Source organism: Chelonia mydas, chromosome 9 (genome assembly GCF_015237465.2).
Source record: "Chelonia mydas isolate rCheMyd1 chromosome 9, rCheMyd1.pri.v2, whole genome shotgun sequence".
NCBI lineage: Eukaryota > Metazoa > Chordata > Testudines > Cheloniidae > Chelonia > Chelonia mydas.
The window spans coordinates 8,872,019-8,982,958 of record NC_057855.1 but is presented as its reverse complement, the minus strand read 5'-3'; the positions used below and the strand labels follow the sequence as shown (position 1 = coordinate 8,982,958).

The window sequence follows — 110,940 nt, the reverse complement described above, 5'->3', positions numbered from 1 at the left end:
GGTCTATAAAATCATGACTGGTGTAGCGAAAGTAGATAAGGAAGTGTTGTTTACTACTTCTCATAACACAAGAACTAGGGGTCACCAAATGAAATTAATAGGCAGCAGGTTTAAAACAAATAAAAGGAAGTATTTCTTCACACAATGCAGTTAACCTGTGGAACTCCTTGCCAGGGGATGTTGTGAAGGCCAAGACCATAACAGGGCTCAAAAAAGAACTAGATAAATTAATGGAGGATAGCGGTGGCACCTTAAAGACTAACAAATTTATTTGGGCGTAAGCTTTCGTGGGTAAAAAACCCACTTCTTTCAGATGTATGGGTTTTTTACTCATGAAAGCTTATGCCCAAATAAATTTGTTAGTCTTTAAGGTGCCACCGGACTCCTCGTTGTTTTTGTGGATACAGACTAACACGGCTACCCCTCTGATACTTGACATCATGGAGGATAGGTCCATCAATGGCTATTAGCCAGGATGGGCAGGAATGGTGTCCCTAGCGTCTGTTGGCCAGAAGCTGGAAATGATCGACAGGGGATGGATCACTTGATGATTACCTGTTCTGTTCATTCCCTCTGGGACACCTGGCACTGGCCACTGTCGGAAGACAGGATACTGGGCTAGATGGACCTTTGGTCTGAGCCAGTATGACTGTTCTTATGTTCTTATGACATACGTGAAAAGAGCTTGTGATCTCACCCCACTTCTTAGCTGATAGTTCCTAACATCACAGGTGGTAGCAAAGTGCTTGGGACAACTTGCAGTTTTGCATATCTTTAATAATATTTGGGCAAAATTGGATGGACATTATTTTAGCCATCCATTTGCAAATTTCCATAGAAAATTAGATGGATGGCATCTTATGCCTGGACAAATTTAGAAGGAAAAAAGGTGGCTATTAATTATTAGAATTGCTATAGTATATTTGTCTATGAAATACTGTGGTCATGGACACTATATGAAACCTTAAAATAGATAGGTATTTTAGATAGATAGATCTGGATAGATCTGACAAAGATAATTCTGGATTTGTCTATAAGGAGATATGAAAAATCAAAAACACAGGACCTAATCCTTGCCCATGACTGTAAAATACATTCTTGGGCTTATTTTAAACAGAAACATTTTTCAGACATTAATAATAAAAAATCCTTTTAAAAACAGTAATAAACCACTAGATATTCATCATGTTAATATGACATTAATATGTAATTAAGAATGCAATTTTTGGGATTTAATAGCAAAATTCTTTCATATGATTGAATTTTACAGCATAGGCCAAAATTTTCAAAAATAACCTCTGATTTTGGGTACCCAACTCGAAACATCTTGGGACTGATTTTCAGAGGTGCTGAGCCCTCACAAATCCAAGTGGTTTAGGAGAGATAGGAATAAAGGTTAAGGTGATGGGGTACCACTGTACATCATGGAAGTGGTAAACTTCAAAGAAATACGAAGTGATAGTGTGGACAAAACAGAATCTGTCTGGGTCAAAATCACTTTGGGGAAGGATTGTAAAAAGAGGTTCCGCTGGAATAGTATTAGGGGTCTGCCATAGACCCCCCCAGGGTCAGACTTGGATATGGATAGTGATCTCTTTAATATTATTAGAGAAATAAATGCTTTTGAGAATTGTGTAAGAATGGGAGACTTTAGCTTCCCAGCTATAGTCTGGAGAATAAATGCTAATAATAGTGGCAGGACCCACTTATTTCTGGATGTGATGGGTGACAGTTTTCTTCATCAATTCATCACTGAAGCAACAAAAGGTGAATGTGCAGTTTAATCGTACTGTTAAACAATAATAAAATACCATTTATTTAAATATTTTTGGATGTTTTCTACATTTTCAAATATATTGATTTCAGTTACAACACAGAATACAAAGTGTACAGTGCTCACTTTATATTTTTTATTACAAATATTTGCACTGTAAAAAACAAAAGAAATAGTATTTTTCAATTCATCTAATACAAGTACTGTAGCGCAATCTCTTTGTCCTGAAAGTGCAACCTACAAATGTAGATTTTTTTTTTGTTACATAACTACACTCGAAAACAAAACAATGTAAAACTTTAGAGCCTACGAGTCCACTCATTCCTACTTCTTGTTCAGCCAATGGTTGTGAGAAACAAGTTTGTTTACATTTATGGGAGATAATGCTGCCCTCTTCTTAATTACAATGTCACCTGAAAGTGAGAACAGGCATTTGCATGACACTGTTGTAGCTGGCATCACAAAATATTTACGGGTCAGATGCGCTAAAGATTCATATGCCTCTTCATGCTTCAGCGATCATTCCAGAGTACATGCTTCCATGCTGATGATGCTTGTTAAAAAAAACAATGCGCTAATTAAATTTGTGACTGAACTCCTTGTGGGAGAATTGTACGTTTCCTGCTCTGTTTTACCCGCATTCTGCCATATATTTCATGTTATAGCAGTCTCAGATGATGACCCAGCACATGTTGTTCGTTTTAAGAACACTTTCACTGCAACTTTGACAAAATGCAAAGAAGGTACGAATCTGAAATTTCTAAAGACAGCTACAACACTCAATCCAAGATTTAAGAATCTGAAGTGCCTTCCAAAATCTGAGGGGGATGAGGTGTGGAGCATGCTTTCAGGAGTCTCAAAAGAGCAACACTCTGATGCGGAAACTACAGAACCCAAACCACCAAAAAAGAAAAGCAACCTTTGCTGGCGGCATTTGACTCAGATGATGAAAATGAACATGCGTCGGTGCGCACTGCTTTGGATTGTTATCAAGCAGAACCTGCCATCTGCATGGAAGCATGTCCTCTGGAATGGTGGTTGAAGCATGAAGGGACATATGAATCTTTAGCGCATCTGGCACGTAAATATCTTACGTAGCTACAACAGTGCCATGCAAACGCCTGTTCTCACTTTCAGGTGACAGTGGCCTCTGGCCACCCAGCCACTCCACCCCAGGGGATTGCCCAAGAAACAGAAGGCTGGCATTCAATAAGTTTTAAAGTTTTAAACTTTTAAAGTGCTGTGTGGCCTTGTCCTTCCCTCCTCCACCACCCCTCCTGGTGCTTCTCTCCTCCACCACCCCTCCTGGGCTACCTTGGTAGTTATCCCCCTATTTGTGTGATGAATGAATAAAGAATGCATGAATGTGAAGCAACAATGACTTTATTGTATTGCCTCTGCAAGTGGTGATCGAAGGGAGGATGGGAGGGTGGTTAGCTTACAGGGAAGTAGAGTGAACCAAGGAGCGGGGGGTTTCATCAAGGAGAAACAAACAGAACGTTCACACCGTAGCCTAGCCAGTCATGAAACTGGTTTTCAAAGCTTCTCTGATGTGCACCGCGACCTCCTGTGCTCTTCTAACTGCCCTGGTGTCTGGCTGTGCGTAACCAGCAGCCAGACGATTTGCCTCAACCTCCCACCCCACCATAATTGTCTCCCCCTTACTCTCACAGATATTGTGGAGCGCACAGCAAGCAGTAATAATAGTGGGAATATTGGTTTCGCTGAGGTCTAATTGAGTTAGTAAACTGCACCAGCGTGCTTTTAAATGTCGAAATGCATATTTTACCACCATTCTGCACTTGCTCAGCCTGTAGTTGAACAGCTCCTGACTACTGTCGAGGCTGCCTGTGTACGGCTTCCTGAGCCATGGCATTAAGGGGTAGGCTGGGTCCCCAAGGATACATATAGGCATTTCAACATCCCCAACAGTTATTTTCTGGTCTGGGAATAAAGTCCCTTCCTGCAGCTTTTGAAACAGACCAGAGTTCCTGAAGATGCGAGCGTCATGTACCTTTCCTGGCCATCCCACGTTGATGTTGGTGAAACGTCCCTTGTGATCCACCAGAGCTTGCAGCACTATTGAAAAGTACTCCTTGCGGTTTATGTACTCGGCGGCTTGGTGCTCCGGTGCCAAGATAGGGATATGGGTTCTGTCTATGGTCCCACCACAGTTAGGGAATCCCATTGCAGCAAAGCCATCCCCTATGACCTGCACATTTCCCAGGGTCACTACCCTTGATATCAGCAGATCTTTGATTGCATGGGCTACTTGCATCACAGCAGCCCCCACAGTAGATTTGCCCACTCCAAATTGATTCCCGACTGACGGGTAGCTGTCTGGTGTTGCAAGCTTCCACAGGGCTGTTGCCGGCACCCAGTGCCGAGAGGCTAAACAACAGCTGAGGTTGGTTCGCTACCCGGTGTGCTAAACCCAACAATCACAACGGGGTGGAGAAGCAGAAAAGTTTATTTGCAGCTGCAAAAAGGTACAGGGAGAATAGAATCTCAAATCCTGCACCCAGAGCAGGAATTACACAGGCTTTTATACATCCTTTTCCCCAGCATACTTATCCAATAGCAAGCTGCCCTAAGTATCCATATAGCCAGCCAATCCAGTTCCCAGCTAGTTACCTTGTTCTCTGTATCATTTGTTAAACTATACGCAGAGCTGCTGCGAGTGCCTCCAGGCCGGGGAAGGGGGGGGGGCCGGCCAAGGACACCTGGGCCTAGTGCGAGGGGGCTTCATCGACACTTGTGGTCTTCCATCCCCTCAAGTTACCTAGTGGCCATACCCCAGTGTCCCCAACAACTCCCTCCTTTGAGAACACTCAACAACCTTGGCTCTGAGTTTTCTCACTTGGGCTACTTATTTCTTTACAATAGGACTTTGCATAAGCACTTTGTGATAGCCCTGAAAAGAATGACTTATTAACTTTTGCAAAAGGGCCCTAACACATGATACTGCATAGCATAATACCAGTAATACAAGCAATACAGGAAAGAAAAGTTTCAATAACAGGCTAAATAAACCACCAAGCCAAGACGACAAACCCCAGCCTGAAAACAAGATTTGCAACCAATCGCTCTCTGGGGCAGTATAGGCAACCTGTGCTCTGGCTCGGGCATGGGCCTCAGCCTGTACCACCTTTTCATAGATTTCATAACTGCTATCATTTACATATACACAACATCGGGGCCCGATGAGGGCACAAACCCCTCCTTGGGATGCCAAGAGATAGTCCAAAGCCTATAAACAAAAAGAAATAGGGTTACCCCTCGAGTTACGTAGTGGCCATGCCCCACTGTCCCTATTGCCACTTGCTTCTCAACTGTGAGGGCTGCTCTCATCTTGGTATTCTTGCACCTCAGGGTAGGGGAAAGCAAGTCACAAAGTTCCACGAAAGTGCCCTTACGCATGCGAAAGTTTCGCAGCCACTGGGAATCGTCCCAGACCTGCAACACTATGCGGTCCCACCAGTCTGTGCTTGTTTCTCAAGCCCAGAATTGGCGTTCCACCGCATGAACCTGCCCCATTAGCACCGTGATGCCCACATTGCCAGGGCCCCTACTTTGAGAGAAGTCTGTGTCTATGTCCTCATCACTCTCGTCACTGCGCTGACGTCGCCTACTCGCCCGGTTTTGCTTTGCCAGGTTTTGGTACTGCATAAACTGCTGGATAATGCGTGTGGTGTTTAATGTGCTTCTAATTGCCAAAGTGATCTGAGCGGGCTCCATGCTTGCCATGGTATGGCGTCTGCACAGGTAACTCAAGAAAAAAGGCGCAAAATGATTGTCTGCCCTTGCTTTCACAGAGGGAGGGAGGGAAGGGGGGCCTGACGATATGTACCCAGAACCACCCGCGACAATGTTTTAGTCCCATCAGGCACTGGGATTTCTACCCAGAATTCAAATGGGCAGTGGAGACTGCGGGAACTGTGGGATAGCTATCCACAGTGCAACACTCCGGAAGCCGATGGTTGCCTCGGTACTGTGGACACACTCCTCCAACTACATGCGCTTAGAGCATTTGTGTGGGGACACACACAATCGACTGTATAAAAACACTTTCTACAAAACCGACTTCTATAAATTCAACCTAATTTCGTAGTGTAGACATACCCTTAGGTTTGAGGAGTGCTGGTGACTCAGCAGCCTGCAAAATTGGGGAAAAGGTAAAATACTGCTATTTTTGCTTTTTCTGGGAAATACACAAAGGTCTGCTTATAACTAGAGAAAGAAACTGTGGCTTTAGTCTTATCTATTAGCAGTCAGAACCATCGCCCTTCTACCTGGCCCCAACAAGAGTTCTATATCTTTTATTTTTCCTTTTCTTTCTCCTGTCTTCTCTTTCATTTATATTTGTCCATTGTCTGTGTCTTGGCTGCGTCTGACTTTGGTGAAATTGATTAACAGACCGTTTTTTCTGCATGACAAAGTTAGTAAAGCACAAAGGTTTTGAACAACTAGGGCCTGATCCTCCACCAACTTGAACCTTGTGTCTTGACATCTGTGCGAAGATAACATTTTACACCCTTTTGCCCAAGTGTAAGTGATGGCACGAGATGCCAGGCAATGGAGAATTGGGGTTATGAGTTTCAAAGCAGTCTATGGGATTTAGGCACCTCTCTTCCATTGAAAATAATAGAAAATGTGCGTCTAAATCTCTTAGATTGCTTTGAATCTCTCAACGTGGTCTCCCTGTGTTATTATTAAGGAGTTAAGCTGGAAATCATCAAAAGAACCCTAGTTTTTAGCACCAGATAACAGGATCTTCTTCCCTATTTACAGACTGTTGCCATACTCAGCCAGCGTTCTGCCACTTGTGCTTCTGGAATGCTGAAGAGCTAGCATGCCCAGGTTTCACATTCTCAAAGGTCTGTGAGCAGTAATGTTGAGACTAGCCAGGGTGCCGTCCAACTTGGACTCCTGCTAGCATCCACTAACAGATGTTAGGGGACCTCAACCTGCACCTTTTCAAGGTGGCAATAGCCGTTGCTACTTAGTATGCTCTCCCCTGAGGCATTTGGACTGTGTCTGTCCAGCATTCTGCCTTCTTCAGGCTCCCATGCCTTGGTCACTGCTCTGCAACTGCCCTTCACTAACGCTCTCCCCTGTTGGGAAAAGCCAGAGTTTGACCCCAAATTCTCTTGCTGGAAAATGCCTAATAAAATTCCTTATCATAATCAGTCCCTAAGATCACTTTAAGCCAACACAACACCAGAGACCATAACTATAAAGAACATTTTATTAATTGAAAGTTCTTACATGTCAATGGGAAACATGAATTTTATTCAGTCACAGTTTGTCGTGGTGATACTGCTATTTTGATGGGGTTTCTGGGAAGCAAAGGGAGGATGATGGGATTAACAAACTTGGGCTCTCCTGGGCACACATCTGATTGCAAAGGACCTTCAGGGAAAGGGAGGATGGCTGGGCCAGTAGCAGGCTTGGTCAAGCCTGGCTTTCCTTCTGACCTGCCTGTCACATCAGCAACACCATGTGTGTCTGGAAGGGCTGGCACTGGCTTTGCCTTCTCCGGGGGAACAGGCTGTCCATCTATATGTTCACTCTGATTTTCTGGTAAGGTGTGAAGAGACACAGTCTCCTCTTTAGCAGGGAGAACTTTAACCCAACCCACTGTTTTTTCCAGATGTGGGGAGAAGTGGCTGTCTTCAGAATGGGAAGGATGCTGATGCTCACGTCTGTGCTCTTGCTTATGCTCATGGTTGTGGGGGTGCTTGTGGGGGTGGTGGTTCTCCTTCCTTCCACGGTGGTGAGGATGTTCATGCCTTTCATCGTCATCTTGATCATGTTTTTGAGATCTACCGCCAGGGTGCTGTTCCCGTTCTCCAAGGGCAGGAGCCTAAATTGGCAAACAGCAAACACATGCATATATTAAAGCTACTTAAAAACCTTTCTCTGATATAAAGAAAGGCTCAGACCTAGTCTGTATTCAGGATCAGTCCAAATTCCAGCAATCAGTGCCAGCCATTGATGTAGATGCACTGGTGCAAACTCCTATGGTAGACAAGCAAAGCAACTGCAGTACCCGGGGGAGATTATCCTTGCTTGGAAGTGGGGTAATTCAGCTATTTATTAATTTCACTCTCCCTGTGTTATTATTATGATTGTTGCTTTAGTTCTGTAACTGTATTATTTTCAAATGCCTTGTAAAGTGTTTGGGATACAGCTTGATTTAATGACTATGGGTATGCCTACCCTGCAATCTGAAGTGTGAGTGCAGCACAGGTAAACATATCTGAGCTAACTTTGATCTAGCTAGCTCGAATAACAATCGCAGTGAAGTCATGGGCACATGGACTGTATAAACCTGCTCTGGACCCTATATTGTATTGTATTGCCTTTTTTTCACCATCTGGCAATGATCCTCTTATCACAAGTTTCTTTCTGATTTGGCCGATGCATTTCCCTTATGCATGCAGTCCATTACTTTGTCAATAATCCTAACACAGAATGATCAGACTTTATTCATTCCAATTTTATTTTATAAAGGACCTTTTTGCAAACTTTTAGTTAGATGGAGAAATACCTGTGGATTGTAGATTTCGCAGGATATGCTGACAAACTGATGATGATCAATTTGACTGTTTATTACAGAGCCTTTGCACAAACCAGTATGCTGGAAAAAGAAATGGCTAATTAGGAGAAGTGAGCATCAAACCACAATGTATCACTAATATTTAGATTTTAACATTGTAAAATAGGAGATTATAAGAAACATAAGAATGGCCCTACTGGGTCAGACCAAAGGTCCATCTAGCCCAGTATCCTGCCTTCTGACAGTGGCCAGTGCCAGGTGCACCAAGAGGGAATGAACAGAACAGGTAATCATCAAGTGATCCATCCCCTGTCGCTCATTTCCAGCTTCTGGCCGACAGAGGCTAGGGACACCATTCCTGCCCATCCTGGCTAACAGCCATTGATGGACCTATCCTCCATGAATTTATCTAGTACTCTTTTGAACCCTGTTTTGGTCTTGGCCTTCACAACATCCTCCGGCAAGGAGTTCCACAGGTTGACTGTGTGTTGTGTGAAGAAATACTCCCTTTTGTTTGTTTTAAACCTGCTGCCTATTAATTTCATTTGGTGACCCCTAGTTCTTGTGTTTGAGAAGAAGTAAACAATGCTTCCTTATCTACTTTCTCTACACCAGTCATGATTTTATAGACCTCTATCATATCTCCCCTGAGCCGTCTCTTTTCCAAGCTGAAAAGTCCCAGTCCAAACAGATTTAGCTCCATAAATACATTTGCATAGATGTATAGCTAGTGCAAACTTTTGGCTTTTGTGCTGGCAAAGTTACCTAGGAGGACAGATTTCCCAGATGAATTTTTTTATCTCTGAGTAGGATTAGATGACATGATGGTAAAAATGCTGGAGCTGCCTGTGCACCATCTACACTAACTCTGTTGTTATTACCAGTGTGGAACTGCTTTGGTGATAGGGGACATTTTCAGAAAATGCCATTAGAGGCCAGGCCTAAAGAAGAGTATTAGATTACGGTTCTCAGAGAAAAAAATCTCTCTTCACACTGATCAAGGAAACCCTGGTAGAATACTGATAGTAACAACAGTGGGACGCGTCTACATGGTGCCACAGTCCCGACTACAGGGGTCTGAACTGTAGAGAGTTCTAACGTGCTGTTCTCTAACTTCCTCATGTGGACCCCGCTGGGTGTGAACTAAAAGGTACCTAGTGTGTGTGAATGTAGTCCTGTTTGGTATGGGACTACATCAGTGCAGACTAGCTGCCTTTTAGTTCACGCTAGCAGGGTCTACATTGGGCAATGAGATCGCAACACATTAGAGCTCTCTACAATGCACACCCCCTGTAGTCTGAATTCCAGTATCATGTAGACAAGCCCTAGATTTTATACATGCTGGTAGGTAGCACAGTTCTAATCTCAGTGCAGGCTGAGGTTAAGAGAACAGAATCGATTGGCTAATGTGCTAATTTAACCTTTCAGATGTCTTCAGGTTCCTTCCTCTAATTTCTAAAGGTTTTCTATATTTGACTTCTTGAGCACAATGTACATATATTGTGTGTGTATTCTTAAAAATTCATTATTTGTGGCTGCTTGTACAGAAGAAGCCCTTGAGAACTAATAACTTTTGCAAAGCACTAGCTGTTGTAGGAGCAGCAGTGATCTGTATGCTCTGAATGACTATGCTATGTATAACCTGTCTGCTCAAAAGGTCTGTTACACTTTTCCCCCACTCCCCTTTTGTCTCCTCTCCCTCTTTGAGTACCTGTGAAGTGGCTTTCCCCCTCCCCCTCCCTCCTGGAATGCTTGTGGGATGAATGGGCTGGTTGAACAGCTGGAAGATCCAAAGAGCTCCCAGGTAGACAATGTATCTGGAACTCTAATTAGGCAGCGATTACACACCCAATGCATGGACATGGTCTGAGGTGGAGTGTGACCAACCAGACGTGGCCAAGTCATCTCGAGTCGCAGGCCATGAGGAACAGGTCCTTAAAAGGGGAAGGGGCCATGTGCTCAGGAGTGCACTCACAAGCTTGTACCTCCCGTGAAGGCCCTTCTCCTGGACCGGCTGGCCAGTGGTTTTTTACCCCATTGCCTCAGGAAGACTTACCTTCATCACACCGTTCATCGCGGCACTGTAGGACATTTACCTTGAAGAATCCTGACATCTCCAGTGCCGTGCCTGTCCTGGGAGCATAAGTATGCGAGTGTGAGTGTGACCCCCCACCCCTCTTCTTTTGAGCTTAGCTATCAGTATAATAAACATGCTGCTTTCTGCCAACCTCTGGTGGGTCATTAGTCCTCCCTAAGCTTACCAGCTGGCCCAATTTCAGGTAACACTAGCTCCTCTGCTCATTCTGTACTGTATTTTTCTGTGCCATTTACGTTCATGCACTTCTGGACAGTTATCCAGAACTTTGTCTGGGATACTTGTCTTAGATTGTAAACAATTTGAGGCAGAAACTGTTTTCAGTTCTGTGTTTGTCAAGCCCCTGGCACAATGGGATCCTAATCCATGACTGGAGCTCTGAGGTACTACATTAATATAAATAATAAATAATAATCATATATAGGGCTTGATCCAAAGTCCAGTGAAGTCAATGAAAAGACTCCCATTGACTTCAGTGGGCTTTGGATCATGTTCATAAAGAAGAAAAACAGAAAAAGATAGGCAAAATGCTTAATGCAAAAATCATAATATCCACAAAGTTACGTATTTTTGCAAGCAGAATTACTTACAGCCAATTCAGATGGGAGGGGCTTGCACTTGGAGACATCAGCAATGGATTCATTTTTGGAGCAGGATGTCTCCTGGATTGTAAACTCTACAAAGTGTGAAGGACCAACGACCCACTGTCAAAGTTTTGTATGAAAAGAGAGAGAGAGAGCATTGACCGTTATTTTTAGCCTTTGCAAATTTGCCAGGAAGAAGAAAAGAAATTCATAATCCCAATCCTGCACCTTTTGCATTGAATGCAAAACACCCATGAACAACAGAGGGAGTAGGGTTAGACTTCTGAGTTTGTTAGCTGTATTGCAGGAGAATATATTTTCCATATTCTCCGAATGCTGCCTGACAGCCTGATCCTTACCTTTTATACAGAATTCCCAGTGAAGTATCACTCTAGCTCATGCATCAGTCAAAGATGAAACTAGATTAAAATGCTTTTTTCTTTTAAATACTATTAATAATTGATATTTACACAGAGACTTTCATCCAAAGATCCTCATTGTGGCTCAACCAACTTTCTATCTATAGGTTTCAGAGTAACAGCCGTGTTAGTCTGTATTCGCAAAAAGAAAAGGAGTACTTGTGGCACCTTAGAGACTAACCAATTTATTTGAGCATAAGCTTTCGTGAGCTACAGCTCAAGTGAGCTCACGAAAGCTTATGCTCAAATAAATTGGTTAGTCTCTAAGGTGCCACAAGTACTCCTTTTCTTTTTTCTATCTATAGGTATCACTTGACTCTGTCCTGAAATGCAGCCACTTCTGGGTTGGAAAATGGAAAAATGTTAACAGCACACAGTGTGTCCTGCAATATGCACAAGGTCAGACTAAGATGATCATGATGGTCCCTTATGACCTTAAAGTCTATGAGTAACACTACACAACTGTTACAGACAGAGAGTGAAGACTACCCATTTGAAACTAATTTTAGGGAGTCAAGATATAATTGTGAGGAACACATGGAATTATCCAGGACACTGATAATTAGCACCTCCTTACTGTGCAATGATATGTTTAAGCTAATTTGGTGAGTTGCAGGTGTGCACAGAAAGGGACCTCTATGCTACACTAAATACTTTATCATCTGTGCCTTTTGTTAGAGGTAGGCCTGAATCAAAAGCCCAGGGGGTGCAAATTGCCAGCAGGGACAATGAACTATGGAGCTCAAATCTAGATCTGAATTTTGCAACTGTCTCTTATCTCTATAATAAGATGAATCAAAGCCACAGATCTACACAGCCTCAAACTTTGAAGGGTTCAGAATCCTATCCTGAACCAACTGTTGGTGCCCAAGCCCATCTTTGCACCTTATAGAGCAACTTGTAAAAAGTGCAGCAGTTGTATCAATGCTTTCCAGGGCCTAAAGCGGACTGTGTGAATCTCAGCCTTACCTGCATTGAAGCTTTGGTAACGTTAAGGACAGAGAAATGATGAGCTTGCTCACTTTCCTTGTTGAATTTGGCCAGGCTCACAGCAGCAGTTTCCAGGTACTTGGGCTCCGTTGGACAGCCAGGGACTGGACAGTCAGGGCAAATCCGTAAAAATGAGCTTGATGGAACTTTGTAGAAAATAACAAATACACGCTGATAAGACAGGTGTCAAAACACTACAGTCCCGTTGACAGATATAGGTAGGTAGGTAGGTTGGTGTGCATATTTCATTCTTATTTATTTCTTTAGGGTTTCAAGCCCCAGCCCCACACATGCCCTTGGCATTTCACACAATTTCAAACAACAATATTTGATACAAAGGTTATCGCCATTGATGTAGCAATTGAACTGTCATGTGACACCCCCCCGCCCACTAATCCACCCCCACAAATCCACCTCATCAGCTCGCCCCCTCGCCAAACACTACCAAATAAACAATAGAGGGCTTGGCTCACTGTGGAGCAGCAATTCTCAACCTATTTACCATTGTGGGTCACATTTGCAGCTCTCTGTGTGTTATGTGGACTGCATCCACACAATATATATACTACCAGTATGGGCCTGAGGATGTCACATGGTCTGCAGCTCTGTGCTGATTAGGCCGCAAGCAGCCCGTGGGTTGAGAACCACTATTTGTGGGGGTGGATCATGGATCTAGTGGGAAGTCTCCATCAGCAAGGGTCCCTTAGAGCACCAGATGCACTTTAAAGTTTATTTCTCCTCCTGGAAACCGCAGAAACAGCAACACCCCTTGCATTTCCCTCGGGGATGCCTCCCATGCACCCCACATGTACACACCATCCCTTCCTCACAGAGGGCTGTGGTCCCTGCTTAGGGTGACCAGACAGCAAGTGTGAAAAATCGGGACGAGGGTGGGGGGTAATAGGACCCTATATAAGAAAAAGCCCCAAATATCGGGACTGTCGCTATAAAATCGGGACATCTGGTCACCCTATCCCTGCTGGCAATTTGCACCCCCTGCATCAATGGGGGCAAATCAAACCCAGATTTTGGAACTTACTGAGAGGTGTCAATAGATGAGCCCAAACCATAATGTTCCAATCTGGGTGTTTGGTTCAGCCCATTATAGACCTAGGAGTCAGTCGTGAAGGTCAGATCTAGATACAGACACTGGCAAAGATCAGGAGTGTTTATATCTGTGGTTTGGTTTGGACTCATCTCTAGTGTGAAAAGTCTATTAGGGCAGATGCTCCAAAAGGAATGAAGAGAAATAACATTAATAATTTTGGGAGGGTTTGCTATCCCATGTCCATTGCTGTCCAAGGCCATATTGATTACCAGAGGATACATGCTGGAAATAATAATAATGCATTTCATTTTTCTGCAGCACGCTAGGTGCTTTGCAAAAATATTCAATAATCTCATATTGAAATATGAGAAGCAACGCATCTAGTGGTTAAAGCAGGAAACTGAGAGTGAGGAGAAAAGGGTTCTACTCCCAACTCTGTCACCATAGGATCTAATATAAATTGCTTTGTCTCTCTGTTTAGTCTCTTTCCCTAATGGTAAAATTGGGATTATGATATTTAGCTGCTTTCGTAAAGCATTTGGAGGTCCTTGGATGAAAGGAGCTGTGTAGATGCAAATGAATTGCATTATATTCAAAGTGCCATGCCAAACGCACACGTAAAAAGTCTTTCATCCTCTTTTCAGTTCAAAGTCAGGACCTTTCTAGTTATGATGTGTACCTATGTTGGTCCTAAAAGTCCTCAAGATCAACAGCTTGTATCCTTCTGCCCTGAGAAAGTGAGGTAGGGCAGATGCCATTGAGAGAAAAATAACATGAAACACCATGATGCCATTTTTACAGTCACTTCTCAGAGTAGAGCCACACTTTGAGTAGAGCCCTGCACAGATACAAAATTTGTATCTGCATCTGATCCATGATCCACAAAAATGGTCCCTGGATATCCGTGGATTTGCTGGGCTCTATCTTTAAGCATTAAGAACATAAGAACTGCCTATTAATTTCATTTGGTGGCCCCTAGTTCTTGTGTTATGAGAAGGAGTAAATAACACTTCCTTGTTTACTTTCTCCACACCAGTCATAATTTTATAGACCTGTATCATATCTCCCCTTAGTCATCTCTTTTCCAAGATGAAAAATCCCAGTTTTATTAATCTCTCCTCATACGGCAGCCGTTCCATACCCCTAATAATTTTTGTTGCCCTTTTCTGAACCTTTTCCAATTCCAATATATCTTTTTTGAGATGGGGCGACCACATCTGCATGCAGTATTCAAGACGTGGGCATACCATGGATTTATACAGAGGCAATATGATATTTTCTGTTTTATTATCTATCCCTTTCTTAATGATTCCCAACATTCTGTTCGCTTTTTTGACTGCCGCTGCACACTGAGGGGATGTTTTCAGAGAACTATCCACAATGATTCCAATATCTCTTTCTTGAGTGGTAACAGCTAATTTAGACCCCATCATTTTATATGTATAGTTGGGATTATGTTTTCCAATGTGCATTACTTTGCATTTATCAACATTGAATTTCATCTGCCATTTTGTTGCCCAGTCACCCAGTTTTGAGAGATCCTTTTGTAGCTCTTCACAGTCTGCCTGGGACTTAAATATCTTGAGTAGTTTTGTATCATCTGTGAATTTTGTCACCTTACTGTTTATGCCTTTTTCCAGATCATTTATGAATATGTTAAATAGGACTCATCCCAGCACAGACCCCTGGGGGACACCATGATTTACCGCTCTCCTTTCTGAAAACTGACCATTTATTCTTATCCTTTGTTTCCTATCTTTTAACCAATTACCAATCCATGAAAGAACCTTCCCTTATCCCATGACTGCTTACTTTGCTTAAAAGCCTTTCGTGAGGGACCTTGTCAAAGGCTTTCTGAAAATCTAAATAGACTATATCCACTGCATCCCCCTTGTCCACATGCTTGTTGACCCCCTCAAAGAATTCTAGTAGATTGGTGAGGCATGATTTCCCGCTACAAAAACCATGTTGACTCTTCCCCAACAAATTATGTTTATCCATGTGTCTGGCAATTTTGTTCTTTACTATAGTTTCAACCAGTTTGCCCGGTACTGAAGTCAAGTTTACCGGCCTGTAATAGCCGGGGTCGCCTCTGGAACCCTTTTTAAAAATTGGCATCACATTAGCTATCCCCCAGTCATTTGGTACAGAAGCTGATTTAAATGATAGGTTACAGGCTACAGTTAGTAGTCGTGCAATTTCACATTTGAGTTCCTTCAGAACTCTTGGGTGAATACCATCTGGTGCTGGTGACTTATTACTCTTTAGTTTATCAATTTGTTCCAAAACCTCCTCTAATGTCATCTCAGTCTGGGACAGTTCCTCAGATTTGTCACCTAAAAAAATGGCTCAGGTTTGGGAATCTCCCTCACATCCTCTACCGTGAAGACCGATGCAAAGAATTCATTTAGTTTCTCCGCAATGGCCTTTTTGTCCTTGAGTGTTCCTTTAGCATCTCAATCGTCCAGTGGGCTCACTGATTGTTAAGCAGGCTTCCTGCTTCTGATGTACTTTAAAAAAAAATTGATATTACTTTTTGAGTCTTTGGCTAGCTGTACCTCAGATTCTTTTTTGGCCTTCCTAATTGTATTTTTACACTTCATTTGCCAGAGTTTATGCACCTTTCTATTTTCCTCACTAGGATTTAACTTCCACTTTTTAAAGAATGCCTTTTTGCCTCTCACTGCTTCTCTTAATTTGTTGTTTAGCCACGGTGGCTCCTTTTTGGTTCTCTTACTATGTTTTTTAATTTGGGGTGTACATTTAAGTTGAGCCTCTATTATGGTGTCTTTAAAAAGTTTCCATGCAATCCTTCCACGCTCCCCCAATCTTTTATTATAAGAAACATATTAAGAATAACATACCTGGCTGTAAAGTGCACTCATAGCTATGCAGGTGAACAATTCTCTTTGGCTCGTTAATGTAGAGGATTGCTTTGCACTGCCCAAAACTCTAAAGGAATATAAATATGTGCTGTGAATGTAGGCGGAATTTAGTTTTGGAACCTGTCAGTAGCCATAGAGCCTCTAAACAGTGCATTTTTCTTCATACATTTATATCATTCTTTACAAAGAAAGATTCTGAATTAGTGTTCAGCGGAGAATTAAGCAAGTTTATCTCCTGAAAAGACCTTTCAGAAATAAGAAGCCAGATCCTCAGCTGGTATAAATCAACATCATTCTATTGACTTCAGTGGAGCTATGCCCATTTATACCAGTTTAGAATCTGACCAGTAGGTTCAGATTCTCAGTTGGCCACTAAGTACGGCTGAGAAGGGGGAGCACAAAGGAGATGGTTTTGGCTCCCTGATCATAGGGCTGGTGCTACATCTGCGCACTGCCAGTTAGCTGCCCAGCCTCCCCCGCAGTTCTTCTGGCAACTGGGGATTGCTGGGGTGCACTGGCACATTTCCTTTTTCCTGGCTTTGCCCCCTCTGTTGGGGACCTTGAGGGATGTATACACAGAGCCCAACCATCTGAAAACAGCTGGAGCGCAGCCCAGTGGAAATGTCCTGCCCACTCCCGCTATCTTCCAGCCATGTGTCTGACCCTTTTCCATGCTATGTTGGCAGCAAGGAGGGAGAATGGCATAAAAGTCCGTACATTAGCTCTATGGCTCTGGAGGATCACCCTCATACTACAGTGAGCCTGGGTTGATTATGCTGGCTTAGCATGAGTTTATACCAGCAGTTTTAAAAGAATCTCACCCAGTATGTTCATCCTATCAGTGACTTTAAATGTTAATGCTCAGGCGGCCTCTTGAGTATTTCCCCTTGTGGGATCAAGGCACCTGCGCTGGGAGCTTCAGAAATCTTCTGATGGACAGTGTCCATTGGGGCCACTCACCCTTCACTGTTTCTCCCTTTGTGGAGGGCTCCAGAGGTATAAAAGAGGTGGAACCCAACTGCCCATCAGTTCCTTCTAACCGCCAAGGGAGCTGCTGTGGTGGTCAGAAAATTTTTATTTTTGAATTTCAGGCTTTTGTTTAAAAAAAATAAAAATTGCTTGACAAAACCCAAACATTTTGTTTGTTTGTTTTTAACCAAAACCCTGAATATTTTCATCAGATGCTTTTAAAACAGTCTTTCATGCAAAATTTCTTTCCCATGAAAATATTTTGTCAAGAAAGTGTTGACTAGCTTTAGCAGTGAGCCCAGGTTGCTTGCTGCATCCGTGAGGCTTAGCTTGTTGTTTGTTCTTTCTCTTTACTTTTTCAGGCCTCTAGTTAGTTAGAGTATCAATACAAAGAATAAGGATTAAGATGAATAAAGTGAGTCTCTTTCATTCTTCCTTTGTCAGGCTATTTTCAGAGAAACCCGTACAGGGATTCTAAACACTGCTTAACTTGCATATTTACCAGGAGCTGCTTATTAGAGCTGGTTGGGAAAAAATTGTTGACATTTTGAATTTGAGAACTCTTATAAACTCGTTGGAAAACAGTGAAATATTTTCATGGAAATGTTTTAAAAATATTTTTTATTAACAAGTTTCAAATTTTTAACCAGCCAACTGCTTGTAAGAACCATCCATGCAAGGAGCTTTGCTTCCTTCAGTAATAGCTGAGCCATACACTCCCATGTACACTTAAATCTAAAAATAAATAAATAAAATAAATCCTTACAGTTTCATGTATAGCTCTGTTCTTACAATCCTTCCACAACCTTCTGCTGAGTACGTGGCATTCGGTTTCTACCACATCCAAGGTGAGATAGAAGACAGAACCAGTGATTTTCTAAACACAACGAAAAAGGGGTTATGTCACAATTTCACCCATCACAAAGAAAAGGAAATAACAATGAGTGATGGACAAATGTCAGAAAGTTCATACAAGCACCTGCAAAAAAGCTGGAAATGTTGTGGGCCAAATCTTCAGCTAGTGTAAATCAGCATATGCCAGCTGAGGATCTGGCCTGTAAGAACATGCTGTCTTGAAATATTTCTAACGCTTCCAGCCCTCAGTGAGGTCAGAATTATTGCAAGAACAGCCTTTCTTTGAGTTATTTTCCCTCTTCCTGTTCTGGTGCCAGCCAGAACCCAAGAATGAGGATGAACCATGGTAATGGGAAATTGTTTTAAAAATAGTTAACAGAACTTTATGGTTTGGTTGAAATTTAGGTCTGTTCTAATTTTAGTGAAAACAAAAGAATTATCTACGGGTATGTTGTGTCAGTAAATAAAGAACGTATATTGCTGAAGTTTCCTAGCATGCATGCGGCATATGACCTCAGAAGCATTCTACGGGATAGAGCACTGGACTGGGACTCAGGAGACCTAGGTTCTATTCCTCGCTTGGCCATTGGCCTGCTGGGTGACCTTGGACAAGTCATTTCCCTCCTCTGTGCCCAAGTTTCCCCATCTGTAAAATGTGATATTGATACTGATCTCCCTGGTAAAATGCTTTCGAGATCTACTGAAGGAAAGTGCTGTATGAGAGCGAGGTATTATTATGGAAAGAGGCATCGCAGGCATCTCCCGTGCTTTGCCATCACTGTACAGATACAATATCATGTTTATTTGCTGCTAGAAATGTTCCACTGGAAGAAAACCATCTCAATGGTCCACCTCAGGACAATGGATGTAGTGCGAGTGGGTTAGAGAATGCTGGTCCTTCTGCGGATGAAATCAGGTGTGACTTTTACTAATGTGCAAGGCACCGAGGTACTGCAGTGACACGTCTTTAAAATGTAATGGCTAGTGGCTAATTTAGATTATAGATTAGATCAGTGGTTCTCAACCTATTTACCATTGTGGGCCACATATCCAGCTCTCTGTGTGTTATGTGGGCCGCATCCACTGAATATATATATTACCTGTATGTTATACCCATGTAACATACCCTGAGAATGTTACATGGGCTGCAGCTGTGTGCTGTTTGGGCCGCGGGTTGAGAACCACTGGATTAGACAAACAGTAGAACCAGTCAAAGAGTATTTGTCAAGTTCTGAAAATTTCAGTGTTTTTTGTCTCTGCGTGCCACACTTGGGAGCCAGACTCATTATTTTTGAATATATCTTGTCTTAGAAAAACATTCTTCTGAATATCACAGGTGAGCAGATAGGAATGGAGGGATGTACAGAGAATCTGAAGTTGGTATCTGAGCTTCCAAATTAGTCACCCAAGTATTTTGGAGCACACACATTCTGCATCAAACAGGTGTATTTGTGATCAAACACATGTTCAATGTCAGATATGTCTATTCTGTGAATCACACAGACTGGTTTTGAAGCTTGGTGAATTCAGGAATATTTAAGTGCTTAAATACAATCAAACTGAACCAAAATCCTTGATTTACCCTGCCTGGGCCAGTTCTAGCAGACAGAAGGGCTATGAGTATACTGTACAGTCCATGTCAGTTTTATGTACTGACTTTCAGATGCATCAGCCTCCAGTGGGGAAAGGCTAGTTCAGGATTTATTCAGTGGCGAGCAGATCACAGAGCATTTCATTACCCTTATTTTTTATCTCATAAATAAGGTTATTAAGAGGGAACCTTTTGAGATCTGTTTAGTATTGGATAAAGCCTGATTTCTGTTTTCTACACAGGCATATCCCTTGCTTTGATTCTGCTGACACTAACACGACCAGTCCCATGCATGCTGGCAAGTCTTGGAGCCAGAAGGGAATTGGCAACCACAGGTCAGCAACTCTTTGCGGGGTGGGGGGACCTGTTAAAAACAGTAAAAGAAGAAGGTAAATATGTTCCAGTATCTAATGATGACTTAAGATCTAGTTAAAAACCTGTTACTGAAGTACATTGATCATCATTTCTTAGGAATGAAGGGCCCTGTCCTACTCCCATTTGAGTCAATGGCAAAAGTCTTAAAGTAGGATCAAGCCACAGATCAGGTAGGGGCAGATTTGAATCTGAAGGCAAAGTGAAAATGTTTTCATCACAGGTGGTGATCACAAACATGAGGGGGAAAGAGAGGGTATGGCTTTTCCACTGATTTAAATCACAGGCAAAGAGTAAGTTTCTCAACCCTTTCTGAGGAACAAAGGTGTCAGTGGGATCTATTCACATTTTTGAATAACACGACCTATTTGAATGCACTCTGTATGTTCCATTTTCACAGAGGCACAAATGTGATACAGTCTCATTAGTCCTGTTTGTGCTTTTGGCTCAGCTGCCGGGTTTAGTTGATCTATTTTGCTGTTATATGCTGTGGTTTTTGCACATTTTTTAGAAATAAAAGAGTAATAATCAGTAAAAATAACCAAACCAACCAGGACACAAGCTACGCCTTAAAGGTAAAGAGTGAAGAGGCAATGGAAGTGATGAGAGCCAATATTAAAAAAGAGGCCCAGATTCTCCCCTGTGCTGAGACATGCCTTGCACAGGAGGAGGTGGATGGACCCATCAGGGAGCAAGTGCCTGATGGCACATCTGCAGCAGCCCTGTCATAAAATAGAGTAGCCTAGGGGCTGCTCTCATTTATGTCATCTGGCAGTAGGCCCCAGTGGACCATTCTCTAGCTGGGGATTGCCCACAACATACCTCTGATATGTCCATTGTGATGGAGTCAGTTCAGGGAGTAGCACTGGTAATAGCTGTGCTGATTCTATGCCAGCTGAGACTGACTCCATGTGGGAAACTCTCAACTGACCTGATCTGGTTGCTTTCTGGTCACTTTGAGCCACCTGAGCAGTGCAAAGGGTAGAGAATCTGGCTCAAAGAGCAGTGGAACATGTGTGCAACTTTATTGACCCAACTCCTGATCTCCGGCAGATAAATTTAACCATGGCATTTTCCTGTGCGGGTTGCTGGAGAAGCTGTATCTTGGTGGGTAGGAAATAGTGACAAGTCCTAGTAGATGTGGGAGATCTTTAAATATCTGGCAATGGAATTTCTGTTCAGTTACAGCGCTATAGCCATTAAACAATGCAAGGGAGTGCACAGATATGATTATATCAGTGTGCAGTAGAGGAAGGGGGTGTTACTCCCATGGTTATACAGTGCCTTACACATTGGGGCCTGGCACACTGATCCTGGCTGTGCCTCCTTCACGTTATTGCAATTCAAACAATAATAAATAAAATAGTCACACACAGAGATATACTTTCCCCTTAGATCTAAATTTATTTTTAACTCTGATTTTTACCTTTGACCTGGTTTCAAAGCTCTCTTGGCAAGTCAGTCTTCAATGAGGTGCCCAATTGTATGTGAAAAAATTCCCTGGGCCCAATACGCTATTGCTTTGCACCTTGTATAAAAGCAAGTATATCTGAGCCAAATGGGTGCACAATGTTATTAAATGACAATGATGGTGTTTCACACACACTGGACAGATGCCAATGATGGTACCAGGTGCATGGCCAGAGAGAATCAGATCCTCCTGCTTCCAATTGTCCTACTTGCTTTAAATTGCTATTGTGAAATTATTTCCATTCATTTGTGGGTGAAGTTGCCACTGCCCTGAGAGTCCTAGGAAAATTTAGCTTTTCACGTTTTCTACACATCAGAATGAATTCCCAGCCTTTCTGAAATGTCTTTCTGAGTATTCCTTGGTTCAAACCCCCATTGTTAGGGCAACTGGACAGTATGCACAAAGTACACCCCCCTCCCCAGGACAAACGCGACCAGAATGAGAGGGTTCGTTACCTGGGGATGTTCTTGGATGCTGAAAATTCGATAGAGACCAAGCACGTAGCCTTCTCTTTGGTTGGCATTGATCTGGCGCAGAGCCAGATCTGCAGCTGCCTCTATTGCAGAGTCATTACACGCAGGGGAAAGTAACAGAGATGGTGGTTCCGTGACTGGAGGAGAGACAGCCCAGGAGCATAGCAACTGAATGCCAAAGAGAAGCAAAACGAGCAGGGTCATTCTGCTAAGTAAACCAGTTAGGCAGATTGGAAATGTTATAACCTCTGGGAAGCCACAAGAGAGAGGCCAGGGCCAGCCTGCAAGAATAAACTTTTGAAGTGGAATCAGGACTCTTTATATACTTTGTTGTCTCCTCAAACAACACACTGACCATCACCTTTAAACCTGCATAGATGGCAATTGCAAACACCAAGTAAATGATTAGAAGGTTGTACATTCAGTGCAGCTGCTTATAGACCAAGGCCAAATTTTGCTCTTGGTTTCACATGTCCAAGGTGGATTTCATTGGGCAGTCCACATACATTTAACCTCGCTGATTAAAATCGGTCTGTATGCTGTACTCTGAGAGCAAGGTCTGTTATAAAACCAAGGACCAAACTCCAGTTGACTTTAACAGAATCAGGATCAGGACCAAAGTTTGGGTAACTGAATTTACACTTTTTATTTTATAAATTAAATATATACAGAAAAAATAAAATAACAAGCCTTCGTAAAACGTACAGAGCCATCTGTGTTTGCAATGGAGAATGCAGACCTGCCTCACAGTAAGAGATAATATAATAATAGGGATATGGCCTAAAACAGGGGTTCTCAAACTGTGGGTCAGGACCCCTCAGGGGGTCACGAGGTTATTACATGGGGGTTCGCGAGCTGTCGACCTCCAGCCCAAATCACGCTTTGCCTCCAGCATTTATAATGGTGTTAAATATATAAAAAAGTGTTTTTAATTTATAAGGAGGGTCGCACTCAGAGGCTTGCTATGTGAAAGGGGTCACCAGTAAAAAAGTTTGAGAGCCACTGGCCTAAAAAGACCTATGGGCCATACCATGTTGCTTGTTTTTATGCAGAACTCTCCACTGACTTCAGTGGGGAGTTATGATGATAATTCATTGCAGTGAGCCTGAAGTGCCAAGTGCTTCCCAAACATATAGACGGACACAGTCCCTGCCCCAACAAACTGAAATACTAGTGGTAGACATGACGCAAAGTGAGAGCTACTACCATAGGCGGGAGAAGAGAGGAAGATGAGTGGACAAAGGTTACCCAAATAAGGTCATGCAGTTACATGTCTTGTTACAAAACACATACAAAGCAACTTCTCCCCAACTCACTAATATCCCCTTCCTGGGGCTGTTGCCCTCTTAGTCAGCCCACACATCCTTCTTCACTGACACCCATCCCACTACCTGACCTTCCCTGCTTATCCCTCATCCTCCCTGTCATCATCCAATCACCTCTCCTCACTATGCAAACCTCCAGCTTTACCCCGTCCTCTCCTGCCATCCCACTCTCCACCCTCACTCCTGTGACCACCCCAGGCAATTCGTCCTGCAAACATGCCGTACCTACCCCTGACAATCAGCACAAGTTCCCCGCCCCTCCACATTACTGCTGATGGTGGAGACTGCTCCCATTTCCTCCTCTCCGCTCCCCACATGTGAACAGGAACCTGGAATTGTCTCATTGTGGTGCTGAGGTGGAGGCAGGTGCCTATTAGCAGGACACCAGATAACCCCTATACTAATAAAAACACAGCGAGATTTCTGTTAACCATGGGCCAAACCCAGTGCTGATACGGCTATAAATTACACATCAGGTGTGAGCTGGCCAGAAACAGGGTGTACATAGTAAACTGTCTAACTGGCATTGATGAATGTAAACTTCCATGCCCAGGGACTGCTGGGGTGGAGCTAGCAGAAAAATCAACTAATAGGAGAGCATAGGATAAACTAGAGGGAGGGGTTGCTTTATCTTACAGTCTTTAGGCAGTGGCATCCTGCTAACACACCCCCTTGGTGCCTGTGAAAATTACACTTGTGTTACATGCTCATTTAATGCCGTCTTGGTGCAACAAACATGACTTTTGCACTTTCACTCATTTTCTGACCAATTTACCACCACCATTTATGTCCCCACTAAATTTGGCCCAGAGGCCAAATAGCAGTGGCAGCTCCTGACACCAGGTTTGGTGTTCAACGACAGCATGATTGCCCCCCTAACACCATCAGCAGACTGGCTCCCAGGAAAGACCACTACCTCTCTCCCCTCTGACCAGGCACTGACACAGCCTATCCCAGTTTAGGCTGCAGGATGCAAAAGGAATATCACAGCTTTGTGGTGTTTATAAGACGACAAGCCAGGGGATCAGGTAGATTGCTGTTGCAATGGCACTACTTTAGTTTTAAGTGTCAGCATGGATCAACGCCCTGGCTTTGCAATAACACTCATATAAAAACTTACGGGCTCGTATCCCCCGTTACTGATTTTTGAGGTTTATCCATCAGCCTCAGAAGTTGCTCACTAGTTACTTATTAGCTCTCAGGTGAGTTTCAAAATACAAACAGAAGAAGGTCACAGAAATTCCTTCCAAAGCAAAACTGGTTTGAAATGACCGAGGAGTCGACTGTGGTTAGCGCTTACATTGCTGCACTGTTGGAGAGGGTTAGATGGACCATGGATCTGACCCAGTGTGGCCAGCCTTATGTTTGTAAGATCCTGGGAAGGAAGGGTGCTATGAAAGGGGAAAGACAAAAATGGTAACATGTTTTAAAAATGATTTTAGTGCAGGTGAAAAGTGCCAGAGAAACGGTCCCGGCAAGCAAAGGCAGCAGCAGCGTTGCAAACTCCCTTACGCTGCCTCCTGCCATCTTGCTTCCACCCTGCCCTGGACAGTCCTCCCTCATGGGCAAAGGGTGATAATTCACTCTCTGTTTCCATGAATTTCTTGGCCTCTCTGCTGACACTGTCAACAGGGTTGCCAATTAGTGCTGGCTGTGCTCTTGGCTCTTATGGTGGGGAATTGTTACATTCTTGGCTCTGTTCTCATTCCCTCCCAACAGAACATCAGAACGGCCATACTGGGTCAGACCAAAGGTCCGTCTAGTCCAGTATCCTGTCTTCCAACAGTGGCCAATGCCAGGTGGTTCAGAGGGAATGAACAGAACAGGTTATCATCAAGTGATCCATCCCCTGTCACCCATTCCCAACTTCTGGCAAACAGAGGCTAGGAACACTTCAGAACATGGTTTTGCATCCTTGCCCATCCTGGCTAATAGCCATTATGGACCTATCCTCAATGAACTTAGCTAGGTATAAACTTAACTGGGTATAAACAGCTTTTTCCTTACTGTTAAGTAGCTGATCTTAGCGCACCAACAGAAACACAGACATAGCAAAGCTCAGCACCTCCTGCTGGAATTCACACAGAATACCCAGGCAGTAACAAAGCAGCCTGGCAATTGAAACTAGTGAAAAGTGCAGTGAGTTAATGATGCAGATCTGACACAGCTGTTCGCTCTGTTACTCAAAGAAAGGGAAAAATTTTTGGTTGATTTGTTAATTGTCGTTTCTAGATCACTCATCACCATAACATGATGCTAAGCACAAGGGCATCAGCTAGAAGCAGTTGGGGTGCATACACTCAGGACTATATGCTGAAGAGGGAGAGAATAACAGTGTTTAAAGCCAGTGGTTTACAAAGGGGGCAGATGTCAAGGAGATGGGAGAGAAGTTGTGGTTATTAGTTGCTGCATTAGATCAACACAAACCATTTTCTGATTCTTCCATTTTACTGATAGGAAGGAGAGTGAGTGTGTACGTCAGGAGGAGGAGGGGAGCAGTTCAGAGCCTGGAAGCAGCAAATCTCCTTTGTGCCCTTGTTGTGCTACTAAGAAAATGCAGTAAGAAAATGATTCCTGCTACCATATGATTGCATAGGGACCTGCAGAGATTCCAGCTACAAACACGTGCTCAGTCCTGCTAAGGAAGGGAAGCTTTTCCCGAGCACAGGGAGCATCATATGTGCCCTCGGTAGGGTAATACATGCTGCACTATGCTCAGGACTACGGTGACCAGATGTCCCGTTTTTATAGGGACAGTCCCGTTTTTGGGGACTTCTTCTTGTATAGGCTCCTATTACCCCTCCCTCCCTGTCCCGTTTTTTCACAGTTGCTATCTGGTCACCCTACTCAGGACTCCTCATTGGAGTTTAGTGAAGGGAAATCCAGAATGTAAAAATACAATAATATAGTCCTGGTGCTGAGGTTATGTGAATGCAAATAAAACAGTAACAATCTAGATAGGGCCTGCACTGTGTTGTACTGATGTGCAAGAAATGAGTGGGTGTGACGAAGGCATATGGAATCCCCCCACCCCCAAAAACCAGCAGGGCAGAATCTCTTGGAAGGAAATAGCAGGAGATATGGTTATCTGGTGCACTCACTAGTGCACCATGTCACCAAGGACAGGTGTTAGCTGTGTTGCTTAATGCACTACTAGAAGGTGCTCAGCTACTAAGGCAATGACTCTGAGCAAAGTATAGAATGGAATAGACATGTGGTCTGCAGATTTGGCAGCACGTCCAGCTGGTTAGCATGTATGCTGCAGCCAGTGCCGCTCCTCTTCTGAGAGGCACCAGTGTGTACCCTGCACGTTCCCCCCCAGGCCTCTGGAACCCTGGCCTGGTTGGCAGGATTCCTACAGAAAATGGCACACTGGCCATTTTCTCTGATCATCGTCACTGCATTAGGCAGGGTATAATTTAGCCCTTATATATGCGAGAGAGGCGGAGAGAGACCTTGTCTATTAACACAACAGTAAATGGCAAGCACGATCCTGTTACGGTCACATGGGGCTGCATGCAGATAGCATTTACTTTAAATAGATATCCCCTCGCATACCTGCACAGACACAGCGCATCATAATCTCCTGTCAGGGGAGCGAGCGCCATCAGGTGTGCCTGTTCCTGAACTGCAGATGCTGCCAGCATGTGGCACTACGGCAGAGCAGCCTGCAGCAAATGTCAGGTGTGTTTAAGAGACTCAAGGCCTTGCATTTTTATTTATTTAACTAGGGAACAGGAGGAAGCCTGGCCATCTTATTGTTACATTATGTGCATTCGGCTACATAGTCCATCTCTTTGTCTTTGTAAATGAACACGGATGTCATCACTCATGATGTCATGCCCAAAAATGATTTAGGTGCTTTAAACAAATATTAAAGGCAGGCACATGCCTCAAAGAACCTGTGAACGAAAACAGACAAAGGATGGGAGGGAAAGCAGAAGACCACACTTCCCATTTTCCCCAGAGTCTTTTCTGCTTGTGGATTCAGAGCTGTATTGGCCTGATTTTCAGACGCGCTGAGCACCCACATATCCCACTGAAGTCAATTGGAGCTGCAGGTGCTCAGCGCCTTTGAAAATCAAGCCCAATATATGACTCATCGCCCCCCGAAGCAGGTTACTGAGCAATTAAGAGAGGCGATGCAGATAATAAATATGGATAGAAAGAAGGCAAAAAGGCATTCATGTTTAAAGTTTTATTTGTAAAACACCTTTGTTTGGTTTTCGTATCCTGAAGTTATGGGTTTTACAGCAGCCACAGTATGTGGTCACCTACTTTTCAGAGCAGATTATTGTGAGCTTTCAATCACTTTCATATATCGGGTTGAAACCCATTGGAGCTCAGGGATTTGAGCGCACTCAGACACTTATACTTGGCAGTGTGTTCTGCAAGTGGGTTATGCCACCAGCTAACCCTTTATCAGCTGGCTAATGTACCTTATCATACACTTGGAAATGTCGTATCCTCCCGGGACACAGAGGGTGTGTAGGACCTGAACCTACAGGGGAAGGAGGGACGATTGGATCAAGAACAGCCCCAACTGCTCTTTTGACCACAGGAATTGCTGGTTGTGGACTAACAGAAGCTTCTGCAGAGCTGGACTCTGATGTATCATCGACTGAGCCATGGTAGAAATGCCTGAGATCATGATGCGTGAAGCCTTGTACCAGGGTGGGAAGCTGTCCTCCCAAGTGATTGTGAATCAGCTGATGGTGGGTCACTCCAGGCTGGAAAAGAAACCCATCTGTCCTGTTTGTGTGCTCTGTGCCTTGGAGTTTATCATATATGGGTACTATGGTTTTGACTAGAGATGAACCCAGAAGCAAAGCCCCAGATCCAAAACATCCCTGAACTTTGGAAAAGGTTGACTCCAGATTCGAACGCAAAGACGGGACCTGGTATTGCACTTTCTTTAATAATCAGTAGCTCTGTGGGGTCTACTTGCAGTTGCACCAGAATAAATCCTGAGCAATTCCTATGAAGTCAGTGAAATACTCAGATCTAGATGCTGCCCTAACCTGCACGTTACTTCCCCCCCTCCCCTCCCCTCCCCTCCCCATAAAACATCTGCCATTGCTACCACTGGTACAGCTCTACTGCTGGCATCAATGATGGGGATACGAGGCCAGAGACCAGCATTTTGACCGCCATGTCATCTAACCCTGCTCAGAGCAACAATGTGGCTAAAACACAAGCAGACGCTTGAGCCCCAGTCTACATGGGCACTCTCGCTATTACTATCAGTGAAGCTGCACCTGTGGTAGCAGTGATGGTAAAATTTAAGAAAATATCTAATATAGATTTTATTCAACCAAATCTAGGGACTGTTAGCAAAAGCATCCCAGCTGATCTCATCTCCTGAGATGGTTCCAAGTAGAAGTGTCAATCTCATGGCCCTTTTAATGTCAAATATGGTTTACTGCTAGTCACCCCTCAACTCTAGTTGAACACAATTTGTCCACTGGTATGGACAGGACCAAAGAGTATTTAACAGCTAATTCAGAGAGTATGATAGACACCTGTTAGAATGAGGGACTGATCATGCTTTTTAACAATGGACCTTGAGCACAGGTTGGTCCAGTTTGCGCACAATTATAACCATATTCAATCACAGTGAAGGGGACCAAGGTGAAACTATGTTTGATGTCAGGTGACAAATGTGGCTCAATTTCCAGCACAGAACACCTTAAGGCAGCTGGGAAGGAACTCAGACTAAGCTTAATAGATTAAAGTTAACCCCTGCTGTTGCACCTAGAAACTAGTGCAATCAATGGAGGAAGAGCTCGCTCCTGGACAGGTGCTCCAAATAGTTTTAAGATTGTGGAAATAGTCTGAAAATAAAGAATGTAGTTAGAGTTGGTACCTGATGTTCATAAATTGTGCAGGACACTGTGATGTTGTTTTTGGTTAAAACTGCTGCATTGCAGAAGCCAAATTGCTGTCAAAATTAGAAGACAATTAGTTAAAGAATCCATAGTTAGAAAGTGGAAGATACTTGCATTACAATACCTAAGGGATAGTACAGTCTGCAAAAAACCCCTAACACCTAAACATTGTTTACATATTTAAGCTGTAAAATGCTTACTTTTGAGGCCGGTCCTGCTCCGATCGAAGTGAATGGCATAATTGTCTTTAAATGTACAATCAGGGCATGTCTACACTTACCTCCAGAGCGATCTATCCAGCGGTGGTCGATTTATTGCGTCAAGTGAAGACGCGATAAATCGACCGCCGAGCGCTCTCCCGTCGACTCTGGTACTCCACTGGAGTGAGAAGCGTAGGTGGAGTCAACGGGGGAGCGTCAGCAGTCGACCTATCGCAGTGAAGACACAGCGGTGAGTAGCTCTAAGTACGTCCACTTCAGCTACGCTATTTTCGTAGCTGAAGTTGCATAACTTAGACCGACTTAGGTCGCCTCTCCACCCTCCAGTGTAGACCAGGCCTCAGTGAGTATGTGTTAACACCCTGTTAGCACTCTTCCAGTGCGGTGCCCAGCTGTCCGTGTGTGCATGCAAGGAAGGTTGCATGGACAGCCAGTTAAAAGATCCACACTGTAAAACTGCAGTTAATTGATACAGATGAGAAAGATGAAGAGCTGAGTACACACAGTATTTGATCCTAAGGTGCTAGGGAGCTTAGATATCAAAATAAAGTGCACTAACAACACTTAGTCTGAAGCACTTCAGGGTAGGGACCACAGGTGCCGACTTTCTTCTTTCCAGGTGGGTGCTCCACCCCCGCCCTGCCCCGAGGCCCTGCCCCCACGCCGCCCCTTCCTGCAAGGCCCCAGCCTCGCTCCGCCTCTTCCCTCCCGTGCTCCTCCCCCTCCCACGAGTGCGTCCTGCCCTTGCTGTGCCCCTTCCTTTCCCCCCCCCCCCCGCTCCCTCCTTCCCCTTTCAGTGCCTCCCAGCCACCGCCAAGCAGCTGATCGGCGGGTGGCTGGGGGGGGGTGCTGAGCACCCACTGTTTTTTTCCCGTGGGTGCTCCAGCCCCGAAGCACCCCGGAGTCGGCACCTGTGGTAGGGACTGTTCTTTTGTTGTGTGTTTGTACAGTGCCTGAGCACAACAGGGCTGGGTCTCTATAAACGTTCAATAAAACGTTCCGTGTGAATGATTCCCCTGGCCTCACCCTTTTAAAATGTCTCCACTAGAGTGCATCAAAGTATAACTCCTGTATGATAAAGGGAGATAAAGATTTGACGTGGTCTTGGAAATCACGGACAGGATATGCCCAGTGATGAGCTGCCAAAATCTTAACAACGGGTTCCCTCCTCACCCCACGAGGGGGTCGTTGCCCACTCCCGCCCCCCGGGACTCCTGCCCCATCCAACCCCCCCACGTTCCTTGACGCCCCCGCCCCCAGGATCCCTGCCCCATCCACCACTCTCCCCTGTCCCCTGACTGCCGCAAGAACTGGGCAGGAGGGTCTTGTGGGCCACCGTAGTGGGTGTCCACCCCACCCCTAAGAGCCAGAGGGACCTGCTGGGGGGCGAGGTGGGGAGTCCCGGCGGTGCTTACCTGGGGCAGTTCCCAGGAAGCATCCAGCAGGTCCCTCTGGCTCGTAGGGGCAGGGGAGCGTAGCTGGGGGGGAGCAGGAGGAGCGGCCGCTCCCCCACTGATCACATCAAAAGTGGCGCCTTAGGCGCCGACTCCCTGGGTGCTCCGGGGCTGGAGCACCCACGGGGAAAATTGGTGGGTGCAGAGCACCCACCGGCCGCTCCGTGCCATGCACCCAGCTCACCTCACCTCACCTCCGCCTCCTCCCCTGAACCCACTGCCCCGCTCTGCTTATCTGCGCCCCCCTGCCTCCCGCGAATCAGCTGTTCGGTGGGAAGCCGGGGAGGGCTGAGAAGCAAGCCGTGGCTTCACACTCAAGCCGAGGGTGGCGGAGGTGAGCTGGGGCGGGGAGCCCCCTGCGTTCCCCCCCCCACGGGTTACCTGCTGCGACGTGGGCAGTCCTCCTCGCGCCCCCCCTGCCCCAGCTCCCCTCCGCCTCCCTGGGCCTGAGCGGGAAGCCGTGGCCTGCTTCTCAGCCCGCCCCGGCTTCCCGCGCAAACAGCTGATTCGCGGGAAGCCTGGGGGGGTGGAGAAGCAGAGCGGGGCGGCGCCTTCAGGGGAGGAGGCAGAGCGGAGGTGAGCTGGGGCCAGGGGCCGGGTGGGGAGCTGCCGGTGGGTGCTCTGCACCCACCAAATTTTCTCCTTGGGTGCTCCAGGGCTGGAGCACCCGTGGAGTCGGCATCTAAGGCGCCGCTTTTGGCCGGTTAAATTTAGAAGCCCTTTTAGAACCAGTTCTCCCTCGCGGAACAAGCGGTTCCAAAAGCGCTTCTAAATTTTACAACCCGTTCTAGCGAACCGGTGCGAACCAGCTCCAGCTCACCACTGGATACGCCCTTTGCACCCTATCTCCATGTAGGGTCTAATCCTGTACAGAATCAGGTCCAATATAAGCTGGCTCATCTCAACCTCTGAGTTGGATTGATCAGGACTAAAGTCTCAGCATACTTACAGCTAGATCCATAGGCAGCAGCTGACAGTCATCCACATGATCCTGGGCATCTTTGGCTGAGCAGTTCGTGACAACAACGGCAAACTCGACAGAGACAATGTCCGGGAAATGCTGATAAAACATTAATACTATTTAATTGTCTTTGTAGCATGAAACTACAGAACTGCCAAGGAAATATAAAGGGGTGAATTTTCTAAGAGGTCCATGTAGGTTTTAGCTCTGCGTCTCCCTCTGAAGTCTGTGGGAATCACATGGCTAGATGTCACAGAACTCTTGGGAAAATAACACCATGTTTAGCGCAAGCCAAACTTGTTTGCAAACACAAGCAAATGAGTGTTGCATAATAACCCAGGAGGGATGTTCTGTTTTGTAATATAGCAAAGGATCAGAGTTTCAACAATTACCTGAATTTGAGCTCGTCCAATTTCAAGGAGTTTAACGTAGGCACCATCTGGTCTTCCGTTATACTCAGTGAGTGCAAGGTCAACTGCATTTATCACCTGAGTGTCATTTAAAAGTGCTAATACTGGACAGTCGGGGCAGATTTGAGTAATATCTTCAACTGAGTCTGTAGATGAAACAAGACAGGTTATATTTTGACAAGATTACAGGTTATATTTGAATGGGTTGTAGATCTGGTCTGTGGGATACAGTATTATTTTTAAAAAGAAAAGGAGTACTTGTGGCACCTTAGAGACTAACCAGTTTATTTGAGCATGAGCTTTCGTGAGCTACAGCCCCATTGTACAGTTGTGGAACTGAGATGCAGAGAGGGTTAGTGACTTGCCCGAGGTCACACAGGAAGATCACAGGAGAACAAGGACTTGAATGTGGGTCTTTCACAGCCTAAGGCAGTGCCCCAACCACTGGGCCATCCTTCCTTGCTAGTGGACTTATGTCAGGGAAAAAAAGGACTTCTAAGATAGCCAGTCTTGGGAAGCCCATTAATTGGCATGTTCTTCAATCTCAGAATGCTTATACACCTCACTTTGCAACACTTTAGAAGCAGGAGGACTAGAGAACCATAAATACCCCCAGAGTTTATGATGATAATATTCCTGTTTCCTCATCACCAACCCCAACCCTGACAAACAACAAAGACTTTACCTGGAGTTGAGAGACATTTGATAGATAATACAGAAAAGGTTCCCTCCAACTTGAGCAATTTAACCTCACAGTCGCCTTCAACAACCTGGAGGTACAAAAGCAAAGGGTTACGTCATTTACATACGTTAACAACTTCTCAGAAAGGAAACAGGATTAGAAGGGGACAGATATTTTATTAGTGAGTGCAGGGGAATGAGGCTTGGCATAGTGTTTTCCTGGCAAACCCAGTCTGATTGCTTGAGTGACTGCTAAACCATTCCCAGGGTGTATGGTTTATAAAAGGCAGAGGTAGACCCTGAGCTGCAAAATTTGGATCCAAATCCAGATGTCAAAATTCTTGGTAGTTAAGAGGTCTCCAGGACCAGGAATTTAGTTCAAGTCTTTCTCGAATAAAAATGGTCCAAGAAAGCAAACAACTTCAACACAGGTTTCAGAGTAGCAGCCGTGTTAGTCTGTATTCACAAAAAGAAAAGGAGGACTAGTGGCACCTTAGAGACTAACCAATTTATTTGAGCATAAGCTTTCGTGAGCTACAGCTCACTTCATCGGATGCATTTTTTCCACTGGATGCATTTGATGAAGTGAGCTGTAGCTCACGAAAGCTAATGCTCAGATAAATTGGTTAGTCTCTAAGGTGCCACTAGTCCTCCTTTTCTAATTTCAACACACTTATTTGTAAACAAAGGCTTCCTGCAGAGCCGCCACTAACAGTCACATAACCCTCTTCTGGTCAATGGCATGGTGGCAACGGAATGTGCTGACTGTGGATTCAGACCCAGCCCTGAACTGTATTGCTTGGGCCCATCACTAGAAACAGCAAGCGAAATTCTGGCTCTGTTTTCCACTCAACCCTTGCTCAGGCAGAACTCCCATTGACTTGTATGAGTGTTTTGGCTCAGAAAGGTTTTTAATTTGGGCCCAATGGTCATAAGAGGTGAAATTTACCCCTATGCAGAGGGTCACTTAAGATTCAATTGAGCCTTACTTAAGGACTTTAACCTTGTCTGTACTTGGGATTTACTCTGATTCCACCGTGGGTGGCCAGCCACTGGTGTACCTGCACCAGTACAAGCCCCAGGTGCAGCCAAGGAAAGCTGTGGTTTGCACTGGTGAAGCTTACCTTAGTATCACGTGAAGGTGAGCTCAACTGGTGCAAATCACAGTTTCCCTTGTCTACAACTAGGGTTTTACTGATGGCTGAATCCTGAGTGCATGCAAGCCTTAGAATGTGCACAGGCCATATGTGGAAAGTTTCACCCAGGTTGGATCGGTATTTTATCAAAATTACTCTAGTGCCTTCCCTCCTGTTGAAAGGTGGCATAACAAGACCAGATGGAAATCCAGGAGATAATCAGGGGCAAGGGGGGGAACTATAAGGGGGTGAGGGAGGGTGAGAAGGTAGCCTCAGCATGAAGGGGTTGACTGCTCATATTTGAATGACTGGGAGAAAGAAAGGGCACCACGCTTTTAAGTGATGTTTGCATTGCAATCCTTCATGGTTCCCCACCAGTGTTGCAACAGGCTGTGGTTGAAACCATTCCAGAAACAACAGCAGCACCAACTCCCTGACCTGTGCAAACAGAGATCCTTTCCAGAGAACTATGTTATAGTTTAGCCATCTATTCTCCACCTCCTTCCACACCCCTAGACTCTTCCACAGTTATAACATGGAGGGGGGAGCCCTTCAGGGGAAGGGCGCTAGAAACATTTTGGTTGAGTTCACAGTTTTAACCATAGGTGGATAGGGCCACTGTGTGTTTTCTTAGGGTATCTCTATACTGTAGCTGGGAGCAAGCCTCCCAGCCTGGCTAGACAGACTCATGCTAGCAGGGTTTAAGCTGGCGCACTAAAAATAGCAGTGTGGATGTTCCGGCTCAGTCTGCAGCTTGGGCCATGAAACCTAGGGGGTCGGGTGGACTTGAAAGCCTGAGCCAGAACATCCACGTTGCTACTTTACGTGAGGAACTTAACAAAAGATACACAGAATGGGCTCCCTGGACGGTTACAGTGCGCTACAAGGACATCAACTGCTTTTGCTGCTGACTTTGGGAAGTAAACTAGAGGTCTGCCCATTCATGCAGTAAGAAAGCCAGCTTTCCCTCACTCTCTATCAGTGTCATGGTGTGGATATATGTAAATGTCTTTCTTAAGGCTCTAATTTTGCACTAGCTCACTTAGGGCACTGTCCTCCTGTCGGATATGCATGGTAATGGTCAAATTTGTGAATCAGCTGTGTTTTTTTCTCTGATGTGTGTGGATTTGCCATTGATTTTTTCCTTTGTTTGGAGGAAGGAGGGCAGCTCTGTAGGGCAGAAGAGCTGACTTCTGTTCCTGGCTCTGCCACTGAGTTATTGTGGGTTGTTCAGCAAGTCACTTTAATCTCTTTGTGCCTCAGTTTCCCCTACCTGTAAAATGAGGATAATATTAATCTGTTTCACAAAGGTATTGGAAGGTTTAACTAATTAGTATTTGAGAAGTGCATCCATCTTCTTGAATGGAAGCCATTAGAGAAAAGTAAAATGCCAAATATTATTATTATCTATGCATGTAAGGAGAGCAGAATATCAGCTTTGAACTTTACAATATGAGCTTTACAAAGGTGATCTCAGAGGATACTTTTGCCCTGTAAAAAGAGAAATCCCCAGTGAAAGCTTGTCTTGCCCTGCTATAATCAACACATACAATTCACATTTATCCACAGAGCTAATGATAATTTCAGACACTTACATGATCTGTCCGTGGCCTTACGGTACAATTTTCAGCGGGCAGGGGGTTCACGATGTGGCATACAGTCTCTAATAAGTCAAGTTCAAGCTCAAATATCTCTCCAGAAGGCCTCTGGAAGGAAAAGAAATTATTTTCACTAATTACTTCCATAAACATCACCAGATTTCTCCCATTGAGCTAAATTCTAGTCCCTGTTGCTGATTTCAGTTGAATAATTCTAGGTTTTCACTAGGGTAGCTGAGATCAGGTACTGCCCCGTAGTGTTGAACTCTATAAGAAAGTCGGGCCAGATCTTTAGCTGGTGTAAATCAACATAGGTTCATAGACATCAGTGGAGCCATACTGATTTGCACCAGCTCAGAAATTGGCCCCACGTATCTAAAGTGACCAATCTGAATATAGTGGGTTGTAAGGAGAAGAAACCAGAAACCAAACCCAGTTCTCCTGAGTCATTTAGTTTCCTACTGTCCGACAGTCCTTTAAAAGTGACATGCAGCTTTGCTGGCACAAAAACTACAGCTGAGTAATTCCATAGTGTTAGGCAAGGTACCAGACAAACTGCATGCCAGGACAGGCTCAATCCTGCTGGCCTCACTCAGGCAAAAGAACATGTCATCAGCCGGTGAATATTGAGCCAGTTCCTTTAACTTCAATGGAGAGATGCTGAATTGCAGCTGCTGAGCATTGGCTCAGATACCCCCATTGCCTTAGGACTGCGGGATCTGTTTCAGCTACACTTATATCTTTTCAGCTACAGCATTAGTCACCTGAGCACAAAACTAGGCCTCAGATATTCCTGAGTTCTAAGCTTGGCTCTGCCAACTGACTCCATCTGTGGCACTGGGGGTCATACCTGGGGCCTGATTCTTTTCTCACTTATTCAAGTGTAAACCAAGAGTAATTCCCCTACAGCCCATGGGGTTATACTGGTGTAAAACGAGAATGAGTGAGAGGAGAATTAGGCCCTGCCGGCCCAGTGAATTATTGTGTGTATAAAGCCAGGGTGTGAAGATACAGAGCACCAGATTGCTGCACAGTAACGTCCCGGGTGGACACTGCTACAGTGATGTAAAAGGCCCGTCACATAAATGAAAATTCAGGCCACAACTGCTTATTCTCAGTTTCCCCGTCTGCACAAGGAGGATACTGGGCCAAATTCAGACCTGGTGTAACACCATTAATGTCAGTGGAGCTACACTAGGAATAAATTTAACCAAACAACATTTACATACCTCACAAGGTTAATCCTCACAATGTGGGGACCCAGATTCACTGGTAGGCAGATAAATGAGGATTTTATGTGTCTAAAGGCCAATCTGCCCTAACAAGGAGATCACATTTGTAAATTGGGCCCCTCATATTACTATATTAATATTGCTCAACACCTGTCTCTCTTTTTAAAAAGACACATTTCATCCGAAAGATAATGGGCCCGATTCTCATCTGGTGTAAATCAGTGTAGCTCCATTGATATCAATGAGGCCAGGCCGATTTACACCAGCTGAGGACCTCACCTATATTTACCTCATCAACCATTTCTAAGCCTTTTGTGTCCGAAGCATTCAACTTCCCAGACAACCTTTTTTCCTTTTTTTAATGTGGCACTTACCCTGGGCAACACTTTGATCTTCTCAATGATGTTCAGTGCGTACTTGTATCCATGAGGATGATGGGCATTGATGTAGTTCAGAGCTATGGCAGCTGCTTCTTCAGACTCTGGGTCATCACAGTCAATGACCCGTGGATCCAGGGGATGAAAGGGATCCAGGGCTACAGCTCTGCAGCTTAGGAGCGGAACAAGCAACAGTAAAATTACTAACACCTTCATGGCACAATGAGCAAAGCTGCTCCCTTTCAGTATAACAGAGCTAGGAACAATGTTCTAATGGCAAGATAGAAGAAGCTAGAGGAGAGTCTCGTTTATATAATATACCACAACAAAAATTTGCATAAGCGCAGGATTAATATTTGTCCCAGTTCCAAGAAGCTACTGCAAACAATGAAAAAAGAAAAGTAAATATGTTAGAACATGAAACTTGCTGATTAATATTAGCCAAAGTACATTTTATCAGGTAGGACATTGCAAAATCTGCTAAAAAGAAGACAGCATCAGCAAAATGTAAGACAGTTTTAGGAACTCTGTTTACCGTGAAGTGCAGTGCATGAGAGAAACAAGTCCTACTGCTGAGTTATATTGCAGAATTCAGATGTATTGTATATGGGCCCAATCCACTGAAATCCTGAGGTGTGAGGCTCATATCACCCTGGTGTAAATCAGGAGTAAGTCCAACAAGATCAGTGGAGTTAGCGTGGCATAAATGAAATCAAAATCAGTTCCATGGGGTCAAAATCAGTGATGAACTAAATTATTATGTGTATTTTGCCACTGACTTCAATGGCAGTAGCAATCGGTACATAGGTTCCTAACTCTATGGATTACAATAAATTCAGATTTCAGTTATCCTGTGGTAAACCTGGAATAATGCCAATGACTTCAGTACAGTTACTCTAAATTTACTCTGATGTAAATGAAAGCAGAATATGATCCCGAGTCAGTGCCTTCAGTGGAAATTTTATTGGAATAAGGAATACAGATTTGAGGATTTGGCCCACGGAGTAAGACGTGTTCCCCTTTCCTAACTAACAAGCCAACGGCAAAATCTTGGAATCATTACTCACATCTATAGTCACATTTAAATTAGTGGGACTAAACATATAAGGATGGCAGGATCAAGTCCCAAGATATACAAGCCAAACAAAAACATGACACTATCAACAGTGTAGGAAGAGGCCCAGATTATACAGTAATAGGTGCAGAATAATAAACTAGACAAATAGCTTTAGATGTAAAATGGGGTGTGGAGTTATCTGTGGTGAGGTGAACCAGGTATTCTTTGAAGAAATTGGTTAGCATTGTCCAAAGTGTTATATGCTAGCAGCAAAGGGCTCGTAATTCTAGCAAACAAAAACCATAAATGGTGGTTAGGTGTGGACATACTAGGCCTCTTAAAATATTAGCAGGTAAAGGTACAAGATCCAATGACTGAAAGGTGAAGCTAGACAAATTCAAACTGGAAATAAGGAAGACATTTTTAACGGTGAGTGTAATTAAACTTGTAAACAATTCACCAAAGGTTGTAGTGGATCCTCTGTGATTTGAACTCCTTAAATCAAGGCTGGACATCTTTCTCAAAGATGCGCTCCAGCTCAACCAAAGTTATAGGCTTGAGGTAGGAATAACTGGATGCATTTTCATGCCCTGTGTTATGCAGGAGGTCAGACTAGATGATCATAAAGGTCTCTTTTGGCTTTAAAATGTAATAATCTATATGTCCATTAAACCCTTTTAAGGAGTTAGCTAATTAGCTTTAGAATCAAAACACATGAGGGGTGGATTTCAAAAGGTTCAAAAATTTCATTCTGTTCTCTTCAGATAAATCTCTCTGAGTGCTTAGCTGAATCTGCTAGGTCTGTAAAACTGGGCTGGAGATCATGTAAGAATAGGCTCCATCACTGAATCAAGACTGGACTTTTTTTTAAAAAAAAAAGCGTGTGCTTTAGTTCAAATGGAATTATTCTGAGGCAGTTCAATGGCCTGTTTTATGAGGTCAGACTAGGCTACCACAGTGGTCCCTTCTTGCCTTGGAATCTATGAATCTTGTGAATTAACCTTGTCATATCTGTTAATCTGTCATAGTCTGTGGTGCCCAACAGGAGGAATTTAAACAACTCCCTCCTTAGCATACAGAATGCAGCTGTTTCGTGCGGCAAGCCTGGGAGGGAGGGAGGAGAAGCCAAGTGGCGGTGCGCTCAGGGGAGGCGGCGGTGGTGAAGCGGAGGTGAGGTGGGGCGGGGAGCGGTTCCTCTACCCCCTCTGTTACTTCCTGCGCTCCCCCCCACCCTTGCTCACCTCCGCTTCGCCTGCTCCCCTGAATGCGCTGCCTCTCCCTCGCCTGAGAGGGAGGGGGGAGAAACAGAGCGGCGGCGTGTTCAGGGGAGCAGGCGGAGCGGAGGTGAGCTAGGGCGGGGGGTTGCAGGGGGGGAGCCGCAGGAAGCAATGGGGGGGAAATGTGGCACACCCAGGTGAGGAGGTGGGGCCGGGGATTTGGGGAAGGGGTTGGGACGGGGTGGAGTTGGGGTGGAGCTGGGGGGGGGGCACAAAAAAAAAGCAGGGGCGGCCGAATATTTTTTTGCTTGGGGCAGCAAAAATCCTGGAGCCGGCCCTGAATGTACCCAGCTTAGTAAAACAAACTTTGAGACAGAGTGCAAACATATTCACATCACAACTAATATGCAGTCAAATGGGAAAATATTTGAGTCCAGGAGGATCACAGTGTGTGGGTGGCACTGCACAGAGCATTGGTCCCAGCCAGTCTCTTGACGGTCACCTTTAAGCAAGGTATTGGTTTTGACCTATACACCCTTTAATGGCTTAATAGCTATCTGCATGACACACCTCTCTTTCTACCATTTGATACTGCCACAGTGGAGAGCGGTGGAGGTGCTTGAGTGACAAGGCCCCTTCTTCATGGCCCCTTCCCGTCTCCATGAGGGTCCTTTAGACTTTGAATTTCAGGCCTCACCTTGGTCTGAATGGCTTGAATCTGCTGACCTTTCCCACATGTTGTAAAGCCCATATATTTGGGCAGGCATTTGGGGGAGGCCTGAGGTTTGTGGGGGCTGGATAGGGATGGGGAATTTTTATGGGGAGACCAGCATTTGTAGAAACTGAGGGGGGAAACGTTTGGGGGCAGCTTGTTTTTATGCAAAGAAAGGCCCCAACAGTAGCTACTGCTGTTTTTGTCCTGGTTTGATTGTATTTTAGCTATTCTGTTGGGCACCAAGAACCTGGGACAGACCTTCCTTTTGATGTTCACAGATTGAAACTGAAATAGATACATAAAACAAATAGTTCACACAGTAAAATAAAGATTATTCTAAACCCCCTTTGAAACAGCTATTGTGTCTGAAGTACTAGATAGTCTTGTGGTTGAGGCCGTGCACCGGGGCTCAGTAGATCTGACTTCAGTTCTTGCTTTTGCTTCAGACCTCGTGTTTGAGTTTGGCTAAGTCATTTAGGGGCAGATTTGTAAAGGTATTGAAATAGGTGGGAATTAGGCACTTGGTCTCCGTGTGTCAGTTCCTCTCTCAGGGGTGTTGCAAGGATAAAATCAATAACAGTTGTGGAAATTGTCAGATATTATGCTGCCCATAGAAGTAAAATATTATCTCAGATATTATGGGCCCATATAAGTAAAATGATAAAGCCCCTACCACTCATATGGTGGTTTACATCTTCAACGCACTGTCCATTTATTTTATTTTTCAAACTTCTAAAATGTCAATATAGGTGCCTGTCACAGGGTGGCTAGTTCTTTAATGGGAGAAGGGCCTCAGTCCCACCAGTGACAGCCAGCTCTCCTCTCCAAGGGGGGAAAATGAAGAAGGTCACATGGCTCTAGTGGGTCATAAGACCTAATGGAGTTCTAGGGTAGATAAGGGAGAGGCCCAGGGGAAGACTTTGTGTGAAGTAGAGGGCAGGGCAGGGAGGCTTGAGACACCAGGGAAGGCTGCTTGCTTGGTGGGGTGACCTATGGCTGTGCCGTGGATCTTTTATTGCAGTGTCAACATACCCTTAGGCTTGAATCATTGGTGATGCTTCCTACCTCAAGTATGGTAACTTTTTATAAACCAGGCATACACAATATGAGGTGTACACTAGAAAGAAGTTTAACAACAGCGCATTAAGTGGTTAATCAACTACTTGGACCATCTCCTGCTCTACAGAACACTTCCAATCCCTGCATTAGAGACCGCTTTTTCTTTACCAGATTCTGTTGGCCCTTTGTATCCAGCCTAGTGCAGTTTTGGTTTAAACTCTGTGTGTGGGGACGTGTGGGGCGGTCACCTTCCCACTTTTAGATCCGAGGGACTTGGGAGCTTTAAAAATAATACGTAAAATAATTGTAGAATTTCATACATGTCCTTGTGATTAGGAGCCACTCTGTGGGAGGAGTGGTTTTTGTCTGGTTACATCAGGAAAGTATGCAGAGCAATTCAATTCCTGCACTTATCCCTCCCGCATCAGAATTATCTGAGTACCTTCCAGAAAGGCATTGAGCAACATGATTGGCACTTGTCCTGGGTGATTCTCTTTTTTTTCCCAGTGAGAAAATCATATGAGGTTGTCTGGTTTGGGTTTTTGATTTTGACTTTTTTCTTCCCATTTCCTCATTTTCTCTGGCATGCGTTGATTCTGCAGCCAGTAGCAATAACATATTTTCTTTTGAGGGTTTCCAACTCCTCATTGAGTCTTGCCACGTGTTCTGTCCTGATATGTAGGTCCTGTCCTACTGGTTTCCTTACTATAAATGCAACCTTTTCAACCTTGTCATCGAGGCATTCATTGCCATGCAACTTATGCCACGTTGTAGGGCAACCATCACCATGGCTATTGCATCAGCCCTGCAGGTATTTCAGGGTGCTATTAAGTCTTGCTCCTCCAACCTGAAGGACAGAGGGCAAGCTCCATCCATAATAGGATGAGTGGCAATTATGGCAGCAGACACATGTGTCTGCCTGTTGTGGCTGAAGTCAGCCTTTAGGCTGACCATCAACTGTCCTTATTCTACAGTTTGGGTTTCCAGCCTTCATGGTTGCCAATATTGACAGTTGCCTACCATCCCAGTGTCTAGTACAGTAACATGCAACATGACTTTAAAAGGGATTGCAGAGCAGAGGGGGCATTGAAACAAATCCAGCAAATCTTCAGATTACATAAAGGAGCCCTCCAAACTAAACATGCCTACCAGCTAAGCAAACAAAAACCCATGGATGCAGCTGCTCTCCTCCCCTCCCACTGAACAACATAGTAGCCCAAGAAAATGCAAGAGAACCTACAAATGTGGAAAATCACACAGCTTGTGAACAAAACTGGCTGCAGCGATGTCCCAAGAGACTTGCAGCTCCTTAAATTGAAACACCTTGTTTCAAAATATGGAAGGTTTCCAAAGTTCCACTCATCATAAGGCCTATTGAACATACTGTCACTCCATGACTATCCACAGATCACTGACTCATCTCCCCATTTGAAAGAGGAAGATTAGTGTTCAGGACACTTGAAAATACAATGTTAGATTCTTCTACTTAAAGCAGTTTCAGGAGACTTAAATGTGCAATTTACATGGATGCCGTCATGTCTTATGATGCAGTCAGTCTCTGATGGTGAATTCTACCTGATAATCCTGGCCTTAGTGAGCCAAAGCCTGAAATTTACTAACAGTGTTAGGGAAACCTAGTGCACTGTATTGAACCACACATTGTCAGCTAAGACCAGAAAACAAGTTCAACCCTGGTTTGAGCAGGTGTCATTCCCACTGAGGTCAATGGGAGGAGCAATGCACTTTTATTGCTGGGCTGGATTTGACCCTTAGTTTATTAAGTGAAATAAACTACTCATAAGAATACGTTGTTGCTGCTTAGCTACAATGGGCCCCTTTTGTAAACTTCTCAATTTGCACATGCAGAGCTGCACACACAAATGATAGGAGGTCCCATCCTGTTAAAGTCTGTGGTGACAGGACAGACAGCAATGCTGGTGGATGGCCACAGGAAGGATGGTGAAGCTGGATTTTTTCTTTCCTGATTCCCACCCTCAAAAAGGCAACACCTTAGTCTGGGGAACCACATGCAGGACATGATAAACCCAAATGAAAACCCCTGTACAAGACTTACACCGTTCTCACAGGTGGGATTTTGGTTTAAAAGTACTATAGGCAGAGTTAGTTTTGTAGGGGGAGGGGAAAGTGTGCAGAGTGGGTCCCACTCCTCCATCACACACGTGCCCTTTCGGTTGCCCTTCAGCCATTTGGCTGGAAAAAACTAAGAATAAAAAAGAAAAAGAATAAAAGTTATAGGAACATTTTAGTTTCCTTGGGCAGGGATTGTTTTGTTGTCTAAAAAAATATTTAGGGTCCGTTGGGGGTTAGGGAAAGTGAGTCTTTTCTGCTTAGTATAGCTTTTAATTTCCATATTGACTTTTTTGCTTAGTGAATTCCCTAAGAAAATTCACATGCCAGATTTAAAGCTCTGACTCATGTTGCAGCAAAGTCATTGGACGTGTTGCTTTCCATGTTGAATTTATGAAGAGTCCGAATAACAGCAGACATGAACTTCAGGCTGTCTAGAGCAATAAACGTGAGGCACTCTGAGCGGACACTGGTGACCTCCTCCTTAGTACCTACAGAAAAAGGAGACACAGGTGTTAGTACCGTTGGCTGATTTGAAGCACCATGTACTGTTGCATTTGTACAAAGAGAGGGGCATCACCTGCTTTTCGTTGTACAGAATTGGTAATTTGTTAAGTCTTGTAACATCTGGTAAATGAGATCTGCACTGTTCAGCCAGAAATGCAGAAACTGAGAGTGGTTAGGTTCTACCAACTATAATGACAGAGAGCGTATGTGTAAATGAACATAACTGGCAATAGTAGGCCACTGCTTTTATGCTCACTGGCTTCTGAATAAGATGAGAGAAAATACATCACCAGAGCCACATCTGTGAGGCTCAAGGGCTTGGCAATAGACATCTTAGCCTATCCCTTCGAGCTCTCCTTTTGGATATCTGGCTGTCATCTTAAACTGTACGTGCCCTAAAAGAGTTCCTTATCTTCCTACCCCCCATTGTGTCACTGCTGATGGTGCCATCCTCCTCTCTGCTCCCCAGGCCTGTGACCATGGGGGGCCATCTTTGATTCCTCTTTCACCTTGTCTCACCCACCCCAAATCATGTCCAAATCCTGTTCCTCTTCTTCCAAAACATCTCTAAACCCCTATCTTCTCACTCTGTAACTAAAGCTATAACTCTTTTGTCCAGACCTCTGATTGCCTCTCGTTTTGATTACTGCAACTTCCTCTTCTGGCCCTCCTGACACCCGGGTTGACCTTCTCAAGTCCCTACCAACCACAGACACCTAATCTCCTCTCCCTAGCCTGTCACTGTAACCATATCCTGCCTCTCTTTGAATGATTCCCCTTTCCTCAAAATCATTGAATTCAAGCTTCTGTCCTTACCTTCAAAGCCACAAGTGACTCCACACATCTGCACTCATCTGTTTTGTCTGTCCACATTGCCCACCCTCCCCCACACACCTCCTCCTCTCTGTCACTGATGCCTTGTCAGACCATTTGTTCTCTGACAAACATCCCTGTGCCTTTTACACACAACACACATGAGCATGTCACTAAGGCCATTACCCTGTCTGTATTCAGATGCCTCCTGAAGACCCACCTCTAATCATGTTGCCTCTCAGTATCTATAATGGCATAGTTGTAGACTTGTGTAACTTGGAATTGTCTGCTTCTTGATTTATGAGACATTTGCCTAGGCTGTGCCCTTAAGGGCATCTGTGTTTGTGCGACCAGGTTTTTCATGAGCACTTGTGTATGAATATTGGAGTGCAAAGCAGAGATGGACAGTCTTACTCCAAATGAACTTTGAGTGTGACACCAAGGACAAGCAGAAACCTTGTGCATCATTTTAACTTGCTTTGTAAAATAATGGAATATAAGCAATGTATGTAGCACTTACAGCATGCTTGACACTGTACAAAATACAGAGGAATGCCTGGTTCCCGCCTGGAGCAGCAGACTTCTGTACCATGGGTGGCGGGAGTCAAAGGCCAGGGCAGGCTAAGCCTCCCATGACCCAGGCTGTGGCCTCGCCCATGTTCCTCCCCAAGGCCCCGCCTTCCCTTCCCCTCTATCCTGAAGCCACAGCAGTGAGCAGACTATGGCCCATGGGCCACATCCAGCCAATTTAATCTGGCCCTCAAGCTCCTGCTGGGGAGCGGAGTGTGGGGCTTGCCCAGCTCCCAAGCTCCAGCCGGGAAGCGGGAGCAGGGGCCGCTCCGTGTGCACGTGCCGTGGCTCTACGAGGCTCCCAGAAGCAGTGGCATGTCCCCCATCTGGCTCTTATGCATAGGGGCAGCCAGGGGGCTCTACATGCTGTCCCCGCCCGAAGCGCCGCTCCCGCAGCTCCCATTGGCTGGGAACTGTGGCCAAAGGGAGCTGTAGGGGCAGCGCCTGCAGACAGGGCAGCATGCAGAGCCACCTGGCCACGGCTCCGCGTAGGAGTCGGATGGGAGACATGCTGCTGCTTCTGGGAGCTGCCTGAGGTAAGTGCCACCTGGAGCCTGCACCCCTGAGCCCCTTCTGTGCTCCAACCCCCTACCCCAGCCCTGATCCTGCTCCTGCCCTCTGAAACTTTTGTTCCCAGCATGGAGCACCCTCCTACACCCCAGAACCTGCACCCCCAGCTGGACCCCTCACCCACCCTGTGGCCCAATCCCCCACCCCAGCCCGGAGCCCCCTCCCACACTCCAAACCCCTTGGTCCCAGCCTGGAGGACTCTCCTAAACCCCAAACCCCTCATCCCCAGCCCCACCCCAGAGCCCACACCCCCAGCCAGAGCCCTAACCCCCGCCCCAGCCTGGAGCCCACTCCTGCACCCTGAACTCCTCATTTCTGGTCCGCATCCCCAGCCAGAGCCCTCAGCCCCTCCCAAACCCCAACCCCAATTTCGTGAGCATTCATGGCCCGCCATACAATTTGCATACCCAGATGTGGCCCTCGGGCCAGAAAGTTTGCCCATTCCTGCTTTAGGAGGAAGATGAGGGTGAAGACTTCCGAAGTCGCACAGGGGATTTAGCTAGACATTTTCCATTGACCTGCATTATCTCGCTTGGCATGTTTACATTATGTCCTCAGTGTCACAATTGAGTGTTAAATGTTGAAAAATAAAAAAATATTGTTAAAGCTAATTTTACAACACCGGGTCGCTAACACCACTTACCACAGATCTTCAAACAAAGGGGTGGAGGTGGTAGAGTAAAAGGCTATTCGCCAGCTATTGTCAATGTCCATCTTCTGACTTCTAATACTGCCTTCCTGGTTCTCTAGGATGGGAGAGGTGGGGCAGGCTGATGACCGCTAGGTGAATAGATGAGTTACTTGGGCTTTGGGGATGTAAAGCACCACTCCATGGAAGTGCTAATCCGCAGCGGGAGGGTGGGGAGAATTCCATCTACCAGGATTTCTGCATCCCCTCGGAAAGAAAGAAACCAGCGCAGACACAGATTGTTATTACTTCACTGCTGTGATCCACCACATCACATTCCTTCTCAGAGTAATTAAGCCAGGACTTGAACTCTGAAATACCAAGGGCTGGGGGGAAGTGGGGGGGTCAGTGTGTTAATATACCTAGTGTCATTAGAGGCCATTTCAAATAATGCTGCTGATGACTGATGGATGTTGTTGGTAGCTCATTAGACAGTGCAATGACTGAGACATCACATTCCTTTCAACAAGAATAAACCTGGACCATTTGCCATTGTGCAGGAAGGGGGAGAAACATTTTTCTTTTTATGATTCCCTCCCCTCCTGCATCCTGGGTAGATTTCAGACAGCACCAGCTATCAGGCCTGTCATTATATGTGGCTTTGCTAACCTGAATAATTCTGCCTCAACAATCAAGGATTAAAGCAAAATCCAAGCAACAGGTATATTGTGTATAATATATGAAAGTATCCTACTGTTTTGACTAAAGGCCCGACTTCACAGTCCCCCCAGGGTGTGTGGCTCCTGGTACAATACTTGCTTTCTAGCACAGCCAGATCCATGTAGTACACTTTTCCTGCTGTCCCCTGGAAAGGTAGGGAACAGGCAGTAAACATGATGGAAGATGTTTTTAGGTTGCGCTCTCCTCAGGGCCTGTATCATCTGTGTTTAGACAGCACCCTAGCACATTTTGGGTGTGATCGCAATCTAAATAATAAATCATCATCACAATCCATCCTAAGCAGCTAGTGCAGAGATGGGCAAACTATGGCCCGCGGGCCACATCCGCCCTGTGGGACCGTCCTGCCTGGCCCTTGAGCTCCTGGCCGGGGTGACTAGCCGCCGGCCCCTCCCCTGCTGTCCCCCCTCCCCCACAGCCATGTCACCGTGTGGGGAACATGGCTTGCGCCTGCCCACCTCCCAGGCTTTCCAATAAGCCAGTACTGCCGCTCTGAGTGGCATAGTAAGGGGACGGGAGCAGGTGAGGGAGGGTTCAGATAAGGGGCAGGAGGTTCCAGGGGGCAGTCAGGGGATGGGGAGCAGGGGGCGGGAGTTCTGGGGGGGAAGTTGGGACGGGGAGCAGGGGGAGTTGGATAGCAGGTGGGAGTCCCGGGGGGCCTGTCAGGGGGTGGGGGTGTGGATAGGGGTCAGGGCAGTCAGGGGGGTTGGAGAGGGAGTGGGGTCCCGGGGGGTGGTTAGGGGCGGGGGGGGGGGTTCTGGGAGTGGGTGGTCAGGGGACAAGGAGCAGGGGGTGTTGGATGGGTCAGGAGTTCTGAGCGGGGCAGTCAGGGGGCGGGAAGTGGGAGGGGGCAGGTAGGGGCAGGGGCCAGGCTGTTTGGGGAGGCACAGCCTTCCCTACCCAGCCCTCCGTACAGTTTTGCAACCCCGATGTGGCCCTCTGGCCAAAAAGTTTGCCCACACCTGAGCTAGTGAATAGTGTACAACTTGTTAGCCCCAGTGTAAATCGAAGAGTCAAATTAGAGAGATGTCAAAGGTAAACAAAGAGCTGAAGAAGAGCTCTGTGTAAGCTCGGAAGTGTCTCTCTTACCAGCAGAAGTTGGTCCAATAAAAGATATTACCTTGCCCACTTTGTTTCTCTAAAAGTAAACCAAGTAATAAAGTAGCCTTATAATACTATAAGCAGCCTGTTTATAATCACAGTAAGTATTTATTTGGCACTTTCCCTCTCCATAGTGTTTTTGCAAACCTTAACAGGAGGAGTTGGCGAACGGGAGCAGCTAACGGGAGTTTTGCGAGGGACTTCTCCAGGTGAAGGAGGGGCGACTGGCGTGACCTGAGGTAAGTTTGTTGTCTGTTGTGTGTGTGTGTGTTTGTGTTTGTTGTGGTGTGCTTGCTGCTGGACTGAAATATACTGTGTGGTCTGTTTGTTTGGACCATGTGTTGACCGTTTGGGTGCTGAGCCTAGCTGCCTGTTAGGCAAGGCTGAGACCTGAGAGCTTCTTAACAAGGCGTTGATCCCTAAGCCCTTTTAGCACTCATCAACCCTTAACCAGGGGGCGGGGCTACTCAGGAAAACCAGGGCTGGAAAAAGCCGGCTCCTAAGCGATCAGAGGAGCTAGCGAACAGGGGAGTTTTGCGAGGGAGTTTACAGAGGGGGAGTGGCAGAGTGGGGGGCTAGATACACTTACCATTCCTTAAACTCCTTTAAACTTAAGGCAAAAAACACCCCCTGGTAAAAACAAAACCTCAACAAAGGAACTAAGATCAGGAGTAAAAAGAGAATGCAGGCAGAAGTCCAGCAACAGAGTGGGGGCTACCCAGTTTATTGCACCCAATGCAGCATGTATGATTACCTGCCCTTTGGACAGGTGGTGTATGTGTGCGTTCAGTGCAAGGAGCCCCTGGCCCTCAGACACCGTGTACAGCCTTTGGAGACCAGGGTGGCTGAGCTGGAGGAGCTAAGGGAGACAGAGAGGTACATAGATGAGACTTTCCGGGACATAGTAGAACGGTCCCACCCCTGGTCTGAGAGCCTCTGTGCTGTTGAGGAAGATGAAAGCCTCAGGGAAGGAGAACACCCAATGGAGCAGAGGGAAACGATCCCATAGTTGGGACCCTCCTTCCAGATGATGTTGTGGTATCCTCTTGCAGTGAGGATACCTCTCCTGGGGAGGGAACTCCAGCTATTAGGAAGAGACAGGTATTAGTAATGGGCGGTTCGATCATTAGAAACATAGATAGCTGGGTTTGCGATGACCTGGGAACCGCATGGTGACTTGCCTGTCCGGTGTGAAGGTTGTGGATCTCTCGAGGCATCTAGATAGACTTATGTGTAGTGCTGGGGAGGAGCCGGTGGTCGTGGTACATGTAGGTACCAGTGACATAGGGAGGGATAGGAAAGAGGTTCTGGAGGCCAAATTTAGGCTGCTAGGTAAGAAATTGAAGTCCAGGACCTCCATGGTAGCATTCTCTGAAATGCTTCCCGTTCCACGCGCATGACCAGGCAGACAGGCAGAACTGCAGGGTCTCGATGCGTGGATGGAGGAGGGGTTTAGATTCATTAGGAACTGGGGAAACTTTGGGGAAAGGGGGAGCCTATACAGGAAGGATGGGTTCCACCTAAAGCAAAATGAACCAGATTGCTGGCGCTTAACATTAAAAAGGTCCTAGAGCAGTTTTTAAACTAAGGGCTGGGGGAAAGCCGACAGGTGCGGAGGAGCACGTGGTTCAGACAGAGACATTCCTTAGGGGAGGATCTACTAATGGAGATTCTCTAATTCCTAGTAAAGAGGAGAGGATGTAAGATGATAAAATGCAGGTATGATCTGATGAGAAACGATCAAATGAAAATAAGTCTCATTCAATTACATCATGTAATGGGAGACAGCTAAAAAGTGGCATGTTTTTAAAGTGCTTATATACCAATGCTAGAAGTTTAAATAATAAGATGGGTGAACTAGAGACCCTTCAATGACTGCTTCTTGGAGCAGCTAGTCCTGGAACCCACAAGAGGAGAGGCAATTCTTGGTTCAGTCCTAAGTGGAGCACAGGATCAGGTCCAAGAGGTGAATATAGCTGGACCGCTTGGTAATAGTGACCATAATATCATTAAATGTAACACCCCTGTGGCAGGGAAAACACCACAGAGGCCCAACACTGTAGCATTTAATTTTGGAAAGAGGCACTACACAAAAATGAGGAGGTTCGTTAAACAGAAATTAAAAGGTACAGCGCCAAAAGCAGAGGTGGGCAAACTACGGCCCGCAGGACCGTCCTGCTCGGCCTCTGAGCTCCTGGCCAGGGAGGCTAGACCCCGGCCCCTCCCCCGCTGTTCCCGTCCCCCGTAGCCATGCTGCCGCACGGGCAGCACAGCTTGTGCCCACCCACCTCCAAGGCTTTCCAATAAGCCTGTCCTGCCACTCTGAGCGGCATGGTAAGGGGGCGGGGGGGGGTGTGGGGTTGGATAAGGGCAGGAGGTCCCGGGGGACAGTCAGGGGACAGGGGGGTGGTTGGATGTGGCAGAGGTTTCGGGGGGGCGGTCAGGAGACAGGGAGCAGGGAGGGTTGGATAGGGGTTGGGGGTCGGGGGGTCCTGGGAGTGGGGGGACAGGGAGCAGGGGGGGTTGGATAGTGGGTGGGGTCATGGGGGGGCAGTTAGGGACGGGGGTCCCAGGATGGGGGCGGTCAGGGGACAAGGAGTGTGGGAGGGGATTGGATGGGTTGGGGTTCCCATGGGGCCTGTCAGGGGGCAGGGGTGTGGACAGGGGTTGAGGCAGTCAGGGGACAGGGAGCAGGGGGCATTGGATAGGGGGCGAGAGTCCCGGGGCGGGGGGTCTCAGGAGGGGGTGGTCAGGGGACAAGGAGCAGGGGGGTTGGATGAGTCGGAGGTTCTGAGGGGGGTAGTCAGGGGGCAGGAAGTGGGAGGGGGCGGATACCAGGCTGTTTGCAGAAGCACAGCCTTCCCTACCCGGCCCTCCATACCGTTTTGCAACCCTGATGTGGCCCGCAGGCCAAAAGTTTGCCCACCCCTGGCCAAAAGTGAAATCCCTGCAAGCTGCGTGGAAACTTTTTACATAATAGAGACTCAACTTTAAACGTATACCAAAAATTAAAAAACCAAGAGTACCAAAAAAGTGCCACCGTGGCTAAATAACAAAGTAAAAGAGGCAGTCAGAAGCAAAAAGGCATCCTTTAAAAAGGTGCCTAGTGAGGAAAATAAAAAGGAACATCGTAAACTCTGGCCACTGGAGAATCCAGTCAGCAGCCACCACTGTCTGGCCACCAAGCTCTGAAGGCAGCAGCGCTGAAGTAAGGGTGGCCTGGTATGGTAGGGTGGCTACTGGCGGAGCGCTGCCTTCAGAACTGGGCTCCTGGCCAACAGCCACCTCTCTCCGGCTGCTCAGCTCTGAAGGCAGCGCAGAAGTAAGGGTGGCAATACCACAACCGCCCCTCCCTAAAACAACCTCGTGATCCCCCTGCAACTCCCTTATGGGTCTGGACCCCCAGTTTGAGAAACTTTGGTCTCCCCCATGAAATCATTATAGTACAGGGTAAAAGCACATAAAAGACCAGATTTCACAGGGGGGAGACCAGATTTCACGGTCCTGATGTGTTTTTCATGGCCATGAATTTGGTAGGGCCCTACGTATAAAAGTATCCAAATACCGAGTTATTCAGAAATAGCTATTGCAGTTTAAATTCACCCCCTATCTTAATCCGAATTAACTTTCACGTCAAACAAGCCCTCAGCGTATGAGGGGAATAGATAGACACACTGCAGGAGCAGTAGGTAGCTGCGAGCTGATTAGGGGAGTGGAACACATGACTTATGAGGAGAGGCTGAGGGAACTGGGATTGTTTAGTCTGCGGAAGAGAAGAATGAGGGGGGATTTGATAGCTGCTTTCAACTACCTGAAAGGGGGTTCCAAAGAGGATGGATCTAGACTATTCTCAGTGGTAGCGGATGACAGGACAAGGAGTAATGGTCTCACTTTGCAGTGGGGGAGGTCTAGGTTGGATATTAGGAAAAACTATTTCACTAGGAGGGTGGTGAAACACTGGAATGCGTTACGTAGGGAGGTGGTGGAATCTCCTTCCTTAGAAGTTTTTAAGGTCAGGCTTAACAAAGCCTTGGCTGGGATGATTTAATTGGGGATCGGTCCTGCTTTGAGCAGGGGGTTGGACTAGATGACCTCCTGAGGTCCCTTCCAACTCTGATATTCTATGATTCTATGATTCTATGACCATGACGGACACACTAAGAAGTGGTCACGCACACCAGCTGTCTAGCCACTGGTGAGCGATCTGGAGGTATCACAGCAGAAGTGAGCTGTAAGGAGGAATGTGAAGCGGGACAGTGTTGTGAGTTTGCCGGTTATTACCATTGGCCCTGGAGAAAACGCGAAGATGTGAATAAGGGTAACTGGGGAGGAGAACCAGGAAGGCTCTTTTTAACCCATTGAAATAGTCTGGGCCAGGAGAATGTACAGGAGGGACAGAATGGAAGCGTTACAGATATTTTGCTTCAGAATAAAAGAATTTATTGCTGCCTCTCCCAGACAGGGTTATTTGTCATGCCCACATTTTTATTTAGCTACTAGGCCATGTTATACCACTGATTTCTACATAGAACTTCCCAGGGATAACATGGTGTGGCCATCTGAGATGGGAATGAGGCACTGTGACCTACTGGTTCCAGTATAGGACTGGGATTCAGGGCTCCTGGGTTTTGGTCTCAGCTTGGTCACTATCTGGCTTTCTAGCCAAGTCACTAAACCTTCCTTTCCCTCACTTTCCCTGTCTATAAAATGGGGATACTGGTACCTTCTGCACAGTGGTGTTGGGAAATTTGTAAAGGGGTCTGAGATTCTTAAATGGAAAGTACAAAGTATTTTCACTGAGCCCAACTGCTGCATTCCTGGTGTAGGATTTTTTGCCATCCACTGCGTGGGGTTTGTAAGGTAGCATTTAGAAGCAAGGTCAGATCTGTTCAAGTATTCACACAGATAAGAAGGATCATATTCCCCTACCAAAACCTCTTCCCTAGAGTCTCTACAGATGGGATAAACTCAGTCTCCTAGTCAGCTGTCCCATTCGCCATAAATTTTAATCCCACAGTTACCTGGGAGCTATTATTGCAGCCATCATGGCTGTTGTATTTGCCTACCTAAGAAAAGGAAAAGGAAAACATACCTCCATCCGTGTACAAAAACTGTTTCAGCCTGCATCAGAAGCAAACAGTACTTTTAAAAACAAATATGTACTTACTGTCAATATTTCACAAAAAAAATGTTTTTGAAAGGAACATGGGCCGTGTTCCAGCAAAGGTTTATAAGAACTTAATTTAAAATACTGTAAGAGAAAATGGGTTAATGGACAAAGTTTAAATCAACAGAGCAATTTCTTTCTTTGTGTTTGTAAAACCAACACTTTCTGATGTAATAATTAAAAGTTCATGGTCAGTTTATTCCATTGAAAATCTGAAAAATATTTCTGGGGTATGTCTCCTTTTCCTTAAACCCAGATTCTACAGCCTCATTGCTCGGACTGAGGCAGGGAGGGGCAGCAAACTGGCCGCAAAACCACCCGGAGAAGATGGAAGTACTACTTATTGGCAGGGGAAAACACTGGGAGCAGTTGTAGAGTTAGTATCTGTACCATCTATTGAGGGTGTATGCCTGCTTCCGACTGGCTCGTGATCCCCTTTGAGCCAGGGCCACACCTGGATTCTTGCGTAGCCTCTGGTACCTTTCACCGGTTATGTAGGGTGACCATAAGTCCCGTTTTGACCGGGGCAGTTCTTTTTTTTAAGTCCTGTCCCGGCCATACCAACATTTTTGGCAAAAGTGGGGCCTTTGTCCCGTTTGCTCTTGCCAACTTGATCAGGTGGCAAGAGCAAACGGGACAAAGGCCCCACTTTTGTTAAAAAAAGTGGGGTGTGCAGGAACATGTGGGGGAGGGGGATGAGCAGCAATGTCAGCCCCGTGTGGGGGGAAGGGGGGGAGACAGGGCTCCAGCTGGGGGAGGGGAGACGGGGAGACAGGCAGGGCTCAAGCAAGCAGTGATTCCAGCCCCAGCCTTGTGGGAGCGGGGAGGGCAGGCAAGGTGGAGAGGGCTATGCCAGCCCCAGCCTTTGGGAAATATGGTCACCCTACATCTATGGCTATTCTGGAGATTGTGATTAGTACTGTCTAATGCAGACCTCACAATGCTCACCCATGCCTTTGTCGCCTCCAGGCTAGACCACTCTCCTGTGCTCTTCGCAGTGCTAGTCTTGAAGTCTAGCTGGAAGTTCCAGGTAGTGCAGAATGCATCTGCCCAGCTCCACAGCAGGGTGTGCTACTGTGAACACATAACACCTGGCTTCTTCTTTGCTTCCATGTATTCTTCAAAGTGGGGGCAATGACTGTTGGCCCTGAATGATCTGAAACTGCCAGTCACTCTATAGCCTACTGTAGACGTTGAAGTCTGCCGACAGACTCCTGCTCTGGGGTCTGCGTGTGTGTGTCTGTGCAAGTGTGTGTGTGTGAGTGAAAACCATCTACTCCCATTGGCAGGATGTTCTCACACAAGGTACCCTGCAGATCCTCAAGGTTTGCCAGGGGCCAAGTCTAGGGAGGGTCAGAATGCTGCTGCACAACCCTTGTTTACTTGGTTAGCTCTGGTATTCTCTGGGTGGTTTTTCTTTTTAGGGTTTATCATTTATCCATGGTGAAATGATATGATGGTTGCCAGCATCTCTGTAGGAGGCAGTGATGATTAATGCTAATGGATAGTTTTGCATAAGTTATGGCTCCTTTGCTTAAAAATAAACAAGGATCTGCTACTGCAATTGGCATGCTATGAACTGATTAAACAAGTACATAAAATCGGTGGGCTAGGTCCTCAGATAGTGTAAATTGGTGAACCTCCATTGGCTTCAGTAGGGCTATGTCAGTTTACTGTAGCTGAGGATGTGGATCCAAATGTATATATATATATATAGACAGAGAGTCAATGTTGAAAATGAAGATGTCGGAGTATGAAAAACATAACAAGCTTTTGATTAAAATTGAGCTTGCTATTTTATTACAAAATTTCCAATGTTGGGTCTACAATAAACATGGTGTGAGATTTGACAGTCTTGTTGTAAATCACGTTTGGATTGGTTAGCAGAATCTACTGCAGCCATTTCGGAAGCAGCGCACGTGCAGTAAATATTAAGGAATAGGCCACTTTCACTTGGAGTAGGTGCATGCAATTCCGTTGACATCAATGGAGTTGCACTTGCTGGGTTTTAGCCCACTGTGTTATTTCCATGCTGGTCAGTTGCTGGGAGGAGAAATGAATGTGTTTTGTGTTCAAATCTGAACCAATGGAGGCTTTTGAGGTGGAGGAGGTGGTAAGTTCTGAGTTCTCTATTCATGCCCAATGTAGACAATGATGTTTGCCGGTTGAATGGTATTTTTGTTAAGGAAAGAACCTTAGTCAAACAATGCCAGCTACAATAAGACTAGTGGGTAGGTTGCTCTAGGTTTCACTACCACCTCTAGATTTATTATTTATTATTATTTGTATTACCATAGCATCTCAGAGAGTCATGGACCAGGACACAGAACAAAAAAGACAGTCTTTGTCCCTAAGAGCTTGAAATCTAAAGGTAAGACAAGAAACAACAGGTGGTAATGCGGACGAAAGCACAAGGAGACAATGAACTGGTCAGCAGGATTGATAGTGATCTGGCCACACCAGCTGCCTAACTCCTGTCAAGTATTTGTAGGCATCAAAGGAGAGTTTTAAGGAAGGATTTGAAGGAGAAGAGTGAGTTAGTTTAAACTTATTTAAAGTTAGTTTAAACTTAAGGGCTGTAGCCAAGGCCTCTTCTGAATCTACCACAACAGATAAGAAATACAAATGAACATGTGTTCAGATGAATGTAAAAGTTAGACTTAAACCCTGGTTGGCCATTTCTCTTATGTTGTATGCGAATACAGTGGCTAGGCAATTTTCCATTATGGTAGCCTTAAGAATATTATTTTTCTATATCCATAGACTCTGAAATGCAGACATGAGGCCACATTCCGGCCTCAGTTATACCAGTCTAAGTCTGGAACAACTCTATTGAAGTCATTGGGGTTACTTTGGATTTACACCAGTGCAAAGGAAATCAAAATCTGGTCCATGTTCTGCAATAGTTCAGATTAATACGTTTCTTATCTAAGGGCTTGTTTGGTCATTTATCTTTGGACTTTTATGAGCAAATGAGAGCAGATAAAAAGTTTTGTCCTAATCTTTGACTCCTATGATGACTTAACCGGCAGTACAGTACAGACACACTTAACATACTTCTGTACACAAGGCAAAGTTAATTGGGCCAGAGCTGAGGTCAATGGAGCTATTTATATTGATTTATACCAGCTGAGGTTCTGGCCTAGTGGAATGATTCCTGACTTTCTCCACTCTGACATGCAGTAACAAACCTACCAGAACTTTCCAAACCTACAGAAATTTCAGCAGGGATCTTTTTTCTTCCCCCGCCCATCCCAAGTCAGGTATTTAATTTCCATTTAACACTAAGAGGAATGTGTTTATAAAACAGAGTTGGTCAAATTCTTCACTGGATGCATCCGACGAAGTGAGCTGTAGGTCACGAAAGCTTATGCTCAAATAAATTGGTTAGTCTCTAAGGTGCCACAAGTCCTCCTTTTCTTTTTGCCAATACAGACTAACACGGCTGCTACTCTGAAACTTAACAGTAGATGGCGCCAATGCAACTCTAGTAGTTTTGCTTTGCTGGGTTTTTGAACTGCAGAGAGAAAAGTTAAAAGTGCAAATGAAGGCTTGGCTTGATTTGAAGACCTAAAATCTTGAGCAAATAGAATAGCATCTCCTCAACGTCAGCAGGTGCTTAGCAGCCCAGTCACAGCCCTGCCCCTGTCCACTGGGCGTTGCTGTGCTCTCTCTTCATCTGCTGAAAAAGGGCCATGCAGAAGAGCAGTAGGAAGAGCAGTGGTTGTAAGAGACTTTGTGAATTTTAAATCTATTTTCCTGAGTTTATAAAAGATTCTCTCTGGTCTGTGCTGCATCATAGAAGCACCCTGAAAAATTATTGCCGTGATCTGAAAGACCAGGCTGGACATTTCTGAGATATAGAAGGAGCACAGGGATTGTTTGCTATTTTACCTTTTTTGATCCCCTTCAGCCTTTTTTAAAATTTTCTTTGGAGCAAATTTTACCCATTCCTCTCTGGGCATACAAGGTCCTTCCAACAGCAGAAACTGCATCATTCCGCTGCCCAGGGCTGGCACAGAGAGCTATCCCGTACACCCTGTGCATGTGACTAATGTACAGACGCTGTCAAAGAGGCAAGAGGCGAAGTGGCACATTGCCATTATACTAGACTACTGAAATCTGGTACACTCATTCATTCTTCATTATTCTGAGTTGGAGGTGATGGGAAGGATTTGGCCTTTGACCTTTTCATCAGAGGTCGCCAAAGTTTATCAGACTTACTTGTTGGACTTCAACCAGGCAGGTACCCTTGTGAGCGACGCTCTTTGAAATTTGGTAAATTCAAGCATTATGGGCTGCTGAGTACAGGTGGAGAGACAGCCACATTTTCAGTTTGACAATTTGCAATTTGACAGTCATAGGTCACCAAAAGGTCAAACAGTTGGAAGAGTCCTCGCCACTGAATTCTTCCTCTGCAGGTGATGAGGTGAGCTACATGCACCAATGCTAATGGCCACTTCGGTTTAAAGGCTGCACTGCTCGTGGCTAGTAAGATGCATTGCTAGTAAGACACTGCAAAAATGTCACATAAATTATCATTAAAATTTGCCAGCCCAGGCACAAAATCCACTTGGCTCATCTGTGCTGTGGTGATGATGATAGGAACTGAAAAAATAAATAATATTTTACTTGTCTGTCAAAAAGGAAAAGCTGTTGAGGCCAGTACTGTTGTGCACAGCTGGTGAACGTGTACATGCCCATCTCCAGCTTGTGGGTACACACGACTAGGTAGGTGTGCAGAAGGGTCTTGCAATGTGCAGGAACTGCCTATGAAATTTGGAGCACCCTTAATTCCCAGTAAAGTAAATGGAAGTTGCAGGTGCTCAGCCCCTGCTGGATTGGTCTCTTGGGCATGAACAAGTAGACTTACCTGGGGCTGGAAATCAGAACAAATAAATAATATTAATAATAATTAATGAATGAATAATTAATAAAGCCACCAGAGCTTGATCCAGCTTCCACTGAAGTCAGTGTAAAGACTCACATTGACTATATTAGAAATTGGATCAGGCCCACATGACCTGCCTCAAAACCCACTGAAATCAGTGGAAAGACCCTTATTGACTTCAATGGGTTCTGGATTGGGCCCACAGTCCACCTGGATGTGCGTGTACACGCAACACTACAATGTCAAATAAAGAAGGCAGATCTTCAGTATGTTTCGTGAGTGATTCTTTTGAACTTACCATTAAATTTGTCCTCGAAGTGTTTTGCGTTTTTTTGGTACACTTGAAATTAACATATTTTTTCATCTATGCCGTGTTTATCTAAAGGTGTCTGCTGTCCAATTTTCAATTTAGTGTCTTCAGTTTAGCAGCATCCAGCAGCTAATGCATCTGGTTAGGAAGTTTTAGGCTTTTCCCAGTTCTGTATGAAATTAAATAGTGCAAATATCCTTTTCTTTCCAGACAAACTAAATATATGTCAGAAATGGTTAAATCTAGCCTTGAAAATGCTGCCAATCAATTATATTGTTTTACTAGGTTTGGTTTGCATTCTTTTCTGACTAGTATATTCACGACCAGCTGATTTTTAGAAGTAGTAAAAATTCTCAAGCTTGTTTTAGGAAAGGTTTCACTTACATGATCTGTAGTTACAGTTGTTAAAGCATTTGACGCTGTATTTAAAAACAAGACATTCACTTTTATTGCGTGGAACATTAAAGCAGTTAAATATTATTTCACTGCACATATGGACTATGGTTTTAAAAAAACTTCTGTGCAGTTAACTCTTAATTAAGTTGCAAATTAATTAACTCTTAACTGTTCTGCATGGACATTAGAAATGTCACTGGACTTGAGTGTGAGCGGGGTTGCTTCCAGTGTCCCTGAGCAATATTTCCCCTCCCCTCCCTATAGCACACAGTTCTGTGCTCTGCCTCCTCCCACCCCAGAGTTGGCTGAATTTTTGTGGCACTGCAGGTACAAAGCAAAAAAAATGGCCAAAGTCAATGTTTCCTTTGCAGGTCACCTTTAATGGGGAAGTTAGTGACATTTAGATGCAGCCCTTTCTTTAAGAGCCAAACTTTGCTATTAGATATGCACTGCCCCTGTGTTGGTTTCTGTCAGTATTAAAAACAGAATTAAAAACCACTTCCTCACTTCACTTGGGATTCAACAGAATTCTTCCAGGCAAACTGCACAAACCTGCCACTCGATGATGTCCAAAAGTATGTACAGAAACTGGGAGTGATCCAGGTTGTTGCTTATCCCAAGTCAGTTGCAACTTAGAACTCACACCAAAGAGAACACTTGTAGCCAATCCTATAATAAACTGTCTAAAGACTTATTAACTAGGAAAAGGAAAGAAGAGAGTTATTTACAAGGTTAAAGCAGGTAAACACACACACACACAAATGAGTTAGTCTTAAGTTTCAAAAGGTAATAGAAGATTCCTTAATAAGAAAGCTCTATATGTCCCTTCGGACGAACGCAGGCTAACCACTAGAGATCTCTTGCTTATGCCTAGAAAACCTAAGCAGCATAGAGATACAGTTTCTCCTTGTCAAGGATTTTTATTCCCTTCCCCTTTCTCTGAGGACAGGTCTCACTACAAACGTATATCGGTATAACTACCTCCCTCAGGGGTATGAAAAATCCACACCCCTGAGCAATATAGTTATATGGACCTAACCCCTAGCTGTAGAAGAGCTATGTCGACAGGAGAGCTTCTCCCGTCAACATAGCTGCCATCTCTTGGGGAGGTGGATGAACTAGACCGACCCGTCGGCGTAGTAGTGTCTTTGCAAAAGCGCTGTCGTTCAGCTCTGCTGCTGCAGCATTGTACGTGAAGACAAGTCCTAAGCTGCCAGTTCAGCGGATGGGAGGGATTCACTTGCAGGTCTCCTCTTCCTGGGGGGAGGGGAGAGGACGGACCAGAACAATCAGTGAAGTCTTTTGTCCTCTGATGTTCCACAATAGTTCATCTGGTGTCCATGGACCTTCTCCGATGGACAGGAGATAACACCTCCTGCTGGAGACGAGTGTTTCCCCCTACTTAGTGCTTCTCGCCTGTCTGGTGATTGACAGTTACAGAGGCTTATAATGCAAACACTCAAGTACTAGCTTAGAACATGGGATACAGATGTTATGAGTGAGGTTAATGCATGGGGCGCTGACAAAAAATTTTGATAAAGTCTACACTCTAAGCACTTTTGTATAATTCGAATACCTATTTTAACAATACTAGCATGCAGGTGAAGCAGCCTGATTCCAGCTATGTGTTTGTCAGTATTCAAGAGAGGCCTGGGGACCTTGTTGGCACAGAAGGTACAAGCTTTCCAGCCACACGGGTCTGGAGAAGAAATCAGAGTGGGTTGGGACAGATTGGTAAGCAGAAGGGGTGAGGTATGTTGGAGGCACTCAGTTGAAATGGACAATTGGGGGGTTGATTGTTATGCAGACAGGGTTTGAAGCGGGCAATTAAGGGTGGCCGGCAGTCTGGTCTGTTATAAATTATTGTAATGAGCCATAAAACCAGCATCTCTGTGAAGTCCATGGTTGTTGGTGTCTAGCAGAGTTATGAATTTAAGCTCCCAGGCTTGCCCTTTGAGAGTTGTGCAGGTTTCCTTTGAGGACAAGCATTGAAAGATCAGAGATGGGGTCATTTACGAAAAGTGTTGGCCAGGGACTTAACAGGGACAGCAGCTTTAGGGCTCATTACCACAATTTGTAACACACCATACACCGCCTGCTACCCTTAATTGCCCACTTCAAACCCTTTATGCATAACATTTGAACCACCTCCACTACCCACCCCCTGCCTCCAACATGCCCAACCCCTTCTGCTTAACAATGGCTATGTCTGGAAAAGAGGTAACCTGTTGCCAGTCTCTTAAGGGCTGGTGGAAGCATGAAGCCTAATGGCCCAACCCAGTAACCAAACCCTGGCAAGGAATCCAGCCTTGCACCCACATGGCCCCCTGCTCCAGGTGCAGACACCAAAGCCCAGTCTTTGCTGCCCTACCAGGGGGATAACTGGAGCTCAGCCCAGCTCTGCCCTGGGGTTGGGACTCTCAATGTGCCCGAGCTCCCTGGGGTGCTGCTCAGAGCTTGCCTGGAACGGGCTTTGCTCCTAGTCGCTCAGAGCACTGGGGCAAATGCCACAGCCCTGGGTGAAAGTGCCACAATCTCCCAGTTACTGCGTGCAGGGGCTGCCCTCCGGGCGGGTGTTGTGGGGCACCGGGGCACTGGGAGCGGGACAGGGCTCTGCCCTGCTGCAGGGGCTTGTTGCACTGGGGAGGGTCCCTGCTCTCAGCGTGCCCCCTCCCCACCTAGCACCTGCGTGGCGAGCTCAGGCCACTGCCACCCGCTCCTCCCAGCACAGCCCTACCCGCAGCACCGGGGAGAGCTCGCCACGCAGGGACAGCAGAGCTCGCAGGAGCTCGCCTGGTGCAAGGGGACAGACGGGCTCAGAGCTCATGGCTTGAGATGCGGGCTGGGGGAGGCAGCTCCCCGGTACTGCTGGCAGCGCCCGGTGCACCCAGGGGGAAGAGCCAGGCCCCGGCGGAACAGCTGCTGTGGCTGAGCCTGAAGGTGCGCCCGGCTCACTGCACCTCCCGGTGCCTGGCGCTGCACATCACCCAGCTGAGAGCTGCCTTCCGGAGTCTGCAGGTGAGGGCACTCTGCTCCCCCCACGCCCATCCACCTGCAGCTCCTCCCCCCCTTCCCCCACCTGTCCTCTCCTCTCCTGTGCCCTCTTCTCCAGCAAGGCCCAGCACTTCCCCAGTAGCAGGCTGTGTCCCGGAGCAGAGGAGGAACTGGCTGTAAAGCAGCCCACTTGTATGATCACACACACTGCCTGCCGCCAGCCTGGCCCAGAGAGGCGCCTCCATGCGCTGGCAGATGTTCTGCTCCAGTTCCAGCTGGGCTTGGCTCCTTGCCAGGGGCTGGGGTCGGGGCTCCCCATCTCTGTGCCATTCCTGAGGGTGTCAGGAGCTGGGGGAGGAGGGTGGGCAGTGGGGCGGGAGAGAGTTTTGCTAGATTCTAACTGAAGAAAAGAGAAGTTTACAGGGTCCATCACAAGGCCCCGGAATTACCTGTTGCCCATTGGGAAAGGTGGCTGGTCAAAGGCCTCAAGCTTTCTGGCTATGTAAAGACATGAGGGTGAAGTTCTAGGGCAGGGCAGCAAGAGGAGCTGGCAATCACTCTGTGTGTGACAGGGGGAGAACCGGGGAATCCAAAATCTGTAAGGAGACCACCAAACATGTGATTGTTCACCCCTACGTGGACATGACCACACCTCCCCAGTGAGACAGTGAAAGCTGAATATTTGGGCTTTGTGTGTGAGTGTAGGTTTGCTATTGTGTCTCCTAAGAAACATGACAGAGCACTGCTTTGTTTCAGCTCAATGCCAAATACAGATTCAATGGGCTGCAATTAACTTTTGTGCTGCATCGGAACAAGCACAATAAAAATGCAGGGGTGGAGATGGGGGATCCAGGAGCGACACTAATGATTTGGAGGGCATGAGTAGGATGGTAAATAAATGCGAGCGACAAGGTATTGTCACCTTCAATTAGTTACTGCCCTTGTGACAGGATGGAGAGCAACCCACCGTGGGACGGAATGTGTGTCCCTATTTCATGCTCATTAGTAAAGCCAGCTGTAGAAAGAAAATCACTGCTTCAGCGGTTGGAGCCATAAACTTTGCCTAGGACTTTGTCTATAGAAATGCACATCCCCTTTGCTCTGAAAAGCAAGTATCCATTAGAGTGTCTCCTGTGTTGTGTGTGTTTGACATCAGTTAAAAGATCACAAATTCTAGAGCACGGCCTGCTCAGCTGGTAGAATTTATGCTATTTCATTTTCCCTGCAGGCCTGAAACTAACTCTGGGCCTGCTCCCTCTCCCACTGATCTCAATGACTAAACTCCTCCTTATTCCAGTGGTGCCAGATCAGGCTTTACAGTTGTAAATTTACTCACTAGATTGGAATGAGTGACCCATTGAGATAGTGGGGCACAGCTTTCAAAGGCAGAAAATCATTTTCTGTTCAAGATGTTCACAGGTGTGAATTCAGATGACAATGAGAGAATGTTTTACCCCTGTGTTGCAGGTTCAGTGATGTAGCGAAATATGGGCAGGATAAAGCAAGAGGGTGGAACATAAGGCTACGGTTAACACATTGTGCAGCTTCCAGTCAGGGCCAGATTTGCAGAAGCACTCGCCATCCAGCAGTTCCTGTTGTGACACTTACGGGCAGATATTTCACAAACCCAAGGTGCTGGGCTCTTTTGATAATCTGGGCACTTATTTTGGTGCCTAATAGGAAGCTGAGCTCGTTTGAAAATGTAGCCCTTTTTACTGTCCCTCCAGGGATGTCATTGTACAGACAGAGATTGTATACACTGGCTCTTCTAGTGTGTGATTACATGTTAGTGTGAGCTGACTTTTTTCCAGAGATGATCTACAGTAATACAATGGAACAAGCTTCTCCTACGATTCCTCTTTTCTTCACAGATGATAAAGTTGAGGTAGTTAGAAGGTTCCGCAGCACAAAGCATAAGCCCCCTCAGATCCCTGGCTTATGGAGTAATATTAGAAACCAGTGATTTCCCTAGCAGTTTTTAGATTGAAAAGGATGATGCCTTTTCGATGTGAACCTCGCTCTGGGTTGGGCGTGTCCATGTGCTTAAAGTTAAGCACGTGCTTTGCTGAACCAGGGGCTGAAAGAAAATTGAAAGAAAAATGTCTACAGTCCCAGGTCAGCAAAGTGCGTAAGCACATGCTTAAGCACTGTGCTGAACAGGGGCCTATCTATCTCAAGGCCGCTCTGTTTAGAATGCTCTGCTTCCTGACCTAGACTGTACACTCAAACAATCCCAGCCATCTTAACTGGTCGTTCAGAGTATGTAGGCCGGGAAAGGCATCTCTAAGATACCCAGGGCTCAAACTTTAGCTGTCTCAAGTTGAGCAACCCAAACCAGTGGCAATATTTGAAAATTTGGCTGCCAGAAGATCTTATTCCTCGTCATCTCAGACTTCTTTCATGACTTTAGGCAAGTCCCTTAAGCTTTCTGTACCTCAGTTACTCCACTGGAAAAATGGAGACAATAACCCTTACGTGAGTACTGGGAGGCTTAATTCATGGACGTTGGTGCTCTGAGATCCTGGGATGCAAGGTGCTAAAGCAGCACAAAGTATTATTGTTTATTAATACCAAAACTAGAAATATGCCAGTTATCTTGGTTCATGTAGTAGTGTGCAAGAGACAGCACATGATGGGCCTGAACCTATTAATCATGTGCATAAGTCTTTGCAGGATCAGGACCTGTATGTGTGTGTGTGTGTGTAAAATAAAAGTGTAAAATTTCTTGCTTTTTATAAATCATACTGAATCTTTTATTTACAGTAAATATGTTTTTTAAAATAGTACAGGAAAGAAAATATACACCAATTTACTATAAATTGAATATTTTCCAGGTTAAAGATCCTTTATTTACTTTGATATATGTGTAGGAAATATTATGTAATATGGGAAGATTAATCAAAGTTCAGTGTACATTAAAAACAAAATAAATGATATAACTATTTACTCCTACTATGTACTTTCCAATTTCTTGAGAAGGGTGTCCTCTGCTCTAAGCAGATTACAATTTAAATACATTTTTAAAAATGAATTTGTGAAAAAATGCAGCATCTTAATATTCCTCAGCCACTGATCTTGAAGTTGGTGGAATATTCCTTGTTTAAGCATCCTAATTACGTTCATGCCTTTGTGAAGATCTTTTAAAACAAGAGATGTAATTGCTGTGCACAAGTGAAAGGCTAAGGTTCGTGTACAGCCTCTGAAGTGAGCAGTCAGTTCCCATTACCACTTTTACGCCTGAAAAATACGTGGCTGCTGTTTCAAGGATGTTTTTTCAACACTCTTATGCTGAATGTAGTAGTGATTATTTGGAACATGAGCTTCCCAATGGAAGGACAGTGGAATGGATGCTTCCCAGTTTAAGACTCTTCACTTCTTGCAAACCTTTGCTCATGTGGGTAACTTTATGCACGTTAAGCAATCCCATTGTGCTGAGTTTGCAGGACTGGAGCCTGAAAAAGCCAGCATGGACTGCAAGATCAGGCTCTGAGCTGGCGCACGTTTCTTAAGCTGATGGCCAAGCTGCTGTGGCATGGAGGGGTGAATACGTTATTGTTGCTGCCCAGCTGCCACCTGTTGGTGTCACATTGGGTGCGGCAGCAAAAGAGAGAAGGGAAAACATAACTCAGTGTGTGATTGTGCAGGTTCCAACAAATCATGGGTTACTATTGCTTCCCTGCTTATGTTTTGCTGAAAACTGTGATCAGTGTATAGGAAACATATAACACTGCAGCGATTTGAAGAAGCCATACTATAGACCAGCTGGGCATTCACTCCCTTTAGCACACAGCAATACATGTGTGTAAGCAGAGTCTGAATGAATGCTCCCCTGACAGCTAGCTGGGAGGGGGAGAGACTTTGGATGTGTTTGTATAAATACAGTTGCTCCTGCTCTGCTTAGATATTCAGCACATAGAGTGGTGTCAAAGTAATCAGTTTTGGTTGGTGTTGGGTACAAATCACTTTAGTACTGAATAAAGGGGTAGTGAAATGCTGTTATCAAAATGTTGTAATTATTGTAGGAATACAGGGAAGCAGGACTGTGCTTAACCTGTCCCAAATGCGGGGGGTCACCTTCAGCTGAAAGGACCTCCTTAAGCCAGGGACTCAAATGCCAGAGCCCTGTGAAGGTAAGAGGGCTGGGGACAGATGTCCCAGCCAGGAGGTGTGTGGACTCTCCCTAGGAATTCTTGGCCTTGAAATGGGCCATCACTGAGAAGTTTTGTGACTACTTGTATGGTGCTAGGTTTCAAGTGTGGACAGACAAAAATGCGCTGATTTACGTGTTGACAAGTGCTAAGCTGGATGCGACAGGGCAGAGATGGGTGGCCGCCTTGGCTAGCTACGAGTTCAGCATGCAGTACCAATCAGGGAGAAGCAATGTAGATGCAGATTCCTATGGATGGAGTGAGAGCTATTTGCAATGGGAGATATCAAGAGTCAGAGGCCCACGAGAGTCTTCATGGTTGTGTTGCAGAAACTTTGGGCCTGCCCCCTGAGAGTGTGCCATGTGCCTCAGTGAATTATATTGTGTTGGACCAATCTCCGTTGCCCATGCTGCGGACTGGTAAAAAGTCCAACTGCAAGATACTGACATTCGTGACACACTACTTGCAAAAAGAAAAGGGTGAAACCCTGTTGCAATTATTCCATCTTCCCCTGAGGGTAAACTACTATTGAGGCAATGGAGCAAACTAAAACTGATACAGGGAAGTGCTGCACCGGATCACAGTAGACTCTTTACAAAATCAACTAACGCTATTAGTGCTACCAAAAGAATACAGAGCCCTGGCCATGAGGGCCCTGCATGATGGCTTTGGACATTTGGGAACCCTGAAACTTATTCGTAGTAGGTTCTACTGGGCCCAGATAGCTGAGAATGTACACAAGAAATGCAAGACGTGCTCGGTGTGTTCAAAGGAAAACTCTGCCCACTAGAGCAGCATATCTGAAGAATATCACCAGCAGCAAACCTTTGGAGCTGGTATGCATTGGTTTCTTGTCTTTAGAAGTGGACAGGAGGAATGTTGGGAACATTTTAGTAGTGACAGACCACTTTACACGGTCTGCGCAGGTATATCCCACACGTGACCAGAGGGCCACCACTGTTGCTCGAGTGTTGTTGGAAAAATCTTTTTCAGTGTATGGATTTCTGGCTCAGATACACTCTGACTAGGATAGGACTTTGAGAGTCACCTCCTGAAGGAGGTGCTAAGGATGACAGGAATTAAGAAGTCCAGAACAACACCTTATCACCCACAAGGTGACCCTCAGCCAGAGCAATTTAATTGGACTCTGTTGGATATGCTGGGGACTTTACTTCCAGAGCAGAAAGCAACCTGGAGCCAGCATGTTGCATTTTTGGTGCACACCTACAATGCCACGAAGAACAATGCTACAGGAGTTACCCCATATCTCTTGATGTTTGGGCGAGAGCCAAAATTACCCATAGACCTGTGCTCTGGGGTATCAGAGGATGGAGAAAACTATGAGACACATCTGCAGTATGTTTCCTGACTAAGGGAAAAACTGCAGGATGCTTATCGCTTGGCTACATCTGCTGCCCATGAGAACTCAGATAGTAAGTAACAAGCACCAGTATGATGCAAGGGTGTATTCACAGGAGCTCCAGCCAGGGGACAGAGTTCTGCTGTGAAATTTGGGTGTTGCTCGCAAACACAAGATTGCTGACAGATGGAAGGCAATACCTTACCTGGTGGTGGAAAAGCTGGGAGATCTGCCAATCTACAAGATTAAACCTGAGAGGGGGCCAGGGCAAATAAAGACGGTGCTTAGAAACCACCTACTGCCTGTGGGGGAATTGATAGGCATCCATTATGGAATGGACCATGACATGGGAGCTGGGCGGAAGGGAGATGCTGGACCAAATCCACCACCCAGCACGAGCAGTGGGCCCTGTGGGGCTAATCCACCCATATCTAGCACAGTTGAGAGCAAGTCTGAGGAGGAGGACACTACCACAGAGTTTCCTAGAATGGAGACCAGATTCTGGACTCCCATCAGCTGAACCAGGGGAGAGCTCCACTTCTTCTGCTCTAAACCCCAGGGCAGAAGCATTTAGGCTTGTTGCTGGCAACCCCCTGTCAATGACGAGACAAGCCTGGGACAATGAGCTTGTCCCATCAACCTTCCCAGACCTCCTGGAAGAAAAACCGTTTATGTTTATGAATCCTGTCTGCGGTGTTTTCCCAAATTAACAGCCAGTTACCTCCCTCCTTTTATTAAAAGTTTCTTTTCTACACTCAGACTCTGTGCTTGCAAGTGGGGAAGTATTGCCTCTCAGAGACGCCCAGGGGTGGTGTGTAATTTTCCCAGGTTACTGAGTGGGGGCTTGAACCAGTTCTGTGTTGTATTGATGGAAAGGAACCCCTAGATATTGACATTTGATCCTGAAACCCTAATGCAGGCAAAACTCCCAATGACATCAATCGTTATGTTGATTGAATAGGGATCAGCAGGATTGGGCCTCGGATAATATAACTGAAAGTTGAAAGTCAATGGCTGAACTGCCTGCACTGGGACCAGAAGCAGGCCTTTAAAGGGTGGGCCAGATACACAATAAACTTTTGTCAGCATAGCTATGGCACTTGTGGGTGTGAAAAAACCACACCCCCTAGCTGAGATAGGAACGTGGCAAAAAGCCCGAGGGTAGACGCAGCTATGCTGGCGTAAGAGTGCTTCTGTTGACATAGGTCTACACCACACTGGGTGGATGGGAGAAAGTCTCCCTTTGACTTACCTTATGCTTCTCTTTCTGGTGGAGTACTGGAGTCAATGGGCAAGCGTTCGGCGGTCGATTTAGTGGGTCTTCACTACACCTGCTAAATCAGTGGTTCTCAAACTTTTGTACTGGTGACCCCTTTCACATAGCAAGCCTCTCAGTGCGACTCCCCTTATAAATTAAAAACACTTTTTAATATATTTAACACCATTATAAATGCTGGAGGCAAAGCGGGGTTTGGGGTGGAGGCTGACAGCTCGCGACCCCCTGAAGGGTCCCGACCGCCAGTTTGAGAAAGCCTGCATTAAGTAGCCCCCTGATGGATCGATTGCCACAGCACTGATCCATGATAAATGTAGACAAGCCATAAGAGCAAAACTCCTTCTGTCGGTATAAGCTGTGTCTACACTAGGGGCCTCTAACACTACAGCTGCACTGGCAAAGCATCTGTCTCAGGCTATGTCTACACTGCGCACCTTACAATGGGGCAACTGCTGTTGCACCATTCTAAGATGCGCAGTGTAGCCGCTCTTTGTCGCTGGGATAGAGCTCTCCCGGTAACCAATGTGACAAAGTTCCTGCTCTACCTTGGTGGGTCTTGCGCTTATTGGTGGATTTGCTTGCCTTGGAGCTTCACAGAAGCCCTCAGCTTGGCCGTTTTTCTGAACACACAGTCCAGGTCGACTCCTCCTGGGTCTGACCAGGAGTTGGGAGGATTTGGGGGTAACCCAGGGCCGCCCTCTACTCCGGGTTCCAGCCCAGGGCCCTGTGGAATGCAGCTGTCTAGAGTGCCTCCTGGAACAGCTGTGCGACAGCTACAACTCCCTGGGCTACTTCCCCATGGCCTCCCCCCAACACCTTCTTTGTCCTCACCATAGGACCTTCCTCCTGGTGTCTGATAATGCTTGTACACCTCAGTCCTCCCACAGTCCGCGTTCTCACTCTCAGCTCCTAGTGCCTCTTGCTCCCAGCTCCTCACACTCACACCACAAACTGAAGTGAGCTCCTTTTTAAAACCCAGGTGCCCTGATTAGCCTGCCTTAATTGATTCTAGCAGCTTCTTGATTGGCTGCAGGTGTTCTAATCAGCCTGTCTTAATTGTCTCCAGAAGGTTCCTGATTGTTCTGGAACCTTCCCTGTTACCTTACCCAGAGAAAAGGGACCTACTGAGCCTGGGGCTAATATATCTGCTTTCTATTACTCTCCTATAGCCATCTGGCCCGACCCTGTCATACCAAATAAAACCACCTCCAATGAGGGGCGGTAGCTTCGTTGCCGAGAGAGCGTCTTCCACTGCCGAAGCGCTGTCCACACCGGCCCTTTTCGTCGTTAAAGCTTCTGTGGTTCAGGGGTGTGGTTTTTTTCACACCCCTGAGCGATAAAAGTTTTAACAAGGAAAGTGCAGTGTCGACTTGGCCTTTGTCTCTCTGTAGAACAGAAATGTTAGAGTTCAGCATACAACTCTCTCTCAAAAGTGAGGAATAAACTGTGTGCAGCATTGTAGTCGTGTTGGTCCCAGGATATTAGAGAGCCAAGGTGGGTGAGGTAATATCTTTTATGGGTCCAACTGCTGTCAGTGAGAGAGACGAACTTTCAAGCCACTCCAATCTTAAAGCTCAGAGATCCAGTTCCCAAAGGTGAATGGGATAGTTAACGGACAAGCTGTACAATCCCACCCAGAACCCTGGGTACTTACTCATGTTGTTAACCTACACTGAAGTCCATGCTGCCACATCTACACTGCTATTTTTAGTCATGCTCGTGCAGGTGTATCTACCCTACCTGCAATCACACCTTAGATTGCAGTGAGGACATACCCACAGAGGCATGCACCCTCAGAGGAAGCAGGGAGATCTGTGTGGTGGGTTCCTCCCCTGCCATTTATGCTGTGGGGTATGAACCCACCTGCTTGCCCTTGGAGGATGGTTTGCTGGTATGTTTTCTTCTCACTCTCTGTGAAGGTCTGTTTTCTCAGGCTGATTTTGAAAGCAGCAGGAGGTACCCAGGTGAAGCCAGCACAGTAAAACAAAGTACATTAAAAAACCTAGCTCTGAGTTGGAGCTCAGCGAAGCCAGATCAGCAAGAAAATAGGAGTAGTGGGGTGTTTTCTTTTGGAATTATATTCTTCTTACGTCCTAAAAACTTTTCTAATTATTAGGACAAACTGATGGAAAAGCCGACGTCAGCTGGGAGAACTAATGGGGAGAAATATAAATGTGTCTGTGGCTATAGGAGAGCATTACATGATGTCTCACTCCAGATTTCGCATGAGTCATTTTCCTCCTGGTCAGGATTTCGTATTGAGTTGGAGGTAACAATTGTCTGAGTACCAAAACTGCAGTGAATTTGTGTGTTTCAATGCCACTTTGAGCAGTACCAACAACCGTATTTCTCTGTGTCTAGTGGAGTGAGCACTGTGCTGAACATCATACTGCTTGGGTACTAATTGCAGCTCCAGCCCATGACTCATGCCGGCTTTGGGAAGAAGACCACAGGCCAGATTCGGCTGTCACTTCCAGCTGCACAAGTACATTGATTTCAGTTGGAATTGTGGGAGGTCAGCACCTCTGAAAATCTGGCCGACATTTTAGGTGCCTCACAAGAAGTTTACTATTGATGCCTAACTTCAGGCACCAAAGTTGGAAAGCTTGGTCCTTATGTAAGGATAAGGCCTTTGTCTGCAGCCAGATTGTAAGGCTTGTAGCCATATTGTAAGGCCTAAGGCCTTCGTCTGCAGCCAGATTAAAAGAGAAGCAGCTATGAGCTGAGAAGCAGGAAGTCACATCCTCACATTCCATCTAAATTACATTAAAACAATGCAAAAAGAAAAGGAGTACTTGTGGCACCTTAGAGACTAACCAATTTATTTGAGCATAAGCTTTCGTGAGCTACAGCTCACTTCGTCGGATGCAATGTAATATCAGGCTGGCAAGAAGGAGACCCTGTCCTAATAGCACCCACTATCACCAGATAAAGAAACAGATCTTAAGCTGGTTAAAGAAAACTTAATTTGATAGCATCCTGTCTGGCAAGAAACCACTTCTCAGTAGTTGTGGTTGTGAAATCCCCATTTCTTTATTATTTTGTCATTATGGTCCCCACTTCCCTAGTGTTTGTCTGTATGATCTACGTCTGGTTCTGTGATTGTTTCTGTCAGTTGCATAATTAATTTTTCTAGGAAATTAATTAAGGTGGTGAGGTATGATTGGTTCAAGAATTTTGTTAGGATTGGTTAGTAACATTTTAGTAAAATAATTGGTTAAGGTATAGCTAAGCCGGACTCAAGTTTCATTATATAAACTGGGGTCCAAGAAGGAGAGCAGCAGAGAAGGAACAGGAAAAGAAAAAGAAGGAAAGACCTGGAAGAAGAAGAACTCACCCCCAAGACTCAGCCTAAGATCAAAGCTGCTAAGAATCCTTTGCACGACCGTGACATGCAGCAGCCAGAATCCAGATGAGACTGACCTTGCCTGGCCAACAGGAAAAGTTCGCCTACCTGATCAGGACTGGTGAGCATAGCATTGTTTGCTTAGCATGTGTATTCTGCTTGGTAATTGTCAATAAAGAGAAGATAAGGATATTACTGTGTAAGGCTCTTTCACTGGTAAAAGGTCCTGCAAATCCACAGAAAATTACGCACGGAGCTCTAGGAATTGGGTAAGGGTGGGTACTTAAATTGACAGGGTTACGCCTTGAGCCCTAGGAACTGGGTAAATATGGGTGCCCTAGAGGGTGTGTAACAGAGAATTTTGTGTGGGTAACACTTAATGTCTGTGCCCCAGTTTCCCCATCTGTAAAGTAGAGATAATGTGATTCCGCCCCTGCCCTAGGGCACAAGAGTGGAGGCATTTTTGGAAACCAAGTCTGTATCCTGCAGACCAGGTGATCTGCCTTTTCCTTTCCACCTGCTCTGCCCAGCAGCCCAATCCAACTCCCACTGAAGTCAATGGAAAGACATCTGCTGACTTCAGTGAGGACTGGTTAGGGCCACAGGCTGGTAAGAAGAATGGACAGTGACTGTCAGTGTATTGACATGGTCAACAGCTGGAACAAGTTACAAGACTGTTTAAATCTAAATCTACGATAGTTGAAGCCAACAGGCAATAGCCATAATTAATCACAGTTTTTGCTAGCATTTTCACCCAGGCAGTAATTGTAGAATCCTCCCTGGTTGATAAACAGCCTTTTCAATACACAATCATTCATGATTTTCTATCTCAAGTGTACTTAAAAGTTTAGGCCATTTAAATAGTCCAGGGCTCCCATCTTGCAGTCTTGGGCAAACCTCTTGATGGCATCAGTGGGAATTTGCCTGAGTAAGGACCAGAGAGCATGGAGATTGTAAGGTGTTTTCCAAAACAGAGACATCAGCTTCTGCGTCAGTCCTTTGCACTTTTCTGATAGACAGTCAAAACATGAAACTAAACATTCAGCCTCCCGCAGTGTGTTGGTTTCCTTCTCAGCAGGTTCCTGAGCACCAGCAGCAAGTGTGAAGGTGTTGAAAAGCATCCTGCTTGCTGGGGTTCAGCTGTAGCACTCTGTAGGGAACCTCAGCTGCGGACAGATTAACCTCTGATATTAGCATTGACGCCGGTGGTGCTCTGGATCCAGTGTCAAACGGAGGCCGGGCTGGGCCTAAACTCCTGCAACTGCAAGGGGCACCTCAGTAGAAGTACGGCTTACAGAGAGGTCAGTTTTCGTGATCCGGCAGTGGGTCTGAGGCCCTTGTTTCACGGCACACGGAATCCATAGTGTAGTATTATCTGGGCTGGTCAAACCTGGTTCTCAGTGGAAACCTGTGGTTTTGACAAAACAGTTTTATTTTTGGTTGGTTTGTTCTGCTTTCAGTGGGAAAGTTTCAAGGGTTTTTCGGACACACTTTCAGGTTTTGCTTTTCTAACAAAAAGTCAAATGTCTCCATAGGAAACTGCCCATTTTCGGACTATCTCTAATCATGATCAGTGTAGCGCTTTAAGGGCATGTGGTCCTTCACAATAAGCAAAAAGTGCCAGGCAAAGAACAGGGGCCCAGATTCGGCTTTTCACTTATACCAGGATAAGTCCATGCCAATGTCACTGAAATTAAAGGCGCTACTTTGCATATACACCCCAGTGTAACGAAGGCCGTAATTCAGCAAAACACTTAAGCCCCATTAAAGTCAAATATGTGCTTAAAATTAAGCATGCACTTTGCTGAATTAGATCTTGTTTAGGGTTTGCTGGTTTGTTGTTAGATCTGTACCAGCAAACCCTTAATTTTAAGCACATAATTGACTTCAGGGGTTGTTAAGAGCCTTGCTGAATCAGGGCCTTAGTTACAGTGGTGTCCATGGAAAGCTGAATGCTCTCTGGCCAGCGCTGTAGAATTTTTTGCCCTTGCTACTTACTTGTAGCAGAACAGAGGCAATTCCTCCACACATAGACACATGGTTCAGAATTCAAGGAGTAAATGTGGATTTGATAGTGAGAGCGGGTCCCTTTGTTACTTCTGTCAAGTTCTGAGAATCATGGAAACTGCTGAGGTCATAGCTCTGACCCACTGACAAAATAATGTTCTGTCCTCTTGATGATAAGCCACAGACTCCAAGTAGCTCTTCTGGCACCTTTTGATGTGAAATCTAAGGCGCATGTCAGCTCTGATTAAAGGAAAGCTTTGTAGGAGGCTGGCTTGGGCCTTGATTGCATCAGCAGCACCAGTAGTCAAGGCACTGGATCTCTTGAGCTGTCAGCTGGATGATTTAGAACAATTTGTGCAGGGAGTAACAACTGTAGTGGCAAAGTGCAGTGTAAGAAGCCGCTAAATAACTTTTATGATCTGGCTGCACTTAGAGCTGCTAAATAATAGCAGGGCTATCATGAAGTTGATTGAAGGGTGCTATCTGTTTGGTTTTTTTAAATAGACGTGGGTTGAATTTATCCTTGGGTAACTCAATTGAAATCAACAGAATAACCTCAGGGTTGATTTAAAAAGGAGAATGCCATCTGTAATGTTACACCCTTTATCGCTTTCACTAAGCAATTCAGAACCATTGGAGGAGAAGAACTGGATGTAGTGATGTTAACACTGATAGACTAGTTTTATTCATACTTAAAAGAGCAAAACAAAAAACTTGTCTTCCAGCTGCTCGTTTATCTCAACCTATTTATCAGTCCTTATGTCATGAAACCAACACAAACAAGAGAAAGACAGTTATTTATTGTGTTCTTTTATTTTTTCAGTGCACAATTCAAGACTGGGAATGTTTTTCCTGAGGAAACACACATTTATTTTAAATTCATTTGTCTACATTTTATTCTTTAATGGATTATTTTAAGAAATGGTCCCATTTGGGCTTTTCTTCTTTTTGTTTTTAAATTCAACAAACTTTCTGAATTCATGGACAATGGGAAGATGAAGTGAAAACCTCATGCGTCAGTGATAAACAGAATTAGGTCAATAAATGCTGACTTGAAACTATGCAGTAGGCTCTTCTCTGTGCCAAGCAGTATCCTAGCAATGTTTTCATTGTAAATAATTTAAGTCACTCTGAAATATTCGCTTTGGCTTTCACCCCATTTAAATGTATGTCACACATTGGGCTGGTGTTTGTATTGTAATGAGACTTATTTGGTTTGATGGCATTCCGGCTTCCATGTGCAAACAAGTTAGTTCTGGAAAATCTCACCTGGCCAAAAGTTAAAGGGTTCGATTTTTCATTGCCCTGAACTTTGTGTCGTAAGTTCCTCTAGCGCCAAGTGAGTGTAAAAATGCTCCCATTCTGATCTGCTAGCGTTTTGCCCTGACGTGACTTTCACACGCTGCTGGACAATGGAGAATTGGGCCTATGTAATATTATCAGGGCCAGTTAAAGTCAATGGCAAACCTTACATTGACTTCAGTCAGAGCAGATTTTCAATTTGCAAATTGCGTTGAAGTCAATGAGAGTTCTGAGTGTATGAGAAATGAACACAGGTCTGGATCCTGTATAGGATCACTTGTGGCATCCGTTTGCTCCTGTAATCAGCCAGCCATGTACATTTTCGGCAGGCTGTGTTTTTCTGTGGGTTTTTTTTTAATTGGTTTGAATGAATTGAGTGCTAATGACAGATCCTGAGCGGACAGTCCCGTAGGTTGCAGTCCAGTTACTCAGCACTCAGGTACTATGTTGGGTGCCATTCAGACGCCTAGAGATAAACAGGAAGCTGGCTGCACAGTTTTCACTAATTGTTCACTCCCTGTGCAGTGCTGGCAGCCATGTACAGAGCCGTGGGATGCACAGAAGGCCCAGTGAAGTGCGAAGTACGTTTTCTTTTCAGGTTGCTGTAGATCTGTGATAGGTTTCAAAATTCATGCAGGATTTCTTCTGCGTGGGAGGGATTTCAGAATCCAGGGCTATTTAAAAAACACACCCGTTTGTAGACATGGGGAGACCCCACTGAAACTCCCAAATTCAAATATCTTCTACCTTTGGTCTCTGGAAGCGCCATCTACAGCTGGGAGCAGGAATAACCTGTGTGGGAGCCAGGAGGGGAGTAGCTGTTCTGTCATCGTTGGGTCAGGATGGGGGTGTAGATCATTCCCCTCTGGCCCCTCAGAAAACGAGTGCTGCTGTTCACGAGGCCTGTAAAGGGGGCTTCTGTGGATTCTAGAGGGTACCCAGACTCGGGCACAGTGGTCCATCCTGTGCCCCCATGCGGTGTGCAGGATTTCTGATGGCCACCAGACGTTGGGCCGTAAGCTGCAGGATGGGCAGCTGTGCAAACCACACGCTACAATTCCCTTTACAAATACTCGTTTTCGGAAGTTAATACAGAGAGCACTACATGGTAGTGTAAGTGGGCTCCTGACTCCCCCCGAATCAGTGCAAATACGGCTGAGGCCAAATAATTCACTTATTACCGCTACCTTCTTTGGGCCCGATTGTCTACAGACCTCATGTGAGCGCCGGTGCACAGGACAGGCACTCCACTAGCAGCGTGATGGGGGCTGTATCAGAACCAGAGTAGAACAGAAGCGGGTAAGTGGTCACTTGAGAGCTCATCTGCCCACACAGCTTAGCTGAGCCCTTATGAAAGCTCCTTCTGTTCCCATCTTCCATGTTCTTCAGTAACGTTTGTGCTCATGTGCCCAAAGCCTGAGTGCCTGGCCAGCTGCGAGTTCCTGAGGTCTCTTCGGACAGTGAAGCAGGGGGAATGCCCCCCACCACGCTGGGCTTGGGGCTTTGTGGCTGCCTGCGAGCAGAGCTGCGGTCCTGATGTAGACTGCCCGGGGACAAAGAAGCGCTGTTCAAACCGGTGTGGATACACCTGTCAGCGCCAGCAAACATGGTCAAAGGTAAAGCGGCCAAGTTGTCTGCAGCTCTGGGCTACCCTGTCGTTCTGCATCATGATGAATTAGTGTACTCTGCAGTAATCAGAGATCATTATTGTTACAGAAACAATAGCCATTATTCTGTGGCAGCTCTCTGACAGCTAAAGAACGCGGCGGCCTGTGAAAAATATAGACAGCTTAATCTTTTGTGTTGAAGAATATTTTCCTGTCTTTTCTTGGTAAATGTTCACACTGACGCAGGAGAGTGGGCGCTGTGTGATCTGCTAACGGGGGGCTGGGTGTGTGCTTAGATACTGGGAACGGGATACAGAGCCCTTCAACAATCCACCTGTCACAAGGTGACTGGCCCTTAAAGGGGAGATGGCCCACCTGCGACACTCAGCTCACCTCCAGGTGGTCATGTGACAGACGGGCCTCCTGGGGTGGGCGAGGTAAAAACAAAAGCCTCTGAGAAGCAAGAGAGGATCTGCAAAAGAGGGCTGGAGTGCAGCCTGGTTACTGGAGAGATGGGGAAACTGGTCTGAACCATTGCACAGCTCCGGGGCGGAGGATGGTGGAATCCCTTAGCTGGGGGGGCAGCAGGGCCCAGTTCCGGGGCGGAGGATGGTGGAATCCCTTAGCTGGGGGGCAGCAGGGCCCAGCCCTGGGGTGGAGGATGGTGGAATCCCTTAGCTAGGGGGCTGCAGGGCCCAGCCCCAGGGCGGAGGATGGTGGAATCCCTTAGCTGGGAAGCAGCAGGGCCCAGCCCCGGGGCAGAGGATGGTGGAATCCCTTAGCTGGGGGGCAGCAGGGCCCAGTTCCGGGGTGGAGGATGGTGGAATCCCTTAGCTGGGGGGCAGCAGGGCCCAGCTCCGGGGTGGAGGATGGTGGAATCCCTTAGCTGGGGGCAGCAGGGCCCAGCCCCAGGGCGGAGGATGGTGGAATCCCTTAGCTGGGGGGCAGCAGGGCCCAGCCCCGGGGCAGAGGATGGTGGAATCCCTTAGCTGGGGGGCAGCAGGGCCCAGTTCTGGGGCGGAGGATGGTGGAATCCCTTAGCTGGGGGGCAGCAAGGCCCAGCTCCGGGGTGGAGGATGGTGGAATCCCTTAGCTGGGGGGCAGCAGGGCCCAGCCCCAGGGCAGGGGATGGTGGAATCCCTTAACTGGGGGCAGCAGGGCCCAGCTCCGGGGTGGAGAATGGTGGAATCCCTTAGCTAGGGGGCAGCAGGGCCCAGCCCTGGGGCGGAGGATGGTGGAATCCCTTAGCTGGGGGTGGGGCAATAGGGCCCACGCCCAGGTCAGAGGCTGTGGAATCTCTTAGCCAGGGGGAAGAGTGTGGGCCTGGTGAGCCAAAAGAAATGGTATGTTTATAAAGACATAATAAATTGGACCTGTGGAGTGTAATCTGACTCAGTACTTTGGGCCGGGAACCAGTGATTTGGGAGAAGCAAGAGGGAACTGAAGGTGGTGTGCCTGCCAGGCCACGCTGGGCAGGACTGGGCATGCTGCAGGTGATACCCTGCCACACGTCCTCAGTCCGAGTGCACACCAGCTCAGCAGTGCCTGCCTCTCTCCTGGCTCTGAGGTGGCCCGTGTGAAGTGGCTTGGCTTGTTTCATTCTCGTGTCTGTGTCACAAAGCACACTCCCAGAGTTCACGCTAAGTGTCACCTCTGCGTAGAGGCCAAGGGAGGAACTGACTGCAGGGACCCAACTATCCTCTTGCCTCCTGGGTGGTCCTTCGGTGAGGGTTTAGACCTGTCAGTGGGAACTTCCGCTGCCACGTGTCATGCCTTTCTGTGCAGGTGGAGTGGGGTCGGGCTCCTGGGCTCTCAATCAGGTGCATTTCAGCTAAAATTCACACAACCACCCAGTAGCAGATTAGCCACTGGGCCAATGGGACCTGTGCCCAGGGGCCCTGGCTAATTGGGGAGCCCCAGAGAAATGGACGCCCTGCACCCCGACCCCACTCCACCCGCCTGCCTGGTGATCCTGCTGAAGAGCAGGGGGCAGGAGCACCAGGCGGGGGGGGGCAGAGCAAGCCCCTGCATCCCGACCCCATTTTCCCGGCAGAAGCGCCAGGGAAGGGGCTGGGGGGTACTGCAGACGAAAGAGGCAAGGAGGGGCCCCTACTGGCTCTGGCCCAGGGCCCCAAAACACCATAATCTGCCTCTGTGCCCACCTGATTACTACTCCACCTCCACTCACGCTGCTGCAGCTGCGCTCTTGCTGCCTGTTTGTCATTTTCAGGTGTCCCATTAAAGCCTAGACCTCGCCTTTCTCGGGGACTCCAGTCGGACCCTTGAAGTGTCATGGAAATCCAAATGCAACCTGTCTGTGGAGTCTGTATTTTAGATCCTGAAGAAAAGGTGGAACTACAGGATTCAGCCTGGGGAAGAGGAGGCTACAGAATGGCAGATGGAGAGATTGGTTAGTTCTATATTTGTGATTATTTATGCAGAGTGCATCTTCATAGGCAGTAGAACATATGGGAATCCAAAGGGCAGATGCCTGCTGTATCTACTTATCTCCACTCTTCTATATAGGAAAAGGGATTTATGAAACATCTCGAGAGAGGTGATACCCGCATTATTTAAACAGCTTCAGGGAGGATCATTTGACTAGCAACGGTAGAATTCTGGGTCACTGAGCTGGTTATTCCAGGCACTGATACAGCAGCAAGATGGTTACTTCTGCCTATTCGAACCTTATCCGTACAGTCGTTAGTGGAGAAGGAAGGCTGGCTAGAGAGAGGCTGGCTGGCCTTGTGGTTAAAGCACTAAACTAGGACTTGGGAAATCTGGAGTGAGTTCGTGGCTCTGCTGTGGACCTCCTGCATGACCTGGGGTAAGTCACAGTCTTTCTGTGACTCGGTTTCCCCTTCTGTAAAGTGGAGCTAATAACACTTCCCCAGCACAGGCATGTGGTGAGGGTATGTTCAGTGATGTTTGTGAGGCATTCAGATGTTGCAGGGAAAGAGGTTACAAGAATCATGGGGTAGACAGTGTAATTGACTCGTTTTGGGTGACTCTTCCATTGGCCTTTTTAAGTCCTCTGGCTTTGTCTGTGGATGTAAACTGCTGCTGGTGGTGTCATTTTGTCCTGCTACATCTGTGTCAGAGGCAGAAATGACAAAGAATGCTAGAAAATCGGGACTGTGAAAGACCCAGAAATCCAAGATGCTGAGCAGATATTTACTTGTCAGAGCCTATTCATCCTGCTTTTTTACTAACTGAAATATCTGTGTCAATCAAACTCCAGAACTCAAATTCCTGCTGCTTGTTCTACAGAAGAAGTGTAATCCTGGATATTTTGCTTTGAGGATTTCCTCTGAGGATTTCCATGTGTTTTTCCAGCATGAATGTCTGGCTTGTATCTGGCAGCAACGTGGGTATATATATGGGGGAGAGTGACAGAAACCTCTCCATGCCATTGTGCTCCCCCTGTATATGGCCAGGCACATTCACAGTGCCTCCTAGTGGCCACCCAAAGGAGGCAGGAGAGAATTGGAGCTGTGAGAGAACTGGAGAATCAGCTGCCCTCTTGGCCAGTGCACCCAGGATCTCCAGAGCCGAAAGCATGAGCCGCTATTGCGTGAGCTAAAGAGACAAGGCTCCCTAGCTGACTCATATTTGGTACAGCGAGGGGCCCTGAAACACACACTCACCAGTGGGTTACAGAGCCATGACCTACCCCTTCCCCCCCAAGCCAGTAGAGGTGGTTAGGTGCAGGGAGGTGTGCAAATGGCACCATCCAAAGGAGCAGTGTGGGGGACATGTTCTGCTGTGCACCTCGATGGTCCAAGGAGGCGGGTGGGATTGTGCTAATGGAGTTCCCACTGTGTGAGCTGTGCCACACATGTCCCACTTTACAAGCAGTCCCAGGTCACCTGGAGTGAATGGCAGAGCCAGGGAGAGACTTTCGTTCCCTTACTCTAACAAGGAGACAAGCTCACACAGTCACCATCGTAGGGCTTGTAAACCTGGCTGGATTGAGGAGGTATAGAATCATAGAATATCAGGGTTGGAAGGGACCTCAGAAGATCATCTAGTCTAACCCCCTTCTCAAAGCAGGACCAATCTCCAATTTTTGCCCCAGATTCCTAAATGGCCCCCTCAGGGATTGAACTCACAACCCTGGGTTTAGCAGGCCAATGCTCAAACCACTGAGCTATCCCTCCCCCCGTTGCTGCACCAACCCAGTATCTTCTGTTCTGAAAATTCTAGACGATGGAGGACAATGTGCAGCTGGAAGGCCTAAGACCAAAGAGATGGGACCATTTCAGAGTAGCTGCAATCAGTGTCCATGGCACACGTGATTTCGCTGCTCCTAGCAAACATTTCCACTCCTCTAGAAGTGAGAAACCAAAGCACTGAGCTCTTCCTGTCTGTAGTGTAGGAACCTTTCCTAAAGAAGTAACATCTGTTTTATGTGGAGGTTTGGACCTTCTTCCTCCAATGGACTCTCTCTTTCAAACCAGCATTATCTGCTTAAGGTGAATTCAGTGGGATACTCCCTAGTGTGTAAAAGTGACTCGTGCACATAAGCATTTGCAGGATTGGTGTGACGGGTGTGGAGCTGCTTTGTCATAATTCAGGAACACTGTCTGTTGACCTGGGTGTTGTGATGTGCATGGTATGTTGACTGGGTTTAATCAACAATGTTTCTGGGAAGCAAACAGGAAGGGGAAACAATCATAGAGAAGACATCCTCCAGCAAACACTTGGGGGCTCGTACAGGATAACGGGAGAGCCACTGGCCCTGAGTGGACTGACTCGGTGTCCCACAGAGCCCAGCAAACTGGTTTTAGACAGCCAGGCCTGGGAACTGAGAGAACAAAGAACTCTGACTAGATAAAAGGAACTCTCTCTAGGGGGGAGGCAGTTGTTGGGAAACAGACTGACACACAGACACCCGCTGGGGTGGTTGAAGAGGTTAGACCTTCCTAGGCTTCCATCAGGGGATTGTTAAACTCTAAGTAAGACAGACATGGATATAGGCTGGGTGTTGTTTTAAAATCCCTTTTCTCGTATGTGATGCTTTGTTCCTGCTGTTGAGATTAAACAATACTTTGGTGTAAGAAGACCGTCTGATCACTCTATTCACCAGGGGTTACAGCTCCCAAAAGGAAGAACTTCAGGTGTTGAACCCAGCCAGACCTGCTGAGAAAGCACAGTTGACACACAGCGTACTGCAGCCAAGGGCCTAGTCTAAGAGTGGGAGAATCCCAGGCAAGGTGAAGGCACAAGGCCTGACGGGGACGTTCAGAGAGACCCGAGAGGGATCAGAGGTGCAGCAAGCCCTGTCACTGTGACAGTCGGGGCCTGAAGTTCCATAGCCCTGAAGGTGGTGAAGCTTTGTATGGCATGATATTTGCAAATTCTGTGACAAATATTACCATTAGTAACTGAGTAGCTGCAGAAACATACTGTCAGAAGCAGCTGGAGACAATTTAACTAAGCAGTATTTCCATTCAGCCGGAATAGACAGGATTGGCTTTGTTCTGTACTTCTTGAGACTGATAACTGTGTAGGTGCCTATTCTGTTCTATATGGGTTCTCATACCACACTAATCACTGAACTATCTCAGCACCTTCAAGTTGCATGTTAGTTAACGTGACTAACATCTGTCATGCATGTGTTCTCTCATCCTCTGCCTGGGCGAGAAATGTCTGCAGCGGAGTGTTTTGGTCGGGATTTTTAAGAGAGATATATATATCTGCTGCTCTGTGTGTGTTAGAGAAGGAGAGTTCAAAGAAGCGTGCCTTGCAAGTGAAGCATAAGGTGGTGTGGTCTGTGATGGTCATAGACTATCAGGGTTGGAAGGGACCTCAGGAGGTCATTTAGTCCAACCCCCTGCTCAAAGCAGGACCAATCCCCAATTTTTGCCCCAGATCCCTAAATGGCTCCCTCAGGGATTGAATTCACAACCGTGGGTTTAGCAGGCCAATGCTCAAACCACTGAGCTATTCCTCCCCCATTTAATTGTAAGTCTGATCTGACCCAACCTTAATTACTCTTTGCTGATGCACCCGGTCCCATTGACTTCAATGGGGGCTCAGCACTTATGGAAAACATGCCACTTATTTAGATGCCTGTCACAGGGTGAAAACACCTTTTAGGGAAGGTGGGCTTAGCTCCAGCTGTAACTAATTAACTGTCTCCCACCAGATGGGGCTGAGACCAGGAATCAGGTGAGAGCCTTCAGATTACCTAGTTCTTGGATACAAGGCCAACAACCATCTTGGTTGGTAGAGAGACCTTCAGGGAAGAGGTAGGCACCTACAAGATCTGCAAAGAGACCAGGTACCAGTATCTGGATTATCTATTTCATTTATGTTGGACTGTTTCTGAGAAACAAACTCCTCCTTGGAAAAAGTGCTTTGAGATCTTCTGTTGCAACGTGCTGCAGAAGAGCAAAATATTAGTATTATTGTCTTTGCATGACCTTATGCATTACTGTTAGCTCTGATCATTCCCCTCGGTAGGCCAACCTGCCTCCTCCTGTAGCTAGTCTTTGCGTCTTAAAGGTTGGTGAGAAGGGGAATGGCTTGCCCAGAAGATATCCACAGGATCAGGCCTATTTCAGCAGGTAGCTCCCTGCCCTATAACATGCAAAAGAAGCATCTGAGTTAAAACCAACAACAAAACTGTAAGATACTTTTCTGCACAGTCGTTATAGCAGGGGACCTTAACACTCAACTGTAGATGTTAATTTAACCATTATGTGTCCATTAGTCTGATTTGCAGGGACCATCTTTAACTGATTACCTGTGCTTATAAATTAATCCAAATGTCCTTAGATAAGACTTGTAGCTAGTCATAGGTCACTGCTCTGAGCTGCCATTGCATAGCTTAGGCCCTAGATGAAAGGAATTTCAGCGCTGATAGCAGGTTGGAGAATGGAAGGCTACATGACAGCTACTTAATCAGTGAGCATAAAGACAAAGGGGCCATGGTTTCAATGTAAAATTGGGCCATTGTTTTAAAAGTGGCATTTAGGTAGGGATGGAGTATGTCGATCATTAGCAGATAAAGGGACAGGCAGACTAAACATAAGACATTTCCCATGAGCATTCCCCCTGATAGCTGGACTCCTGCTATACTCATCTTATTAAGGAAGCCAGAAATAGGGCCTTGGCTAAAAGGGATATATTCTACCAAGTAATACAGCATTTGGAATCGGACTTGGCATGGCCTGCAAATGGCGCTTTAAAGAGACATGATTATTTTGGAAAGTTACTTAAAGAGATGATCTAGGAACAGGCCTTGTTGTTATCCCCATTTCACAAGTAGGGAAAATGAGGCAGAGAGAGATTAAGAACCTGCTCCAAAGCCTGTTGTAGTCTCTGCATTGACTCCAGTGGGTTTGGATCAGGCTTTATGTGACTTGTGTAAGGTCACCCAAGAAGTCTTGCAGACATGGGAATACATCCCAGATCTCCTTGACCCCAGGCTGGTGCCACAAGTAACTCTCCTCCTTCCAGTTAGAAAATCTTAAAAACGTCTTCCTTTTTCACGTGTTCTATGACCTTTAACCCATCACCTGTGGAGTTGATGAAGAGATAAAAGCTTTGGTTCGTCATAAGATGAAATATACAACTGTCCTCTTCTTGGTGTCTATTTTCTTCTCCACCCTCCTAGGGGACATGGTGGGAACAGATGAGAATTGCCCTCTGCTGGATTTTTTAAATTATTCTTACCCTAACCCATAGACATTATAATCTGAGGGAGGATTAATTGGCCAAGTCCCACTAGGTACCTACAGGGCCAGGTTCTCAGCTGCAGCCAAGCAGCACACTGTGCAGGTCCAGAGGGAGGGGCAAAGCTCCCTGTTTAAATCCCTGAATCCCAGGCTGGCTGTGTGCAGTCCCAGTCATAAGTCCCAGCAGCCTGAAGGCTGCTCTAAATTATGCTGGCTCCCAACAGACCCAAAGAGTCAGAATAACAAACTGGGGATCAAGATTTGCGGGAAGCTCCAGTCACGCCCCCTTTGCTCCATCAGTGCTTCCGACTCTGGCATCTGGAAATGAAATAGTTTAGGAGTCCCTATGCAACCCCATGCACTGGAATAATCCTCCCTGGGGCCAATTCTGCTGGCTTTACAGTGTATGTGTTTTATCATCTCTCATGAGGAGGAGGTAGTTTTAATTTGCAGAACCTAAAGCAGGGATGGACAAACTACAGCCTGCGGGCCACATCCGGCCCGCCAGCCGATTTAATCTGGCCCTCGAGCTCCTGCTGGGGAGCAGGGTCTGGGGCTTGCCCCGCTCCAGCCAGGGAGCAGGGTCGGGGGCTGCTCCGTGTGCACGTGCCACGGATCTGGCAGCTCCCGGAAGCAACGGCATGTCCCCCATCTGGCTCCTATGCATAGGAGCAGCCAGGGGGCTCAATACGCTGTCTCCACCCATAGCGCCGCCCTTGCAGCTCCCATTGGCTGGAAACTGTGGCCAATGGGAGCTGTAGGGGCTGCGCCTGCAGGCGGGGCAGCGTGCAGAGCCACCTGGCCGCAGCTCCGCGTAGGAGCCGGATGGGAGACATGACGCTGTTTCAGGGAGCTGCTTGAGGTAAGTGCTACCCGGAGTCTGCACCCCTGAGCCCCCCCCCCATGCCCCAACCCCCTACCCCAGCCCTGATCTTGCTCCCACCCTCCAAACCCCTTGGTCCCAGCATGGAGCACCCTCCAACACCCCAAACCCCTCATCCCCAGCCCCACCCCAGAGCCTGCACCCCCAGCTGGAGCCCTCACCCCCCCCCAGTGTCCCAATCCCCTGCCCCAGCCTGGAGCCCCCTCCCCCAATCCAAACCCCTTGGTCCCAGCCTGGAGCACCCTCCTATACCCCAAACCCCTCATCCCCAGCCCCACCCCAGAGCCTGCACTTCCAGCTGTAGCCCTCACTCCCCCCCCCTCCGCACCCCAACCCCATGCCCTAGCTCGGAGCCCCCTCCTGCACCCTGAACTCCTCATTAATGGCCCCACCCGAGAGCCCACATGCCCAGCCAGAGCCCCCACCCCCTCCTGCACCCCAACCCCAAATTCATGGCCCGCCATACAATTTGCATACCCAGATGTGGCCCTTGGGCCCAAAAGTGTGCCCACCCCTGACCTAAAGGCATCAGCAAAAGTTTAAACCCTCCTGCGTCAGGCCATAGATTAACCATTAATTGCCTGGAATTAGGCAAAAGCTTCCCCCGCATGCCCCGGTACGTTACTGCATAATTGTTGATTACTGGGGTTTTGTATCTTTCTCTGAAGCACCCATTCCCGGCTGCTTTCAGAGGCCGGATACTGTTGGCCTGATATACTTTGGCAATTCCTTCCTTCCTATGTGGAAGCTCATCTGCTACTTTTCTTTCTGAGATTCCTCCAAATCTTTTAAAGCAAAGAAGGCCAGAGACAGTCCATCCACTGTAGATCATCCATCATTTTACGATAAAAAATTTCAAACCGTTCGCCCCCTTGATCTGTCATTGTAAGCAGATGACTGGAGTCTGTACTATGCCTTTCAGCTATGCACTGCTGTTCGTGCAGCCTGGACAGGTTGTGGAGAATTAGAGGTGAGGAGGTGAACAGAAGGGAAAAAAAAAGGATTGTAAAGCAGCTGCTTCATGAGTCAAGCTGGCATTCCAATGGAAAACCACCTTTCCATACTTTGTCTACTGCTGTTAATTATACAGGGGTTTCTACTGGGGAACCCATTACCACTGTTTAATATGTTTCACCTCAGGCAAGATCACTCCTCCATCTTTGTCCTGTTTCGCTCATTCCTAGCGATCATCACAAGCTGTTTGCATCCATCTTTTCTGAAGATGCCTTGCCCCTGCCTTGTGCATCTGTTGCCTTGTTGCTTTTGTTACAGCTAACAGACGTTCTTCTCCTACGAAGTCTAGGCGTGAGAGGAATTCTAAGTACAGGTGGTCCCGATCTGTACAGTTCACATGAGGGTCTAAATGGTCCCAAATGTCAGTCGTAGTTGGAGCTGCAATTTGGATCCAAGCCCATCTATAGTTATGACAGTGGATCAAAGCTGCAGATCCAAATACTACTAAAATATAGTTAGGATTTACAATACTGATGTGAAGCTTCAGAGGGGTGGCCGTGTTAGTCTGGATCTGTAAAAGCGGCAAAGAGTCCTGTGGCACCTTATAGGCTAAGAGAGGTATTGGAGCATGAGCTTTCATGGGTGAATACCCACTTCGTTGGATGCAACAAATACTGATGTGTTTTATGCAGGTAGTTAGGCCCTGATTCGGTAAAGACTTAAACGCAGGCTTAACCTCTATGCCGGTATTCTTTCTTTGTCATGTGAAATATCTCAGTTGGCCTCCTTTCTTTTCCAGTGGTTATTCTCCTATTTGGATGACGTGTTCAAAATAACCCAGAACGTCCCATGTTCTATATTCCTGCAGATCCTTTGCCTCCAGATGCCCCTAAGAACCTCAGACAGGGCAACTTTACTGTTAGTCCCAATGGCTCTCTCAGTGTCGTCATTAACTGGGATGCCCCTCCCAAAGGAACTTGGAAATCCACCATTACAAAATTTACTGGAGCCTACAGGTACCAAGGAAACCCATGATGGCAGCCAGGAAGGATAAGTGGAAAATGACAGGAGTGCATGTGATATTGTTGCATGTATTGCCTTCTTTGTTTTGTCTCAGGAATGCTAAACAGGCATCGGTAGGGGTAGCGTTATGGTAGTAGAGTTAAGGTTCAAGAAAGGAAACCATCTCCAGTGGGAGAAGAGAGAGCACGTGCATTTAATATTAATGTAGAATTGGTTCCTTACATCCCTTCTGCTCAATTGAGATCCTTGGATTGTCTTTATGCTGACATTGTATTTGAATGGGAGAGGGGCAGGGACTTCTCATTTCAGGGAGTAAAAGGACTGGTCCAGGTTCTCTGGATACTGAAAGCATTCTGATCTGTCAGGTAAACGGATTATATTTTTAGCTGGTCTAAGGAATCAGCTACAGAGCTACCATGGATGGGAAGCCCAGGTTTTCTGTGGCATCCTGCCCTGATGATTCACAGCCTATCAGAACTTAAATTCACATCTGCTTGATTTCCTGCCTTGACTCTGTTGATTCCAGCAGCACCATCACCCCTGCCCCACCCCCAGCCCCCAGCAGCAGTAAAGTTTGGTGCATGCCTGCACTAGTGAAGAATCACATCTGCTGTGGCTCGTGTTTGCATCATTTCCTGGCCGGTGACCCAGTCAGTCCTCCTGTAGATTGGGTTACTCGAACCAAGAATTCCTTCCCTGGGGATGTCTCCCAGAGTCCCTCGGTGGCAGTCATTCTAGCTCTGCCTTTGGGTACATTTATGCCTGTTTGTGCCATCTCCTTCTGACTGTTTGTTCTCTTTCCCCAGTTTGGTTGTATCTGGCTTGCCTCTAGTTTTAATATACATTTTTTGTTTGTTTGGTCCCTGCACTATCACAGATACGCTACTGGGAAATAGACGCTTAAAAATAAACTTACCTTGCCATCAAAACAGTGCCATCAAGCCCCTTTGCTTTCCCCTTCCTTACCCGATCCCTATTCGTGGTCTGGTGTCACTAAACTGTAGTAAGAGTGCAAACTTCTTGTCTTTGTACAAGGTCTACAAAGTGCTATGTGTCTTATGGTACCATAGAAATAAAAAGCACAGTTATTCAGAGGCGGAGAGATCTATACGAAAATTACACAAATGAGCATAACCAGGAGGGTAGGTGCTAACCAATCATGCAGCCTAGAAGATGTTTCACGTTTTTAATGACAACTAGATGTAAGAAGAGTCAGGATGAGCTCTACCCTGACATCTGGTGGCGAGTCATGGTGGGTTGTGGAAAAGAACTATAGGGGCTGATCTCATTTGCAAAGGCACACCCACCCTGCCTAGATGGTCACTTTGGCTGCTGTAGGAGCCCCAGTTTCTCTGTTATTGGGGCAGGAATAAACTGTTATTATCCTGATTATGTGAATCAAGGACTGTGGAACTGTACTTGGCCTTTTGTTATGCTGGAGGGACTCACCATCAACTAAGCAGCACTTGCTAGGCAAGGGTCATGGGTTCCAAAACCAAGTGAATGGAGAGAGGCTGGGGACAGGTATTAATACTTGGTGGCATGGGTTCCCTTGGTGAGGGCCTTACATGCTAATTGTACTTCCTCCTCTCTCCACTGTGGAATATCAGAGCTAATTTTGATGCCATTAGGAGTCTAGTTACAGGCTGTTGAGCTGAATTCACTTTGGGCTAATGGTGCACCAGCACTGAGGCTCCCCTACTACAAGCTGAAATCACAAAGGAGCTAAACTTACTAAGAGCTGAAATCACTGAGTGTTGTGTTAAGTAGTGGGGGAGCCTGAAGATATATGGCGGAGCAGTTTGCGGGATGGCGAGCAGAGCGGCTGGTGGAGCAGAGCAGTTTGCGGGACAGCAAGCAGAGCAGAGCGGCTGGTCGAGCAGAGCAGTTTGTTGGATGCCTGGAGCAGCTCATGGGGGCAGCTGGCAGAGTGGAGCCCCATGGAGAGGTGGGGCAATCAGCTTTGGACCACATAAGGTGCCCCTTAACTCCCCCTCCCCCATCTCCACCCAGGTTAGGAGGTAAAACTCTGCAGATAAACATTTGAACTCTGGGGCTGCCCTGACCAGGGACAAAGACTTTTGAGTCATTGGACTTTGGGTGACTTTTGGGTTGCTGGACTCAAGAACCAAAGGGAAAGGATATGCCCCAATTTGCTTGGGGTGGGCTTTTTGCTCATGGGTTGTGTTATGAATCCTGTTGGTGGTGTTTCCCCAACATAATGCCACATTGTTTCTCTCTGTTATTAAAAGGCTTTTTGCTACACTCAGACTATGTGCTTGCGAGAGGGGAGGTTTTGCCTCTTGGAGGCGCCCAGCGGGGGTGGTATATATTTGTCCCGGGTCACTGGGTGGGGGCTCGAGCTGGTTTTGCATTGTGTTATTGGAATGGAACCCCTAGATACTGAACCCGGCCCTTGTTGCTGCCAACTCTGACAGGCAGAAGGGTTACATATATATAGACAGATATTTTAAGATCCTAAATACTTGGTATCCTTTGTTCCAGGTGAAGTCTGAAATAGAACCGAGGGGACTCCAGGCCAACACAGAGTATCTGGTGGAGGTACAGGCTGTAGCTTTCTGGGCACAGAAATGTCTGGAGAGTGCAAAGTCTCAGCTATTGTTAAATTCACCCCCACTGGGTACATCATCAGCCCTTGGTGAATTCTGGTTCCAGCTTTGTTGGTCATTTTACTGTCTGTGAATTTTCTCCCTCTCAGAGTGAAGATTCCCTTGAAGACTCTGACCTGCAGACTACCCTGAATTAGTAGGGAAATTCAGTGTTTTGCTCTCTCTGCTTCTTTTACTGCTGCCCTCTTATCTGCCCCAACTCCTCTGCTTCCCCATTCTAATGTTCCATGCCTATGTGGAATGAATTTGGTGCTTCTCTGTCCAGTTCCAATTAGATAAAGGTGCATGTCACACAGCCACCACCACAATTATCCCTGGCTGAAACCAGTAACAATGGATTGCCATGCTCCAGTGCCCGTCAGATTTGAGGGCTCTTTCAGCGCCAACACAGACCGCTGTCCATCCTCAGTAGCCCCTTTGTGGGTTGATTACAGCCCTTTTCAAGCCACAACCTAGTGATCTGAAGTGCCTGCAGACCAGTTAAGTCTCCTTGTTTTCTCTTCCTCTCCAAAGGAACAGAGTCTTGGGAGTTTTGCCATTGATTTAATCCTTTCTCGTTTCCCAGGATGGTCAGTCACCACTTGTTCCCACCTAAATATCAACAGTCCAGAACAAATTATAGTTACGCTAAAAATATTGTTATGATTAAAGTAATATAACATAACAATCTAAGCAAAACATTTACACTTCATCTCATCTAGGCGCAAACTAGAGTGGTAAGTGGTAGGGCTGGGTTACTAAGTGTAAAGGATGACAGCCCTGACCTTTATATGTTAGAAGAAGTCCATAGACTTTTTTATGTGGCATTCAGAGCTTGAAGCTGCAGGAAGTACAGTGTTGGTACATTCACCCTGGGGGTAGGTGATACCCAGAGCAGAGTATGTGAAAGGAGCAGCTGTTAGGAGATCGCACAAGGCAGTTTGAGGAGCATCAGTGGACCATGACAAAGAATTTCTACCTCATTATGCCCTGCAAAATAACTGGTTTCTATTCACCACACGCTGATCAAGGTCCCCACCTTTGCTGCTGGATGCTGTGCATTCACTACAGAGTTGGCAGGAGGGATTGGCCTATTCCTGTACACTCCGCAAAAGAAGAAATCCTTTGGCTGACCATCTGTCAGAGTGCAGATCTTGTATGCCGTGTGGATGCTGGATGTGTATTGTAGATGTGCCCTTTGCTGCACCATCTTTCTTCATGAGAGATTACTGGGAAAGCAGATTTTATACAGCTATTCCTGCAACTCTGTTAATCATGCCCTTTGAACGTTATCACTGCTGGGTTAGCACCAATATCACTCCTGTGCCCTGCATTATAAAAGGAAAACGTGCAGCTCAGCAATCTCCTTGTTCTCTGTATATTTTCCACCTCCTTTTAAGGGTTTAAATGAATGGAATGCTGATGAACAGCAACGTGGTGACGACGTTCACGCTGATATTTAATACCTCAGACACACACTCGACTTTATGTACCCTGAGCATCTTGCCCATTGCAGGCCTTGCAGAATGGGGTGTTCCGGATAAGCCAAGTGGAAAAGATCTCGGAGGAAATCCCAACACCAATAAACTGGCGTCCTCTGTCATTTCACAGGATAGATAGAGGCATGGGCCGTAGTAGTGCACCTTTCCTCACCCTGTTTTTCCAGGCTGCCACTGGGACAGAGGGTGACGACCTGTAGGGATGACAAGGTAGCTCAGTCTCCATGTGCCTGTCCATCCATAGCCCAGTCCTGTTCCTATTGAAGGCAACAGCAAAAAGCTATTATTGGCTTCAGTGGGAACAGGGTTGGGCCCTTGTCTTTAGCTTTGCTACTATGCCAGCAAATGCATGGGATGTGTCCACCTGTCCAGTAGAAATTAGGCTGACACCCCCTCCCCCAACTCATTTCATGTAGCCATCAGACAGCAACAGCCTCAGTCACTGCCAATCTGGTGTGAAGTTGCACTCCATATGTTTTATGGAAATATGCTAATGAAGGTGAAAATAATGTAACTGGAATATGCTTCATGCAAAAAGTCTCTTGTAAGGTATCATTACAAAGTTTATAAGCTACTGAGTGTGTTCCTCCTATTTATATAAATGTATCAGTCTTGTATCTAAAACTAGAAATATGAAGTATAACTCTGAAGTCCTATTGTAATGATGCAAAGTGTGGGCCATTAATGGTGGTTTAGAATCTGGATGGCTCCCATTGACCAGAACAATTGACTGTAGTTGGCTCTGTTTACCTGCAAGCCTGCACTGCATATGTGCGGGCCAGTCCTGGAAGAATGGAGGGGGACTCACCGAACATGTGAACATGTCACATGATACTGGAATCCATCTTTAACCTGGTGCTTTTCCATTTAGAAGGAGGGGTGGGAACCCAGAGAGAGACAAAGGATTCCCGCCTTGTGCCAAAGCTATAAAAGGGAGTGGAAAAGAACAAAGGCGGCCAGTCATGAGAAATCCCCTAGTTACCACCTTAGCTGGAACTAACAAGAACTGTACCAGGGGAAAGGATTGGGCCCAGACTAGGAAGGAGTTTAGTCTGTGAAAGAAGCTTATTGGAACATCTCTAAGGGTGAGATTTACCTGTATTCAGTTTCTTAATGTATTAGGCTTAGACTTGCGTGTTTTGTTTTATTTTTGCTTGGTAACTTACTTTGTTCTGTCTGTTACTACTTAAAACCATTTAAATCCTACTTTTTATACTTAATAAAATCACTTTTGTTTATTAATTAACCCAGAGTAAGTGATTAATACTTGGGGGAGCAAACAGCTGTGTATATCTCTCTATCAGTGTTATAGAGGGCGGACAATTTATGAGTTTACCCAGTATAAGCTTTATACAGAGTAAAACAGATTTATTTGGGGTTTTGATCCCATTGGGTGCTGGAGACAGGAGTACTTGCTGAGCTGTTTTCAGTTAAGTCTGCAGCTTTGGGGGCATGGTTCACACCCTGGGTCTGTGCTGCAGCCAGTTAGCATGTCTGGCTCGACAAGAAGGGTTCTGGAGTTCCAAGTTGGCAAAGAAAACAGGCTCAGAGGTCGTTTCGGGACATCAGGTGACAGTCCCAAGAGGGTCTCTGTGACCGAACCCATCCCACCTGGGCCAAACTAAAACCAGTGACCTGGAGTAAAAGACTCTATGTCTCATTACCAGCCAGTCCCCAGTCATACAATCTACACTAGGATGTTTTTCAGTTTGTTCTAATGTTAAGGTCTTTATCCAGCCATTATGCTGCGACTGTTCAGACTCTGTGGTATCTTTGAGCGCAAGTTTAATTTTTTTTTACCTTATTCTACATCCTGTAGTTTATGATGACCAAATCATAGGTTTCTTTAGATTCTACACATTGGTTCGAGTGTATATATATATATATCAATACATTTTAGAAGAAACCTTTCCATGATGATGTTCCTGGAGATTATTTTTTATATTTACTAATATTTATGTAAGGTTGGAAGTCTGATATTATTGTGTTTTATTCATACTGCTTTGACTATTAATATAGCTATACTGCCTGACCCTGTAAACCCAAACACATGTGCATAGTTCCACTGAATTCGGTGGGACTACTGGCACGAGTGAAGTCTAGTCATGTGAATAAAAATTTCCACCACCACTTTCCAGGACTATGGGGTCAGTCCTACAAAATGCTGATTTGCCTGCTGGGAGGTGCTGAGCACCTTCATCTCTCACTGAAGTTGATGGGCATTAACATAAATCAGTATTTCTAGGAGGTGCTCAGCACCTTCCAGGATCAGGCCCTTACATCTCCTGTTACAATTTTACAGCAGACTGTTACTATAAATATGTGATATCTCCATATTTTTGCGTTCAGATTTGAGGACTGACCCACTCAGTCACACTGCGGAGGTATCTAATGAATTGCCAGCATCCCATAAAGTACGCCGCTTAAGACTAGAAGCAGCAGCCCCTTATTATTATGATTGTCAGTTGCAAGTGGAAGTGCGGTGGAAGAAAGGAAAAGGTAATGTAACACAGGAATGAAATAGCGTACAATCCACGTATTATGAAATTGTAACGCCGTGAGGAGTAAGTGGACTCATCTGAAGTTTGAAAATGAGGATACCTTGATGGTTAAAAGAGAAGGTCATTCGGCTTCTGGCAGCAGGGACAGAGCCTGTAATGTTTGATGTAAGAACTGCATTCTTGGCTAAGGGAGTAATAGGTTGTACCATTGCGATCTTATCCCGTGAAATAAGTCTGATCAGTAAGTGGGCCCTGATTTATCAAAGCACTTAAACACATGCTTAAGTCCATCACTACTCAGCAAAGTACTTCAGCATGGACTTAACTTTAAGCCCATGCTGAAGTCCCTTTAACTTCAGTGCTTGCTTAAGTGCATTGTTAAGTCAAGGTCGTAGACATCAGCTTAAAATGTATTTGTTGCTTTTGAAATCGTTTGGGTCTATAATGAAAGTTTCCTGTGTTGTGCTATGGAATAATATTTTTGTTTGACCAGCTCGTGGTTAAGGGCTCCTTGCCCTGCTAGTGCAGAGGGGGAGCTGGTCGGGCCCAGCAGAAGAGCACTTTCAGCTGAGTCCTCCATTGTGGACCCAAGATCCACAGAATCTGGTCCATGACTCCTTATAGGTCCTCAGGCTCTGCATTATTGGCAGCCCACACCCTCTGCCTTCCCATTAGGGTGACCAGATGTCCCAATTTTATAGGGACACTCCCAATATTTGGGGCTTTGTTTTAGATAGGCACCTATTGCCCCCCCACCCCCTTCCTGATTTTTCACACTTGCTATCTGATTATTCTACTTCCCGCCCTCCAGCTGGCCTCTCCACCAGAGGGACTGGCGTGGGGGCTGGGGGGTAGGATGTGTTTATCTTGAGTTCTTTGCGAAATCAAATTCAGAGGGCCAAATTCTGCTCCTTGTTACACCAAATAAATCCAGAGTAGCTCCATTAACTTCAGTAGAGCTGTGTAGGGTTTAACCCATTGTAAATAAGAACAGTAAAGTGGGAAGAATATTGGAATTTCCATCCCATAGGAAATTCTGCTATTTCAAAATTGCTTGTCATCCCAAATTGGGACACAAATTTGGCATATTGGATTTTTTTGAAGGACAGAAAATTCCAAAAGAATTTGATTTGGAAATGTCGAAAGGCTACATTTCAGCTCAGCGTAGCATTGAACTGTGACAGCCTGAGCTGCCACAGTGCCTCGTGGGAGTTGTAATTCTGGTGTTTCAAGCCACAATTCTCCATGAACTGGGCTCTCAGGCTGGACTATATCTTTAATAGTGCTCCTTAGTGATGGAACTCCCATAATGCACTGTGGTAGTTCAGCTAGAGAGGAGACTGGTGCATCATGGAAGAGGAGAAGGAAGGCATGAGACAACTGAATTACAACTCCCATGAGGCCCCACGGTGGCTCAGGCAGATGCAGATTAATGTTGAACTGGCCAGAAATGAAATGTTTCAATTTGACAAACCAAAATCTTTCAGTTTGGCTTTTCCTGACCCAGAATTAAATATTTTGTTGCAATTTTCCCAATGGAAAAACCAAAAAGCGTTGGCAATGCTAAAATTTTTCACGGGAAAATTTCAGTTATCAAAACGACATTTTCCGTCTAAAAAAACAGTTTGACAGAAAATTCCCAATCAGCTTTAGAGAACGAGGTTTTCCCCTAAAGGTAAAATCCGGCTGCATTGAAGTCAAGGGGACTGTTTTCAGAGTAACAGGCGTGTTAGTCTGTATTCGCAAAAAGAAAAGGAGTACTTGTGGCACCTTAGAGACTAACCAATTTATTTGAGCATAAGCTTTCGTGAGCTACAGCTCACTTCATCGGATGGATACTGTGGAAAACACAGAAGATGTTTTTATACACACAAACCATGAAAAAATGGGTGTTTATCACTACAAAAGGTTTTCTCTCCCCCCACTCTACTCTCCTGCTGGTAATAGCTTATCTAAAGTGATCACTCTCCTTACAATGACAGGTTTCAGAGTAACAGCCGTGTTAGTCTGTATTCGTAAAAAGAAAAGGAGTACTTGTGGCACCTTAGAGACTAACCAGTTTATTTGAGCATGAGCTTTCGTGAGCTACAGCTCACTTCATCGGATGCATAGCATATCGTGGAAACTGCAGAAGACCACGATATGCTATGCTTCCGATGAAGTGAGCTGTAGCTCACGAAAGCTCATGCTCAAATAAACTGGTTAGTCTCTAAGGTGCCACAAGTACTCCTTTTCTTTCTCCTTACAATGTGTATGATAATCAAGGTGGGCCACTGATTTTAGTTGGACCAGGATTTCATCCATGGAGTCCTTTCTTTTGCAGCAAGAGGGAATTAGGTGGGCCTATATCTGGAGGTACCAGTGCATCCTTAAAGCCAATGGCCCATTTAAAAAAGGGGCAGTTATGTATCCCATCACTTCACCAGAGGTGCGGTTCCACCAAGAGTAACATGTTTTTGGTTTTTATTCCAGAGAGCCACAAAGAGTTGAGCACATACTTGTTGAAGTGGAAACCAATAGTATGTGTTGCCAACCGTACAGCAGCAGAAGAAAAGGCAGCCGTTCAGGTAAGTCCTGGACTCCACTGTGCTGTGTTTAAAAGCATCACTGTGAACTATTTATGTGAAGGGGAATCAGTGCTGAATGCTGTAGGTGCCAGGTGCAGTCCTTACTTCTATTTTAGGAGCTGTGCTGTATATCATAGCATCTCTGTTCATTTGGTCTCAGTGCACAGCATGATTCACCTGCTGGAGAGGCTTCCTGTCAGTACAGAAGCAGCAGATTTTATTAACTGCCAGAGAGTCCAATTTGGGAGCAGACATTCAATCCCAGGCTGCGGGGAGATTATTAACAATCTCCTATGAGCAGGGAGCAATTCCTTGTATTGCTAGGTCAGGGACTGACCCTGAGCTAGCAATTTTACCCCGGGACAAAGTGATATGAGAGAGAAGAATAGCCAGAGAGAGAAGAGAAATAACAAGAGTTGGGGTAGAGGGAAATAACATTTCTTTTTGGTGAAAGCTTTTTTCCCCTAAGACATCTTGATATACAGAGCTTCGGAATACGTGTTGCTAAGTTTTTTCAGAATTCTTTTATTAACAAAATTAAATAAAAATACAGATGGGTCTGGACCAGAATCCTGGATCTAAACTAGGGCTATCAAGAGATTAAAAAAATTAATTGCAATTAATCACACTGTTAAACAATAATAGAATGTGATTTATTTAAATATTTTTGGATGTTTTCTACATTTTCAAATATATTGATTTCAATTACCACATAGAATACAAAGTGTACAGTTCTCACTTTATATTATTATTGTTATTACAAATATTTGCACAGTAAAAAACAAAAGAAATTGTATTTTTCAATTTACCTATTACAAATAATGTAGTGCAATCTCTTTATCATGAAAGTTGAAATTACAAATGTAGAATTCTGTACAAAAAATAACTGCACTCAAAAATAAAAAAATGTAAAACTTTAGAGCCTACAAGTCCACTCAGTCCTATCTCTTGTTCAGCCAATTACTAAGAGAAACAAGTTTGTTTACATTTGCAGGAGATAATGCTGCCCGCTTCTTCTTTACAATGTCACCTGAAAGTGACAACAAGTGTTTGCATGGCACTGATGTAACCAGGGTTGCAAGATATTTACATGCCAGATGTGCTAAAGATTCATATGTCCCTTCATGCTTCAACCACCATTCCAGAGGACATGCTTCCATGCTGATGACAGGTTTTGCTCAATAACAATCCAAAGCAATGCGGACTGATGCATGTTGATTTTCATCATCTGAGTCAGATGCCACCAGCAGAAGGTTGATTTTCTTTTTTGGTGGTTCAGTTCTGTAGTTTACGCACTGGAGTTTTGCTCTTTTAAGACTTCTGAAAGCATGCTCCACACCTCATCCCTCTCAGATTTTGGAAGGCATTTCAGATTCTTAAACCTTGGGTCGAGTGCTGTAGCTATTTTTAGAAATCTCACATTGGTACCTTCTTTGCGTTTTGTAAAAGCTGCTGTGAAAGTGTTCTTAAAACGAACAACATGTGCTGGGTCATCTTCCGAGACTGCTATAACATGAAATATATGGCAGAATGCGGGTAAAACAGAGCAGGAGACATACAATTCTTCCCCAAGGAGTTCAGTCACACATTGAATTAACCCCTTTTTCTTTTTTAACGAGCATCATCAGCATGGAAGCATGTCCTCGGGAATGGTGGCCAAAGCATGAAGGGGCATACGAATGTTTAGCATATCTGGCACGTAAATACCTTGCTACCTACAACAGTGCCATACAAAAGCCTGTTCTCACTTTCAGGTGACATTGTAAATAAGAAGCGGGCAGCATTATCGACTGTAAATGTAAACAAACTTGTTTGTCTGAGCGATTGTCTGAACAAGAAGTAGGGCTGAGTGGACTTGTAGGCTCTAAAGTTTTACACTGTTTTGTTTTTTGAGTGCAGTTATGTAACCAAAAAAAAAAAAATCTGCATTTGTAAGTTACACTTTCACGATAAAAGAGCTTGCACTTCAGTACTTGTATGAGGTGAATTGAAAAATACTATTTCTTTTTTTAATCATTTTTACAGTGCAAATATTTGCAATAAAAATAATAATATAAAGTGAGCACTGTGCACTTTGTATTCTGTGTTGTAACTGAAATGAATATATTTGATAATATATTTGAAAATCCTCAGATGGTATAAATAGGCATAGCTTAAATTAATGAAGCCACTCAGGTTTACACAAAGGATCTGCCCCATAATCTGGACATTGCAAACCTTAATGTGTCGTTGCTACAGGAATCCTCTCAAAGGGCAAAACTATTCTCCTCTCCACAGAATGCTGCCAATGCAGGTTCCTTGGACTGCATCCTCCTACGTACTATCTGTGCTGACTTCAGAGTTGTGTTTGAGCATCTTTCGCAATGACTCTGTGTTGTAATATAGAATGGGGAGAGCCAAGCAATACTTTGAAAAACTCTGTGCTGGGCCAGGCTAAAACACTGCTTTAGAGAAAGGGTTTTAACATGCTCTGCTCCATCCATATGCTAGCTGGCCAGACAGTTCTAAACTGGCTGCTCAGGAATCCTGTTTTTAGTGTGATTTTTAAACACAGCCGTGAAGCTAGTGTACATGGGGCTTGGCTGCTTTCCAGCCACCCTGACAGTCTGCTGGGAGAGATAATAAAAGCAACTGATAGCAAGCTTGTTAAAAAGGTTCAATAATACATTATAGAAGCTGAAAAGTAATTCTAACAAGCTTTCTTGCCACATTCTTCAACACGGTGCTGGCTGCTCCCCACTGCACTCCAGCCTTCTACAAATTAATGCATGCAACCTTTTCCTCCTAGTTGGCAGCAAGGCAGAGACTGTGATCAGTTATTCCCTTTGGATGAAGCAAAAAGAATTGCTGGAATATTTCTTAGGCCATCAGGACATTAATGTCTGAATTTAATGCACAGGGCTTATGGCTTCCCTGGGCAATGGAGATGTGGCTGGTTTTGAAACAGCTTTTAGTTTGACAAAGTCTGTCGCTCCATTGAAAAAAGCTGTGTTGAATGATGGTTCATGCATATTTTCTTCAATTGTCTATGAATTACAATGAGGAGACCTATGGATTGTCTCCCATAGCTTTCTATCTACCTGCTGTAAGCAGTGTCCAGCTATTTCCAGACACCTACAAAGGAAAGTAAACTGCATTTTTTACATGTGGGCAGAATGCCTGTGTGTAAATTTCCTCTTGAGCAGCTATTGAAAGAAGAAGCTAGAAGCAGGCGGGACTTGACCCTACAGTTCATAGCAGCAGCTGTGCCGGTTTGCAGTCAGGCTCAGTCACATCAGAGAACACTGGAAAGTATAAGAGCAATTTAAAAATATCTCTATAAAATGTTATAGCATCAAAATGGGCAGGAAAGGGACCAGCCGTGGTTGGAAGTCCAGAATTCTGTCCCAGTGCTGAGGGCTGGATGCTGTTATCTTTTGTTTTTAATAGGGCTGTCGATTGATCGCAGTTAATTCACCTGATTAACTCAAAAAATTAATCATCATTAAAAAAATTAATCGCGATTAGTCACCCTGTTAAACAATGGAAAGCCAATTGAAATGTATTATATGTTTTTCTACATTTTCAAATATATCAATTTCAATTACAACACAGAATACAAAGTGTACAGTGCTCACTTTATATTATTTTTATTACAAATATTTGCACTGTAAAAATGATAAACAAAAGAAATAGTATTTTTCAATTCACCTCATACTAGTACTGTAGTGCAATCTCTTTATCATTAAAGTGCAACTTACAAATGTAGTTTTTTTTTTGTTACATAACTGCACTCAAAAACAAACAATGTAAAACTTTAGAGCCTACAAGGCCACCCAGTCCTATTTCTTGTTCAGCCAATTGCTCAGACAAACAAGTTTTTTTACATTTGCAGGAGATAATACTGCCCGCTTCTTCTTTACAATGTCACCTGAAAGTGAGAACAGGTGTTCTCATGGCACTGTTATAGCCAGCATCGCAAGATATTTACGTGCCAGATGCACTAAAGATTCATATGCCTCTTCTTGCTTTGGCCATCGTTCCAGAGGACATGCTTCCATGCTGATGACACTTGTTAAAAAATAATGTGTTAATTAAATTTGTGACTGAACTCCTTGTGGGAGAATTGTACGTCTCCTGCTCTGTTTTACCCACATTCTGCCATATATTTCATGTTATAGCAGTCTCGGATGATGACCCAGCACATGTTGTTTGTTTTAAGAACACTCTCACTGCAAATTTGACAAAATACAAAGAAGATACCTGTGACGGGTTTGGGCCCTTTGGGGTGTCACCTGATGTGCTGGGGTGCCACTGAGTCAGCCTATTCTGCCAGCCTGGGTCCCCTTTACATGGGCTTGCTGGGTTAGGCTCACAAGCCTCTTCTAGCCAAGCACACAGGCAGGGCCACACCCAGCTGCACAGATTGACAGACATGCACTCTGGAAAGATTCAGCCTTAGGGGCTTGCCCCAGCACTCTGGTGCCCACTCCCTTTAAGGGATACAAACCCAGAGGTTTTATGAAATTTTCCCCCTCCCTCAATGTGGAGGGAGATATGCACAACTTTTCCCCCTCCCCTCCTTAGAAATGACATAAACTGGCTTATATTATAAACAAGGAATAAGTTTATTAACTACAAAAGGTGAATTTTAAGTGAATATAAGAGATAGAACAAAGCAGATTCCTGACCAAATAAAGCAAAATGCGCAAGCTAAGCTCAATATACTTAAGAAACAGGTTACAAAATGTAATTTCTTACCCTAAATATTATTGTAGGCAGGTTGCAAAGTTTCCGTAGTTCAGAGTTCCAGTTATATTTCTTTTCAGACTGGACCCCTGTTTCAGTCTGGACTCCCCCCACCCCGCCTTCCCTTCAGGTGGCTTTAGCAGTCTTTCTTCTTGGGCAGACAAGCCATGGAAAGGAGGAGTCCCGTTTGCCTTCCTCCTCACCGTTAAATAGGATTTACATAAGGCAGGAATCCTTTGTTTCCCAAACTTGACCCCACTTCCCTTCCTGTGGAAAGTTACAAGAAGTCCCAGGTAATGTTTAGTAATAGGTGACAAGCATAGGCGAGCGTACGGGGTGTGCTGGGTGTGCTTAGGCACACCCTAATGCAGGGGTGGGCAAGCTCGTCCTGCCCGGCCCGCCTGAGCTCCCGGCCAGGGAGGCTTTCCCCGGCCCCACCCCTGCCTTCCCCCGGCTCCTCAGCGTGCCGTGTCCAGGAGCGGCCCTGAACAGCGCTGTGGCAGCATGGCTCCGGCGGGACCTGAGCTCCTGCCGCTCGGAGCCGCGTGGTAAGGGGGCAGGGCTGCAAGCTCCGGCAGGTCGAGCAGCAGGAGCTCGGGTCCCGCCGGAGCCATGCCGCTGCAGCGCTGTTCAGGGCCGCTCCTGGATGCGGTGCACTGAGGCTCTGGGGGAAGGGGGGTAAGCGGCTTGGTAAGGGGGCCGGGGGGGTTGGATAAAGGGCAGGGAGTCCTGGGGACAGGGAGTGGGGGGAGGAAGGGTTGGATGGGGCAGAGGTTCTGTGGGGGGCGGTCAGGGGACGGGGAACGGGGGGTTGGATCGTGGGAGTTCCGGGGGTCTGTCAGGAGGTGTGGGGGCGTGGGTGGATAGGGGTTGGGGCAGTCAGGGACAGGGAGCAGGGAGGGTTGGGTAGGGGGCGGGGTCCCGGGGTGGCGGTTGGCGGGGGTCTTGCGGGGGGGTGGCGGTCAGGGGACAAAGAGCAGGATAGGTTGGGGATTCTGAGGGGAGCAGTCGGGGGGCAGGAAGTGGGTGGGGGGTGGGGCCAGGCTGTTTGGGGAGGCACAGCCTTCCCTACCCGGCCATTCATACAATTTTGGAACCCCGGTGTGGCCCTTGGGCCAAAAAGTTTGCCCACGCCTGCCCTAATGTCTCAAAAAAAAAGTGCCTTTGCGTTTTAATTTAATTGCATGATACGCTCTATATAGAAAGCCCGCATTCGCTCGCAGCTTGCGACCCCACGACTGCGGCGCCGCATTGCCATTGGTCCCCCCCGCGCCCTCCGAATACTATTCTAGAAAATTCTTTGACCTATATAAGCAGCTGCGTGAAGCGTGCCCAGCGCAGTGTCTACAGTGTTTGTAATCTTTGTCCCATGTACTCTACTGAAATAGCATAACAAGCCCGTGGCTTTACGTTTTAATTCAATCGTATGATACCCCCTTTTAATTTTAAAATATGGATTGGTTCGTTGTTAAGATAGGAAAAGGAGCAGACAAGCTGTTCATGTGAAAGAGCCTTTTCGAAGCTAGCACACGTAAAAAACAAACTAAGAAGTACAATGTCCCAACAGCGCCTCGACTCACTCATGATTTTGTACATTGAACAAGAATTGGCTTCGTCAGTTAATTACAATGATGTGATTGAGGAATTTAAGTCCATAACACCTGGTGAGCAACGTTTCATTCTCTAGGACAGGAAGATGAAGAAACCTTAATCTGTTTTGGTCAATTTGGGTTAGCTCATTATCTGGTTAAAGATAAAGATCTTGAAAATTGACTGTATCTTTGTATACGCCTGGTTATCACTCCAGCAAAAATTTAGTATTTTGTGTCTCCTTTTTTCAGTAAAGTTTAGTTGTTAATTTAAAAAAAATTAAGTTTAGTTAAGTTTTAGTTTCATTAGTTTGTTTGATGAATAAAAATAATGCCCTTTTTGATTGAGTATTCAATAAATGTTCGCCTTAAAATAAATAAATAAATAAATAAAATTCCCGGGGTGCACACCCTAATGAAATGTGCTGCGCACGCCTATGGTGACAAGACCACCTGACCTAGTAGTGTCACAGCATCCATGAGTCAGTGGCAGTATGGAGCGTCCAATGAAAGGCCAAGCCTTTTTACAGTCCATTGTCCTCGCTGATGGGCCATCAGCCCTGTCTGGCTTTTCCATTGTTGTACCTGAAGTGTTAGCAGTGGGCGTCACCCAAAGTAGCATAGTTGAAATACAGATACATAGTCAATATTCCTAACTTCCGATACAGAAATGATACAGGCGTACAAATTGGATAATCACATTCAGTAAATTATAACCTTTCCAATGATACCTTACAAGACGCGCATCTTGCATTAAGTACATCGCAGTTATGTCATATTCATATCATAAACATATTTTCATAAAGAATATGGAGTGAAACATCACAATATCAAAATGAAATTTCTAAAGATGGCTACAGCATTCGACCCAAGATTTAAGAATCTGAAGTGCCTTCCAAAATCTGAGAGGGACGAGGTGTGGCGCATGCTTTCAGAAGTCTTAAAAGAGCAACACTCAGATGTGGAGACTACAGAACCCAAACCACCAAAAAGGAAAAGCAACCTTTGCTGGTGGCATCTGATTCAGATGATGAAAATGAACATGCATCAATCCGCACTGCTTTGGATCTTTATCAAGCAGAACCTGTCATCAGCATGGAAGCACGTCCTCTGGAATGGTGGTTGAAGCTTCAAGAGACATATGAATCTTTAGAGCATCTGGCATGTAAATATCTTGCGAAGCCAGCTACAACAGTGCCATGCAAATGCCTGTTCTCACTTTCAGCTGACATTGTAAACAAGAAGCAGGCAGCATTATCTTCTGCAAATGTGAACAAACTTGTTTGTCTGAGCGATTGGCTGAACAAGAAATAGGACTGATTGGACTTGTAGGCTCTAAAGTTTTACATTGTTTTATTTTTGAATGCAGGGGTTTTTTGTACATAATTCTACATTTGAAAGTTCAACTTTCATGATAAAGAGATTGCACTACAGTACTTGTATGAGGTGAATTAAAATTTCTTTTGTTTTTTACAGTGCAAATATTTGTAATCAAAAATAAATATGAAGTGAGCACTGTACACTTTGTATTCTGTGTTGTAATTGAAATCAATATATTTGAAAATGTAGAAAAATCCAAAAATATTTAAATAAATGGTATTCTATTGTTTAAAAGCGTGATTAATCGTGATTAATTTTTTTAATTGCGTGACTGTGATACATTGTTTTAATTGCTTGACAGCCCTAGTTTTTAATATACATTCTATCCATGATTTGACATTTTAGGAGTTTTTTCACATTGGGATGAGGGTGAATGTGTTGCAAATGGTTCAAGAAATCCCATTGCAAGCTGCAAAGTTAGACACCTGGTCCTGCAAGGTGCTGAGCGCCCTCAATGCCTATTGAGCTCAGGATTTCAGTGAGGTGAGCCAAGTTTTATTTAGGGAACAATTGGGTTCACTTTTCTTATTTATACATTACCTAAAGTTCATCTGTAGATTTATATATCCATGTATTTATCTGGCCCTTATCATTGTACTGTCTGAGCATCCTGGAATCATTAATGCTTTTTATCCTCGCCACACCCTGTAAGGTAGGGAAGGAATATCTCCATGTCACTGAGCACAGAATAGTTGAAGTGACTTGCACAAGATCACACAGGAAGTCTGTGGCTAAACCAGGAACTGAACTGGGCTGCCTGAGTCCTAGTCCCGTGCCCTGTCCAGAAGAGGCTTCCTTTTCCTAAAAATAGAATATAATCAGTATTTTAGCAAAAAAAATTAAAATAAAAAAGCTTCCATTCATTCATATCACGTGTGTTCTATAGCAATCAGTACTCAAATTCATCCTGAAGTACAGATGTCTGGATTTGTAATTTCTAGCTACAAGAAGTATGTTTATATAACATTGTTTTTCTCTCTGACGGTCCTGTGTAACATGGACAGCTTTACGACAATACCTGCTCCCCCATTTGTCCTGTTCTTTTAAACCAGGGCACCACCAGCTGCCAAGGAAACTGATGTTGAAAGCCGAGAAGCTAAGTGCTGCTTTCAGGAGTGTGAATGGTTCCACTGAAGGAGAATTTTATGATCAAGCTTTGCAGAGACACCGAGCACGGCAGCCAGTGACTGGCTATCAGTTTAGCTGGACAGAAATCTCTAGCATCAGTCAAAAAGCCGCTGTCCCTGATGGTTGTGCCTCCCAGAGACTAATATTTCCTCCTGTAAGGGTAATCAGTTTCAGTCCACTAAAGGATGTCATACAGCACATTCTATTAGGGCGCATTAGGAATTTTCTGTAATATGGTATTTATTGCTGGGAGCTGTAAGACCAGTCTCATTGGTGCACTGTCTTTGCAGACGGATCGTCGTCAATACAGTCTGCTCAGACATTCAGCTCAGATCTTTAATTTCCTTCCTTTACCTGTGGTCATTTGTCTTTGGCTAGGGGAACTTGCAGAATTTCCTACAGAATAGGGAAGGGATATTTTCTAAATGGCTGTTACTGCAATCACCTTTAAAATGTTTATTGGGCAAAAATTTTGCACTTGGCTAGACTGGTGTAAATCTTGTCTTCACAGTAGCTAATCCAGATTTACACCAGTGTAAATGCATTGAAGTGGATCGAAAGTTTCACACTGACTTCAGTGGGCTTTGCATCAGACTCTAAATGGACTTGTGGACTAGGAGAAAAGAAGGGTTTTTTTTAAACATGTTAGCTACCAGATTTTAACTAACACTTGTGTAGACAGGGTTTAATACCTTTAAAACCATGTTAACTGGTCATGAGCGAGACTAGGCTCTGCCTTAGAGTCAGCCATGACCAGCTAACATGGTTTTAAAGGTGTTGAATCCTGTTTCCGCTAGGTCATAAGTGATGTTTAAAAAGTGTTTGTAAAACGTGTTTTAAAAGAAGATCTTTTCCCGTAGTCTAGACAAGGCTAATGAGAGCTGAATTTGGTCCACTCTTTACTGATCTGCCCACTTAGCATTCCTTAGGAAGGATCAGACCCTGTAAATAGGGTGGGACGATTCGGACATACGCTGCCAGTTTGTTACAATTCACAAGTGCCAGAATATAAATCTAACTAAACCAAATAATAAAAACATAGAGGAGTTGGTGAGAGACACTAGGCAGATACTGTTTTAAAGCGCAGTAAAATACTTCTTGAACAGAGGTGAGTCTAGGTGCTATTATAGAGAGGCAGTGTGGCCTAGCAGACAAGGGACTCAGCTAGGAGATGAGAGTTCAATCCCTTGCCCTGCCACAGAGCTGTTGTGTGACTCTGGGCAAGCCATGTCACTTCTGTTTCTTCTCCCATCCTTCATCCAGTTAGACTTTAAGTTATTCAGGGCAGGATATAGTGTCTGTCACTGCCTGTGTGCACCATCTAACACAATGTGGGCCTGGCCGCAGCCAATGCTTCGAAGTACTACGGCAATGCAAATAATATGGTAGAGGTTTCACTTCAGTGAGATTTTTTTTTTTACATATAAGAACAATCATCTGAGTGTATTCTGTAACTCATCTGTTCTTTCCTTTCTAGGAGCAATCATTTGTGATACTCAAAGAGCTTAAACCCTCAACCACTTACCAAACTGACATTCAAGTGCTCTCAGCCACTGGTCATGGGCAGCCACATGGGAAACCTTTCAAACACCAGAGGCTGAAGGTAATAAGGTTACAGCATAGCAGCCGTGTTAGTCTGGATCCTCAAAAAAGAAAAGGAGGACTTGTTGCACCTTAGAGAATAAATTTGTTAGTCTCTAAGGTGCCACAAGTCCTCCTTTTCTTTTTGCTAATAAGGTTAGTTATTCATGTGGGGCCTAACTCTGCAAACTCTGATGCACATGAGTAATCCCATGGGATTACTCACATCAGTGGAGTTACCAGCATGAGTTCAGTGTTTGCAAGATGAGGGCTCATAGGCATGCATTCATTCGAAGGGCACTAATCCTACAACTGTTTTTATTTTGGGAGGGTTCAGTGCTCTGACAATGGGATGCTGTTGCTGCTTCTGCTGCTGTTGGCCATGGGGGACCGCAGGGCTGGAAAGAAAGCTCCCGTACACTTCACTTGCCGCTTCCCTCCATCCTGGACAAAGTGCTCATCTGACCTGCATTTAAAAAGCCCCTGGGTGTCAAATGACCTGGCACATCCAAGCTGCGGTTGACAATGAAAACTGATCTCCTGCCGTATCTCTTGAAAAATACATGAATATTGTGGCGGATAATCACTTAGTACCCCATCTACAAAAATGACAGGTCCCAGGTTTACACAGCCTCGAGCTCCTTATCAGAGTGTTCCTTTTTAATCTGTAACCTCACCGAAGGGGATTTCATCTACCTGGAGTTCAAAGTCCTGAAGGAACTGAATCCAGACTATGTTCAATGCAGTGAAGCCTATGCTCGTGGTCACACTAAGGCTTCAAGTCTGAACACACAAAGGCTGTCAGGAGCGTAGTCAGTGTTCCTTTCCATGACTCGGTGTCACCTTGTGATATTTGGTGAGTTTCTTGAAGCCCCATTGCCTGGCGGCATATGATTATGCGAGAATCTGGGTTTTTTTTTTTTTAAAAGTGTGTTACTAGCCATTGTGGATGCAGAAAAAGCTTGAAAACGTGACCTGAGCGCTCCCTAAAGGCTCAGAAGGCAATACAACTAACCCCAAATGGATTAATTATTTTTTTTTAAATCTCATGATTTTTGGGTCTGACTCATGACTGTTAAATGCTTGGGATTGATCATACTAATGAGTGCTTAGATCAGGCCAGGATTTAGAGGCCAAGCTCATGTTACAGTGAGGTATAGAGCCAGGGAGAATTGCAGGGTCCGTCTGTGTCAAGCAGCTAGATAAAGAGTCCTCTTTCCATTCACGATAAGTTACAGTCCTGTTGTACTCCCTGAACTCTGCCCAGCCCATCTTCCTTTCTGAGGTTGCTGTTTAATGGATTTATGAAAGCCAGAGGATTGTGTAAACCGGAATGCTGATCACTTAACCATTCCAGGGCTGGACTTACCATACAGAAGAGCAAATGGTTGCCTAGGGCAGCACAGTGTTTAGTGAGAGAGAGCTGGGCTGGATAATTTCCAGTTTGCCTAATAGAACAGGAAAAAAGCAACAAGCCCTCAGTCTGGCACTGAACCCACTGTTTCATTTGCAGCATCACCCCATCAAGATACAACACTCCTTTGTTACAATATTTCATGATCCAGTTTCAATACCCAGAGGAACATGTACACTGGTAGATGCTGCATAATCTCAAAATATTCAGCTCACGCCCCAACCACACAAAGCTGAAGCAAAGTCCATGTGGGCTGGCTGCCTTCCAACGTTCCCTGCTTCATTGACTTTCTTCTGCTTGGAGGAGCTATTGTAGCTTCTTCTCACAAAGGTTACCAAGCCAGAGAAAATGCACCCTTTCCCCTGCAGCCAAATCTCACTAAGTATATAGAACTTCCTATTTCCAAAATGCTGTACAACTATTCTCACAGCACAGCTGTGAAGCCGGTCAGTATTATCTGCATTTCACGGGTAGGGAAACTGAGACACAACAAGGTTAAGTTCAAGATCACATAGGGAGGGATAAACCATGCTCTCTCTGCTGCAACCAAGGAAATCCCTGTCTGTAGCTGCACCACAGGAGGAGAGGATTTGGAACACGCCTTAGGGCACAGTAGGTCAAAAGACGAGCCTATAAAGGTTCACAATTGTATCCTTTGGGTGCTCCCCAAAATAAACAATGACAATAATTTCTCAAAGTGAATGAATGGTTGTTAAATGATTTGATATAGGGTCTGTAGAAGGGGAAGTGTTGTAATAAACTAACATGTATGTACCACTGTCTGCTACCTGACGGGATTAGCACTGCTCATCTGTGTGTCATAGGCCCCATACTGTTAACAACTAATTGCAGAGTTGTCAGCTATCATGTCTCTCATAATACGTTTCGCTTTTAGTTGCTCTTGATCTCCCAATTCCCAGCATCAAACACACTCACTTTTTCCCATTTAAAATGTTTGCAATGAGCTATTACTTAGAATGGAACTGAAGCCGTAGGGTACCCTCTGTCAAGATGGCTGGCATTTCCTATCCACCTTTTTTCAGCATATGTAACACCGACAGACCCTGGTCGTTGGTGGGCAGGATTGAACCCTGGACCTCTGGAACTAAATGCATGAGCCAAAAGCCAACTGGCTGTTAGCAGACTCATTTTAACTCTCTCTCTAAGTGGTCTCAGTGCCACTAGAGGGGACAGCGCACCACACCCAGATGGTGTGTGGGTTACGCATATGTCTGGGCTTTCCAGGACATTGCCTCTTTTTTGAGCTTCCATGCTCTGTCCCGGTGGATTTTTCAAATAACAGGAAATGTCCTGGATTTTTGCAGAGCAGAGGCTGTAGCTCAGAAAGAGCCACGACTGGTCTGCTTCCCGATTGCTCCCGCCCCTGCATCCGCAGCGGGTTGGTCCATTCCCCTGCAGCCACAGTTGTAGGATCCTGCCCGCCCAGGCCCTGGGGAGGGAGTCTTGCAGGGAGGTGCTGACTGACAGCTGTTGCTGCATCCTGGGCTCGCGCCAGCCGCCCCTGCCACTGTGACAGGGAGCGACACTGCCCCCCCCCCCACCTCCAGTGAGTACTCCTGCCGCAGATACCCCCCCTCTCCCCTGCACCTGCAACGGTAACACCCTTCCACCTCCCCGCCCAACTTCTCCCCTGCTGCAGTGTCCTCTTTTTGGGAACATGAAATATGCTCACCCTGTTTGTGCCTTCAGTAGAAATGTTTCCAGTGAGACAGAACCTCCCTCCCGTTGTTTCCAGTGAGACAGAACCCTGGCTGCCTTCAGGAACGATGGGTACCTCCCAGGGTCAGGAAAGTGAAGCCAAGACAGCAGGGGGGGCTGGGGAAAGGAGAGGGGCAGGAAAGAGGATGAGAAGGGGCAGGGAGATGCGGGGCAGAAGAGAAGATGGAGTAAAGTTGGCAGGAAGGAGCAATGGGGGTTCAGGAGAATGGGGGATGCAGGAGGAGCCTGGGGAATATGCGGAGCAGAAGAGACTGAAGAGATGCAGGAGGGAGAGTGAGGGAGTAGAGGGGAATGTGAGGGATAGGAGGGAGATGGGTGCAGGGGACTTAGAGGGGGAAGATAGTAAGGGGTAGGATACAGTAAAGTGAAACAGAAGGAACTATGGGGGAATTAAATGCAAAGGCCAGGTGTAAGACAGAAAATG

The 110,940-nt window shown here is 45.8% G+C and overlaps 2 protein-coding genes and 2 long non-coding RNA genes across 4 annotated transcripts; 2 read left to right on the top strand and 2 right to left on the bottom strand.

Annotated features, from left to right (window-relative positions):
- Window positions 1-6,992: 6,992 nt before the first annotated feature.
- On the bottom strand, window positions 6,993-22,336 carry FETUB (fetuin B). Its single transcript, XM_007068613.4, has 7 exons — window positions 22,071-22,336; window positions 18,093-18,203; window positions 16,337-16,424; window positions 12,404-12,570; window positions 11,022-11,135; window positions 8,328-8,417; window positions 6,993-7,640 (listed from the first exon to the last, which is right to left on the bottom strand). Exons 1-7 carry the CDS (start codon window positions 22,290-22,292, stop codon window positions 7,065-7,067), a joined length of 1,368 nt encoding a protein of 455 aa, XP_007068675.2. The 5' UTR covers window positions 22,293-22,336; the 3' UTR covers window positions 6,993-7,064.
- LOC122461745 lies at window positions 20,014-96,948 on the top strand. Its single transcript, XR_006283897.1, has 3 exons — window positions 20,014-20,107; window positions 48,587-48,670; window positions 96,862-96,948. It is a non-coding gene; the product is annotated as an uncharacterized LOC122461745 (long non-coding RNA).
- AHSG (alpha 2-HS glycoprotein) lies at window positions 27,642-37,675 on the bottom strand. Its single transcript, XM_007068626.3, has 7 exons — window positions 37,366-37,675; window positions 35,757-35,867; window positions 33,030-33,114; window positions 32,327-32,490; window positions 31,923-32,033; window positions 29,280-29,354; window positions 27,642-28,143 (listed from the first exon to the last, which is right to left on the bottom strand). Exons 1-7 carry the CDS (start codon window positions 37,582-37,584, stop codon window positions 27,844-27,846), a joined length of 1,065 nt encoding a protein of 354 aa, XP_007068688.1. The 5' UTR covers window positions 37,585-37,675; the 3' UTR covers window positions 27,642-27,843.
- On the top strand, window positions 76,717-80,217 carry LOC122461744. Its single transcript, XR_006283896.1, has 3 exons — window positions 76,717-76,927; window positions 77,044-77,244; window positions 79,466-80,217. It is a non-coding gene; the product is annotated as an uncharacterized LOC122461744 (long non-coding RNA).
- Window positions 96,949-110,940: the final 13,992 nt, after the last annotated feature.

What these genes read in the sequence shown, in the direction of transcription:
- AHSG (XM_007068626.3), bottom strand. Translation starts at nt 37,584, where the DNA reads ATGAAGGTGTTAGTAATTTTACTGTTGCTTGTTCCGCTCCTAAGCTGC. An exon ending in TTGGACGAGCTCAAATTCAG is followed by an intron (nt 32,034 to 32,326) that starts GTAATTGTTGAA and finishes ATGTTTTATCAG; the next exon opens with CATTTCCCGGACATTGTCTC. An exon ending in TGCTGCCTATGGATCTAGCT is followed by an intron (nt 29,355 to 31,922) that starts GTAAGTATGCTG and finishes TAATTTTGACAG; the next exon opens with CAATTTGGCTTCTGCAATGC.
- FETUB (XM_007068613.4), bottom strand. Translation starts at nt 22,292, where the DNA reads ATGACCCTGCTCGTTTTGCTTCTCTTTGGCATTCAGTTGCTATGCTCC. An exon ending in ACAGAGCTATACATGAAACT is followed by an intron (nt 16,425 to 18,092) that starts GTAAGGATTTAT and finishes ATATTCCTTTAG; the next exon opens with AGTTTTGGGCAGTGCAAAGC. An exon ending in TTACCAAAGCTTCAATGCAG is followed by an intron (nt 11,136 to 12,403) that starts GTAAGGCTGAGA and finishes AAACTTTGACAG; the next exon opens with TGGGTCGTTGGTCCTTCACA.